This window comes from Rhinolophus hipposideros (assembly GCF_964194185.1).
Source record: "Rhinolophus hipposideros genome assembly, chromosome: 17".
Classification (NCBI taxonomy): Eukaryota; Metazoa; Chordata; class Mammalia; order Chiroptera; family Rhinolophidae; genus Rhinolophus; species Rhinolophus hipposideros.
The window spans coordinates 12,873,145-13,017,323 of NC_138063.1; the positions used below are offsets into that span (position 1 = coordinate 12,873,145).

At 42.9% G+C, this 144,179-nt stretch overlaps 1 protein-coding gene across 19 annotated transcripts; it reads right to left on the bottom strand.

Annotated features, from left to right (window-relative positions):
* Nucleotides 1–4,475: 4,475 nt before the first annotated feature.
* Nucleotides 4,476–101,206, bottom strand: ZNF532 (zinc finger protein 532). 19 transcript variants are annotated; one of them, XM_081079126.1, is made up of 13 exons: nucleotides 100,359–100,483; nucleotides 99,527–99,672; nucleotides 98,673–99,262; nucleotides 98,478–98,588; nucleotides 55,287–57,649; nucleotides 42,745–42,926; nucleotides 38,281–38,457; nucleotides 32,374–32,536; nucleotides 28,638–28,919; nucleotides 28,325–28,372; nucleotides 10,767–10,879; nucleotides 8,578–8,725; nucleotides 4,482–6,979 (listed from the first exon to the last, which is right to left on the bottom strand). In XM_081079126.1, the coding sequence occupies exons 5-13, from the start codon at nucleotides 57,630–57,632 to the stop codon at nucleotides 6,485–6,487; spliced, it is 3,954 nt and encodes a 1,317-aa protein (XP_080935252.1). In that variant the 5' UTR covers nucleotides 57,633–57,649; nucleotides 98,478–98,588; nucleotides 98,673–99,262; nucleotides 99,527–99,672; nucleotides 100,359–100,483; the 3' UTR covers nucleotides 4,482–6,484. The 19 variants fall into 19 exon arrangements, with proteins under 19 accessions (XP_080935246.1, XP_080935250.1, XP_080935252.1 ...); XM_081079128.1 differs by lacking the exon at nucleotides 100,359–100,483 and having other exon boundaries at nucleotides 98,673–98,754; nucleotides 99,527–99,697; XM_081079115.1 differs by lacking the exon at nucleotides 100,359–100,483 and having other exon boundaries at nucleotides 99,527–99,697.
* Nucleotides 101,207–144,179: the final 42,973 nt, after the last annotated feature.

Below are 144,179 nucleotides of genomic sequence, written 5' to 3' on the forward strand. Positions count from 1 at the left end.
AGGCTCTCTGGGCAGGTGACTTCTGGGCCAACCTGAAAGAAGTGAGAAGGCCTGTGTGGGAATCACAACAGAGGGAAGAGCAAGGGCCAGGTCCTGTGAAGGGAATGTGAACAGTGTATTAAAGGAACAGTCAGGAAAAAATGGTAGAGGAGGTTGGGGAGGTGACAGGATGTAGGGAACGGAAGGTTCACTGGGGTCTGTTATTGAAAGGTATACACTTCGTTTATCTTGGTCTTTTCAAAAATAGCTGATAGTGTCATGTTTGGATGGTGTCTTATTCAGAGGCCAGCAAGAGTCTAAGCTTTGAAACGTCCTTCTGTGATGTTGGCATTCCCAGGGTCCAAGACGGCTCAGCTGTTCCCTCTGTTCCCAGTGGGCAGAGAGGGTGAGGAATGTCCACATTCCTTCCTCCCCCATCTTGGGCCCTCCCTTTCCCTGACCAACAAGTGCAATTCACGAGGTAACTCTCCACCTGCCGTCTCCACGATCACTGCAAACCGCACCACCAGACTGAATACATTTAATCTGAACCCCCTTCTTTGTATCGTTTGCTGGAGAGTCAAAGCTGGAGCACTGTGTGGCCAAGTAGTGGTCGTTCCCTGCCTGAGGGTAGACTACCAGGGGTCAAGGAGAGTGACCTTCGGCTTCCGGAGCAGGAGGCAAAATCCAACTCTGGCCGAGGGTCATACAGTGGCAGAGTCCCAACTCCTGGAAGGGAATCAGATGATGAACTGACAAAATCAAGAGGAACATCCATCACCCCTACTTAGAGATGTATCTTCTACCCTTTCCAAGGCAGGGTCCTTCTCTGACACAGGCAGCAATGCTTCTCCTGAGGAGTCAGCATCACACCATCCTCTCCAATCAGATCTATGCCTCCTTGCTCTTTTTCATTACATACATGGTGTTTCTTCTCCAGGAAGAACCAAGCTCAATTAAATTTGACTAGACCTGAAGGTCTTGAGCTAAACTCACACTTTCTGGAACTGAGCTGGATGTGTGACAAGGTTGGCTCTATCGGGCTCCCCTAGATTTAAATGTAGTCTTGCAAAGGATTGTGTTAGAGAAACAGACCTGTCATGGTCGTGTAATTAACAATGTAACTAGAAGAAAAGCTCCAGGATAAGCAGCTTGCAATAATAATCGCAAAGCAAAGGGTGAATAATCAGTTCCTTTAAATGGTGCAAGACATTATAAATCGTGCAGCTTGGAGTCAGAACTAACCTCACAGACTGAATTTAGAAACTAGCAAAGAATATCTTCTGGGAAACGCTATTCTGTTTCCTTAAGTAAAATTAGCCAAGGGTATCATTCCAGGATAAACCTAGTGAGGTAATTAGAAAGAAAAGGTAAATACGGAATGCTGAGGAGACTGCTCCAGCTCACAGCCTGCCTATAGGGGGTAAGATGCATGTTGACAACATCAGTACAGAGCAGGCACTTCTGAAAGGGCACGTTCGGTGTCTGTCATCGTTACAGTCTCCCACCAGTACCCCAGACACATCACACATCCCTCTGTCCTGCTCTGTGCCCCACTCACTGACTGTTTCTGGGGTTTCCTTGTCCTCTAGCTTTTACTTGGCTTTGGCCAGTGGGAGGTGCGGGTGGAAACTTTCGAGTGTGAGGAGACAGCTTTCCTGTAATTTTCCTCCCACACTCCCCTGCTTCACCGTGGCTCTGGCTCTTAGGGAACAGGAGAGGTCCCTGTTCCACAGCTCCAGCTCTGCGCCTGCTCGGCAGGCCTGGGGGTGACAGTGCCTCCCCATCATTGCTAGTGCCTGGGTGTCTCAACCGCTCTTGCTCCAGACCACAGCTCTGTACGTAGTCCCCTCCTTCGTTTCTTTAAACCTTTCTTAGTATGGTATTTGTGTCCTGCTAAGACCCTAATTCATACAGGATCTAAGGCCGGGCAGCCCCAGACCTGACTTTTCCAATAAAAAGCAGCAAATATGAATGAGCAAACTCCCAGAAAAACATAGGCTACAATGATGAGACTTCCATCATTCAATGAATTGAGCCTTTACTAAAACGTTCACCAAAATCCATTGGGATAGTAGGCAGGGGAACAGGATGTAACAGGAGAATGTTGTCTTTCATAGAAGATTGGCAGTAGCCACGTCTCCAATGTGGACCGAGGCTGGGCTATCCAGAATAAGTGGTTTGGGGGGAGTGATGACTACAGAATAACTGGCTAGTCCAGAAGCTTCTAGTAGCTGGAAGAGTGGCCCTTTGCAGAGACCTAAATTCACAGTGCCATATCCCAAAGATTTATGGGTAACTCTGGAAGGATGTGAGAGTCATAATTTCAAAAGGAAACGAAGTAAACAAGAAGGTTCGTGTCCATTTAAGCAAAGAATGAACTGTGCACAAGTAGGAGCCCAGTTTAAGGTAACTAAATCTAGGTTCCTTATTTAGAAGATGTATGCTTTAAAATTAAGTTACAATCTGGAACCCTTACAGTGTGTGTGTGTGTGTGTGTGTGTGTGTGTGTGTGTGTGTAACTAAATGGCATCAGTACACTGCACATTTGGCACACTCACCTCTTTTCAGAACTTTCTTTGGGATAGATGAATGGTTCTTTTAAGTCCTATTTTATTTCATGAAGTTCTCCAAACACATCTTCCTCTTTTCTCCTTCCAAGGAGGCATTTAAAAAAGCGCTCACAGCATGATGAATATGTTAATATGAAATAATAATATCTTAATCTTCGCCAAAGTTTTCAAGAGGAAATTTCCCTGTTGGTCAAAGATCCTGGGGCTGGAACTCATGAGATCACTGGCTCTGGGGAGAAGTGTCCACCAAGCTTCGGATGGGACCGTTAGTTGTTCTTTAGAATACTTACTGAAGCAGGAGTGGGGAATTTGCCAAACATGCATCTGGGAGTACGAAGTGGCTGCTGCCACGGACTGAAAGCCTGTTTTCCTGTTTTTCATTTTTATAAGTTTTTATCACCTTGCTGGCATCTTCATTATGTATCACTATTACTCAATTATTGATGAAATAGAATCATCTAACCACACACAAAAACCTTTTATGTGTATATATCTAAAGCGCAAGCTTCTCCATAACTAGCTTTTTGACTTCCTGTTTCTATTTAATGTAAACCTTGGCGGGGGGGAAGTCTGTTTTAAGAAATCTAGGTATGAACTTCCAATCAGACTTATCCTCTCTCTGTATCCCACAGCATGAAATCCTCCTGACACTACTTCTGAAACGCTACCTACAACTGCAGCCTCTTTCCAAGCCTACTCCCAGCACACTAAGCCAGGTCCTCACACCCATGTGTGTCAGCACCATAGCTACACTGATTTCAACTTTTTTCCTGTGATGGTTGTTTATGCTGTTCGAGTATTTTCAGGCTTCTGCCTTCTGGGCACACAGTAGGATTGCACTTCCTGGCCTTCTTGGAATTAGGTGGCCATGTGACTGGTTTTCACTAATGAGTTGTGAAAAGTGACATCTGCTACTTCTGGGCCAGAGCATTTAATTGCCCTTTCCCTCTGCCACAGTAATCAGCAGTTTTTATGACAGTCGGATGAGGGGACAAGGAGATTTGAAGCAATGTCTCCAGTCAACCCACAATGGACATCAAATATGAGCAAGGAATACGTCTTGTTAAAAGCCGCGAAGATTTAGGGTTGTAATCATAGCATAACTTAATTTATCCCAATTGATACACGTTCCCATCATCCATCCTAAACACTGTCACCTAATCTGGTTATGTCACTCTCCTGTCCAAATAAATTTCTACCATAGTACAAACTCCTTAGTTTACCACTCGAGGCTTTTTGCAAATTGGCCTGAGCCTATCCTGTCGGCCTCAGAATAACTTCCTCACCGACCAGAGGGAACGGGCTTTCTAAGGATTCATGAAACATGCCCGTTTTCTGCCTTTGGTCTGACTACGTCCTGTTCCTCAAAGGCCCACACGACAACCACACCCAGCATCTACGATTAATGAAGAATGAATGGGCTGAAGTCACAAGTCGTAATGTGGTTGTTTGCTCAGTATTCACACTTGACCGAAGAAGCACTGATATCTTTTGTTAGTGGCTAAGAATTTTCCGCAATGGCCTTTCCCAGTTCTATTCCCTCTTTCTGGAACTCCCATTAAACTCGTTAGATGTTCTCATTTTGTCCTTCTTGACTTCTAATCTCTTTCACGTATGTCACCTCTTTGTCTGTGCTGTGTTCCAGGTAAGTGCTTCACGATCAGTCTTCTAGTTCACCAATTCTCTCTTCGGTTGAACCACCCAGCTTTCCTCCCAGGACTACAGCATCGTGTGGTATTTTTCTACTCTGGGTTTCAGTTTGTTTTTCATTTTGTACCTTTAGTTCTTTCTAAAAACTTTCTTGGAGGTTCAACTAAGCATTGAATAGATGCTAATTTCATATTACCGAGCATTTCTGGGTATTTTAAGAGTAGAAGACTTCCAGGTTACCTTATAAAAGCCATCGTGCCACAAACAAAAATTCTAGTATCGTGTTTTGCACATACTTTTTATTTGTTGAATAAGTGAATATTTGCCAATATGTACATAAACACATAGAGCGAGCTAGATTTAGAGCAAGAATATCTGGGTTCTCATACGCAAAGCCACTTACCAGCTATGAGGGCTTAGGCAAAGAATTTAATCTGAGCTCAGCTTCCTCAACTGTAAAACTAGGCCAGTAAGACCTGTGCAGCCCCCCACACAGGTTTATTGCAAGGTTCAAATGCAGAAACATGTGAAAGTGCGATGAATACAAGTTAGAGCAATACAAGAATAAATATAACAAGTAACAGCAATTGAATGTCAAGTTGAGGAATACTGGAATCATGCCCTTGGCTCACACCAATGTCCTGATGGAGTCAACAAGAAGTGACAAAACAGCTGACTGCTAACGAGAACAAATGTGCCATTCTTCTGAGTGGGAAGAACTCTGCGGTATCCTGTAGCCTGTCCCTGCAATTAATCACTTCCTAAACTTCACGAAGCTGTCACAGTCCCACCGTCAATAACTCTCTCACAGAAGCACAAGGGCCAAATGTCCCACGTTTATTTACAGGTGAAATGTGTTTCATACAGTTATGATGGATGTAGTGCATAACGCCTGACAGCAGCAAGACCTTTTGAGGAACCGAACGTTGACTACAGTATACCATGCAAGTATCTATATATACACAAAAGAATTTTTCTTTAAAAAAAAAAAAAAAGGTACAAAACATGTTTAGGGATAAATACAAGATATAAAAGGCCAAAGAAAACACAAAACAAAAACCAAAAAAATAGAACTCTCCCAGAGAACTATAAATGGAAGGGACATTTCAATTAACTACCGCTAGTAAATAGACGTATGGAAACGACCGAACTAACCCCAGGTGGCTCAGTGCTGAATCTAACGGCCATTCGCCATGCACAGGCTGCTGCATTGATAAGTTGGTGGGTGAAGTTGTGCATCTCAACTCTAAGTACCCGAACGTTTGGCAGTAGCACCCAGAACAGGAAACGCCAACTCTTTAGACAGCAAAGGGTTAAGTCAACTGTGATTTTTGTCTTCCTGTCAAGAGCCAGAGAAATACTTGGTATCTTTAGTTGTTATCTTTATAATAGTTAATAAATTACACGACAAAAGCTTTGACTATATAAATCTATTGGTCTAACCACATATTTGTAACTTTTACAGTAGTCCAGCCCTTTCGTTAACGTTATCTCCTTGTGCTCTTCAAGCCAGCCTTGCAAATTGGACCAGAAAACCACCAGCCCACACTTTCACCTTTAAATACCCTTCTCCCCCATTCTAACATGGAGTTAAGGAACGCCGCGTTCCTTCCTGGATTTCTGGCCTAAGTTTTTATTCACCACCTGCAAGGCTGCTTTAAACACCGGCTGGCATGGCCTGGGACAGATGCCATCCGGCGCCGGAGTGCAGGTGTCTGCAGGGCATGGCCCGGATTCAGAGCAGGCACATTGAGGGTGGTGCTAAGACACTTAAAAGTCCCTAGTGTTTGGAGACCCACAATCACCTACAAGTTATGTAGTGAATCCTAAAAATTAAAAACACTAAAAAAGGCATTACCTTTAGCCTGTAATTAGTTAACCCTTTTAAATCCATAACATACAAAATGGTTTATTTGAATTCAAGGAACTGCCCCTGTTACTAAGAACTCTGTTTTAAGGAAACAATACAAAAAAAAAACTCGTAACCCAAAAAAAGAGAAACAAACTCAAAACATTTGCTACTAAATACTGATACAAACATGTAACAAAGAGTATAAAAAGTTATTCCTTTAAATATATACAAACTCTTTTAAACGCAAATACTGCTTTCATACTTATCGAGGATATACACGACGAGGTGAAGAAGGTACGCTGCAAGGGAGTGAATATATTGCAACAGCCTAGAGAGTACTGGTAACGCTACTATACTGCAAACTTCTCGTAACAAAACTGTCTTTCGGATTCCATTGTGGACGGGGATTTTCCTGATGGAAGGTGTGTGGCTATTTCTCAGCTGAACTCACTCTTTTGGATTTAATGAAGGCCATGCCGTGTGTCCGCATGTGAGCGTTTAAGGCAGCTTCAGTTTCGAACGTTTTGGCGCACACTTTGCACTTTCTGTCGGACGCCGCGCCGTCGGCCGACTCGTCTTCGTGGCTGGGCTTGTTCTCCTGCTGGTTCTCCTCCCCGGCTCCGTTCTGCTTGGACACTGGCTGAGGCTCCTTCAGCTTGTGCACAATGAAGAGGTGCCTGGACAGGGAGACGTGCGACGTGTAGCACAGGCCACACTCCCGGCACTGGTAGGAGGAGCCGTCCGATTTGTGTTGAGGGATGTGCTCGTGGAACTGCAGCAGGTTTTCGGTGGTGAAGCCACACACGGCACATTTGTGAACCTTGAAAACATTTATCTTTAGCTTTTTCAGTGGTTGAGTAATTGCTCCCCTGGGAGGTCTGAACTCTAAAACTGGTTCTTCCAACTTCCGCTTGGGACTGGGAACCTTTGAGGAAAAAAACACACAATTGAAAGCTGTTCTGCCCTATGCGTGATACATGACCGGCTCGCTCGGACTCTTAAAGCTGCCGGGAAAACGTGCACTGTGAGCTTCGGGATTTGGGTTTTTCTGACAGCAGCGTGTCTGCCACCCCACCCGAGGCCCACGCCTTTCATCCACTCCACAAATACGACTGAGTTCCTGTGTCAGCAGGCATCCACTCTGGCCCACGGGCCCAGCAATGGACAAACAAGTCCCTGCCTTCATGGAACACAGGTGCCACTGGTGCGTGACAGGCAACAACCAAGGAGGCGCCACACACAGCAAGACAAAGCAGGGCGGGAGAGGAGATGAGAAGACGAGGGGGCGGTGGGGTTGTTAGGTTACATATCGTGTCACCTAACAGTGACATCTGAACACAAGCCTGTGGCAGGATGACATGAGCCAGCGACCACATGGAAGAAAGGGCCCAGAAACCAGGAGCTGTGGATACAAAGGCCTGAGCTAGGGCCTGTGTGCTTGGGGGGCAGCAGAAAGGCTAGAAGGGCTGGAACAGGGCAACCAGCTGAGTGCGTAGATGAAGGCAGTGGTGGGTGAATTGAGAAGCACTTTGCAGGAGAGAATATGGCAGGAGTTTTGCCTTTTCTGTGACTAAGATGGAGAGCCACTGGAAGAGCCAGCTGGTCCAGTAACTGCCCTCTCTTGCCTATGTACTCACCTTCATCTTACTCCTTCCCCCACGGACCAGGCCTTTCTACTTCCTTTCCAACCCACATCAAACCCCCTCATTTTTCACTCTCCAAAAATCCAAGCCTAAGGGACACTCCCCCCTTTCTGCTCTGTGGTCCACCTTTCCTGCCCTATTCATAGGGCTCCTCTCATACACCTTGACCTGAAGCTGAGTCTCCACCTGTATTCTCTCATTCCCACTCCCCTTCCCACCCCATCACTTAAGGGAAAGAATTACAATCTAATGGGACATTAGACTGACTTAGATTCTGACTGGGTTCCTCAACGATTAACTCCTTGAAAGCACACATGGGCTTTACCAGGTACATTCCAGACGTAGCCCGTGCCAGACAGCAAGATCTCTTAAGTGTCTGCTGAACCGCTGCTTTGCTCTAAGAGCACTTGGCATATACATGCCTTGTACACAGGTTACCAGATAGTGTTTCCTGATCCAACTTCACTATCCACTGAGGTAAGAATAAGCTACAAACTTGTCATTTTATCTTTTATCATTAAAAGAGAAGCTAAAGGAACCATGCTTTTTCTTAGGACCCTATCACAACCAACACGTTGCCAGGGAAAAAGGATCTAGCTTTATATATTCCTTCTGGCTAAGAGGCAATTTCTCACATTTTTAAATTTATTGCGGGAAGTACATCCCTAAAGCTAGTTCTGGAAGGACATAGGAGAAACTTAATAGGAGCAAGAGGAAAGGCCAGAATGGGTATAGAGGGGGATTACCTGTTATTTTATACCTGTATATATAGTCTGAATTTTGAAAATGATGCACCTGTAGAAAAGTTTAAAGCAATGAATGGAAAAAAGCACGTCAGCAGCACGACTTCACTGTAACGGGCACATCTGCAATGTCTGACCTTGGTGTCTTCTTTTAGTTCCACTTCCTCCTCGTTGGCGGCTTCTGTCATTTCTTTTAAGTCAGGATCCTTAATGCCGTGCATGAGCTGGATGTGTTTCTCCAGCATCAACCGTTTCGTAAAGGTCCGCCTGGAGTCGGGGCAGTGCCTGTGGAGAAAAGACAAGGAGATAACCTACTTGCTGAAAAGTCCCTCACGTGGAGGGACACACTTGCTGCCGAAAGACCTTCGCTGGCAAGCAGTGTGCTCAGAGGGCTCGAGATGATGGGTACAGCCCAACGGTCCCAAGCGAAATGGCTATTTTGCTACGAATCACAGTGTCCACTTTGTGCAAAAAAAAATTTGCAGCTTTTGTAAAACATTTTCCGTCCATTTTTATGTCTTTGTAGGCCCGGCCTAATTTGGTTCAGATGGAATATTTATTTTCTAAGTTTGGTTAAAGTATCACTTAATTGGTAACTCTAGGAAGCTTTAATTTTGAAATGGAGAATGTTCCATTTCAGAAGTTTTCTTTACATTGACTCAGAGTGTTCCCTCAGAATTGACGTCACAAGAGACACTTTAATATGAAGAGCGTGCCCCCTGACTCCTTCCTGATGAGGTTAATTATTCCTCTGCCATCATAGAGAGAGGACAGTGTCTCGCCCAGTCAAATCCCTCAAGGCACAAATGCCACGTGGATGGCTAGGATCCCAGCAATCAAATAATGTGCCGACTCAGAGATTCAAATGTAGACAACTGTGAACAAACACCCCAAATAGGTCAATTTCTTTAAGTTTTCATTTTATCTTGTGCGGGGGGGGTGGGGGGGTGGGTGGAATCAAAACCTATAGATTATGAATATTGTTTTTCTTTGGAAGATGTGCATTTACTGTTTTCTTAATAAATTACAGGACAAAAACAGATTTAAAAAAAAAAGGTAATGACCATGACAACTATGGATGCCATCAGCAAGCCAGACATCAAAAATACCGCTGCAGGGCAGGGGGATGAAACGCACTTCCTGATCTCAGGCACACCAAACCGGCTGCCTCCGAAAAGGCTTCAGAGGACTTTAGAATGAATCGCCAAACCCCGATGGGTCCGTGGCAGAGACCCTCTACAGGGGCAGGGGTGGGGGCCAGCTCCAACGCCAAGGAACACAGGGAAGGAGCCGGACAGTCCTAGCATTTTACGCCTGACAGTGAGCAACTTCACGGGAAATAAACAAAGCCTGTCATTTCAAAGCTTTTGCCACGCTTGCTTCTCATCTTCTCCCCAGCCCAGGCCTTCCTTCTAAATTCTCCGATTCTTTCAATCTCAACACATCCACTTCCGTCTTCATCTCACCCCAATCATTTTCATGTAATTTCATTGAAGGAGAGTCTACACCCATTTTCCTACCCAAGGAGCTTTCCCTAACTAACTAAGAGGCAGCACAGCCCCACGGATCTGACAGCCAACCTTCCCGAGTTGCCAGAGCCACGTGCTACAAACGCGCTCCACACTGGCTCCGAGGCTCGTGTGAGCTTTAGTTCTCACAGGAGAAATGCCTTAAAGTAAGTAACTCTGTTACATCAACTCACGTTAGGCATGTTCTCGTTGAGTGGGTAATAAAAGGCTTTTCACTTATAACATGTTCTGATCTTCACGTACCAAGAAGCTTACGACCATCCTGAGTGGGATGGTCCGCTCGGCGTGTTGGCCCACGGGTCCCACGCATTTGGTCTCCTAGTCAAGCGTGTGTGCCGAGAGAAGGCTGCCCTGTGTGAAGTGCAGCCAGGGGACAAACAGCCCAGCCGAGGATGACCCACGACCGGGTGTATCAGGGTCTGCTCCGAACCACAGAGTAAATCAACCCGACAAATCCGCTTGCCCATGCTGGCAAAACACTGCGAATACAGCGCAAAAAGCCACTGATTCACTCGTGGGCCGGCCAATCAATCACGGCTCCCAAATCCTCCCTCACAAAACATGTACCTCCGGAGAGCAGGTAAGAGCACAGGGGATGCAGGTTTGATAGTTTGAAGCGTCACAACCCAATCACGAAGCTGTATGTCACAACAACAGAATGTAATTAAGAAACGAAATCTACACACACACTGTGGAGCAGAGCACGGGGAATGGAACACGGTACAACACGAGCAACCTTAGTGAAGTGGCAGCTTACTCCTCGCACTGTGCTTCCCGCATGAGAAATCGTAACTTACGAGCAGGTATACACTTTCCTGATGCCTTTGTGCTTGATCCGATTGTGGCGGCACAGGCTGTGTGACGAGCTGAAAGACTTGTCGCACTGGCGGCACGGGTGTTTCTTCATTTGCTTTACGAGGAGAAGAGAAAGACGGTCACGTAAGAGAACAAACACAGAAAAATGCTCAAAAAATTCAGAAAACTTTCCTAAGACTTTAAATCCGCATCATTGTTTAGCGATACAGCAGCAAAACTATAGATTACTTTTAAAGCTGAAATCAAAAGGGAGGCAGGAATGGGACAGCCACGAAGAGCTAATGTCTAGCAGACAGACAGACGGGGTAAACTTTATCATAAAGTAACACAATTGCATGTTTTCCCTCAAAAACACTAAATTTTGATCCAACACACACCACAGATATTTAGAATGAGAGAAAACATGACATAAATTTTCTTTGCAAAAGATATGTTATTTTTAAGAAGCATATATGAAAACATTATTCTTCAGTAAACGCCACATAAAGTCATTACTTAATTTGTTATCCAGAAAGAATATGTCACCTTATCCAATGTACCATTTTAAACTAAATCTCTTGCTACTTTTCAACATCTCAATTTTCCCCGCTTAATGATTAAGTAATTATACCTTACATAAGGGGAGACTTTTCCAGAAGGCCTTTTGTTTTAAATAATACCATTTCGTTATCTCAAGAACACAAGTGTGTAACCACTTTATGGAGACTGCCTGTTGATATATAGTGTATGTGATGTGGATGGGGGAGGGAGTCAGAGAGCAAGAGAAAGCTATCAAGAGATATAAAAATCAAAGTTAAAGTTTCCCACTTTGGCTACGACATAATTATGTTATGTTAACATATTCCCACATGGAACAGTTGAAGTAAAATCAGTGGCTTAACCTGAAAACAAATTCTTAGGGTATAACATGCATTGCAGTCTGCAATAAAATAATATATCACAATGAAATTAAATCAAGAAAGGACTCTTAGTCTCAGGAATGGAACAAAATTTGGCTCAATCCTCATTAAAAATAATGCTGAAGTGGGAATAAGTCCTCATGGGAGTTAAGTTCTTTCAAATAACATTACTATTTCTGGCAATAAGAGATAGGCAATTGTGAGCTAAGTGATAAAGAAATGACAAATGTATTTTTATACCCCTTTTACATTAATCCCGACAACATGTTCTGTTCAAACTGGTAAGCGATTCTATTTAAGCGGCTGAGGGTTTGGCTCCAGTCTCAGAGATGGGCTGGCACCTTGTCTCCACCAGTCATGAGTTGTGAGACCTGGGGAATGTGTCTCAACCTGCATAAACATCCACTCCCCAACTGTAAAGTGGGGGTCACACTAGTGCCTTCCTCAGAGGGTGGGGCTGGGGGGGTATTAAGGGGGCAACAGAGCGCTTGAGACACACAGAAATTCTCAATAAATGTTCTATTATTAATAATAGTAAAGTTACATATCTAAGTTTCATTTTAAAAGAATGGAAAATATTGTCTACTAGAATGGAAAATATTGTCTACTAAATAAAGCAAATCAGTCTGGCAGGTGTTTAAACGGGTCTTGAACCCAGACAGAGGCAATGGAGGATGTTTCTTCTCCACATTAAAGATGAAAGTCGGACCACTGCTTTTATTGTTTTCCTAAGTGTAAAATGTCGGGGGGTGGGGAGGGTCAAGAGGGGGAAGAACAAAGCAAATAAGTAGCTGGTGCCTCTGAGACAAGCTCTCCCTTCTCCCAAAGGTATTCCTTCCTAAAAATTTGTGATCACACAAATAGACCATTAGTAAATCCCTAGTCTGTTGGATTAGCCTGAGAAAGAACAAGAGGTTACATTTAGAACAGAGCTTTAAGTAAAGAACAGTTAACAATTTCTACTGTTCCGACAAAGGTATCTAAATATCTACTAATATCTAATTCCTTTTGAATTTTGTACATACAAACTGGACAATGTTAAGCTCACCTGGAAGAGTGGAAACACTGGAAGTCTTTGAGAAATAAGACAGTTGTAGCAAAGCGTATTTCTACGCTTACAACAGGCAAGAGGCCTCAGAGAAATGCAACCCGCATTTTCTATTTAGGTGAAGGGTTTGATATTCCATTTCTTGTTATGGTGTAGTTACATTAATAGCAAGCCAAAATTTTAATAGAGAAATTTCAATAAAGAAATCCTCAGTAGATAATAAATGAAGAGCAGCTTAGCTGAATCAATAATTACTATTTTCAAAAAGAGCTGACAACGTGTGAGATAGGAATCTTTTCAATGTCTTCATGAAAAAATGCAGAAATGAACTATGCAAGCTCAAAACAATGGAGCAGGGTTTGAAAATCACCAGTGACAAGAAAATTATAGGTTTAAACTCCAGTTTCCAAATCAAACTTGTCATGTTCACAGTACCTAATAAAAACAAATTACTTTCTTCTGTTAAAATTTAAATATTAACTTATTAAAAGGTGCTTCACCTAATTTATTTCATAACTATATCTTCTGCGCTCGCTTCGGCAGCACATATACTAAAAACTGTATCTTCAATATAATAGCTCACACTGCTACTTTATGACACAGACAGCATTTTTTATCAAACAAAACTGGAAAAAACAGTATTAAGAAAGTGTAAAGTCTATCATGGTCTGCTTTCAAAACTTCTAAGGGCATTTACTTCCTCGGGCTCCAATGTAGTGTAAGCTGATCCTGAGGGACCGTGGCCTTCACTGGATTTTCTATAGTCAACCAGAATCGGAAAAGAAACATGTTTTCCCATTCAATTACTAGTTGTTTTGTTTGTTTTTAAATAGAACTCTTTGAAGAAATAGGGAACAGCCCTAAGCTGACAGGGTCTGAAAATGTTTGTAAAACTTTAAAGCAGTAAAATACCAAATACACACTTGGGTACACCTCTTAAACTTCCTCCCTAATCTTCTATTTTTGACTCTTTTATCTTCACAGACTTTAGGACAGAAAGCATTAGCTCCTGTTAGCAAATTCCTTTGCTCTGAGTGCCCTGGCCCGGGACTCAAGGTCTGAGCTCAGGGATTTAAAAGGCCTTTGAAAGCCATTGTTTTTGGATGGCACTCGGTGAACGCCACTGGCTCTGTCAGAATCAGACATTTCTCATTCTGATAACTAGTCCCTTCTTGTCTCTCGGCTTGAAGGCCTTTCTGTGTCAGGTGACTTTGAGGAAGTTATGGGAAGGAGAGTCATCTTTACAAATCCCTCTGGCTAGATATCCACTGTCACCTTTCCCTGGATTCCTGCCTCCATGAGGCATTGCCTTGCACCCACACACAAAAAGCCTCCTTAATGACCGTCACACATCCGGACGCCCACAGATTTCAGATTAAAGAGAGCTGAATTATTCCCAAACCATGCTGACACACACTCTTCAGCTATCATAACATTTTTTTTATGAAAAAGGAAAAAAAACAAACCAACTATGTAATTCCAATGTATCGCAGCAGCCATGCCTCAGAATTTAACTCCTACACTCCAGATCCTTCCACGTGGGAATCTAATTCTACAGATCTACCCATACAGGGTACAGTCAGTTCTGCTACAACACGACAGACATATAAATAACTCGTGCTATAAATCACTGCACTGTGCCAAGTCAGAACATTACAGCTACAGGGCTTCAATCAAAAAGTAAGCGAGGGGCATGACACTCAAAACCTGTCAGTGGCACATTTCATGCAACAGCAGCACGGTTTGATACATGTTAGGTGGTTAAGAAACACATAGATACTGCAAAAAAAGAAAGGCACTTTACCTTGAAAAAGACGTGCAGTTTGCTTGTGGAAGTGGGCGTCAGAGGGTTGTGGTCTGTTGAGGTTTTGTGAGGTGGTGGAAGGAGGGCCGGAGAGAAGTTGTGGCACCAGGTGTGGACCGTGTGACAACACAAGGGGAGGGGAGGTCGCAGGTGGACGCCTGAGGTGTGTGTACGCGTTTTATTTATTCCTACGCAACTCCACCCCATGGTTTTCTGTGCTCACCTAGTGTTTCTCAGGGATGAAATCACACAGGAGCACACGCAGAATTCTCGTTCTGCTCCAACGGTGCCCTGATGTATCAACTGCACTGGAACAAGTTTGTGTTTTCCGCACAAGCGTTGTAACAGCACTGACAGTGTATACAAGGCCATTCACTGCAGCACTGTGTATAGTGGGGAAAAACTGGGGTCCATCAAAGGAGAGTTGGCTAAATACATTCCATGTACTCACACACAACATTCTTATCATGTGGCTGCAGAAAAGAATGGGAGGTCTCAATGCACTGATACGAAAAAGACTGTCACTTGTATGGAGAAGGAACTGCTGCAGAAAATTATGTTGACAAACTGTTCTGCGTTAGAAATAGTGAAAATGAGAACATCTGATCAGACTCATAACTTTGTGATTACGGGTAGCAAGGGTAGGAATAAGGCTTTTCACTGTATCCCTTTAGATTGTTTGGATTTTTGAAACGTGAGCACAGCACATAAAAAAAAATTTTTTTTTGCCCCACCCAAAAAATTTAAGTCATGTTTAATGAGATAATTTACAAAATATAAATTCACTCTTTGTAATGTATAGTTGTTTTGACAAATGGATAGAGTTGAGTAACTGCAACTACAATCAAGATAGATTAGGTTGGTGCAAAATTAATTGTGGTTTTTGCAATTATTGTTAACCTTTTAAATCGCAACGACTTTTGCACCAACTTAACAGAACCGTTCCTCCACATATGCCCCCCCCCCACCCCGGGGCCAAATTGCCTCGTGCCCCTTTATAGTCAGCCCCCTTTCCTACACCCAGCTCTTGCTGACCACTGATCCATTTTCTGTCCTTTAGTTTTGCTTTTCTGCTTGTCATGTAAATGGAACCATGTAGCATAGCACATAGTTTTTTGAGTCTGGCTTCTTTCACTGGACATAACATTTGCAACTCTGTGCTGTTCAATGTATCAGTCGTCCATTCCTTTCACTGTGGACTCTTCCATCGCATGGATGCACTCCAGTTTGTGTACCCCTTTTTGAGGTAAAGGACATCTACATTGTTTCGTTTGGAGGAATCATGAATTAAAACCGCTGTAAACATGCAAGTGCAGGTTCTGATGTGAACATGTGATCTTATTTGTCTTGGGTAAACACCTGGGATGGGATTACTGAGTCATGTGGTAAATCAAATAGGAAACTGTCCAAGTGTTTTCCAGATTGGCTGCGCTTTGCTTTCCACCAGCAGCAATGAATGCGTAAGAGCTCCAACTGCTGTGCAACCTTCCCAACAGCTGGTGCTGCCATTTCATTTCATTGTACCATTCTAGAGGATGGCCAGTGGTGGGTGTTTCACTGTGGTTCTTATTTGTGTTTCTCTAATGACTCATAGTATTAAGGTGAAAAATGTTCAATTAACAGATTAAATTTCAATTACTTACCTAACTGCACCTCTTCCTCCAAAGAAAAAATCCTGAATTCTACAAGTTCTGAGTTTTTTGTTACATAGTGAATTTCACTCCCTTGTAATCTCACTGAAAACAGAAGCTGTGAGTCCTCATCTCTATGTCCCTGGCCTTCAGCATACAGAAAATACTCATAACCACTTATCATGTGAAGGAATGAATGTAGGAAAGAATAACTGAATACACAATTATCTACTGGAATGATATGAGCAAGTAATCGGAGAGTAACAAATTTAGGATAAAGTGCTGGACACAGAGCAAACTGTGGAAAACGGGTGAGCTGTGAGCATGTTAAAATACTGATAAGAAAGAGCCTATAGAAAATGAAGACATTGAGGACAAAGGCAAGAGATGAGCACTGCACAGGGAGGGGTCCAGACAGAAGGAAGAACAAGGGTCCCCACGCGGCCGGAGATAAGGCGCCATCCACAGACAGGTGCAACGCCTACTACAGTCAGCGGCGGGCGGGTGGGTGAGGAAGGGAGCAGCAAATGGAAGGAATTCCTGCCCCGCAGCCTCCGTTTTCAGTGAAGTGTATATGGTGTTTCTAGACACTGCCGCCTTTGTTTCCTTTCTCTTATTGTTTCCGATTATCAAAATAACGAATGCTCATTGCAAAATAAAAGTGAGAATAAGGATTGCTTCTCATCTCACCAACTGAAGTAACCATTGTCAATTTCCAGTTATATATCCTTCCCATTTCTTTTCTGAATACACATACATTATACATATCAATTTGTAACCTGATTTTTTTCACTTGTAAAACACACACAGCGACTTGTGTTTTGATGTTTCTGCATTCTTCTGAATGCATGCGCAGTATTCTACTGTATAAATGGACCGTAATTTAACTAACTTCTATCAATGATTTAGATTGTTTCAAATTTTTACTAGTTACAGATAAAAATTTCTGTAGTCAACCAGTTATCTTCTTTGTATAAATTTCTGAAAGTAGTCTTTGTAGTTCAGAAGTTATAAAAAGGTTAAGGCTCTTGGAAACTTCTTGCAAAACTGTCCTCAAGAAGGACACCCCCGGTGTAAGTCAGCACTCGTACACGAAGTGTCTCAACCCCAGTCACCAACTTTATCAAGGCGATAGGTAAAATACTATATTGCACTTTATTTTGTTTTTCTTCAATGCAGTGATACTGACATCGATCTGCATACATCCTTGAGCCACTTGTATTTCCCTAGTGAGCTAGCTGCCCAGTCATATCCTTCCTGCAGTTTTCTATGGAGTGCAGGCAAGGGAAATGGCAAGTGAGGAGGTCAGAGAGCAGACCACGTGGACCATGGTGAGGATTTGGGTTGCCCTTGAGTGTCAGGGGAGGACACTAAAGGGTTCAGGCAGGGTCTGCCTGCCAAGCGTGGAAGCAGGGAACCAGAGCAGAGGCTGTCCGTAATGATCCAGGGGAGACATTACGTACCCTGGGCTTGGAAAGTAAAGGTGACGATAATATGTGGTTGGATTTCGTGTATATCTCAAAGGTAGAGAGGTAGGAGCTTTTGGCTAAATGTGGGTGACAAAGGAGAGAAAAAGAAAGGTCAAGTTTCATTCCAAATTCCCTGGTCTGGGCACCTGGTGGAACAGAGTTACCAGTGACTAACTGGAAAAGCAGGGGAGAAGCAGGTTTAAGGAAGGAGAGGAATCTAAAGTTACATTTTGGATACATTAAATGTGAGGCGCCCATTGGAGATCTAAGCAGAGATGCAAAATAGGTGGTTCGTTAGATTCAAGCCTGGAATTCAGGGGAGAGCTCCAGGCCAGAGCTCTAAATCTGGGAGTCATTAGGATCCAGATGGCTTTTAAAACCATGCGTTTTGACAAGAACTTGATGAGAGTAATGGCCACGTGAACATTTATAAGCTAGAAAGATGAGAAAGACAGAGGAGAGCTGTCATTGAGGCTGGATGGGAACCAAGAGAAAAGAGTGTTCTGGAGGCCTAGTGTTTCAAGAGTTACCTGGCAGACAACTGCTTCAGACAGGTCACATTAGACGATGCCTGAGGAAGCCAAGATCTCTGGGCTTGGTGACAGGGATGTCACTGAGAGCTCAAGTGGTTTGGGTGCCGTAGTGAGACAAATGCCTAAATGGGAGGAGAGGTGTGGGGAGTACAGGACAGAAAACCATGGCAAGGAGATTTGTTGTAAAGAGAGACAAAGAAAAAGGCAGCAGACGAGTGGGGGCACGAAGGCTGTTTTGTTTTGATATGGTCAGAGGCAGCAGGGCATGCTTCATGAGTTTTGAGAATGATCGAGAAAAGCTGAAGATGCAGGAGAGAGGGGACAAGTGTGGCTGTGACATCCTTTAGTGGTCAAAAAGGGGGCTACGTGGAGTGCACAGATGGAGGGCTGTCCTTATGCCGAGCACAGGGTCACCCTTTGTAACAGCGGGAGGGGGAGCTGGGGACCTAAGACAGGCAGAGTAGGTGCCTTCAGACGCACAGGGGTTCCATTGGGCCGTCTCTCCCCACGTGCAAGGCAGAACGCAGACTTGCCGGCTTTCGAGACTGTCCACGATCCGGTTCTCAAGCCATCATTTTGATTACATCTCCTAGGGCTTTATAAACTTTCCATTCAAAGCTACTCTCGCTCACATCTGCTGAAGACGGCGACACCTTTCCTCCTTGCCCTTCTGAGACAGCCTTCCCTTTCCACCCCTCTGGCCAGCTCACCTCAGCTCCTGGGGGGGCACCCCTGACCTCTCCAGCCACCGTCCTCTCCTTCTCTCACCCATATCCCATGCAGTTACCAGAGCAAACCACTGGAACTGCATCTCCGTGTCACGTGACTGCCTAAAAGCCAGCTGTTGTTCTCAGAAGCGTCAGGAAGTAAGGCCTTCGGTCTCGCCTACCTCACCGGTCCAGCCTCCCTTCCCGGCCTCCGAGCACATCACCCTCCATAACTACTTGTTGGCGCAGCTTGTCGTGCTGGTTTGTACCACGTCCGTATCTTCTTGCTGCTCTGTACACAGGGCGAACTTCTCTTAAGCATCCTCCAAACACCTCTTTGGGGTGGATTTCTTCTGTGAAGCCTTCCCTGGCATGTCCCAATCCATGCTGATTCCCCACGAAACTGTGATACTCAAACCTCCGCTTCCTTGTAATTTAGATAGAAATCCAATTCCTGTCTCCCACGTACCACACACAATTTTAATTTCCCTCTATCCTCCTCCAACCTCTTTAAAGGCTGGACTGTATTTTATGGCTTACTCTATTTGCAGGCCTCAATAAGAGTTGAGCTGCAATCCGAACTAAAAGCATCTTTCACTTAGTATTTAATTATACACCCCCTTGTGATTCCTCCAAGACTCTTGGTTTACACCCAAACTCATACTAGTTTTAGCTTTTCAAATATTTACGCTTTTTTTCCTACCCAATTGTAAGCACCTGCAGGGCAAGAATTACATTTTATACTTTATTTGTACTTCTCCATAGCAAATGCTATGCAATTTGGTAAATATTTATAGAGTGAAAGAAAGGTACATACAAAAGAATAAACATGGTTAAAAGTTAAACATTCCCAAAGTATGAATGAATGGGCTGCTCTAAATTGTTTCATAATTGCACTTCCTATAATATCCAAGCACCCAGACAAACCAGACTTAAAAATAGTGTAGACTGATACCATGAACAGGTTTTAAAAAAATCAAGTTTTTCTAAAGGACAGAAAGGTGCTAAATTTACCTATAAACTATAGCTCAACAAAGTTGATTTAAAAAGGAATAAATTCACTAAAGAAATACGTAACATCATTAGCATATCTATTAAATAAAGAAAAGTAAATAATTTTCACTTTGAGAATTCTTGAAACTTTTCACGAGGATAAATACAAAAGAACACTTTATAGGTATTCAAGTTGCTTTATCTAGTCATGTTAGATCTGGATAAAGTTAGTCTGTATGTGCTCACGAAACTGGAAAGCTTTCACTCCCTGTATATAAATATCACCTACAGTTATAGATGGTAAATCATAAGAAAAAATACTTGCGCAATCAAACCACCCAGGCTCCCTTAGAAAATGGCCTTTTACACAGGCAAGCAGCCTTCCTCTGAAGTTTGGATCGTAACTTCAATTCTGTGGATCGTAAACTCCGAAGTTCTTACTGAGACAATTCAACATCTAAGACGTTAGTGAGATTTTCCAGTTCCTGTCTCACTATATCCAAGAATATACAAATAAGTGGATATTTAGACGACCATAGAACAAGAAACTTAACTTACACACGTGTGAAAGCACCAAGAAAAATAATTTTTGAGTACTAAACGATCCAAGTTTACAAATTAGAACTAAGTGTTTGGGGGAAATATTTAAACACAGAGAATAAATTTAGACCACAGGTTGGCAGACTTTTTCTGTAAAGGGCCAGGTGGTAAATATTTTACACTTTGCAGACCAATGAAGCTCTGTTGCAACGATTCCACCTTGTAGTTCAAAAGCAGCCATAGACGGTGACACATAAATGAATGGGTGTGGCTGTGTTCCAACAAATTATTTTCAAACACAGGTGGTGGGTTGTGAACCATAGTTTGTTTATCCTAATATAGACCATTGTCTCACATTCCATAGAAAACAGAACCAAGTCTCATTCAAAACCGAACCTATTTAACAAAATAGGTAGTCAATCTAGGTAAAAAAAACAAGTCCTAACTCTAAAGTAAGGAGAATGAGTTCTTTTTCATTTGTCGTGCTCAGAACATGTCCGAGTACCACCAATACGGTTGTACTGTGCTACTGAGACGACAACTCTGAAATGAACTGTGTGCTTCAGGATGACTAGATGCTTATCGCTATGCTTGTTTAAAACAACAAAACAAAACCAGTCTCCTAACTTTATGGCAAAAGACTATCAGGTTTGCTGATGACACTGTACAATTGAAAAAGTAAGAACTGTAAAACATGCACAGTAACAAAAGGCCAAACCCAGAGCAGATGGGAAAGAAACACGTCCCACCACAGTTTCTGTGCTCAGAGCCGTGTCAGACACTGGGCAATGGGAAAAGCAAAGTGCTGAAAAAGCCTGGCTTTCTAATAAGGTTGCCTGAATTATGGCAGTGCAACTCATAAATGCTTGCCAGGGTGTCGTGGGGTCACTACGGGCACATGTCAGCCTGGGACCTCTGCATGGACCCCCACTAACTAGTGGTGACATGCAGCAGAGGTTTGGGGGTCCTGCTACAGGCCCTGAACAGACCCCATACCTCTTCTGTCCCGCCATCCGCTCCACTCAAGGCCCTCACATGTGAAATCCTGACTGTTACTCTCTCCTTCACAACAAAGAAAACAGAATTGACAGGTGCTGCATGCTGCCATGTTTCACTGACTCTAAGACACTCAGGAATCACAGACCACACCAGTATGGAAAAAAAAAAATCTGTGCTGCTAAATTCTCCTTGGTCAGGTTCAGTTTTGCTCCTCTTCTACTTATAAGGGTTTGTCTTATCTTCTGAGCCTTCTCGGTTCCTAAAATATATGCCTATAAATGGTGACACATTATTTCTCTATGCTTTCTGCTCTTAACCTAATTCTCACGGAGGGACCACTGGAAGGAATATATAGAATGTTTTTCTTCCAGTGTGATTTTTACTACAATCTTTTTGCCCTTTTTCATTAAAAAGCAATCTGAAAGAGGTCACTGGGAAAGATTTTTTTTCCTATGATCACTATTTTATGAAAGGGCAAATATTGCAACAGAACAAAAAAATTAAAATATACCATCTACAGAGCTAAGTAGATTCTTTCTAATACTATTTCCACAAATCAAGACAAAAGAAACTAGTCATTTTAAAGATAATCACTGCTTGTATCAGATAATCTATAAGGAATCAGTTAATAACTTTAAAAAGTAAATAAGCAAGCACGAATATAAAAAGGCTACCATTAACACTGACTGATGACAGTTATTTTCTTGTTTGTGTTAGTCCTACATGATATATTAATTCTCCAGCTGTCTAAATAAACCGTAGTAATGAGGTACTGCTAGTCGGTGTAATCTACCATCAGATCTGAAGGAGAACTCGCCATACCACAGAGAGCCCCCCCGTCTGAGCCGCCATGTGAGAACGAACCCTCACACAGCTATTGAAAGGCTCTTCCATGTTTCTTGCCTGGGTCTTGGTCCCCGTTATACAATTACGTGGCTCTGAGTGGATCTAAAGAACAGCAACGACTCCGGGCATTGCCTCTTTCTTTCCTGAACAACCCTCCCAACTCATGTTTGACGTGTGGCACCACGTAGCACGTACTGGGCATTGACGTGCACGTTAGACACTTCCTCCTTGCTCCAATCTCACCCGAGGCTCTGGCTCTTCTCCTGCCAAACAAAAGTTTATTCCTACTCATAACCTGGGGTGACGGCTTCAATACGTACACCCTGACCTTGAGGCAGAAGGGAGGATTCTGGGTTCTGAACATCGGCCTGCAATCCTTCTCGGTATGAGGTTTTCCCATCGACTGTGAGAGAGGACTCAGGGCCTCTCAGTTACCTTCCAGTGCTGTGGATTTTACGGTTCCTTCTTAAGTCAACCACGGCCAGAATGGCCTTTTATTTCCTTAGATGTCGCCACGTGGGGCATGTAATATTATTTTCTGGTTGTTTTGGATTTCAAGGTAATATCCACTTACAGACACAATCATGTGCAACATACTTAAATTCTAAAACTCTAGTCTGCCAGTTGGCTTTAGGAACGTAGCTTCCTAAAGAAATTACAAATTACTGTGGCATTCCTGGGCAAGCACATAAAAACCTACCCACGTAACACAGCAAAACCACAAGACTGGGCCGATATTCTGATTCTGAACTGGGCCTGACAAGATTTCAGCACCCGTTCAAAGAAGAAACCTAATCCCACAGCAAATCTGGGTCCTTCGAGTCATAAAAGAAGCTACTCTCTGCCCTCCTCCCTCGGCCCCATGGGATCGGCACCTCCACTCTACCTACCAGGGATGCCGGAGCAGGGCAAAAACCTGGGGCACAGGAAAGGACTGGGATTTGACAGGTGACAAGGGGAGGGGATATGGGGGACGTAAGTCCGGGCCTGGGGCAGGGAACAGAGCGAGAGGCCAAGGCTATGCCACAGGGGAAGCTTCTGGTTCTGAGCAGCATGAAGAGATGGCAAAACCAGACCTCAAACAAGCTCAGAGGAGGAGGAGAAGGACCAGAAGCTAGGCTCACAGAGCAGTGGGGCAGACAAGGGAAACTGCTCATCTGTGACAGAGAGCGAGGTCAGACCCTGGCTGCGGGTAATGTTTTTAGTAAGAATGTTCTTACGCCAGCAAACCTCAGTACATTTATCCAAAGCAGGACACGGGGCCAAGTCTCGTATTTGTCCTGTCCTGTCTGGCGACAGCACCAGCCTAGCATTAGGGAGCCTCTACCTCCGGAGCCTCTGTACCACATGAGAGATAAACAGGAAGAGCCCAGGGAGGAAACGTCTTCCTCGGTCTCCAAAGAAACGGGAGCCGTGGTGGGCGAAGCACTGCCAATACCCACATGTCTATAAACATGTTAGTTACCCTGGTGGCGGTGCGCTGCCAGCTCTACCCCGTTATTGCTTACTCGTCTTGCAGGGGACCGACTTGCCAGAGCAGAGTACCACGGGAGCTGTACTTCACGTGCAGAGCCAACCTGGTACTGTCGTGCCAGCACGGGATGTGCTAACGAGTCTGCACGGATCCACTCCCTTTCGGCCGGTCATTGTGGCCAAAGGCTCCCACCAGCCAGGCAGCAGGGCACAAGTGCAGGAGGAATCTCTGGTTACAAAAAGGAGTGAGCGTAACCGGCCACGCTGATGGTCCGAAGCAGCCTAGCTAACCAGCACTTTGGTCAATTCATTCCACGTTAGGACTGAGAGCCGCTGCTCTAGGAGAACTCCGGGAGTCAGCAGGGAACGCGCGTGCGTGTCTCCAGATCCCCGAAACTTTCTTTCTGCAGGAACAGCCTGCGTACAATCCAGCCAGCCCCCAAACACATCCCCGGCTGATTAAGACATACCAGCCACTCCCAAGCATCCCAGGGTTCCGCAGGAAGACTTACGCGCTACATTAATGACACCAAGGCGCTACTAACCACAACCGCAATGCACTCCAGTGAGGCACTAGGTCCCAAGTGAAGAATATACGACGATTACACACAGCACTCTTCCAAAAGCACACACACGTTCATTCATGTAATGATGTCATAAACAACTTTAACCAAGACTGAAAGCCTAAAGTGACGATGGATGGAAAGTCATGTATTTGCTAACTGTCCCAAATCTATACTGAAAGATTTAATGAGACTAAAATTAAGCCAATTTTCAAATGTCAAGCTTTTCTGCTCTGCAAGGATTAGCCGCTCAGCACAGCACTGGAGCAGTCTGGACTGAATCCTACGTCTGCCATATACAAGCTGTAGAGCCTGGGGTAATAAATTACTGAACCTTTCCTAAGCTTCCTTTCCTCGTCTGTGACATGGGATTGGTAATAGCGTCTACCTCATGAGCCTGTTTCAAGGATACATGAGGTAACCAGTAGTGCATGCCCCGTGGCAAGCCCTCCGTCAGTGCTACCCACCCCGTCGCTGTCACTGTCACCACCTACCAGTTCAGCACAAGTTCCCAAAATCATCCACCGTGTACGGCTCCACTTCACTGGCTCAGAACGTTTACATACTGTCATGACACACAGTGGTATTTCACTGGGTAATCCTGCAAAATTAGATCTTCCCAATAACTCCTAGCCTGTTAAAGGTACACAACTCTCCTCTCCTGAGACATTTAGCCAAATATAATTCTCCAACCCCTCATGTGTGTAGCATGTTTCATATTTGTATCTCGTCGTAAACCCAAAAGCACTGGAGGCTGCTCATCACCTCACATGCAGGTCCTTCTGGGTCCCGTCCACACAGGACACTGCCGTCACTAACGCATAGATTACTCCCACTCTAAAGAAGAGGCAGTTATGTATAAAAGGGGTTCGATGTCTTCCAACTCAGCACCCATTCTTGATCCATTAATTCAAGAAACATTCATCGGCTTCCTCTGAGCTAGGGACAGAAGCCCCCAAAGACTTTATGGATGAGAACTGAAGGGAAGAAGAAAGCATCAAAGGTCTGATGGGAGAGGCACCCTTCATACAGCGGTAAATACATACAATACATACATGCTGCCATGGAAAAGGCAGGAAGAGGACCCGATACAGTCTGAGGGAGAGACCAAGGTAAGCTTTCCATATGAAGTGACGTCTAAACTGAGAGCTGAAAGGAAAGGGGAGTTAGCTCCCTGGAAAGTGCGGTTGTTGGAGCTAATGTGTATCACCTGAAATGTGTATCACCCGAGGCAAGTGAACATGCAGTGGTTAAAGCACTTGCAGTCGCTGAGTTTGTCTAGTGTGCACTCAGGGATACAGCTGGAGAAAGGGTAGCTCAGAGGAGACCCAGGAAGCCACAGGACGACACTGATGGGGACATAACCCTGCACAACGGGTACTGCACTTTAAAAACCTCTTTCTGGCTACAGTGAGGAGAGGAATCTGGGCGAGAACGAACAGTTGCCTGAATGAAGATAAATGCATGGACGAAAGGGTAGTTCAATGGATTGGGGAGACGGCTGGGTAGAAGGTAGGAATCACCAACTCCCATTGGACACCACGCTTTGACTGCAGAAGCTTGGAGGTGGAGGGGTGAGTGGGTGCCTTGTTGGCAGGCTTAAAGCTTCAGTGAATTATCCAAGAAGCCGAAACACTTGACAAGTTGTAGGATTTCAGGGCCCAGAATGCAGGCAAGAAACCGCAGCTGGAGGCAGAGATTTGGAAGTTATCTGCGTATTTACATGAGAAGTGAGATATGGGTGTAACTGAAATTCTCCAGAGAGAGACAGTTAAATGTTTCCAGGACAGAAACTCATGGGTGTGGGCAACCATGAGAAAACCCAGGAGAGTGTATAGCGTTCAACTCAGGGTGGGAAATGCTTTTAGGAAGAACTGTCCATCAGGTGAAATACTGCAGTGGGGTCAATCAAGGAAAAGTCCAAAAAAATGTCCACTGGACAACAAGGTCACAAGTGAAGTGGGTTTGGTGAAGTGGGTCAGTTGGGGAGTAAAAGTGAGTGGTCAAGTACACACAGCGAGATGCTGGCTGGGCTGTTCAAAGGGAAGAGAAAACACAGAATGTCAGAGATGTGAAGTTTGGGGTTTAAATGCAGGAGCCGTGACGTGAGTATTCTGACAGGAGGGAAGAAGAGAAGAATGGGAAGAGACACAAATGTGTCTGTAGGTGGGCTGTGTGGACGTGGAGGGTTCCGGTCTGATTCAGCATGGCAGAACTCATGCACTGGTTTCTGACTCACGTTCCGCATTCTTTTCATTTCACCAGCTTATAAAGACATTTCTTTCCTTCCCTCTCCCACCTCCCTTTGGTTCTCTTGGGAGGCTGAGTGAATAGAATTGAAACTGTAATCTAATCTGATGTGCCTCACTCCAAAAGAGAAGGGTCTCCATGTCTTCAAAGCTAATCCTAAAATCCTACTAAGCCCAGCATTTCCTCAGTGATGAATGGCTGCGTCTAACGCAAGTATACGCACCAGGCACAGCACGCCTGCACACACGGCCAGTTCAGGGCGGGTTCCATGCTTCAGTCCAAAGCAAATAGTTTAAGTACGCGTGTTAAGTGTTAAATTTGGTTTTATATGTAGATCCAATAATTGTCAGATGTGCAAGATAAAGATAGTTTAGGGAAAAGTAAGCAAAGAAACAGAAAGAATTCAGAAATGTCCCAAGACGGTTAGAAAAAGCTCAAATGTATAAGAAATGAATGGATTGATCTGCTGGATAATTAAGGTGTGTTCCTATTTTAACCTTAAATTGAGATTGGGTGCCAAGCAAAGACTTCTCCTAGAATCACCACATCAGACTCTGAAAGAACTAATGGCAGGGTACGTACACAGTCGGTTTAATCAAGTATTGACCCTCAAGAACTACCCAGCATTTACAATGCGCATTGTAAGATGCTCAGGCCTATTTGGGGAGTCTGAAGCTGAGAGGATTAAATAAGCAATGGGCCACTGAAGCCACATATATTCCATAAGTAAATAATTTTTATATGGAGAGATACTGAATTAAGTACAGTTAGACCAAACATAACAAAATAGCTTTTTACAATTACTGATCCTTGTGATTGATGTTCAAAGGCAAGTTTATACCATTTAGATGGTAGCAAGGTAAAACACGTCATTTTCACGAGTACTTCCAATTAGTAGTATAAATAAATTAGATTACAAAGTAATGCTTAAAGCACTTAATGTAACAAACTCGTCAAGGATCTAGTATGTACTAATTACAACCCAATTCCTATGCACTATTCACGTAGGTTCCCCCGGGATAACCATTTGGTCTTATTGGCTTAAGTTCAAGTCATAAAACGGCTCCTTTCAAAGCGTAATGTCTCTGAAACCCCTAATCAATCTCAGTATCACTAAAAGTAGGACAAGCTGGCATTATGTGCCTCAGGATGTGACACGAAAAGAATACGGCACCTATGACATAGTCTTACCTAAAAACATTCAACCTCAATCTAACCAAATTTCTAAGAATTTTTGGATAAAGAGAAACAAGTTAAATAGTCTCACAAGGAAGCCATTATGTAAATCCAGAAATTCGGGGAACAATCTACAGGACATATAATCCAGTTTTTCCAACAACTCAATAGCACATTAAAAAATAAAATAGTCATAGAATTAAGAGAGATTTAAGTTATAAAACAACCAGATGTAATGTAGACTCTTTCTAGATCCTGACCAAGACAAACCTATTTTGAGATGATCATAATAATATTTAAAAATAATCTTGCTAGCTAGCTATATTAGTGTAATAATGGGCATTTTTTAAAAATCCTTATTGGTTGGAGATGTGTACGTATTATTTTTAAAAGAATATACATATTGCAACTCAGAAATTCCAGTGATTTTGAGTTAAAAAAGCTCCTAGAGGGTCCCTCTTCCCACTACCAAACTCATGAAATGGTCACGTAAGTCATAAAAATGCTACTAGCAGTTTTCAAAATATCACTTTCTTCTTCCCCTGCTTTCTTCCCTACTTGTCATAGAGCTAAAGAGGTCATTTAAAATGTTTTTAACTTTGGTTTACCTGTGTTCTCAGTTTCCTCACGGGTGTGGTAGATAACTCACTGCCAGCCTTGGGATGAGCAAGTAAAGGCAATTATTAGCAAAATCACAGAACAGGATCGGCAGGACTTGGGAATGCCCATTTTATATGTAAAGAAACTGAGGCTCAGAGACACTGAGTGATGTTTGAGGTCACCCTACTAATTACTGATGGAGCCAAGTCCAAAACCCAAGTCTTGGAGGTCTGTCAGTCCAGTGCTTCCTTTCTCTAAGGGGGCTGGGGTGGCAGTCACTCTTCCTTACTCTAACGGGGCTGGGGTGGCAGTCATTCTTACCTTCCCATGCTCCTTTCTCACGTGGGAAATGTAAACATCTCTCTGCGTGAACAGGCGGTCACACTCCCAACACGTCCACCCAGGACTGGCCACTTTCTTGGGTTCCACTGATTTCTTCACAGGAGATGGAGATTTCTTTTCCAATTTCTCTTTCCCATTCATGGATCTGGTGTCCTCTTTGTTTTGATTTGCTGAATTCTGAGTTGTAGGCTTAATGCTCAATGGCAAGTTTATACCCAAGTTTGGAGGCCCTTCAATACTTTTCAATGTTCCGTGCATAGACTACATCATAAAAAGAAATATCTATCACAAATCGCACCGCTAAAAGAAAGTACATGTGGGCTAATCTTAATACATTAGACTTTAAATGCAATTTTATATTCATTCAGAAATATTTCTTAATATATCAAGAAGAAAACCTAAGCAAAATACATGCTTAAATAAAGACATGGAAAAGTATTATTTGAGACTCGTAGATACAGAGAACACACTAAGGGTTACCAGAGGGAGGGGGTTTGGGGAGCTGAGTGAAAAAGGTGAAGGGATTAAGAAGTACAAATTGGTAGTTACAAAATAGTCATGGGGATGTAAAGTACAGCACAGGGAATATAGTCAGTGATATTGTAATAAATATGTATGGTGTCAGGTGAGTATAAGACTTATCAAGGGAATCACTTCATATAAATGTCTAACCACCATGTGGCACACCTGAAACTAATATAATAGTGAGTGTCAACTATAATTGAAAAAAATTTTTAAAGTACATTTGTATGTCAATTATAATTTAAAAAGAGAAAAGGAAATATTAACTTTTGTGGTTGCCATTACACATGTACTTCTAGTTCCAAATTATTTTTGAAAACTTATTTGCTTGGGCCATTTTAAAATTGTTTAAAGAAAGCCTTCTGTATTGCATCCAAATTATTCCTGGCACTCTGTCCTTCCCCAGGGTACCACAGGGAGTGCTCTCTACAACAGACCGTTTCTGGGGAAGAACAATTTACTTTCCTATCTACCCAGAAACATTTCAATAGGCTAACGTATTGGTAGGTGCTCAAGAGGCTTAGAATATCTGTAGCAGTTTGGATTTCTGCTGAGGTTTGGGGGCAGGGGTGGTTTTAATCTCCCTACACCCTGTGCTAACCCATCCCTTACAGACAGCGCCCAGACTTGTGAACTATACACAGTAGGTACTCAACAAGGCTTTTGAAACCGCTGAGCTATTTATTTTCATCAACCTCAATAGCTACCGTATCTTCAACTTCAATTCTCAGAATTTCAAATTCTATTGGGGTAAATTTAGTACACTTTGCTTCTAAAGACCGGCTCGCTTTGGTTTTTGTTTTGTTTGTGTTCTAGAGGTGTGGAGTCCAAAAACAGAAAAAGGAAAAGAAAAACATGTAGAAGCAAAAAAGTCTATGCCTCAATGTACAATTTACGTTTAAATAGGGCCTTCTCCGTTTGTCAGTATTCAGGCTTGCAGCTAGCCTCTGCGTTCCTGAGCCTACAGAAAGACACGACCCGTTTTCCTAAGGTGCATGAGCACATCTAAGCCTCCTAGGTCACAGAGACTCGCTCTACAGAGACCCAGCTCCATGCTCCTTCTTGAGTGTTCGATTGAGAAGCTGTTCCTTCAGCGTACGCTCCACCATACTTTCTCAAGATAAGGTCTTCTCTAAACAGTACCAAGAAGTAGCCAACCTTCAATCCTGTGTTACGCCAGAGGGGAATAAAGGGGTCCTACCATTTTCTCATGAGCAGAGGTTACAGGTCTACCCTATAAAAAGGAGCCTAAGCTCCATGTCCAATGTTCCTTTGCAAAGAGAAAATCTGGGGCGAGACATGATGTCTTGACAGCCAGAAAGTGGGCTCTCACTTCTTTTCCACCGTGCAGGGCACAGGCTTCTGTGTTAAATGGCCTTTCGCAAATCAGAAGCCACTTTTACCATTTAACTCCCCCCTCCAAAAAAGATAAAAGCCAAAATCTTCTAATAAGCTTTCCCTAAGTTTCTAGAAAAATATAATACATATTTACTAACTAAAAGTAGAGGATAAAGTATTAAAGCATTCTTTCATAAGATAACCTTATTGTGTGAGAGAAATCACAGAAAAGCAGCAAAAGATTCTGCTGTGACGAGCAATGGAATGGGTGTTAAGGTGAGAATTTCTAACTTACTCATTTTATTTTCCCATTGTTAAGTAAAAATAAGATTATTTATTAAAAACAAATGGTTTTTAATAAATGAAACAGCTTCATTATGTTAGAGTTGATTTTCCCATAGCTCCAGTCACAATAAATAATTTGAATGACTGTAACTAATGAATGACTGTAATAATTTGAATGACTGTAACAAACTCTATACAGCCCCATATCCGGACGTGAGGATGAGTTTCACAAAGCAAATACCTTAAGTCTCTTAAGAAGCAACTCTTCTTTCCCCACTCCCCGTATATAGTATGTTAAAATATTTGGGTCTAATTCCAATGTCCCTAACATTTTTAGTAGCACTTTTTAGTTTTGCTTGGTCATTCACTAAAGAAATATTTATTGTCAAGATAGTTATTGTAATTTTAGTGAAAACCTTGAAAAGACTCTAAGGGGATTTTATTGTACTTAAAGTAAGAATGAGGAAACACACCTTCCATGCACTTTCCTGACCTGATAATGCCACACTGCCACCACCACGCCCTGGCCTCTAGCGTGGAGACTCTCAAACACGTGACGTCCTTTGCAACAGGTGGTTACTCCACGTGAGCGCACACACACTCAACACAGGAAATATTAATATGAAGATTAACAGTCCATTCATTTAAGGAAGGTGGACTAGGATAATTCAGAGACTTATAGTTTGCTCTTTAAACTGACCACTTTGTGTGATATATTTAAAAAAAGAGAAAAGCTAAGAAAAAGAGATTGCGTTCATAATATTGGGTCTGTTGTTTCTCTTTTTAAAAAGTGAAATCACTTAAATCTCTGAGAGCGGATGGATATTATCTCCTCATCACACAGGAATAAAATTGCTTAACCTATCACAGCGGACAGTTAAGAGGCTAGGACTAAGCTGTCCTGAGTGAGCTTAAAAGGCTGTGTAGAGATGTACATGCCTCTGTTGGGGGCTGGGGAGTGGGTTATCCAACTTGGACAGTTAGGCATTTCAGGAACTGCACAGCAGCAGGTGCCAGAGGCTGTGCTGTACCCTGGACATGCCCCAGTCAATTTACATGCAACCTTGACAGAAAAACAAACAAACAAAAAAAGACTGAAAGATCCAGGGGCATCAATTATAATGCAAACTGAACTAAAGTAATTTTTAAGGGAAAACTGTCCTTTTTCTAAATATACCAATATTTATACAAACTACACAATTTGTCAGAGTCCCTGTCTATTTCTGATTCCTCTACAAAACCAAGTTCTCAAAGAAGTAAATTTCACAGTCATCCTTTTCACATGTAGAGAAAAAAGAACTCTCCATTATCCTTTTAATGTCAGTGCATGCATTTGTTACTTTGCGTTGACCTTTCATGGCACGCGATCAGGCCTCGGGGGTAAGCAGCATCCCTCAGTCAAGTGAACCGAGGATGTCAGCATGCTGTCATTGCTCTTCACCAGCGACTAGCACCCACCCTGTCCCCCCACAGAGCCCATGCTGTCCTGTAACCTGCAGCTCAGCCTTGCTTTATCACCGACAAATGGATTCTGCAATTCATTTAAAGGACAGGAGACATGTGCACACACCTTGATATGGTCCATCATGAGTTGCTTCTGTGCATATAAAAGAGAACAGTCTGGACACTTGAAAACAGACACCTTCTGGTTTTCGATGTGTTGGTCAAAGTGGCGATACAGCAGGGTTTGCAGGGTGAACACAGTGTCACACATGGAGCACTTATATATTATTCTACAACAGAGAAGCGCACGGAGGGTCAGCCAGCCCGCATCTCTCCAGACAGAGGAACTGCTGCTTTTCATCTCACCTCAAGAATTCAGGAGACAGGCGCAGCGGGAACATATAAACACGATAAAGAGAACAAAACAGTGTAGCTTTGAAACAAACTTTTGAAGGCAACTGGGATCGCTCAGGTGCTGGTCGATCTTAACATCAGATCGCGGGCATACATCCAACCAACCACACGTGCTTACAAGTCTAAAGCAATGACAACCGACACATTATGTTTCTAAGGTCTTCACTCGTTAGTTACTTTAACATGAAGCAAACCAGCAAACCCAGCAAAAGCACTCTTGATTCTTTTAGGGTTTGCTTTTTTCTTTTTCTTTTTTTTTTTTTTTTTTGAGGTTCTTTTTTAACATCAGACAAGAAACAATTCAAGGGTGCTACTCTGACTTGAAAAAGATTTTGGTTAATGAACTAAGTAGGCCCATTCAGCTTCGGTAACTACACAAACTTCCTTGTTCCAAGTGTTCTTTCAGACTCAGTAGCAGTTTCTGCACTTGAATGTCAACATGTGTTCTTAACATAGAAAGCCCTGCAGAAGAGAAAAATCCATATTTCAACACTGGAATGTCTATTGTGCTTTCAATGGTTTAAAATACTCTCTGTCCTTGACAAACCCTTTCTGTACCTACCATTTACTACCAAGCAGCTTCCTTAAGCTAATTCTGCAGATCTGAACCCTCAGAACAGAATCTTTTTCTATCCATCAGCACCTTCCACTGAAGCTCAGGCAAGCGTCGTCTGGGGGAGTGAAAGTTCTTAGACTCCCTTCTACAACCTTCACCTCCAGTGAACTTGACGGGTCACCTGTGAGCACATCTGCCCACAGTGGGTCACCCTTTCCTCAGTGACCGTTCCGGGTCGTCCCGGTTCTTAGGAGAGTCCCCAGAAGACCTGTGTGTCCTTAGAAGAAGGATGAGAATAGCAGAAGGAATCCTATGGAGCAGCTTAGGGAATTGGCAGAGAAACACTGACTGAAGAGGAAAGAGAAAATGGAAAAATGGAGGTTTCATCTGATATTTCTGCCAAAAAGCTAAAGAAAGTAATGCCTCTTGAATCTACTTGTCTTTCCTTCTGGGGTCTTCTTAACAGAGCACTTCTCATGTACCTCCAAACCTCACCTCATTTCGCTGTCAAAAAATTACAGATTTGACTTGTTTTTTTTTTCATTCCACATATAATTTATAAATTTAATTGGACTGACACGTTATAACAAGGTTTTGACATGTTATTACTTTGGCACATAGCACAAGCACCCTTGATTGGGATGTGGGTATTTTTTAAGATCTGACTAAGTTTTACAGGACTTCAGACAGCTCAACAGTGGTACAGTAATGATGTGTCATCATTAAATTTTCATTTACCAAATGAAAAGATATTCATTTCCTCCCTATTTGAAATAGCTAAAATTTGTAAATAGTCCAGTAATATAAACAATTAAATAAGAGCAACTATGTAAAAAAAAATCTGTTTAAATAATGTTGCAGACATATACCAATGACGTGGAAAGACTTTCCTGAAAATTAAAACCATATGTAATGAGACAGTATGTATGAGGTGACCACAATTTTTAAAGGGCATAGAAAAGAAACAGAATGCATATAACTGTCGTCGTCTCCGCTGAATATATGTATTCCTTTTATTATTTTGCCTGTCTATATTTCCTGATTTTTCTGTAATTAGCGTACAGCAATCAGAAAATAAGAATAGCCTCCAGAAAAGAACTAAGATTTACTAGCTAGGCTAAGAATTTTCTCAGGATTCTAGTCTTACATTTTCGGCAATAACTATTTCACAAAAAATGGCTTGGTTCATTTTATCCATGCTACATTCCTTTGGAATAGGGTTTTGTTTATTTTGATTTGTTGCCTTTACTTAATATTATTAGCAAAGAAAGTGTAAAGCAGCAGAGAATCTCTTCACTTAGGCAATTTTCTGGGGAACAGGTTGGTATAATAGCATAACAGCAGAATTCCGCCCCACCAACCGCTAACAAGTCTAAAGGGGAAATGGTAACTTTTATAGGGGAGAGGTCTGGCAGAAGTCTGACTGGATGATGGAGGTTAATGACATCACCATTGCAAATACAGGTAGGTACTGCATGTCCCCAATGTGACACGATGAGAAGATTCCAGCCTAAAGTGCATGTCCTGCATCCAGCCACGAGGAAGCAGTGACAGACGCAGGGAGGGTCATCCTCAGAATGAAAGGCCTGTATCGTCTGTTGGATGCCAAAGACACGAGGAGGAAAGGCTGAGCCAATTGTTCCAGATGGAAGACCACTGATGAGACAGGACAATTAAACGTAAAATGTACTCCTGAATAGAATTCTGGGCCAGAAACTTTTAAAAAGACATTGTCTCAACCACTAGAGAAATTTGAATGGGCTCTATGGAATAGATGGGAATGTAATCGACACTGATTCATGACTGGGAGGCTAGATGGTAGTGAGACACCTAAGTGTCCTTTATGGGAGCAGAGGCAGAACACACACAAATATTTATGTTATAATGCCTTGTGATTCCTAAACAGGAGAAAGCGACATACAGAGAGAGAGAGAGAGAGAGAGAGAGAGAGAGAGAGAGAGAGAGAGAGAGAAATGATGGAGCAAAAGGAAATGCTGACAGCTGGGGAATCTGGGTGAAGGGAAGGCAAGAATTCTCTAGTACGTTCTTCCAATTTTTGTGGAGGGTAGAAACTGTTAAAAAAAGAAAAGAAAGAAAACTGGTGCTAATGTTAAAACAAAGCCCAAGTAAAGGTACTAGGAACCTCACAGACATAGGGACAGAAAATGGAGCAAACTCCAACGACAATGGAAAACCACAGGGAGCTTGTGGGGCAGAGAAGTGAGACCAGTTTGTACGCAGAGTCTACACAGGCCACGGGCAGGGCACAGTGAGGAGACACTGAGAAATTCAGCGTGCTAGGTTCCCAGGAGTGTGGGAATCGCAAAGCCCAATGTTTGACTTAATCCTAGATGTAAGACCGAATGAATGACAGGGTAACTAGACTGTAACAAAGGAGGGAAAGAAAGTGGAGGAGGGGCAGGGAGGAAGGAAGAAAAGAAGGAACAGAAAGCTAAAACCAAATACCCATACTCAGGTCCAACTTACCACAACCATAACTCTCCAGAACAGAGGGCTATACTTGACACGGATATGGAAACAAATGAATAAAGGATTCTAAGCTCTGAAATCCCAAATGTCTTCCATCACCACCGACTGAAGCTAACTAGATGTAAATCACCATCCTGAACATCATCAATGCCCACACCTCCGTTAGGTGAGTTCACCGCACTGCCACTTCACAGATGGGACCCAGACTCGTAAATCCCAGGGCCGTGGTTCCAATTCAGCTTCGTCCACCTCCCAAGTCCTCCACCGTGCTGCTGCTGTAACTTTGCACCTCTTTTATTTCTTAGGGATTTGTTCAAAACTCTGTCTCTTATACAAGTCTTCACTTTGGAGTTCTCATTTATCCACTTATACACATTTAGAAGTGACAAATAAAAGGAAGGCACAAAGCAGCAAAAGAAACTGCTATCATCCTGTTTCCCTGAAAATAAAACCTAGCCAATCAGCTCTAATGCATCTTTTGGAGCAAAAACTAACATAAGACCCGGTATTATATCATATTAATTGTATTATATTTTATTATAAGACCTGGTCTCATATACTAGCAAAATAATACCAGGTCTTATGTTAATTTTTGCTCCAAAAGACGCATTAGAGCTGATTGTCCAGGTAGGTCTTATTTTCGGGGAAACACAGTAGGAGAGTTCAGTGCCTAAGGAGCCATTGGAGTGGGGGCTAGTGATTTATTTTGTGCTAACATAAACAGAACAGAGATGGGTTTATGTCAAAAGGAAGTTTTTGGGTCAAATGTAGGCCAAAGGGCCTTCCAGCACGGCCCAGGAAGGAGGGTTTACAGAAGGCCGAGCAGGGAAAGGTGTCAGGGAGGAGTGCGCTCCAGGTGGAGGCATGACAACCAGGGCCCAAGGGGCAGCCCCTGGTGCTTTCACCAGGCTGCAGGGGAGGCCTGGACTCAGCCAAGCACCAGCTGTCACCCTGAATCAGTGCTGTTGACTTAAAGATCACTGATGAGGATATTTTGCTGCATTTCATTTGTAAATTTGTTTTAGTTTTTATAGTTTAAAATAGCAATTGATGCCCATCTTTAGGCTTGGTACTTGTTAAAGAACCATTGTAGTAAAAAACATGTTAAGAAAATACTGGAATAATGTTTTCCTATACATTACTCTATTAATAATTTTAGGAATGTTTTAGCTCCTTTTAAACATTTGCTGCCCCGTATTTCCAGGTAACAACAATATTCCAGATTTCATACACATTTCAGTGAATAAACTTTTTTTTATATGAGTAAAGACTCATATCAAAAACTACATTCATGGGGAGAAAAACCCTACGTTGGTGTCCAGAAGCCTCCCTACCACAAATATTGAAGAGTGCTTAACATCAGTCTTTGGAGTCAACACAGGTTGTATATGGATTCTCTCATTTGTAATTTGTCTCATTTTGAGGATTTACAAAGACCAGAGTAAAGGTCCTACTAGAACAAAATTCCATTTTATCATAGTTTTTAGTAAACAGAGTCACTTCTATAGTGTTTAGTCAGTAACACTGCCCCACAATTACATGTTACAATAAAAGCCAGACAATATAATATGGCAAATCTTCTCCCTAATACTTCCTTGATTATGGAGTTGTAGACAAAAACACTCTAATAGATTTGATTTTGAGGCTGCAAATCTAGCCTCACATGATTATCAAATTCCACGTTGCCTTAAATACGGGAAAAAACATGAACGTAACTACAAGCATCTATTCCAGTGCTGGGTCCACATACAGAATGTGGGGGGTGGGGGGTAACATGGGAAGGGACTAATGCTACATACAGAGCCCCTCCAAGCTCCAGATAGAGAGACCGTGGGCTCGGCACTGCAGGCATATCATCTCCTTTTACAAATCCTTATACAAACCCATGGGCATAAGCACTACCCTCCCTGTACAGGAGAGAAGACGGACTTGAGACAGGGAGAGCGACAGTCCAAATTCCCACAGCTGAGGGGTGGGCGGTAGGATTCGGACTCAGGGCCCCGACTCTCTCCTCTTTGCTGCCTCAACTGCGGGCAGGCAGCCCATAATTGTCTGCCAAAGCACCGCTTCATTATTAAAGACACAAAAAGCTAAAAATGGGCAATATTACGCGCGAGATGACGGCAAAAATGAAATCTACTTTTACTAGTCAAAGACATATACCGGCTATGAAATTAAATTCCGTAACTACTGTCTTCAGTTGACTTCAGCTTATCAATGTCACTGCGAAAAGTGTCTCCTATAAGAATGCAACTATGGAAAAAGGGAAAGATTGACAGTTTTTATAGTTTTCCTAGAACCTGTTAAAGTCTCCTTATGAACAAAATTGACAAATATTCACTTGTGTACTAAAAATTGAGGACAAAAGCATAAGGAATAAGCGACATTTTTGGACAAAGACGTCACCTGGAAAGAACAGAAAGGTTTGGGGAGTTATGAGCTGCACTTCATCGAGCCTCAGAAGCTGCACAGTGGCGTCATTTGTCCTAGCTTCAGTTCTAATCCACTGAACTACTCCTTCCTCCAAATCGCTACGAAAGCAGTGGAGTAAAAGGCAAAAGCAGCACGACTTACTTTGGCTCTCCTATCTTGATGCCAGGATGCTGTGTGTAGGCGTGGGAATGTGTGCTGGGGGCAGACTTAAACGCCATTGGACAAATAGGACACTTGTAGAAGACTTCACAGTGAGAACCTTGAATGTGCGACTTCAGTGCGGCCACATCAGAGTACACAACATTGCAATGCACACATCTGTTAGAAAAATAAACAGAGTGGTTAGCGCGAGACCATTAAACGTGTGCAACGTGACTGTGTTAAAAACTGGGTAAAATGAACATATTTTAATAGCCCTTTCAGGTTTCGCATAGCTTGTGGGAAATGTGTGGGTTTCTTTCCTATTCAGAGATGGGAGAAGGAAGATTGTGAAGAAAAATAACTCAAATGGTCTAATTTTAAGCGTCTTTCAAGTTTCTAGGAACGGATGTCTAGACTCCAGACTGGTGAGAACAAAGGCTCGTGGGGCCATAGCTAGGCCAGGAACACAGGAAGACCCTGTGGCTCCGACGTGTTACATGCTGACACCAGCCCCTCTACCCAAACAGCATTTCCAATGGAAGCAATCTTCACTATGTGACCCTACGTGCCATCGATGGAGGGGCACAGGAAAAAGTGAGTACTGGCTCCAAGGCCATGGCCCACTTCCTGGTACACACTGAGGGGGTTAGTGTATCTGGAGATTATGGGGGCCCATTCGATAGAGGTCAACCACCTGGATTGTTTGCCTCCTGGAAAACAAATTTAAGCACCCTTATATCTGTTTAAGAAATGACATGAATTATAAACTTGTGAAAAATCAACATCTCTAAATAAATTGCCTGTCTAGCTAACCTCTTCTTGACTTTCTAATGATTTAATTAGCTCATTCCTTGTTCAAATCTAGTCCTACAGAAACAAAGTTTACAACTTAGCTACACTTTTCCCCAACCTCCTCTTTCTCACACTGGGACTCTCAGCAATACTTATAGTACATCCACTTGATGACCTAGTCGTCCTTTGTGCACACCTGAAAACTACAGAGGGTGCCAAAAAAAGTACACATATTTTAAGAAAGGAAAAGAACTGTATTAAAATTGTGATATCCGACATATACCGGTAACAAAAGATGAATACAAATCATGTGTATACATTTTTGGCACCCCTAGTATTTGAAGGGAGTCGCTCTGTAGACTCTCAAGTTTATAGGGTTACACTCTTAATATGCCTGACAGACGTGTTTGTTCCTGGGTGTGAATAGGAGTGACCTGGAGCAGGAAGGTGCAGAGAGGGCCTGCTTCCAGGAAGCAGTGCTCAGAGACTTTGGCCGTAACCTAAGGAACTTCTATTCTTAGAACCTCCCTTCTGAACCCATGGAGATGCCACCAAAGTCACACAGGAGTGGCGTGCTCTGAATGATATGTGCGCTATAAAATGTGCCATGGTAACCTTCACAAGCATTTTATAAAAATCGTTAATGCCTTAGCATTTTAAATGACTTAAGGCCTAATGTTCAGCAGCACATACATTAAAAACATTACAAACAAAAGGAGAGCAAGTAAGGACCGCCTCACTATTCTATCGACTTTTATTTGAGGCAATAAAGCCAACATGTTGGAATTATTTGGGGTTAACACGAACTTCTGTTGTCTTGAACTGGTTATTACTGATCCTCTCTGGGCCAGTTGCTCACGAGAAGATCATTTTTCAGTCCTTCCCAACCCTAGAAGACTGTGATTCCTATGAAAGAGGAAGAGTATCCAAAACAAAAATAGATGCATTACTAATGAAACAGAAGGGTCCTCTATACCTGAATGATAAGCAAAAGAGTTTTTCCATCACGGGGAGAAAGGTGGTGTCAAAGGGCAAAAGACCAGGGAAGGGCAAAGAAGGAACAAAGAGCTCCTTCTCTGAAGTTGCATGGATTGAGAGGAAGAGATCCTCCTAAAGAGAATAAACTGGAAATTAAAGAATCTCTCCAGTTGACGAGGGAGGCAGGTAAGGTTGCATCAATGGAGGCCAAGGGAAAAACCTCTTTAATGGAAGGAAAGAAAGAAGAGAATTAAAAAGAACTAAGAAAAGAGTGACTTGCAAAGTCTCTGCACGCAAGTGGAAGAAAAGGTTCAAGGACAAGAGGCCAGCAGGGAACGTACATAAGACAAAGAGAAGGCAGAGTTTGAAAGGGTCACACAGTCTCCTAATGCTACTAAAAATCAGTCTGTTAATACATGTTTAATCAACCTCAAGTCCTTTGTGTTCTGCGTACCCAATCAACTTTCTCTGTATTTTTTCATTTAAGAAAACGTTTACAGTATACAATCCTCTAATTCTGCTTTCTAGATGCAGATCCAACGGATTGAGAAGCGGGAAAATTCAGATAAATACTTTACTTTTACCAAATCAACCAGAAGATAGAAATGACCCCCTGGATGTTTGGGAGATGCAACGTGAACAAGAGAGAAAAAAAGGAGGCATAGTGAATCAAGAAGAGACAGTATAAGACATGGGAGCCGTGTCAGAAGACTCATCTGCCTAAAAAGAAAAGAAAGAAAGAAACCATCTAGAGTCCCAAAAAGGAGAGGAAAACATACAAGGCGAGGGCCTGCTAAGCCTCTGTCAAATATTAGGCTGGACCATCATCTGCAACAGCGAGAAAAAAACTAAGGTCAAATTATTTTACATCATCAAAAGCGGTAACCATGAACTAAACTTCAGAAAATACAAACAGTATTTTTACAGCTCTTATAAGCCTCGTGTCCAGGGGAAAAAATCTATACTAAACACAACAATGTTAGTAAAAATTCAAAACCCCGAATTTAAGGAACTCTGTGAATGGGGGGAACAAAAGGAGAAAGAAAAAGCAGGGGGTGGGCTTTTCCAAATGAGCTAAGTACTTTTGGCCTGCCAGCTGAGCCTCTACTTTAATTTAGGAAAGATACCAGGGATAGCTAGAATGATGGAAGTCCCACTTCCTTTATTCCTGCCAGCCTAAGTCTCCTTTCCTTACACTAGAAAAGTAAACTAAACATCGGAGGAAAGTCTGGCATCCGTTAAAAGAACACCATTCAGAACATGTCGTAGAACTGCTTTCCATCATTAAACAAAGAATCCAGTAATGACCGTTTCAAAACATGGGGAAAGAACCAAAACATAACGTGTATAGATTTTGTGTATGGAATCTAGAGCACCTTCAATGTGTAACTCCCACACCCCCCGCTGCCCTCCCAGCACTTAGCATGCATTTCGAGTGTCCCGTTTTTACTCTCCAACATCCCAGTGGAAATGGAGTCTAGCATTACACCAATTTTATAGACAGGGCACCACGGCCCAGAGAGAACACATGAATTACCACATAATTGGTGGCAGAACTGGTACGAAAAACTCTGGTTTCTTAACTTCCGAACCAAAAGGTTTTCTAGTAGGGTAGACTCCAATTCACTAAACGTTTGTGCATCACAGGTTTGGAGGTCTGAGATAAAAATGTGAAGTAAGTCTCTCTTAGTGTTAGAAAAATGGACAGAGCCACCTAGGAATCAGTGATGCCAGAACCTAAATTTAACTGAAATAAAACTGTGAAATCATACCAACTGGACTTCATTTTTATAAAACATAACTGTATTACAACTTAAAAAAAATAATAATGTATATGAACAATCTAACATTAAAGATACCAGGCAACCAAACACTTAAGTTTAACATAAACACACAATACAGTAATACCTCAATTAACAAAGATACTGTGTTATCAATGACAGATTTTCTTGGTGGGCCTTCATTGGGTCAAAATATAAAAGGCACAGGAATGCATTTCAGAAGGTCACAAAGGATCAAGTTCAAATACATCATCCTTTAGTATTAGCTAAACTAACGTTAGATTTGGCAGATGTTGTAAAAGACACATCTAAGTATCTTAAGGGGGCAGTGAAAGAGATCCTAGTCGAGATGCGTGGAGATGGGGGAGAAGGCTGAACTCAGGTAAAGGAGAAGAAGGAATAAAAGAAGGGGTTATCTGGCGGACAAGGCTCTTCCACAAATAGCAATGTTAGGAAAGAACATACACCCAATCCTTCAACATGACAAAATAAACATAAGGAACCATTGCACCCTTTCTGTTTTGATTAGAGGAGAGGAAGCATTAAGAGGTATAGAAATGCATGGGATGGTTACAGGGGTTAAAATGCAGAGAGCATGACAACAAAAGTATGCCTGAAAGGTGCAGAAAGAAAAGGCTCTAACAGTCAATCAAAGTCAGACCTTGCCACATGCACACTTGTGCCTGGAAGGATAGGCTCCATGTACCCTCAGCTTTGGGTGGGCCAGGGGGCCAAGACCACATTAAAAAATTCAAACAGATCAACTCTACTACAAACAAGCTCAGCTCCCAGAGGATCCGTTAATCGAGGTATCACTGTACGACCCTAATCACTATGTGCACAGACCACTCCATACGCTGTGCAGTTATAAGTGAACGAGCTTTACTGGCACGGAAGTGAGCAATATACTGACCGAAAACCAACTCTCCGCGTGTAGTGCAGACAGTTCTTGGTGACGTGGGTCTGGAAGTGCACCGACCTGCAGATGGCCCCACACTCGGGGCAGGTGTAGGGAGATTTGTGCTGATGGATTCTCTGGTGAGACGCAAAGCTGCAGTGGTTAGGAAGCAGCATCTGGCAGACAGTGCAAGTCTTCTAAACAAACCAAAGGGGGAAACAGGGTTGGTCCTACGAAGTACTTTCTAATACGCAAAGAAGCTTGGTTACACCGCAAAATCATTACACATCGGCCATTTCAAATACGACGGTAACTGATTCTAAGCCCAAGGAAAAAGCAATCTTGAAAGTTACGTGTTTCATGTAAAATTCCTTACCCTGTAAAATAGAAATCGTATGTTCTAAGTAGTCAGGCTCATCCCAAAGTATGAGGTAAAGAGAATGTCGGCTTTAGGGAGAGTTCTGATTTTGCGGACTCTTACATTTTGTTTAGTGTGAAGAGGTATTCTTGCAAATTACATAAGCAAATCAATGTTAATGTATAATTGCAAGTTTATAGGCGTCTATCTTGACAACAGTCACAGTTCCCACAACTCAAAACCTTTCTTCAAAATAATAAAAATTAATTAGAAGCTAATCCAGTTTCTATTTTTTTAAGTCACTTCGGTTATTTAAAATCTGAAATACAGGAATACAGAAGAATGGCCACAGCAATTAGTTGGGGTTTTTTTGCGCATGAATTGATCTTTAAATGGATGAACTGGACATTATAAGATCTATAATTAAAACCAATGAAGTCAAGTTCAGATATGTAAATTGTAGCCATTAAATGGAAACTTTAAGTAGAGGTTAACATCTACTCACATATAAAACAGAGACTGAAATCTTCTTTGGAAAATGCTCTACAGAGTTGACTAACCGGGAAAAACCAAAACACTGTTTTTCATCCCTTTAGATGTAAACACTAAAAATGGCATATTTTTAAAACAGAAAAACAGAAAACCTAAAGTAAATATAAACTGAGTACTTACTACTTCCATTCCAAAAATAAACCTAACATGGCACAGGATAAAATGTGTTTGAATACTATTTGGGTATTCACACAAGTGTCTACTGTCTTCTAAAATGTACAATTTGTATTCATGTCTGTTGAAGAAAGCCTAAAAACATACTCTAGATAAGATTTAAAATGATCTTTTATATTGACAAAAGAATGATCACATTTTAAAAAGACTTTATTTTTGTAGCTTTTGAGTCAAGCCCCAAAATTAAGTTTTAAACTTCTGAGCAACTTAAACTAAGAAAAATCAGAAACTCACTTGCAAATGCTTTCTTGGTTTTCTCCTGAAAGAACTAAAATACAAATTTTATCCCACAAAATGTTTATTATAATCACAAAGAAGAACATTACAGGCAGCTTTAACGAGATTATTTAGCATCATTAAAAAATAGCATTCCTTTTCTAATAACAATATTCCAAAGGTTAAAACAAACCACAGCAAAGAAAACCATCAACAGATTCATTAATTATAAGATCCTGTTGACATCTACCTTATCACAGGTAATCATTTATTTCTCTGAACTAAAGTTTTCTATCTACTCCCACCACAGGCAGTGAATTATAGTCTGGATTTCCACAAGCATCTTAGAATGTCTTGCACTTACTTAGGAATAAAATCAATATATTCTATACTACAGTCAAAACACATTTTAGGTAGATAACTGAACCCATTCCACCATAAGCCAAGTGATGTACTAACTACTTCAAATAAATACATTGAAATACAACATCTCATTTAATTCTCATAATCATCTATGAAGTAGATGATATTATGTCCATTTTACAAATGAGGAAATGAAGTTTGGAGAAGAAACTCACCATGGCCCCACAGCTATTAAGTGTAAGAACCAGGATTTGAACTGGGTTCTGACTACTTCCAAGGCCTGTGATGGAATGCTTGTGACAAGTGGCCTGGGGGTTACAAGGCATGAACAAACAACTATATACAGGAGAACTACTATTAGCAAACACACCTGAATACCAACGATAACCATTATGTTAGGAATATAGGTGATGCCCCTCCCTCCATAGCTTCTCTTTTATCTAAAACAATCTGGTTATACTATTTTACAATAGTATACAGCAACAAAAAAACAGCAACAAAAATCGAAAATCTACAAAGGAAGTGAAGTATGTGTTCTGTAAAAGCTGAAAAAAATTTTCACATTATCTCTCAAGATACGTTAACAAACATTGTTCACAATACATAGAGAACTCAACAATGAATTGCGTAAATACTCTTCCTATTAGACGTTTATGTTTATAATACACATATAACTATATAAGTTGTTTATGGATGTGTTGGTAGATGAAAAGGCTTTGTTTCTAGCAAGTGAACAACAAAATAAGTATCAAACTATTCAATTAAAAATAGGTTTTATAAATGAAGGGTTCTTTACGACAGAAATTGCTAACTGCAGAGACTATGAAATGTTTTAGAGTAACAGGGTCACCTAAACACCAACACTTCAATACCCACCTCTCTCATACCAGTTCCTAGAGAGGGAAGCGTTCCCTTCCTGATGCACTGGGGGGGGGGGGGGCGGTCCCCTTGACCCCCTGGAACTCTGTGAGTGCTGCTGACAGCCATTCTAGCACCACCACCACCCCCCGCCCAACTAGCTATACAAATGTGTACTCATCCATGTCGACTTTGACGCTCCTCGTACAAGGAGAAAGTGGGAGTCAGTATGGACTACAGCCCCAAATCAAGATGCTTTCATATTCCACACTCACTAAAACAGGAGAATTCAGTCACTGGGGAATCCCGCTGGATACAGACCTTGTCTCCAGTTTATACGTGGAGATGTGTATGTGTCCATGCACATACACTGCATTTCCTCCCACATCTGTTTACCTGCTTCCACTCTTCGCCTCCACTCCATTTCGAGAAAAACCATGCTGCCTCTTCCTCTTTGATGCTTGTGTGATAGCAACAGTTTTAAACTTGCAGTACAGTTTACCAAACTGTACTCTCCAGAGTTTTAGTCACTGGACCTGTTTTAGATAATACTGTTATCCCTGCTACCTGACACAGTGGTGAAGCAAAAGAGTCTATCCTATGAGCTTCTCTGGGGTCCTTTGCATTTGTGGCCATGACACACAGTCTCTGAATTCGGGGGACGTATTAGAGCAGAGGAGCAGGCTAGGATTTTTGTGCTGTAAGAAAACATGACTTTCTTTCCTTTTCTTTAATCAAAGGAACCACAATGTATTTTAAAACTAACTCTCTATGAGTTGAGGCTATTTACAAGAGGAAAAAGCAATTTAATGTGACGGTACCTGCTTTCTGAAAAGAAAAAAAGTATCATGAAACGCACTTAAATGGTTTCATGTGTCTTCTGACATTTTACTTATACCATCCAAAAATGGATAAATGTTTTCAGTATTTAGGTAACAGCTCATTTCTATTTTGGGGCAGACTCATTTGCTCAGAGAACTGTTACTTTTTAAAATATGATACTACTTTTCAAAAGTCAGGTCAGGTAACAGAGAAGGCTATAGAAAACCAGCTGAGAAGTACATAATCACATTCCATACTGGACAACTAGTCACACGGTGCCTTCTCTAGCCAACCCTGGCACTGAAATCCATGGCTGACAAGACACACAGGCCAGGGGGAAGGGGGACAGGGACACATGAAGGCCCTGTTAGGGGTTCAGAGATGTCTGAGTAACATGGAAGACAATTCTCTGTGTTTCAATTAATACTTAAGGGAGAAAAACAGCCTGGAAAAGGCACAAGGAAGGGGAAAGGTCAGAAAGGATAGAGATAAGTGAGTAAATACGGCATATATTTATGCTTACATTTCAGAGATCAAAAGCCTGCAATAGCCCAAAACGCTGGCTCTAAAGGCCAAAAAGCCCTGTCAGCTTCACAGCCCAGATGCCAAGTACGTTGTTTCTGCCTCATTAACAGCAGCTTCATAATTTTCTGCCCACGGTATAATCACCAAAAGTAATAATAATAAAGTATACCAGTTTGTTTTCCGGCTTTCATTTTCACACAATTACACAAGAGAACACAGTGAAAGCTTTTCATTTCAGATCTCACTTAAATGGAAATAACACAAAGCAAGAATTACAGCAGAAATGACTATATATACCTTTGCTCCCAAAGCTAGCTGGTTGTGGTGGTTTTGTCTTCAAATCATTCTGCTATACTAAAAACCCCTAAGAAGAGAAGGTAGTTCAACGAGCAAATTTTCAGAAAGCGGTGTGGTTGACATACATAATCTGCTCAGACGATGATGACACTGGAGAATATAGGTAAAGTAAGGGTTGGCACTGAAACAGAAACTGGGACAGGGCTAGTATGACCAAAATTAATAGCAAGCTCTTAGGAGAGCAGGACCAAAACCAGAAGTCACGAGTCTTTAGATAATGAGGATATTTCCGGCGGGCAAGGGAACTCAGGTGGGTTCCATGGTTTCCAGCACAAGCTGCCTGAGCAGGGTCTGTCTAGAAATGAGAGCTGGCTGGGAGGCTCAAGATAATTCAATGCACTTGGCAAGTCGTGTTTTTGGTGTGTTTTTTAAGGAGCGTGCAGCTCCCAGTGGCCCATGCGGGGATCGAACCGGCAACCCTGGTGTTCTTAGAACCACGCTCTGACCACCTGAGCTAACCGGTCACCCCTAGGTATGCTGTGCTAATAATGACGCCCGGAAAGTTCCTGCAACTAAACTGAATCAGTCATCTCTGAAAATGAGGACTACTGAAGTTAAGTCACCTTGAAGCTGAGATGGACGTAACCCAAGAGTCCATTCTCATAGGATTCCTACAGTCCTGCAACTGTAAAATGCTATGAGCCTATATCGTAGGTTATCAGCATGACCAAGGGGAAAGAATAATGAACGAGGAATAAAAAAATCATGTCCTGAGTCCTGATTCTGCCACTAATTGGGCATTTGCTTCTTCAATTGTAAAACAAAAGGGCTGACCCAAGGACCTATACCGGTCTCCTACTCTATGGCTGACAACAGACTTCTACAGGAAGAAAACTGATTTCACCAATTAGAGGTCACAGCGTGCACACTTCCAATCTGGACTTGGCTAAATGTAGTCGTGGTTTGACAGGGAAGTGAAACAATGACATTCCAATACATTGAAATATCAGCTATTCAGCTACAGTTAGTTGTCAGTTCTTAAAAACTTCATGGAGAGGATGAAAGCTTCTCTCGTCCTCTCACCCCTCCACCCACTCCTTTCCTCAACGTGCCCCAAAGCAGGGATTATCAATCAGGCAGGTCAGAATACAAAGCCCCCAACCAGGGCAGACTGACTGGTGCCAAGTCAAGTGCCCATGTGTTTCCTTTTTATTGCACAGCTTGGCGTGAAGCGGGAAAGGGAAATGATCCATCAAGAGGGTCCACTCTCCCGCCGTCTGCGCCAGCTACCTGGTCTTCTGGGGGGTAAACAGACGCAGGCAGGGCAGTGTAACCTGGGCCTAAGCACAGCCAGGGGCCTGTCCCATAGGACAGCCCACAGTGTGACAGAATTCCACGACTTGGATTCGGGCTCGGGGAATGGAGGGCCAAGAGAGCCTGGAGCTAAACCATATATCTCAACTCAGCTCCGAACGGGAACCAGCCCCAGAAGGCTGGCCGAGCAAAGGGCCAGTTAATAAGAAAGTGGCACTCTAACTGTCTCAGGTCATCGTTACTATAGTATAGATGGTCCACAGGACATCTATAAGAGGAGTGGTGACTGGCAAGGCAGAAGCCAGCAAATGCCTCTTTATCCCATTACAAACTGGCAAAGTTAAAAAAGGCTAACCATGCACGATTGGGGATGGTGAAGGAGATCGGGCACGTACGGCCACTGGTGGTCACAGAAAGAGATCTTTTGTTGTGTTCAAACAAGCACCCTTGGAAAACTCAGAAAAGGATCCAATCAAACTATAAACGGGAGTTAAAACATAAATGGGGAGAAAATGAAAGATAAAAAGTAAAGGAAGACAGTAACTGCACTAAACCAAAAAAAGGTTGCTCTCAAGAGAAAGGCTGAGGTCTTCAGCAGCTGGACTCCACAGATGGGAAAGGAAGAACGGCTTCACCTTACTCCTGGCAGCTTGTAGAAGGGCTGAGAGAAAGCGTGTCTGCACTGGGCAGGAGAAATGCCTGCAACTCAGAGAAGAGAGAAGTCCCAGAGAGTGAAATGGGATGCTGTCCTCCCAGGAAACTTGATCTACAAAGCAACTGAGCATCACAGGCTGAAGCCTCAGACAGAGCCGAACAATGAACGTGATTACGGAATCTCTCCTTGAAGACAGGATGGCTACTTTCAGACCTTTACACAACAGAGTGAAACTTTCATTCCTAGGAAAATGTACCTTTCCCTATTCCTTCCACTTAGCACAACTAAAACTCCTAGGCATTATACATAAAGCAAAAGAAAAAGCCTCTGAAAGGCTGGGAGAAGGCGGTGGGCTGACTAGGGATCTCAGGACCCAAGAAATGACACAGTGGTGAGTTCTCTGGGTTTCTTTTTGCCTCACATATACCAGATTTGAGGCTGAAGAAACTGGCCACCCAGAAATGTCAATGGATAGAGACGCTCCCCCCAAACAAATCCCCAACAAAAACCTGCTATCTTTAGCCAAAAGACCAGGAAAGAGGCAACCCAGCAAAAGAGAAAACTTTTAGACAATGACTGCTCTACTACTGTGTTTCCCCGAAAATAAGACATAGCCGGACAATCAGCTCTAATGCATCCTTTGGAGCAAAAATTAATATAAAACCCGGTCTTATTTTACTATAAGACCGGGTCTTATATAATATAATAATATCAAATCATATCATATTATATATATCATATAATATCATATAATAATACCCAGTCTTGTTTTACTATAATGTAAGATCCGGTCTTACATAAGACCGGGTCTTATATTAATTTTTGCTCCAAAAGACACATTAGAGCTGATGGTCCAGCTAGGTCTTATTTTCCGGGAAACATCGTATAACCAAACACCACAGAAAAACCTATGGTCCCACTCCCACTAGGCCAAGTTTAGGTGAAGTCCAGACCTCTGCCCTCTTGAGGTTGTAATAAGGTGCCCCAATAACTCTTGCCAGGATAGTGGCAGATGGCCAGCAGAAAAGTGAAACTTTTGTCCCTATCAATTGATAATGAGTCCCTCTACCAGCCCAGTGGGTGTTTAAAAATAATCCCTAAAGAAATCTCCAGGCCCAGATGGCTTTACTGGAGAATTCTACCAAATATTTAAAGAAAAACTAACACTAAATTATACATTCTTTTCCAAAAAAATAGAAGAGGAGGGTCTACTTCTCAATGTATTATATAAAGCCAATATTAACCTGTCCAAAACCAAGCAAAGACAATACACAAAACAAACCTATGTGAATATAGATGTAAAACTATAACAAAATATTAACAAATATAATTCATAACATATTAAAAAAATATATACAGCCTGACCAAGAGGAATTCATTCCAGGGAGGCAAGGCTAGTTCAATATCTGAAAATTTAATGTAGCCTACCTTCCCCCAAACCAAACAAACCCTAAATCCAATAAATGAGTTCAACAAAGTCATGGGGTATATGATAAATATACAAAAATTTATTGTATTTCTATATATCAGCAATGAACACATGAACATTGAAAAATACACCACCATTTATAATGGAAGGAAGGAAAGAAGGAAGGAAGGAAGGAAGGAAGGAAGGAAGGAAGGAAGGAAGGAAGGAAGGAAGGAAGGAAAAGCAGAGGACTTACATGATGAAAACTACAAAATAATAAAAGAAATAAAATCTAAATAAATGGAGAGACATTCTCTGTTCATGGACATCAATTCTCCCCAAACTGACATATAGGTTTAATATAATTCCTATCCAAAACCCCAGCTAGATTTTTGTAGACATAGTCAAGACTATTCTAAAATTTATATGGAAAGGTAAAAGAACTAGAATAGCTAAAAACAATTTTGAGAAAAAAAGAATAAAGTTGAAAGAAATCAGTCGACCCGATCTCAAGACTTTTTATAAATTACAATAGTCAAGATTGTGTAACACTGGTGAAGGGATGAACGTGTAAATCAATGGAACAGAACACAGAACCCAGAAATAGCCACACATAAACATGCCCAACTGATATTTGACAAAGGTGCAAAGGCAAAGCAATGGAGGACACACTTTTGGATAAATGGAGCTGGAAAGAGGACCTGCATGGGCCAAAACAATTAAATAACCCTCAACCTAAGCATCACACCTTGTACAAAAATTAACCCAAAATGGATCATGGGCTTAAATGTAAAACACAAAACTACAAAACTTCTAGAAAAGAAAAATGGAAAATTTTAAGGATGTAGAACAAAGAGTTTTTAGACTTAACACCAAAAGCACAAGTTATAAAAGGGAAAACTAATAAAATTGGACTTCGTCAAAATTTAAAAAGCTTTTGCTCTGCCAAAGACCTGGTTAAAAGATGAAAATATAAGCCACAGACTGTGAGAAAAGACTTACAACTACAAAGGCTAGTACCTAGAATATATCAAGAACACTTAAAACTCAACAATAAAAACAATCTAATTAGAAAATGAGCAAAAGACATGAAGAAACAGTTCACCAAAAAGGATACACAGATGGCAAATAAACACATGAAAAGATAGTCAACATCATCAGCTACTGGTGAACCGCAAATTAAAACCACAATGAGCTATTACTACACACCTATCAGAATGACTAAACCAAAAGCTCACGAGGATGCAGAGAAATTGGATCACTCTTCCACTGCTTGTGGAATATAAAATGGTACAGACACTCTGGAAAAGAACTTCTTCAAAATGTAAATATGCAACTACCATAGGACCCAGCAACTGCACACCTGGGCATTTATCCCAGGTAAATAAAAACTTATGTTCACACAAAAACCTGTACACAAATGTTTATAGCAGCATTATTCATAATTGCCCTAAACTGGACACGCAGACATCCTTCAATGACTAAATGGTGAACCATCCTGTGAGCATACAACCATACGATGGAATACTACTCAGCAACAAAAAGGAACAAACTATTGATACGTGACACAACCTGGATGAATCTCCAGGGAATTATGCTAACTGAAAATTAGCATATCCCAAAAGGTTTTAAATGGTTATGGCCCCACTGACATAGCATTTCTGAAATGACAAAATTAGAGAAATGGAGAACTTATTAGTGGTTGCCAGGGTTAGTTAAGAAGGGGATAAGGGGACTGTAAAAAGGCAATATGAAAGATCCTCGTGGTTAAGGAAATACTCTGTATATTGACAAGAGCCATGTCAATATCCTGGTCATAATAACTGTTCTAGTTTTGTAAGATGTTACCATTGGGGGAAAAGGAATAAAGGGTACACAGGATCTCTCTACTATTTCTTACATGACTCTAAAATGATCTCAAAATAAGAAGGTTCATTTTAAAATTTAAATGATTTGAGAAGACCCAGAACATCAGCCACAGAACACTTCAGCATATTCAGGTGAAATTTAAAAATTACATTATAAGTAGACGGTGGGCAGGAGGAAGGAAGAGAGGGACATCCCGGATGTCAGGAAAGGAGGAAGGAGAGAGGATGATTCCTGCTGCCAGTTACGTGGTACATCTTTTTCTCAGCCTGGTAAAGTCCAGAGCTGAGAGGCAAAGAGTGAGGGGTGGTGGCCGTGTTAGTCTTGCTAGGGCCCCAAGGTCACACACGTTAACCTTCAGAATCCAGAGGCAGCAGGGCCAGTGCAGGAATCCAGTCTGGATGATTCTCAAACTAAGACTCCTGTGCAGACATAGGGAACCCTGCCCTGGGGAACTCTCAGGAAAGTCAGAAGAGAAAACGGGCAGCTGCAGCCACAAGGCTTAAACTGCACTGGGTTCCCATTCTAGAAAGAACGGCCAAGGTGTGAAACATGAAGGGCTGTTAAAATGGGAGGTGCTCTGCTCTTTCTCAGTTCACCAATGAGCTACCAAGAAGGTGAAGGTCAAAGGAGAAATGGAAAGTAAGTTTGAGATACATGGATATGTTAGATAACAGGAGACAGAAGGTGCTCAGGAAAGACTGGTACAGGAGGCGCCAGTAGTTCAACTTCTAAATTTTGTAAGAAGACACAGTGTTTTCAGTGCCATTCTCTTAAAGAGAGGAAACAGTTTACATAGGTGGATTTCTTTTTCCCAACTGAATTTAAGTTCACAAATTTGAACTGGCCAACATTCATGTGAACGGCAAACCCGAGGCAGATGGCATGTCTCTCTTCGGCCTTCTGCTCTTCCTGTCTTCAGCGCCACCTCCCACTGCCAGTCACCTGATACCACGCCAGGTGACAGCAATGGGCAAGGACCACCACCGTCCACTACATCTGAGGCTGCTACAGCAATAGCCATCAGGACCCTACCAACACCCCAGACTGTGGAAGAGACAAGCGTGGGTTAGTTAACCCGAGTGTGAAGAAGTGGCAGCCATTCCACTGACAGCCGGGGTCTGTACGAACCCTCTGGCCGAGTCTGAGAAGAACGGGAAATTGTGGAGGAGATGTCTGGGCTAGGATTTCCAAGACAAGGGGAAATGAGGAACAGGAAGAGCGTAGCGTGGCATACGTTTAGGTTGCCGGCCCGGTGATACCTGGACACGCAGGCAGCAGAAGCTCACTGAACAGGCGAAGCGAGTGGGTGCTTAGCTAAGAAACAGAGCGGGCGCTGAATGCTTGGCCCTAGAGTGCCTGTCTGTTCGTCCGCGACTGCTTCCTTAGCATTCCAGGTGAAACAGGTGAGCTGCGCTATCCACTTGGCCCAGTGAAACACTGAACGTCAAGGTGAAGCAATCACACGCACGCACAGGAAGAGATGCTCATCTCCTTCCCTGGGGAAAAGAACCCGACTTGACCAGAGTCTGGCTGCAGAGCCGAAAGGGTAACAGAGAACAAAACCTTAGGGGAGTACAGGAAAGAAGGAAAATTCCTACCTTTCTGTCCATGCCGGAGAAGGGAACCCACAGAGAGCAGACATATCTGAGAGCAGCTCAAGACGCCAGACACTGACCAGCACACACGAGCAGGAGGGGCTGAGAGGACCCTCTGAAGCAAGGACACACAAAATCCCGGCCGACAGAGCAACAAGGCAACAGAACACACAGAACTAAAGAAATGGGTTTGGGCTTTGTTCCTTTTAAGATGGAATGAACTTCCCTTTCAATGAAGCGGTGACAAGATAAGAGGGTACCCAGAGAAAGCCCAAGCATTGTTACTAGGATACCCTAGAAAAGTGCCATCCATCACTGCCTTCTTGCACTAGTTGGTCACTTCCCTCTTTCTGAGTGTTTGACTGTCAGAGCCCGTGAAACAGTTAACATCCAATGCTGCCAGAATGTTCTCAAAACTCTTTATTGCTTCCATTTCCACCAAACTGAAAAGCCAGAGGAAAAAAACAGTACTGAGGCATTCTTGATCGTCTGTTTCCCAAATTTAAAATCCTACAAAGGACTTATTTTAGTCGTTACCATGGGGAACTGAGCACCGGACAGTACTAGATGTCTGGACCACAGCGTACATCTCCTAATTGACAAGATATTGGAGGCAAATAAAGGGAAGATCAGCTTACCACGGGGTGTTTAAAAGCAGACATTCGAGCCAGAGTATCCTAACCCAAACTAGTGCCCCCTTCCAATTTCCTAAGTGTTCTGGTGTGGATAATAATTCATATGGACTTTCTAGCTCAAATTTGTTTCATTCAACATGTCCAGTAACTTCCAAATGATGAGTATCATGTATTTGTAAAACGCCTTTATCTATTAGCCAAAAACTGACCTCGTGGAGAGAAGCAACGATAGAGATGAAAGGCTGCCTTGATGCCTATTGTGAAATGTATTTCACCTACATCAACCTACATTTCACTTTTTTAAAAAGGCTACAAAGGCAAAGGTATCCTATTTAAACGGAGATGGGTTTTCCATGTGTAGCTTATATTCACTGCAGTGAAAAATATTACTGAATATACTAGACCCGCATCTTAAGTAAACAGGCACAACGTAAAAGTGGGTGCCAATTAGGTGTGCTTAACTATGAAAGACAGCAATTATAAAAAAACAACAGAAATTTTTTAAATGTCAAAATTGTCACCAATAACTGGGGAATACTGGTGATGCAGCCGGACGTGAACACTTAATTCAACGGGATGACACTAGATTAGCTAGATCTCAGATTTCCTACACCTATTCCCACAGTCCAACAATTTAAGAACTCCTTCACTTAAGATCTTAAGGTGCCATAACTCAACTAGTACATAGTTTCTGGCTAAAAGAATCAGCTTCCCTGAAAATTTTTTTAAATAAGATTCACATTGTTCTATGAAAATAATCCTTTCTCTCATGTACATGCACGTACACACGTACACACGCACGCACGCACACACACCCATTTAACTGAGCTCCCACCCCTAAAATCAAGGGCATCATATAGAGCACTCATGTCTACAGATTCATCACCGAAACACCAAAATGTAAATGATACTCTACTTGTCCACTCGTATCTGCAGCCTGCTGGAAATGTGTAGCCAGCGATGTCTCGTCCTGGAAAACTTCATTACACTCCAAACATTTCAGACTATGCCTGCAGAGCTTGGATGGGTCTTCATCCAGAGGCATAGCTGGAATGATGGGTGTGCTTGAAGGGGCTGATATGACGGTCCCGGTTATACCAGACTGAATTTTTGTTACAGTGTGTGTGCCGGCCCCCACAGAGCTCGGGAGAGCGGAAGGTGCAGCAGAAGTATTGCTTGACGGAGAAACAATCATTTGATCTGCTGGGACTGGCTTGAGAATCAAGTGGGAGCACTGCATGACGACTCCCTTTTCCTTGTGCCCGCGGGCATGGGAGAGGAGACTGCACTTGTTGTAGAAAACAAGGTTCTTTGTACAGTGGTTACACGTGACTTCGATACGCACGCTGCGTCGGTCGTAGTGTTGAGTCAGGCTCTTCTCAAGAGCAAAGGAGTCGCCACACTCCAAGCACTTGTACCCGCGGGTGGGTAACGTGATGCCCGCGTTAGCAGGAGGACTGAGGTTGGGAATGTAAACTGGAACTGGGTTGACGCTACTCAGCACCTTGTTGAAAGCTTCCACCACAGAGCTCTGCAAGGAGGACACCACCTGGACCCGAGACACCTTTTTGGGTGGTTGTGAGGCTGCTGCATTGATTATTGCCTGCTTTATTTGCTGCTGAGGTTTGGTTAGCACTTGGCGGAGCTCAGAGGTGGCCTGGGCGCCCTGAGGCAGAAGGTTAAGGTTGGCGAGGTGCACAGTCTTTGGCACGAGTTTGGCATTGGCCAGGCTGGACGCCGGCACCACAACGGTTTGCTGCTGGATGGCGTTGGCAGCTTTTATGATGGCACTGCTGGCGCTCTGTACAGAGGCAGCAGAGATGACCGTGGCTTTCACCGTCGTGTTGTTAGCGAGCTTCAGATTAATGACTTGAGACCCCGCCGTCTTCACGGCGGACACTGGGAGGAAGGCAGTGGCCACAGGCTTGATGGTGACCTGTTTGGGGGTCAGCTCTGCAGGGGCCACTGCGTTGGTGACGACCGCCGACTGCAGAGGCGCTCTGGGGGGAGAGGAAAGGACGGCAGCTGAAGTTGAAGATGACAGAAGGGACGTCACAGATGCCACCACAGGCCCTGTCTGCTCTGGAGGCTTTCTTCCAGAGTCAAGATCGACTTCTGGCAATACCCTTGTCACTGTTCTCTTTATTTCCCCAGACGACGTCTTAATGGTTTTTATGCGGACTTTGGGAATTGCTGGTGTCGATCCTGCAGGGGAAGATGGAGATCCCTTGCTGCTGTTTTCACTTGAAATGCTCCTGGGGCTATCTGGCTGCTTTAGGGACGCTTTTTTCGTCCCATCAATGAGACTCTGGGATTCAGGAGACTTTTCAATGGCTCTAGGACTATCATTTACTTCTTTTGGTAATGGAGAGGATTCCCGTGAATTGCTCACTGGCTCTTTACAGGAGTCTGAAGCAGCCTTTTTAGCACTAAGCGCTGCGATTGCAGCTATGCACGAAGAAAGCTTGGAGGATGGCTTTGACCTTGACGGTGCCACGCCGCCAAGGGTGGCGTCATTCTTCTCAGAGCTCAGCTTCCCGTCATAGACCCTGTTTTCAAGCACCTTTTCAGAGTTTTCCTTCAACTTATCCTCCACTTTTCTGACTTTAAAAGGTTCATAAACGCTCAGATTTATAGAATTTGTTTCTGTTTCTCTCTTAACGACTTTGTTTTTATCTGTATTGCCTGGCGTAGAGATTCCAGTTTTGCTTAAGTTTTCCCCTCCAAGCGCCTTTACTTTATCATAGTCCTGCTGGGGAACCGCCCCCGTCAACACATTTGATCTAAAACTTGAACGGACGTCGTCTTTATCAGGGGGGTCATCCACCTCTATCTTCTCATCGTCATCGAACTCTTCAGCACTTGAGATAGGGCTAAACTGGCTGAAAGCTGAGTCTTTTAAAGTCACCTCTGAGGTAGGCACATCTCCTTTCAAGGACTTCGATCCATCTTTACTGTAACTGTCAAGAGAGGACCCCGCGAGGAACCCATTGTGTAAGCCATTGCCTGTGGGGGTGTGGCCATCTTTCTCTGCACCCTCGGAGGAATCGATGTTCCGAACGTTCTTCACAATAACACTGACGCCAACGTCAGAAGAGGAGGGTGTGTGGGAGTCATCGTCGACATGAGCGTTCTGCTTGATGTGGCTTTCCTGCTCATCGTGTCCAGATTCAATAGCTGCTTTAGGATCCACCATATCTGGGATGTCAAACGCTGCCAGGAGGTCGTCAAAGTCTGGGGTCTTCATATCCCCCATGGTCATGAATTTGATCAGATGTTCTGTTAAACAAACAGAAAATAATTCCATCAGCAACTGGCATTTTGTAACGATGGGATAAATATCCCTATAGGGCTTACACCAGCACAGTGATGATTCCCAAGAAAGGGCAAGTTGGTAACTGCACAATTAATGTACCTATGAAATCCTGATTCAAAGTGAACAAACACCCTGACAATATGGCTAAAGCCTGGATAATTGTAGCTTCAAAGTAATTCCTCCAAAATGCTGTGTAGCATTGGCAGTGTGGCAGCTCTTGAAGAAGAATGAAGTTGATCGAAACTGTTCTAGCACGGAAAGCAGGTGTTGATGTAACAACTAGAAATGTGTCATTTATCACTAGATTCATCACACTGTTTACACAAAAAGTCACCTTCAATATTTTGACTTGATGGCAAAAGTATCACTATTATAGTCACCATCAGATTTGCATGGGATATCAAATTAAAAGAAATATATTACAATCAAAAAACCAATTTTAGAGGCGGCCTAATAGCTCAGTTGGTTAGAGCGCGAGCTCTGAACAATAGGGCTGCCGGTTCGATTCCCACATGGGCCAGTGAGCTGCGCCCTCCGCAACTAGATTGAAGACAACGAGCTGCTGCTGAGCTTCTGCAGGGGGGACCGGATGGCTCAGTTGGTTAGAGGGCGAGCTCTCAGCAACAACTGCCTCTATGGGATGGTGGGCTGCGTCCCCTACAACTAAAGATTGAAAACGGCGACTGGACTTGGAGCTGAGCTGCGCCCTCCACAACTAGATTGAAGAACAATGGCTTGGAGCTGATGGGCCCTGGAGAAACACACTGTTCCCCAATATTCCCCAATAAAATTTATTTTTTAAAAAACCAATTACAGCTCTCAATTCACCCACAGAAGAAATAAGTATCCCGCCCACCACAGGATATTTACTGCTAATAAAGTTCCACCTGGGATTTTAAAAAATCCCTAAGGAGCTGATTCCAGTTTTTATTTAATCCTAATTTTCTCTATTATATTAAGGGGAAAAACACTCTCCTGGCAGAAAAGTATAGCATCCCGCCCTTTTCCTTCCCTAGTTCAGTGGTTTTAACACACAGCTGTTACCACTCATCCAACACAGTTGTACAAGTGGCTGTGGCAGCTGAGAAAGGCCCTTCCACAGAACTACTCTCATGTGTAACCAACACGGGCCAAGGAATGACACAGCCCAGAAGAAGGAAGGCCCCACTTTTGCCCCTGAGCTCGATGTGGGTTGATAACATTCTAGGAAGAAGAGTTCCCATTCATGTTGACAAAGCCCTGGGTGGTAGGAGGATGGAGAGTTTCAGGAAAATGGATAGTCATAACCGGTAAAGATGAAGGATATAGAAATACATGAAATGCTGGGGGTCTTTAAAAGGCGCCCTTCACCACACCCGCAGAGAACAAGTGATTGTAGGGTTCTGATGAAACTTCTACTGTAGGAGAGATCTTTCTCCTCCCTCAACCCCCAGAGCACTCAATCTCATGATTCTATTATTTTCTGGTATGTCCTATAGTATGTGCGCACTTGTCTCTTCTTACCTACTGACTGAAGCAGAGTAATGAATGTCCCACTCATCTTCACACCACACATGCCAGAAAACTAATACACTACGTGTTAGCGGCCAGAGCACTGGATTTATAACAGAAGAACAGGCCTAGACCCAGCTCTGTCACTCACTAGCTCTGAGACCTTAAGGAAGTGAGGGTATTTCTGGGCCTGTTCCTTCCTTCTGCAGTGGAGGGAGGCAAGTGGCTAGGAAGACAAGAGGAGAAGGAAAAGGAAGAGGGAGAATGAAAAATAGGAAAGGGAAAAAGAACAGGAAACAATCAATGTCAGAAGGGAAGAGGGTTACAGCTGATTTTAGGCAACTTCCAATGGAAAAATTCGTCTGATTTGTTGGTACATATTCCTAGACTCTTTAATATTTTCCATGTTGTTCCTCCTTTAAACTGGCTTTAGATCACTAAGAAGTTGTCTTCCACATTTTACTGAAGTATTCAATAATTTGTCTTCTTGTACAATCTGTAAAAGATCATGCACTCCTAATAAAAGAAATGATACAAAGGTCAAGGCTCAACTTCTACTCAGGCGACAACATACGTATCTGTGAAAACTCAAATAAACCACACATCCATCATCAGCTGCTAAGATACCCTTAGCATATTCACTCACTCTGGGACACGTCCAAACATGTCTAAGAATTTGGTTGGGAAAAACTACTGTTGAAGACGAAATAAACACTCATGGTTCAATAAGAGCTGGAGAATAAATCACCTTCCATTCGTATATGTCTCAGTTAATACAGATCTAAAGAAGTCCCACGTACTTTTCCCTAGATGGTTTGCGTCACCCAGAGAAAACTTTCATGGCCGCTGTTGTCTCAGATGGGAGGATGCAGGACCAGACAGGGAATGATGTATCCCCAGCATCAAAGTACAGCCAAGACAAAAGGTACAGAGGAAACAAGACGGCAACACTTCAAAGCTCATACTGATGGGAAAATATCTATGAGAGAGAAGTCATACCCAGTGCGAAAGTTTGTGATGATGATTTTCTTTTTAAAATGAAATTGAACATTTAAACTGCAAAATATGAGGAATGAAAAATCCAACTGTCAGATAATACATCTACTGAAGAGTCCACTCACTTAATCCCTGAACGTCACCACTTTTACTTGTAAGAATCATATTGCAGCTATAAATCGAATACTCACAATGAAACCACCATTAGCAAAGCATCCCTCTGGTCTATCTTTTCCAATCATGTTGATCCAAGTTTATAATCACTGTTTTTATAAGAACTCAAGACATAGAAGCATTAGCCACCCCCCAAACCCCTACCAGAGCTGAAGGTGGTTTTTTAATGCCACCATTTATCCAAAGCTTGGACCCAGGCTCTGGAAGTCCCAGCGGTAGCTGGGCTCCTCCTAAGTCCCTCATCCTTTGTGTACAGCTACACGAGATTCACGTCATTTGCTCTCTCCTTATGATTTGGGTGAGCAAACAGAACGTAAGAGAGTTCAAATATTCAGGTAGGGCCTGGATGTAACCACAAGAAATGACAGAAGGTCGCCACATGAAATAAAACTTGTCGAGTGGCTGGCAGTTCATACCAGCAGTGCAACTGGCAGGGAGTCTTCGCCTTTCTTTCTTGTAAATTATTTTTTTATTTTTCAATTACAGTTGACATACGGTATTAGTTTCAGGTGTACAACATAGGGATTAGACATCTATATAACTTGCGAGGTGATCACCCTGATAAATCTAGTCCCCATCTGACACCATACATAATTATTACAAAATTACTGAATCTATTCCTTACGCTGGACTTTACATCCCCAGGACTATTTTGTAACTACCAGTTTGTACATCTTAATCCTTTCCCCTTTTTCACCCATCTCCCCAAACCCCTTCCCACCTGGTAACCCTCAAAATGCGCTCTGCATCTATGCTCTTATTTCTGTTTTGTTTGTTCATTTATCCAATCTAGAGAGATTCCACATGTAAGGTGAAATCATACATTTGTCTTTCTCTGTCTGACTTACTCCACTCAGCACAATACCGTCTAGGTCCACCCATACTGTTGCAGATGGAAGATTTCATTCTTTTTTATGGCTGAATAATAATCCATTGTAGTATGTACCACTCTTCCTTATCCATTCATCTACTGATGGACACCCAGGCTGCCTCCATATCTTGGCCACTGTAAATAACGCCGCAATCAACATATGATGCACATGTCCCTTCGAAGTAGTGTTTTGAGTTTCTTTGGATAAATTCCCAAAAATGGGATTACGGGGTCCTTCTTTGTCTTGTGTTACAGCCTTTGTTTTCAAGTCTATTTTGTCTGGTATTAAGTATTGCTAATGCATCATTTTTTTTTCCATTTCCATTTTCATTAAATATCTTTTTCCACCCCTTTCCTTTCAGTCTGTGTCTTTCGATCTGAAGTGAGTCTCTTGTAGGCAGCATATGTAAGGGCCTTATTTTCTCATCCACTCAGCCACCCTGTATCTTTTGATTGGAGCATTTAATCTATTTACATTGAAAGTAATTGTTGATAGATATGTAGTTGTATACATGATTCTTACTATCACCTCCTATTTACACGCAGCAGGGACCCCCGATTTATCAATGCAGGTACGCACATCGTTCAGTCACCGGTAGTGTGACGCCGACCACACTGCCCGTATCCCCTCCTTTCTGCCCAAGTAAAGTCCAGTTAAGGTGTGGAACACCCCAGAGAGGAGCCTCCAAGCCCGCAACCCCCTAAGACATCCCCCATGCTGAAGCAACTCTTCCTCTGTAGTAATCACACACCCTGCTCTCGCATTCTCTATGTCACCTAACAATTATGCTTTCTCCTGAGGGAAGAGTGAACCCAGGGGTAAAACAACGGGACATTTCAAAGAGGTTCAGAGTGAATTAGCAGTGGTTTTAAAAAACTATGAGTCAGCGCTCCTACTTCACCTGACGGAATCCGGACTCTAAGTTGAAAGTGCACGATGGGCATGAAAGCCTGAGTGCAGATGGCCCAGTGACAGCATGTCGCATTTTCTGAAACCCAAGATCACTGTGCGGGTAGATTCACCTCTCCGGCGTTGTGTAATTAATGTCATAAACACCGCTCTCTGTAACTTCACACTTCTTTTTTGGTTTATAGAAATGGTTTTCATACCCACAATCACACTGTCCTATTACTCATTACCTTCCCACATTCTGCAACGCAAGAGTACATTTTCCACTTGGGAGGAAAAAAAATATTTAACTCCCACTTCATTCCTCAGTTATATCAAGTACAGAGAGAAATGATTATATTTGAAAGTTTTCTTCATTTTTCACCCGAATTCCTAAGTACTACTCTTTTTAAAATAGATTATTTTGCCTCAAAACATTACAAAAATAAATCTGTCTTCTCTCTTAAAAGATAACAAAAAGATCTCAAAATTTCAGCTTGCCTTAATAGCTTGATTTTCAAAGAGAATTAGCTTTAGTTATCGTAAGGATGACTTTCATTTCATTTATACTCTGTAAAATATATCTTCTTTCAAAGGCACGAACAGACTTTTTAATTTAAAGATAAACCCCATTTGAATAACCTATAATTCACTAATAGCATTTGCACTTCATGTAGAATGTTCTTTCACCCAAACACATTGAAAATATGGCGGTGGGAAGGGTGGGGGGAGAGAAACGCTAGGCCTGTTTATGGAAAAGGAAATTGAAAGAACTCAAGTGTGTCACATGATCATCTTATTCCCTCCTGTGACACAGACAAATCATTTCCTTTCCTACCAAAGCTTCTTAAAATTACAGAAAGCTATTTCATCTTTGCTGGCAAGAGTCAAAAGTTATCAAGTCAAAAGAAAAACTTCAGAAAAACCTATTCACCCCGTAATCATACTTCTTATGCTTTGCAATAAAAAAAAAAAAAAACTGTTCTTCAAGGAGCCGTTTCCAATTTCCAACTAGAGAATGTCGGCACAAAAGGCTCAGACATTACTTAACCATGAACGTGAACTTAACCATAAAGGCCAACTTCAAATAGTCCCCAAAGAGACAGGCAACACCCAGCCAGGGTTCTGCCTCCAGGATGAGTATGCAAAGGCCCATCTGAGCAGTGAAAACACACCAGGTTCCCCGTTTAAATGGAGAAACTAACATGTTCTTTAATGAAAATCAATAAACTAAATCATAATAATCCTAAAGAAAAACAAATCAAAGTCTATTGACCACATTGGCAGTATTATACAAACTTTCCATAAAACAACGGTCACAATACAAGAGCTATTATTCTCCTTTGGGACTACGTTTGTCATTATTTCCTAGCACTACCTGGCCACTGACACCTTTTAAAGAAATAATTCAACAGATTAATGGGTCTTATTCATGTTTCTATCCTTATCTTTTCTCCAAATATAAAATATTCTTATAGCATGTTATTATGCAATGTTTCACATTTATTTTGTTCCTCACAGAAAAATGAATCTAGCACCCCCAGTTTTTAAATGTCTTCACAGGGATTGGTTTCCCTTGGCCTTTTACATTCAAATTCTTGTTTTTCCCATTATACTGGTATGCAGACCTTTGTTTTTCATCACCAAACTCTTTCTCATCTTTAGCATTTTCAGGGCTCTCCATTATTACATCTCTTCAACTACAAAAAGAAAGTAGGGGAGGGAACTGGTAAAGAGGAGAGGGGAAAAGGGAAAGAGGAAAGGGGAAAGGAAAGAAATCACATCTCTTTCCTCAACTGATCTTTTGTTTCTATCTCACTTCAATCTGAATTACTGATTGGGGAAAGACATTTTCTCAGACTTCAGTTCCATTCCAAATACTAAGCAGGTTCAAGTACGCAGACCTGCCTCATGCTTCTTCACTTTTCCTAAACCAGCTGGGAACAGATGTCAGTTACAAGGTTTTTTTTTTCTTTTCTAACCTGATCAGCAACTGGAGAAGATGTGACAAACCTCTGCCTCAGCACTTCTTCCTAGGAAAGTGGGGCGGGGGGGGGGCGGGGTACAATGAGGAGTCTGGGCCCCCAAAATGGCAGACACTTAGGTTTCAAAATAATAAATAACAATAATACAAACACATACATATACGTCATATACATATGTGAGTGTCTGTAAAGCTTAGAGGACAAATAAGCAATCAGGAATGGAACTACAGAAGGAATCTAAGAATTGCATGCCATTTGAAGGCCCCATAGAAGCCCCAAAATGCCAAAGAAAGTGCTCATTTTATCTTTTGTCCTCCACACTAATTAGACCCTGAGTGAATCTTGACAATAAGCCAGAGCAGCTTGTAGGTCTAGAAGTTCCTTTCCAGCCACAGGGAAGAATCGTGATACCGCACTCAGGACAGCCAGTTGAGGCCTAGCTGGCCCCCTCCCACCTTCCAGCACAGCTGGGGGGGTGGGGGGGAAGTACCTGGATTCCACTCACTGCCTGCTGAGGACAGAAGCACTTCATTTGCTAAACAGCCAACCCCAGGATAACACAGTGTGTGAAAAGGCAGTTCATACATAGGGTGAAATGAACAGAATGTACAATTTGTTAATTCTGTATGTGTTCACAAGAAATTAGTAAACACAACTGCTACAATCCAGAATACTTACTAAATTCTGAGAGTATCTACTATCGATATACAGATACTTGGGGCAAGGTAGCGTGCTTTCTTCTTCAGTTAATACCTAATATTCCTGATTTAAATTTAAGTGATGTGAAAGTTCAAACTGTTTCTGGAAATACAAACAGTCACTTACTCAGGGCACAACCTTGGGAAACACAAGAACGAAACCAGTCCCAGCCCTTCCCTGAAGTTATTCTTCACTCTTGCCTCAAGGCCATATAAACAGGTGCCCCCACCACCACCTTCCTCCACCCATCATTCTCCCCGGCCCTTCAGAAGCCAAGGGAACATGCCACCACGTAAGCAAACGGTCCCTACACACCTCAGCCTTTTCAGATTTACAATCAGCAATTCTTGACTGACTTCTCACCTCACCCCCACCCCAGCTCCAAGCACTCATAGGTCAAAGCAGAAGCTCAGCCATAAAGAGCTCCTTCACCTTCTCCACTCAGGTTCTGTAGCTGCCAAGGAAACCTCCAGAGAAAGCTGAGCAAGTGTCTGCTCCACGTCCCCCGGGCGGGGTGGGGGGGTGGGGGGGTGGGGGGTGGGGATGGGGGTCCTCAGTGTCACTTGCCACAATCCTCTTTTCCTGATTAACTCCAGCCCTGCCAAGAGACAAAGGCTATTTCTAATCTTTTCCTCTTACCTACGTCCACGCCTCTGCCTTTTTCTCTCTGCAGTTGACCTCTAGATGACAAGCGTCAGGCAAGACCTCTCCCCACGCCCTTCCTTCCCACAGATCTTGCCTGATCCTACACAACTGGCCTTTCTTTCCAAGCTGATCTCCTCCGTGAGCTCACTGCCCTTCTGAGATTTTGGTCACTCCTATCACCACTACCTGAAACTGAGGGTCCTTGAGACTGATTAAATTCACTTTTAAATCGTAACTCTAGAAATCATATCCTTCCCTCTATATATACCCCTCAGAGACCTAACCTTTCCCCTGGATGACCAGCAAGCCCCAGGCAGCAGAAGACACTAGCCTGGACCTGACTAATGGTCACCTGGCCCTGGCCCGCACCTCAGGCAGCTAAAGATAACATCCTGACCTAAGTTATGTTTTAGCTCCTGAGTCCGAGGGTGGAATGACCCCCGGCTACTTTCCCATGGGACCATCCAGACGGATGCCAGAGAAAAAGCTCAGAACTGTCCTCAACACCTGAAGAAAGGATTCATTAGCCTTACCTCACTTCCAACCAATCAGCAACCAGCACGACTCCAGACCCCTAACCCAGTGTCTGTGACTTTGCCCTGTAGAATCTGTAACCTACACGCCACGGGGGAGGGCAGGCTTTTGAGTACTAGCTTCCCCTTCTCCTGGATGACGCCATTCATAATGAAAAAGCCAGTATTTCTCCAGTGCAGTTCTCAGGTTTAGGGCTTGGCCCTGCTTGCGCCAGGTGGACGAACTCTTTCTAGAACATCCCAACTGGCACAGAGAGGCCTCCCCCAACCTTAACCTTGGTGCTGTCTCATCGGCATGCTGCCTTCATAGTCAAGTCCTCGATCACGTGTCTCACCCGGCCCTTGCCTGTCCTCTTTGCAATCCACTCCCCAATCCACACCGTAAGAAGGAATTTGGGGAGGTGATGGATCTGTTCTTATCACAACTGTGGGGGAGGAAGCAACCAGAAATGAGGGGAAGGCCCCAAAAGGAACACCAACTGTAACAAAGAACCCTGCGGTATTACAAGTGAGGGACATAACCATGCTGAAGTGGGCAGGGAAGAAAAGAACCACCCAAAGCGACTTTGGATAACCAAATGTTTACTGTATACTGTAAGGCTACAGGGAACAAATAAAGTTTGTGATCTAGTTAGTAGTAGACCAATGACAGTTCTTTAGTTTTGGTAAGTGTCTTATAATTATGTCAGGAGGTTAGGGAAAATTGGGTAAAGGGAACATGGAAACTCTTTGTATGATTTCTGCCAACTTTTCTATGAGTTAAAATTATTTCAAACTAAAAAGTTAAATGAAGATGCTTGCTTCCATTTACTAGTGTGTAGCTACTACAGGAAATAAAGCGAGTGTCACAGGATACTCCCCATCCATTTCCTACCTTTGTTCCCTCTGCCTATACTGTTACCTGTGACCTTTGTCTCTGCCAGTGTTCTTTCAGCAGAATTTCATTTTCCGGTCGTCCTTTCCTCTCGTGGACCCCACAGCACTGCCAAGAGCAGACTTCTCCCTGGCTCACTGGCTCTTCCCCCTCTCCCCTGTGGGTCCCTTTACACTCTGACATCAACCTTTGTTCCAAGGCAACCTCAGCAGCTCCCTGGTCACAACAATCACATAGATTCACAGAACTCACGTATTTCTACGTTCAGCCCTAATTCTCCCTTAAGAGCCACCTTTCCAATTGCCGGTTATAGATTCCACTTGGCTCTCCCAACTGGCTGTCAAACTTACCCTAAAGACCCTATGTTCCCGCCCAACCTGTTTCTCCTATAGGTCCTAGCTCTGTGACATCAGTGACACTCAACTTTCTCGAGGGAAGTATTAAAAACCTGCAGGCAGCATGTCACACACTGTGCAACAGACACTAGTTCTACAGGACTTACAAGGCTTTTCACAAACACCAGACATAAATATAGTAAATGCTGGATTTTTCTACATTGAACAGCTTGCTTTCAGGCAGAATAGCCTCTATTATGCAAAGAATATTATAAATCTCCGAAAAGAGGGATCCAATAGTTCCCAAATTTTGATCTAACCACAAGTCGTTTTTTCCTGAGCCATGAATACAAACGCCAAAATGATTTCCCCAAAGGCTATACCAATTTCTGTTGTCGCCATTATACATTAGTTACTTTAACTGCATCCTATCCCCTGCCTTTATAAATATTTATTAGCTAACATCTAAGGTGGCAAAAGGATGACTTCTTACATACAAATTTCTGTGTTATTGATTACTAGAAAGTTTAAACTCCCATATAGCTTGCTTGCTAGTTGTAAAAGAAATATTTGTCCAGTGAATGATGAATGAATGCATAGAGGGAGATGATGAATCTCCTATTTCTGCAGATCTATGAAATAACTTACTGACCTACACTCTTGTCACTTAACTAATAAGCAAGAGCATACAAAACCCATCCATGCAGTTCCCCAAAATAAATGGACAGATCCTGATGAAGGGAATGAGTTTTTAATGTCCCAGCTACGCAAACACAGACAATAGGTGGGAGGGCACAGCACCCCTTCCTGCAGTAACAGACAGCACCAACATTCTCTTTGCTCCCAGGCTTCCTTGTGTTGGAAAATATTCTACCTAAGAAATGACAATCACAGCATACACCCAACCCCCGAGATATGTAGAAAGAGGACTGACACTGAGATAGTTAGAGGGAGACCTGTCATAATCAAAGTCATCACACAAAAAGCACAGACAGCTTAAAATTCAAACAAGGAGTAGCCAGTGGTCAGATCATTTCAAGGAAGGTTCCAAATTTTTTCATCCCACAACCAGACCGAAGACCTACAACTCCAGCCCTAGCCAAGCGGTCGGGACCATGTTCGGAAGAACAGTTCGTGATCATGAACTTCCTTGTCACCGAGTATCTGGATTTGAGCAAGGGAAGAAAAGAAGCTGCATATCACTCTCAGGTGTGGGGGCTGGTCTTACCTTGTCCATCACAGAACCCGTGGGCTGAGGAGTGAGCCTTGGTCGCCATCAGAGTCAGAGGCATAGATGACCCCCCAGGTTAGAACCAGAGAGGCGGGCGGAAGAGCTGCTCAGACCAGTCATCGTGGCACCATCCTCACCTGAACCTGCCTGACCTCTGCAGCCCCCAAATGACAATGGAATGCCGCATCTGCACAGACACAGCACTTCACAGTGTGTAGCACTTTCCACCAGCAGCAGCAGCAGCAGCAGCGGAGGCAGCAGCCGCCTTGGCTGCAAGTCAGATCTGAGAGGACTCCAGCGTCCCCGTGCCCTGCCGAAGACAGAGCTCTCCCCTTCTAGTTGGGGGGACGGTCAGAGAAGCGGAGACCACAAAACCGTGCCTCCCCTGAATCCTCAGAACCCTTGCAAGTCAGTTTTCCCCAAAGGAGCCCCGAGAATGATACCAAACTCTAAGTGTTGAGTCCTAGCGTTAATTAAAAAATCAATCAGTAATTAACGTGATATGGGAAACAATATATACAACACATGCCTCTACCTGTTTTGAGACAGAGTAGAGGAGAGCTCAGTTCAGCTTATGGTTGACTCACACGTTCACAGCAAGAAAGTGGTCCTCAAATGTAGGGTTTCCCACAAAAGACAAATACAGGGGTGACAGTACATCCTGAAGGTGTCTATTTTATATTGTTCCAGCTGCCCACACTTGGATTAATCTCCTTCATTTAACCATCTCACTGCCCCTGGCACTCTCTCCAATCTAAGCTACACCTTAAACTGGGAATAATAAATGCAAACCTCTAGTTCCCTGCTTTTAGTCCATGTGCTTCTTTTGCCTTCATGAATCCAAATGCTCAAAATATAGTCAGTTTTTAACTACCTCCCTAAGGTTCAAAAATCTGTAAAATTCTCGGAAACTGTAATAAAAGATCCAAATCACAGACCAAAGGTGTCATCGACCCAAATTCAATCTAACTTTCTAGCGGGATTCCTATGTAGCTCCAATACTCGGAAGTCAAACCACATAAAAAAGCAGCTTAATTCTTCATCCAAAGAACAATTCTGTATTCATCTAGTCTCTAAAAACCAAATCTGGGCAGTGTTGTGGAAAGAGCAGACAGGAACAAGAAGAAGGTGAGGCACGTGAGAAGGTGAACGCAGGACAGGTGTAGAGAGCCAAGCTGCAAAGGCCAAAGAGTGAGGTGCACACCTAGCACCCAGGTCTTCACTTCGAGCACCGCTGTCCACTAAAAGGCACCAGGGCTCCTGGAGAAATGGCAGGTTCGGGGGTTGGGCAGAAAACGCCCAAAATGAGCCTGGAGCACCTTGTGGTGCCAGAAAAGAAGAAAGTGCTGCAAAACACAAAACACTGACAGGGGCAAGTCAAAGGGACAGAAGGGTCAAGTGAAGGAGCTCTCAATGGCCACAGCTGGTACAACTGAGCAGCAAATAAAGCAGCACTGGATTATAATCCAAAGTACAGAATACATATCCACAAGTGCATATTGATATAAACAACTGAAATAATTGACTAAGTGGAGAAGAGCAGGCCAGTCTGCACAGGATTCCAAGTAGCTGAGGTAAGAGCCCCGTCCTTATGGGGATAACGAGTAACTCCCACTCCTTGGTGACTTCCTCCCAAAGAGGACAGCATGGAAAGGGGAGAGAGAAGAGTGACTTTACAGTAGAGAAGCCTGACAAACACGAAAGCAACCAGGTGACCAAGGTCAGCATCAACCGTGGTAAGTCCTATGAATGGTATGTTCCCTTAATGCGACGTTAGAACAGCCTGTTATCCCAGAAACATCTTACGCCAGCCTAACCAGGAGAAAAACATCCGACAAATCACAACTGAGGGACATTCAGGGACAAAATACCTGACCAGTATTTCTCAAAACTGACAAGGTCATAAAAAACAAGGGAAGTCTAAAAAACTGTCCCAGCCAAGAGAAGCCTCGGGAGACATGGACTAAATATGACGATACCCTGGGTGGCATCCTGGGACAGAAAAAGGCCATTAGGTGAAAACTGAGGACATCTAAGTAAACCATGGACTTAGGTTTTTTAAAAAGTAAGACAGGTAATGAATAGCTAAGAGAGTAGAGGAGTATTAAAACGCAAAGAGGGGAGTTGAGACGAGCAGATGGGTACTACAGTCTCTTTACTTCCAAAGAAGGTTGGCAAATGGCACTATAAACATGAAATAATTCCTAAAATGTTTAAATAACAGCTCTGTATATGTGGAGATTCATTCTCCATTTTATCCTCTTCTCATTAAGCTGCCTTAAGGTCAGCCACTGACTAAAGCTAACGACTTAGCAACTTTTAAACCAAAGTTTCCTAGAAACAGAATTTCCAAAAGTTTGCGTTCTCCATGCTATCTGGAGTCACAACATGACTGCCAGCATCTTCAACAACCACAGCCAGCCCCAGCCTATGGCCAGAGATGATACATGATTATGTGGTTTCTCTTTCTGCCCAACGGTAAGCAACAGGACACTTGCATTACTAATTGTTTAATATGTAAAATAACAGCCTCTAAAAAATAGGTCCGTCCTAAAGATTTGGTTGTATGGGTCCCATGGAAGAAAATGAATCGCTGACCCCTCGCACCATCATTCAAATACCTTCTAACAAGGCCAGTCCTTCCTTCCACGATAGCAATGTAACTGGGTTTTGCCATTCCAAAAATTAGCAGCCATACCGGAAATTACCGTTTCCCTGTATAATTCCCAATCATACGAGTATTCTAAAATCCACATAACATCACAAAGCCAATGTAATCAATGGCCCACACACAGGAAAACAGAGCAAGATATACATTTAACTTTTTTAAATTGTAGTAAAATACACATATAAAACTTACCATCTTAACTATACACATTTAATTTTTATATGAAGAGTATACAAAATAAAAGCAATAATGCTACCTAGTATTACTAAGTGAAGACATGCTAAGGAATAAAAAACAATTAGTTGAGCTGTCCCCAAATGTAGGCTGCAAATTTCTTTAAAATCTCTAAAGGGCAATTTGTAAATACACATATTATTCAAGATGCAGACTTCAGACTTCTGAATGAATATACACACACACACACTAAACACCCACACGTCATAACAACAGTCACTTGCTTCAGAGAGGTTCAAATCAAATTTTGTTTTTTCCTAAAATATCTAACTAAGTTGCCTGGGGAATATTTACAACCAGATATCCCACAATCATTTCAAACACCTTCAGGTGAAGTCGCCATCTATTCCTGTAAGAATGGACTCCCCTCTTTCTATCCTGTGATTCTCTCATCACTCAAAGTAAGACTTTCACCTGCAGCTCTTTTACTAAGTCCTGTCCGTTTTCCTTGGCAATGTATTTTATGTTTATCCTCTTTTAACTCCTGTCAGTCCTTTAGTTTTGGACCATGTCATCTTACACCTAGACAGACATTATACCATTCTCCATTCCTCCATCCTCTCATTCAGAATTCCCACATTAACCTTTGTAAAACTCCATTTTAATCATATCTATCACTCTCTCCATTAAAAATCCTCAAATCACCTTTCAAATTAAGTCACGTTCTTTGGCCTGACACCACCTGGAATCCAGCCACTGTTTTTCTGCAGCCCCACAAGTATTGTTTGCAGATGCACGTTTTCTTAGGCCATACCGTTTCCTGACCCTGACTCACACACACACCCCACCCCACTTCCACCGCCCCGTCCATCAGGCGAGTATGAAGAACCCATTGCTCAGGTTTCTCTGAAGGGAGACGGGTGAAAAGGGAGCAGGGATTAAGAAGTACAAATTGCCAGTTATATGAAGTCACGGGGATGTAAAGTGCAGCATAGGGAACATAGTCGATAATATTGTAATAATGATGTACGGTGTCAGATGGGGGTACTGGACTTAGCCAGGTGATCATTTCGTAAATGATATAAATGTCTAATCACTGTGTTGCACACCTGTAATATAACATTGTACGTCAACTATATTGGAAAATCAACTTAAAAAACAAAGTGAATTAACAACAAAAAAATAAGAGTGAAGTCGTTTTTAGGTGACGATGGTCTGATTGAAGGAAAAGAGCATTCTTGGGTTATTTCCAGGGTGATGGTACTTGTTCCTTATTACACCTCATTTCAAAATGTACGGCCTTTTCCCTAATGTCGCTGAGGCTCCAGAGCTCCTCTAGGCACCAGGCATGGGTAGGGTCGCCTGGAGTTCACACGTGGAAAGGAATGCAGTTTCCTCTTAAAGGGCAGCAAAATTTCAACTCACGAAACAAAATACCTCTATGTCTCTCTGACTGTTCTATGAGCCTTTCTCTTAATTTCAAAGACTCTGTCTTCCCAGTCAAGCCTAACCAAGGACTGGCTGTAATCTCAAGAGCTCCTTGCCTAATCCCGGCCCTCCCCACCTCCACACCACGTTCTCCCACTGACTGACAGATACACATGGCCCAGGCTCACAGGCTGGACCCCACAGGCGACTGAGCACCAGCGTAAGTAAGCAGCCCCAATTCCTAAACCAAAGGGAACTAGAGAAAAACAGGAATGGAGAGCCAACTTGGAGAAAAGTCAAAGCAAGAGTGGGCTAAGTCCTTATCATGTTGTCGTTATTTACCCATAGCCATCTATTTCTCTAGAAAGCTGAGAAGCTGCCCTTTCTTGAGGGGAGAGGATGGGAGGCAGCCCTGGAGGTGGGAAAGGAGAGGCCACCAGCTGGCTGGCTGCGAGGCAGGGGTGTGGAGCCAATACAGGCATCCTAAAGGTCCAGAAGAGACGGGGGACAGGGCTCCCCGGCAGCAGCCCCAAGCGTCCATTCACAACTATCCCTAAGGCCACGTGAACTGTGACTCCCTGCAGGTGTACTTGTCGTCCTTTATAACAGGTGCTGTTGTTTGTCTTCTTTCTCTAACTGCAGCAGTCAGAGCCCCAAAGTCCATTTTAAAAATGCTCTCCAAAGAGCAGGTATTGACTAAATAGTAAATGCCGAAGAGTTAGAACTATGACTGAAAGTTACGTCTACTTTCACACAGCACGCAGCCTCCACTTCCTCAACTCCGAAGATACTTGCGGGCCTGTAGTCAAAGGTAGACGTCCTAGCTCCCAAGCCAACTCCCCTGTACAACCACTCTTCAGACACCTGGAAACTGCTAGAAGCCAAGAGGTCATGAGGACCACTGATTTCTGGCTTGGCAATGATCAGTTCAGGTCAACCCAAGGCATTAAACAAGGACATGGGGTGGGGGAGGATTGGAGGAAAATTCCCACGTCTGCCAGAGGGTACTTGAACTTTAGTCAATCCTGAGAATACAGAAGTAGAGACACAGGCTGAACGTTTTTAGTGTTTTACAATTTTACGGCAAAAATTTCCATGAAAGGATGCTGACTGACTTCATGAGCTTCTTTACCCCTTCCCTTGTGAAATTCCACAAAGACAACATTAAAAGTATTTGTAAAAAGATAAAAATAGGCAAATATGTGGCGACAGAAAGATTTGTGGTTGCTTAGGGCTGGGGGGTTGGGAGAACTGAGACTGATGACTAAAAGTTATAGGGTTCCTTTCTAAGGTCATGAAAAGGTCCTACAATTGGCAGTGGAGATGGTTATGCAACTCTGTGACTAGACTAAAAACCATGGAACTGTACGCTACAAATGGGGTGAATTGCTTAGTATGTGACTTTTATCTCAGTAAGGTTGTTATGAAAAAAGTGCTATATGCTCAAAGGACGAGCCAGTGAGAATGGCTTCAATGCCATGTAAGTCACCAATAAAGCTTTGGGAAAAGAAGAGTGGCAGCTAGCTCAGCAGAGTGGAGAAGTTCGTTACATCTCAAGGTCTTGCAGGAGGCAGCCGCAGAGATGGAGGAAGGTTAGTCCTAGCAAACTTCAAAGAAGCTTAGGCCTGTTAAAAAGGAAGGGAGGTGGGGCAGAAAACAAGGATGAATGGAAGTCAGTATACAAAGCCCCTGTGTGATCCCCTGACCCTCTGCAGCCTGGGACAGCTAGAGAAGAGCAAGAGGACAATTCTCTGGATTATCCAAGCCATGAGGCTTGGGGTTCAGAGCCCTACAGGGAGGTATGAGACAGAAAGCCTGCCCTTCCATTTGCTCCACCCCGAAGGCCACAAGCCAAGATTATTCCCCAGGCAGGAAAAGGGATGGGTCTCCTAGGAAAAGAAAGCTCCAGATGCTGACGTGTAGTGTCCTTCAATGAAGAACCAAGCTCCATGAATAATCCCAGAAAAGCCCCCTCAACGGACAGATCTCACCTGTGCAGGCCGAGCTTCCAACCAGCTTTTCACAGCGTCGTCCTCAAATAAGATCACCAGACATGTGGGAAAGCCTCCAACAAAGAGACCAAAATAAACCAGAAAATAAAACAACAGAGGACAGGGCTGCCGCAAAGAGTAGAAGAATATGTATACATATAATTAGTGTCTTCAGAGAAAAAAGAACAGGAAGTTATGAAGAAGCACCCAAAGGACAAGAAGGAACTTTTAGAAATAAATATTAATAATTCAAATGAAAGATAAAACAGGCTAAAAAATATAACAAAGTCAAGGATATCGCCCATAAAGTAGCACTAGAAAAGAGATCCATACAATAGGAGAAAAAAGGTATGAAAATTAAAAGTGCAATCCAGTTGGTCCAACATCTGACTAATTAGAATGTTTCAGAAAGAGAAAATGCAGAGAGGATATTATTAAAGAAAAAATACAGGACTATCTCGCAAGACTACAGGAGCCAAATCTTGGATCGAAAGGGCCCTCACAGGGCTGCCAGATAAAACACGGGATGCCAGTTAAATTTGAATTTCAGGTAAACAATGATTAATCTTTTAGTGTAAGTCTGTGCCATTGTGTATCTGGGTATCTTGAATGTTTTGTTTGCTAAATCTGGCCATCCTCTACTTCTGACGGCCCAGCACATCAAATGAAAAAAGTCCACACCACAGCAGAATTATAGACCACCAAAAATGTAAGGAGTGCAGCAACCAACCAGGGCGCAGGCTTACTGTGCTCAGGCACCGTCTGAAGAGCTTTGCATGTGTTAACGCGTTCAATTACACAACAGCCGAAGGGACACTCGGTGCCTCTGCTTCCAGACAGAAGGAGCCTCACCCTGAGCCTGGGATTTAGACAACCCATTTGTCTAGAGGACTAACGCGCAGTTGTTGTTTTTTTCTTTTCGATCTCACAGGGCAGTTTTGTTTAATTTTGGAAACTGGCTGAGTGAATGGGAATTACGGGAAAGAGGCAGGAAGGGGGAAGGTCGTGTGTGTGTGCGGCTCACAGCCTCTACTCTGGGGTGCCAGAGCTTCCCGATTCCCGCTGCACAGATGGTACAGGTTTGGGGAGGTGCTCACAAGTGCCTGGAAATCTTCAGAAAAGTTAGGTGTGTACGACGTTCAAGAAAATTTTCAGTGATGGAGAACCCACCCATCTAGACTCCATGGAAACCCTGAGCTGCTCAGCCTGCAGCTGGGTTCAGTGGGTCCAGGCCCAGCTTCCATCTGGACTGGGTTCCTGCTGTCACTCAACTCAGAGGATTGGTCCAAGGGTGAGAGTCTTCAGACTTTGGGTTTTAAGAGAGACGCCTGAGGGGGTGGCCGGAGAGGTCAGTGCTTAGAGCTCAAGCTCTTAACAAGGTTGCCAGTTCGAGTCCCACATGAGCAAGTGAATGGTGCCCTCCACAAGGGCTTAAGCTTGGAGCTGGGCTGCCAGTGGGTGACCGGTTGGCTCCGTGGTTAGAGCGCAGTGCTCAGAGCACCAAGGTCGCTGGCTGAAGTCCCACATGGGCCAGCCTTCCACAACTTGATTGCAAACAACAACTTGCCTTGGAGCTGAGCTGTGACCCCCACAACTAGATTGAAAACCCGACTTGACATCCTGGAAAAACACACTGTTCCCCAACATCCCCCAATAAACATAAAAAAGCGAGAGGCGCCTGAGGAGTAGGCAAGGCCCTGGGTGGGAACAAGGTCCAGGCCATAGATACAGCTTGATTTAAACCTTTTAAATATTTAGCCATATGGTATATACCTTTTAAATATTTAAATGTATCGTTTAAATATTTCATTATACCTTTTAAATATTTAGCCATCTGGTCTCCATTTGTACTCTTGCCCCCAAGCCCTGCAACATAAAGAGCAGGCCTGGGAGCTGCCGCGATCGCCACCATCATCGCCATTATTTTATATGTTAGGGAGAGAAAGTTTAAGTATCTTGCTCAAGGACATATGGCAAGTAAATGGTGGAAGATGGAACAGAACTGACCTTCTGCCTCCCCACCTCAGGCTCAAAACCTCTATCAGAATAGACAGTGGGGAGGAAATAGCTCAGATGAAGAAGTCCAAATTTAGCAGAGTGAATATATTTCTTAGAAATATGAAAGTCAATCACAGAAGAACAAAGAGTTGACATTAACTGCCTACAGGAATGAGGACTGGAAAATACTGTGTGTTTTTTTTTAATCTATGTACATGTATTACTTTAACAAAAAATTAAAATTGTTAAAAATAGATAAGTAACAATCTTAACTACACATCTATTTCCTCAATGTAAACAACTTAAAAATCACTCAGTTCCTCAAGCCTCATTTCTTCAAAAACGCGTAAAACACACTCATGGCTTTTCCTAATGCAAATTGAAATCTGTCACAGTAAGAAAAGAGTTCACTAATTGTAACCCTTAGGGCGTTACTGCATTTACTGTGGTCCAAAATTGTTTACAGTGAAATACAGCAAACCCCATTATTTGTCAAAAAACGTTACATAACTGAAAATCCAGACACAGTCATTTCTTTATTGCAAAATTAGGTTTCATGAATATTCAGAAGAACTTTTAAATGTATTTTTCTTTTTTAGGTCTCTTTTCCCCAACCTCAATGCATTTCGAAGACCCTTACTCAGTGAGAGTTAAAAATAAAAGGAAGAAAAAAACAGGATGAAGAAAAACTTTCAGTATCAAATTACTTTTCAATTATCTCAATTCCAGAAAAGTACGCAGCTTTTAAATAAAATTATTTAATTTAGAAACAGTTGAACTGTTCCCTTAAACTTACCAAATCTAATAGCACACATAATGAAACGTTACTAACAAGTCCCCCTTAGACCAGGACCAATATCAATGAGAAATTCCAACCCAGAGAGAATTTTTTGTGTTTCTGTTCAAAAGCGGGGGGATGCAGAAAGAAAAGGCTTACAACCTAAGACTTGACCCCAGAACAAAACCACGGCCTCTGAAGAATGTAGTCCATAAAACCTTTTATGTCTCTAGCTAACGAGGAGGCTGCCCGTTTTCAAATGTAAGGTCACACAGGGCTGGGACCTTGTCTCCCAACTTGTTCTTTTGCTGGTTTATCTTCCTATGCTCTACTCCTCAGCCTAGTCTATCTTCTTCCCATTCAAAGCCTCCTGAAAACACCTCTCTGAATTATCTCCACTGGCTTCAATCTGTCCAATTTACCTCGGTCTTTTCAACATTTATGTATTCTAACGTCTGGTACCCTTTCTCAACATCTTGAGGGAAATGGCTGGTAAATATCAGCAGTGTTAGTAATCTTTAAGAACCAGCAGTCTGAGGAGTGGGGAACCCTGATTGTTTACTCATTTCTATTATTCAAATACTCCCACCATGATGCCTTTTGAGACAGGTTAGTTAGCATGTCGTTAGGTTGACAGGAAGGTACCTGGTGGAATAAACAAAAAAGCAGCCATATCCTGAAATTCCAGGTTCTGGAATGTCTCCTTCACTCCAGGACAAAGATATGAGAACACGCCCTGAGGTTAATAAATTATCTCAAATCCTAATAAATTATCTCAAATCTCTTTTGTCCAGACAAAGGAACAGATCTGATAGATAGAAATGGGTTATTTCGCTAATCCCTTCAGGATGGGCAAACAGGACAAACCTGACAGATGAATTCAACTAGAAGGCTCCAGCCCCCTTCCCCAAGCAGGCAAGGGAAGGTACAACAGTAAGAGCTTTTGCCTTAGTCACTGGGCTTCCCAGTTTCAGGTACTCCGCTCCCGCTGGGGAGCTGCAACCTCTTCTCCTGCCTCTAATAAACTATCTTCCTTTCCAACTCTTTGCCTCTCCCTGGTCCGTGTGTTCATTCTTCGGCTTCACGAGACACGATCCCGCCCACACCCAGAAACTGCCGCCAGATCCAACATCATCTGTATCACTTTCAAGCTACTACCATGATGTCACTGGTGGGATTAAGAAGAGGTATATGCCAGTAAGGCAGCGCCACAAAGCCAAGTCATCCCTACATCACTGTGTCCCCAAATATGTCCCTGTTTATAGATATTAGGAAGGAAGGAAGATTCTAGGGTCAAATGGTTAAAGTTTTAACTGGTTTCCTTACCATCAGACTTCCCCAACTCTTTCTCCCCATCCTATTCTGAGATCTTTACTATGGTTATGTGCATTCTGAATCACAAAGGGTTGGAGTGTCCAATGTTTACCCAATCTACCTGACCTCCAGACCCTTTCTTTCCTCCTAAGCATCTCAGAGGCACTACGTGCCTTTTGGGAAATACCATGTTCAAATCACGATTCTACCCGTTTGCAGCTGACAAGGAGACACCAACCACCAGACAGAGCAGAGATGGCTGGGCATCCAGAAGATTCTTACTCCTGTGTAGAGGGCCATCAATACAGGCTAGGATTGGGGAGCTGTTAGCTAATCAAACTGGGGCAGTCCAATTTGGGTCTATCTTTAGTGACAATTTACACAGAAAACCCAATTAGAGCCTCTGTCTGCTGGCCCTGTGTCACAGGGATGTGGGGAACGTTTGGGCACCATTTCTTTGGGCTTTTCCTGTGAGATGTTAATGTTTTTCCAAGTCCCACAATGCATCTCTCTTATGATTCCGATAGCCCCCAAAACGTTAATGAACATCAACTTATAAAAGATTCCAGGAGGGCATAATTAATCTAGATAAAACTGCCAAAATAGCTAGAAAAAGTTGATACCTTACTTCTGTTCATAAAACACCAAGGAGTACCTGACAATTGAGGAAGACTTCAAATCTACTGGAAATGAAGTGGGTAAGACGAAGATCAAAACTGCAGAAAAGGCAAAGGATTAATTAACTCCTTAGGGAAGAATAAGGAGGTCGATAATCTTAAAGCCTTGCAAATTAATACCCAGAACCAGCCATGGTTTGTTGGATTTGATAATAAGAATATTATCTTCACTTATTTTGTTTAAACCCTTCCTAAACAGAGGAAAGGCTTTCTGTGATAAAAACCACATATTTATGCTTCTTTAACAAAAGTGCTGAGAATGATCAGACAAATGATGGGCTATGAGAACAAGAAAAATGACAGCAATCTACTCAAAGGTCCTAGGCAAGACAGAGATGGGCGATGGAGCATCTCTTCTCCAAGTGGATGGGCTATAACGGATGTGTTCTCTAAGTTGAAACCAGAGGAAATGGTTCTTCTATCTTACGCCAAAGACAGTAAATACAGGACAAGGAAAAAGCCACAATAAACCCAGTAGACATTTAGGGGGCTTTCCAGAAGGATCCGAATATTCCGGAACCACTCAGCTGATCCATGGTTAAGTAAAAACATGCCACCATTCTACGCCACACAATCACTGCTCTCTCTCTAGTTTATACACATGAGAAGCATAAGCCAAACCCGTTGCAGATAAATAAAATATTAAAGCCAACAGTTTCACAGGTAAGCTAGGTCTGTGCAAGCAGTTCTAATATATTAATATATTAAATAAAAATGCATACAGCTTCCGAATTCTGAAAGTTAACCACTAACTTACTCGATAACAGGAAGATTCAGTAACTCACAGAAACTTCTAATTATTTTTTTTCTTGATGTACAAATAAGAATTGCTGATTCGATACCCTGGAATAACCAACTTGCTCTCAGTTATTTGGCAAGTATGACTCAAGACTCTTTCTGTGTACTGAGCACTACACAAATTATAGGTCAAGAACCCCATCATTTCATCCTCCAGCAGCAGAATCTTGCATTCTTTTGTATGAATTCTGATGCAGTAATGGCACCCCACCTCTCTATTTCACACCCCCATTCAGGGACCTTCTAGCCAGTACAACCAAAATCTCTGTGTGAACACTGCATACTCTATTAGAATCACTCTGAACTTGAATGCCCAGGTAGCACCTTTGAAAAGAGCTTTATTTATTCAACAGATTGCCATCTATTCAAAATACTCCTCTTTCATTCCTGGATTTTTAAAACAGTTTCATTGTAAGAGTAGTATATGCTCTTGGCCAATACTCTAAAACCTAGAAGTATAAGCAACAGAAAGAAAGTCATTCTCCAGAAGGTCCACTCGTCAGAGGTAAGTTCTGATAACATTTGGGATATAGACTTCTAAATGCATATGTAAGCATAAATACATATACACATGTATAGTTTTAACATAATACTTTTTCACATTCAACAGTATATCACCAGACATCTTTTTATGTCTATCATGTCAGGCAGGTCAATTGTCCATGTTAACTGAACACATACATTTGTTCAAGAGTACCCTTTTAAATTTAGATTTTGATATTTTCCAAAGAAATTTTGCCAAAGCAAGAAATCACGAGACCTTTCTTCAAGAATTTTTGCAAAAATAAGAACACTTCAAAATATAACCTTTAAGACATGGTGTTGAGTTTCACCCAGTTGCTTTAAAATTCTGAAGATATATTTTTAACTCGTGATAAAATGAAAGATGAGGGAAACACACGTTAAAATCCTTGACTCATGCTCTTGAATTATGACCCTAAAGTTTAACGTCTCCAAGAACAACTTCTGTAATTCTACCCATCAAGAGACTACATATTCTTGATTTCATAGTAAACTAGGTTTGCCTATAGGTAAGTGGTTTATATTTATCCATATGCCTGATAGTACAGTATTCTTTTACTTTCATTTTCCTATGGGATCTTAGCCTGAAGGAAATCTTTCTTTCTTTTTTTTTTTTTTTTTTGAAATCTTATTTAAACAATAAACTACTTCTCCCAATTCAAGGTAAGTGTGAACACAAAAGTTCATCAAGCTTCTGGAGAGAGGGCAACGGGCTTTAGGCTGGCACGTAGTATCATATGGTAGGATGAAAAGGAAAATGGTGAACAAAACAAAAATGGTTGGTCAGAAAGACAGAATAAGGAAGGTAGCTAGTCAATTTTCTAAGGTACCCTTAGTCAAATTTGTTATAAATACTCAGTTTCTAAGTATAAAAAATGTCTTAAAATAAATGCAAAAACAGACCAAACATAGACCAAAACAGAGTATAAGAAACTTTTTAACCCCACTTATAAAGCATAGTATGTTTTATCTGGTTATTTTTTTAATGTTTCTAGTATAAGGGTCCCAGATTCCTCCAAAAAGGAAGGAAGGAGCCATTTACTTACTAGAAGGGACAGGTCTGAGGGAAGGAGGGGAAGGAGGAGGAAACAGAGAGAGGGAGGGAACAGAACGTGCACACAATGAGACATTCACATTTAAAATAGTGGCTGATGCGCATAGGTAGAACTTGATATATGATTCATATCATACTTTTCATTACATTTTTAAATTTTTCGAAAAAGAGAGGAAGGGAGAGAGAAAAAAATTCTTTTAACAGTGCAATTCAGTCATGGGGATTTTAGCAAGCGGATACTCCATACAGATGAAGGTCAAAACAATGACCAGAAGTCCTAAAGGAGGTAATAACCACCCTTCCAGTTCAGGAGGGCAGGTAGGAAATGGGAGCCCTAGGACAGCGACTGCCCTCTGGGTGGAAGGAAGGACAGCACAGGCTTGGATAAGACCAGGCTGTGACAGTTAAGCGCTGCCGGGGATAGATACTTAATTTTACTTAGGATTCCTTAAGCACCTGCTCCACTTCTGGAACAATGTTCTTTGAAGTAGAATGCACGAGTTAATGTGAGTGCTATTTCCCTAATAACTGGATTTTACAGAAAAATTAAGATATATATGAAGAGGCAAGTAAAAGTAACATGAAGAACATATGTTATATGGCTCAAGAAAGACAACCTGATGGATTTAAGTAAGGTATACTCCTGAAAAAGCTCCCCTCTTTATGGTGGCAGCTGGCCAGAAACAGGGAGCCCACTTCAGAGCTTTTAACTCTTACGTGTTCTCTAAATACTTGGGAAGAAGGAAAGAGAAAATATGGTTCAAAATATGCCAAACACGAGAAAGAGCAGGAAAAGTTTTAATCATATATTCTCATTTTTAAAAAGAAAAAACTCAAAATGAAAATACTTGATTACATATTTACTAAATTAGAAAATACATGTCGAGCCATGATAGGGTACAAAGTGGTTCTTTACTTTCACATGGAGCTGACCGATTTAATATTTGATTTTCATTTGCAGTCTGCTAAAATCACATGCAAGTTCCAAAATGCCCAATTTTCACATTTTCCTCTACTAATGAACTAGCTAGTAGTTTTATCCTGACTCTGCTTGTTCAATATTAAATATCCCATGAAGATTGTGTTTCATTATTCAAGTGACTAAATTCCTTTCAAATATATTAGGCTTTCATAACTTAGATCAGAGAGTAATTCCAGAAAGTTCTTTATGGAAGACAAAGTTCTCTCTGTCAAGGTTCTGATTTCTGGGAGTACAGGACATCCACAAAAGGCACTGAGAATAGTAAAGCAGTAAGAAATCATTTTTGAAAGCAAAACACTAACCTAACAAAAAGATCGTTTGTGGAGGGCTCCTTGAATTCCAAAGCCCCTGCTCAAAGGAAAATCAATTTGCATGCGATTTCGACTCCTCTGGCCCAGTGGGGCTCCCTGGGTGAAGCAGCTTTCACAAAGCTGGCCGCCTCAGTCACTTCCTCAGGAAGTGGGACTAACCACAGCTCACCCCAGCATTCAGAGAGCGACTTGGATTTGGAACAGGACACTTTCACCACAACTCACAATACAGACTAGCCCCGCAGGACACAGACACTTCTGTACCCGAGCTTGGGGGTTCTGCTTTGCTTTGTGGTTTTGGGTCGAGGCCCCAACAGAAGGTGACAGGTCCCGTGTTGCTACAGCAAACCAGCCGGTTTATCTCCGTCTTCTCCCACCAGACCACCTCACCCACGCCCATGAGACACAGGGTATTCGATTACCCTGTGACTAAACCTGCATCCAACATACCCAAATTAAGTAACTCAGTCACTCCACATGACCAGTGTTTTCTTTTTCTTGCTCAGAGTCAAAAATAGAATTGTGCTGACTTGCTGTGTGTGCTAAGGTTCTTGAACAGTGGAGTATCTACTTACTGAATATACAAAGCTTCCAGAAATACCTGCCCCATGTTTTTCTTTCGAAAGCAGAATGTAAATTTAAAGGGCAGGACTGCCCTCAGGTTAGCATTTCAAAAGATGGCTCAGCTAAAACAATTAAACACAGAAGTTAGTTACTAAATACCAAACCTTTGCGCACAGAACTAAAGAGCGAGCGGGCTGGGTTCAGCCCAGAGCCTCCTCTGAGCGCACGACTGTTATGGAATAAGCTGCCTACCCCAGTTATCTAGCTGTGTGCTCTCCCTAGGGGTGGCCTTCATTTCACCTCCAGGAATGCCTCTGGGAAACAGGTAATCTCCCTGGGCTGACCATCTTTGCAGATATCTAGTGTGTAACAGTAAAAGAGTGCTCAGGGGCAGGGCTTGTCCAGGCTTCCACTGAGTTTGCGAGCTAATAAAAGAAAACCTTCAGCTAAAGAGATTGCGGCAGGATTCTCTCTTTCCAACAGCACCCCCACAACCAATCAATCCTTCAAGTCCAAAAAGAAAACATCAGCTCTTTCCTTAGTTACTTCCAAAGAAAAAAAAGGGCAAGGATCCTATTTGCGGTATCTGGGCAATATGTCACACTGATCCTAGGGCACGGGGGCAAAGTTTTAAACCAAAACAACGAAATCTTCCAAAGTGAGGGGCATCTGTATAAAAATGTTTCGTGAATGTATTTGTAATGCAGCAAAACACTGGGAAACACGTGAATGTCCGTCAATAGGGAAATAAATCAATTATGATACACTTAAAAATTGTAATAAAATGCTGGTAACATAAAATTCACCATCTTGACCATCTTGACAATTCAGGAGCGTTAAGTACTTTCACATTGCTCATGGCACAACTTTTTATGGACTACAATGCAGTCATTAAAAGTAAGGCAGAGCTATAGAAACTGACAGGGAGCAATCACGATATACCATTAGTCAAAAAAAAAAAATACAAGTCAGGGCATCAAAACAATATATACATTAAAAATGTTTTTAAAGTAAACTGCATTTTTATATGTCCAGATAGATAGATAGATAATGCAAAATTCATAGAAAGACGTAGGATGCACATCAAACATTTTGATAAGGGAAAAATGTCTTTCCAAGTTCATCCACCTGAGTGTAGGTGTGCATTTTCAAAATCTCGTATCTACAGGGAAATAGGTGGAAGTTATATTTCCTGTAAACTTAGAGATAGTCAAAATCATCAATCTTGGCAATTCTGGCAAAGGTACCTTGGAGCTCTATTTCCCATTGGGTATACATTCTTTTAACTCAAAGACCCTTGCACTGGCAACTTACTAATTCATCAATGAGAAATACTGAAAAGGTCTGGGCTAAACCTGTCGCTGTTAATAAACTTCAGGAAAATTCATTAAAGCCTCTGCTTGAAGTGGATTATTCAAATAGTTTGGCGATGAGAAAGCAAGAAAAAAATGTCTAAATTCTTTCACTGTTGGATAGAAACTGCCTCTTTCGTTTTAATGAAGCATGTTTGGTGAATTCCAGTATTTCTAAACTAAGAAAATCACTTATCCTTTAAAGTACTAAAAACAAAGGATTCCTGCTTTAGGAGGTAAACTCAAAGGCTTTAGAAGCATTCTTTTGGCATTTTATAAATACCACACTTTTAGTAGCATCTCTACAATGCTAGCTTGAAGTATAGATTTTCTAAATTAGAAGTGATATTTTGAGTACAGAAAAGGGAACTTCAAAGTAATTTTCCTTTGTCACCTGAATAAGCCTTCTAAATATTTCCACATAAATCCTAAACCCTGCACAGAAGCCTTTGTACCTAAAATGCTCCTATCAAACCAGCAGCTCTATTTTTGATGTTTTCTAACCAATGTTACCAGTAATTTTTCTTTGTTTGAAATACTAAATTTAAAATATTTGCCAACATTTTTCAGACTTCCAGCATGAGAAAACATGGAAGAGAAAACGAGTAGCTGAAGGTTCGTCTGTACTTCTCTTGGGGATTTTCCAGGTCAACGACAGATGCTTGCTTGCTTGCTTCCCTGGGAGATCTTTCTTCTAGAATTGCACAACCTAAAATTTGGAAGATTGTTCTTGCTACAAGGCTTTAAGCCTGTGGTTCTCAACTGGGGCGATTTTGCCCCTCTGCTACCACTCCCACCCCCACCAATGATACTTAGCAATGTCCAGAGACATTTTTGGGTGTCACAACTGGGCAGGGCGTGAGCGATGCTCTTGGCGTCTGGTGGGTTAGAAAGTAGAGGCCAGGGCTGCTGCTGAACATCCTACAATGCACTGGACACCCCCACAGCAAAGAATTAGCCATCCCCAAATGTCAGTGGTGCTGAGGTTGAAAAATCCTGCTTTAAGTGAACAGACACTTCCTCTGCTCACCCTGTCCTCCTCGCACCAGAGACCTAATCCTCCTAAGAACACAGTAAACCTGCTTGCTCCCCTCAGTCATCCACACCAAAGCCTTCTCCGGGCGTGGAGACCCGGGCAACACGCTCCAGGTCAGCCCCGCCCCTTTCCTCTCCCACCTACTGAGGAAGGGTGTGGACGCAGGGGCTCCCTGCAGTTATCACAACTCCTTTTGTATTTCCAGAATGCTGGCATCGCCAAAGCCCTAAACAATTCTCCCCAGATAACAACTTCACTTAAAGCATGTTTGGAGTGATGAAATGTGTAGTCCTTTCACCTATAAAAATCTGACTGAGCATCACTGAACTTGTCATTTGCAGCGTGTGTCCTGGCTGCCGACCTTCACGACCTTCACAAGAAACTCACTCAGGGGCGGCCAGTGAGCTCAGCTCCTTAGGGCATGCTGCTCTTAACAAGGTTGCCGGTTCGAGCCCCACATGGGCCACTGTGAGCTAGATGGAGACAACTACTTGACTTTGAGCTGTGATGGATCCTGGAACACACTTAAAAGAAAATTTGAAAGTTTAAAAAATAAAAATAAACTCATTTCAAAGTTCTCTTCCTGGAGTAGACAGAAAACAGAAAAGCACAGAGAAAGAGAATTAATGACATCATTTTGTCAATCACTATGTTCTACTGAAAGGAGGAGAATGGAGGGAGCTCCTCACAAGGTCCTCTCTCATGTTTCATGAATTTCATCAGACGACCGACCGACAGCTTGGATGTTCACCCAGAAATGTTCCTCCCATCACTGAACTTCCCACCAAAAAGGGAGGAGGGATTCTACAGTCTAGGAATTTGGGAAATGCTGGGTGATACACACACACACACACACACACACACACACACACACAGCTTCCTTTACTCAAGGCTTCTCTGAGCTTGCAAGTGCTTGGAACTTCCAAAGTGAACTTTCATTATGGGGATCCAGGCTGGGAGTGCTACAAGCTTATATGAGGCTGGAAGCTTACAGGGTGAGACATCTTTGGGATACACTTGTAACAGGGTTTAAGAAAGTATTCTCGGGCTGGCCCCGTGGCTCAGGTGGTTGGAGCGCCGAGCTCCTAACGCCGAGGTCGCCGGTTTGATTCCCACATGGGCCAGTGAGCAGCGCCCTCTACAGCTTGTGACCCACAGCTCTCCCTGGAGCTGAGCCCGTGAGCAGGTGGGGAGCTTGGTGTAAGCTGCCACAGGCTGCTGTGTGCTGCCAGGAGCAGCTGGTGGCCAGCCTGAGTGGCTGGCAACCATCGTGAGTGGCCGGCAGCTGGCGAGAGCTGCCGTGAGCTGCCAGTGAGCTGTGAGCGGCCGACTGCAGGGGGGAGGTGGGGGGGGAGGCTCACAATACCAGCATGGGCCAGGGAGCTGTGTCCTACACAGCTAGACTGAGAAACAATGGTTTGAACCAGAGTGGGGGGGGGGAGGTGGAAGAAGGGGGGGAAAAAAGAAAGTACCCTCCTTGGGAGATGGTATTAGGAAACAGGAGCGTCTTCTGGAGCTGAGTGTGACAGAGATGCTTCCTGCCCATTTTTCTCACCAACTCTGACTCCATGTGTTTCCTGGTAGTTCCTCCGCCCCGGGGGCGCCTCTGCATGGAACACATCTCCAAATATGGAGGAAGAGCAGTAAGAAAGTATTTCTAAAGGGGCTCTGCCTTAACTTTCATGTCATAAAAATGATTGCAAAACCCTTGTTTGGCTGGTTCTGTGAGTCCTGTCAAAATGAAGCCATTTGTGTTGTAAAATGCACATGCACACAAGTAGGCACGCATTTATAAGGCACAGGAAGAAAAATCAGAAAAGAGAGCAAGGTATCTCTTAACGTTTACCTACTTTCGGTAGCCATAGCCACATCGGTGTCATGGAGCAAGCAAGAAATACCGCCTGGATTGTGACAATAGGAGAAATACTGGCTGACCCAGCAGTGGCTTTGAACCTCAAAGATATTTGAGCTTGCCCCCGATTAGCTATTGAAATGACACCTGTAAACCACAGCACGCTGCAGTGGTTACAAGCACGGGCTTTGGAGCAAGACAAACTGCAGTGAGGCCTGGCTCTTCCCTTTAAAAGTTACAAGATTCCAAGCACGTTACTTCTTTAAACTTGTTTTCTCCAGTATGAAATAGAAAAAAGATCTACCTCATGGAGTTACTATGAGGATTAAATAAAACAATCCAGGTAGGTGCTTACCACAGTACCTGGAATATCGTGAATACTTATTAGAGTAAGTTATTATAACATCAAAACAAGGTCAGCAAGAGGATTCTAGCAGAGAAAGACCTAGAAGAAATTAAGCTACCACTCCGATGCTCCCAAATAGGCATGCTAACCAGGCAGACACCATCAGAATGGCCAACAACCACACAGAATAATGAGAACCTTTAACTGAAGTGCCCCTTGCAAAAAGGCAGGCCAGCAAGGCCTTCTAAGAAGCACAGTAGATGCAGAACAAATTTTTCCTATCCTCAATGACCTGAAATTAGAGCACTGTGTAACCAAAGAAGTTACAGCTAAATTCGAAACTCCAACAGAGGTCAACAATACCCTAATGCTCAAGACTAGAGGAACAAACAATTTCTTTAAGTCTATGAGTCGTCTACATTAAAACCACGAAAGCCTAATTAATATTACTCAGCTGCTAAACTGTGTGTTTTATCTTTCCCAAAATTAACATTGGCCAGACGTGCATTTTGTCAAAAAGATACATCCTACCTACGAGGGGACTCAAACACATATTCATCCACCCATGAGACCATAAACATGAGGCATGAACAATGAATTCCTCCAGACATTTGGCCAAATTTCCTACCTCCAGTGTCTGAGTCCAATGCATTACTCAATCAGCATTTGCTATGCACTTATGGAACAAATACTGAAAGCTAAACATGTTTTTGTGATTTTGAGTCATTATAAAGTAGGGAAAAGTTTCCATTTCTATACTCTAAAGCTGTTTGACTACTATATGGAAGAATGGTAAAAGGAACACACTTTGGGGTCAAAAAGACCCAGGTATGAATGCCAACTCCCACTGACGAAGGAGCCTCAAATTCCTCCAGCAGAAAGTGGGTTAAGACCACCCACTTGGGCCATCCCAGTGGCTCAGGCTGCAGGTTCCATTCCCACATAGCCAGTGCCAGATGGCTCAGTTGGTTGGAGCACGGGCTCTCAACCACAAGGTTGCTGGTTCGACTCCCGCAAGGGATGGTGGGATATGTCCCCTGCAATTACCAACTGGCAACTGGATCTGGAGCTGAGCTGCGCCCTCCACAACTAAGACTGAAAGGATAACGACTTGATTTGGAAAAAGTCCTGGAAGTACACACTGTTCCCCAATAAAGTCCTGTTCCCCTTCCCCCCAAAAAAAATCACCCACTTGTCTGTCAGTCAGGGTTGCTGTGACACCTAACTACTCAGAAATCAGAAAAGTGGCTCTGAATAGAAAGTTTCCTTAGCTGCACTTTCCCAGGGTGACCAAGTCACCCTTTAGCTAATCTTCGCTTTAGCTAATCTTCCTTAAGACTCTGGTTTCTCATCATTTCCTGGCTCAAAATCTCTGTCCTAGCCAGAGAGCAATGCTCAGCGTCCTCTGCACATTTTCTTCTCATGACAAGTGTTAAACTTCCCCATCATTTCCCTCCTTGGATCATCTTTCTCTTTCTGTCAAGCTCCATCCCTCTCCTTTTTCTCAATTCTATCCAAAATTTACCTTTACTAGAAGCTTTACTTAGACTCAATCTTTCCTTTTTTATATTCTCCCCACACACACAGATCCACCATCCAAGTAAGCATGTCAGAAAATAGTGTAAAAATTAAGGACACACATTCACTCAGTTATGGCTAAGCTATTTTCTGATAATAATGAATTAAAGGACAGACTGCATTCCCAACACAGTGTAGTGATAAAGCAATTCTGTGCTCTAGGTAGGAGAACAGATGAAAAAGATGGGACGAACCAAGGAAAACCCATCCCTACCACTGCAAAAACCAATAGTTGGTGAACAATGTCATTTTCATATATGAACAAGAGCACATTCTATGAAAAGGCCACCCCCACCCCCTTTTCACTGCCTCCTTTTTGCCTATAGCTTGTTAAACTTAGCTAACAAATGTGTAAATCATTTCTCATTGCCTTTACTCATTCACTCAATGGTTTTGCTGATGTCTGAACAAAGACAACTACCAGGTTTTGCTCTTACAATAACAGTCTCTAGAAAGCAATTATAAACTGAGGAATGCCCTGACTAGACAGGCGAGAGCGCTAATCAAATTGGCCATTAGGATCCCTACTGTAGTAGCCCTCTCCCTCAGGGGATGTTTCACAAGCCCACCAAAAACTACTGCTAACATTAAGGGTTAGCAATAACCCTGCCCACCAAGCCACAGCTGATTAGACCAGGAGCGGTGAGATTTTTGGTCTTGAGAACTGGGAAGTGAGACTCAGGAACACAGAGAACACCTCCTAGCAGTTTAAATGGGCACATGGCAATGTGAGGGCTGTGGGACAGCGATCTATGCCATGTGCACAGGAAAGAGAAGGCAGTTCCACCAAGGGATAGGCACAGAGATAACTGAGGACACGTGGCCGTGTGAAGACCAGCGTGAGCTGAGCGCAAGATGACGTAAGTTCCCCGTTTCCAGTCCTCCTGGCATTCCAATATGTCATCAGCATAAAAATCTGTTAATGTGATATTTTACGTTCTTGTTTTTGCATGAGTCTTCCAAACCAGGTGTGTCTTTCATGCTTACGGCTCATCTCAGGAAGGACTGGCCAGATTGCAGGTGCTCAATAGCCCTCTGTGGCTGGTGCCCACCATACTGGACAGAGCAGTTCTAGACACAAAATAATTAGTCCTAGGCCCCTTGTGTGCCTTCTCCACTCATCCTCTATCACCACCCAATCCCAGGGGGCAAGACATGAATGCCTGGCCACTGTCGGCAAACGTGGGAAGCAAAGTGCCAGGGGGAAAGGGGCAGATCAGGGGCGTTAGCCAACCTGCCATATTTTCACAATCCAGTTGTTTTTAACACTCTGATCAACTTAAACCGCACCAATAGACAGGCAATCTAGAGTACAGTCACTCACTGATTGGGCTGATTTTTTCTAGAAACAAAGACAGTTGAAATACAAGACCATAACTACAAAATTCATCCAAGATTTTCCACCTACAAGTGAAAGTACAGCCAAGTGGGAATAAGTATGCTGCCCTCTTGCCTACATTTCACCGTTTTAACCAGATACAGCGCAGCTGTAACTGAAGACCTACAGACCAAGGTAGGAGACACTCATTGTTTTCATGCCTCCCCCCTCACCCCCGCAAGAAATCTACTCATAAATAAGATCAAAGGAAGGACAGGAGAAACCAACTTCCTCCAAGACAGAAAAAAAAGCATGTCAGGCAAAGACCCTTCCCAAAAAACGGGACTGGGGAACACAGAATAGCTAAGATTTAAATTTTAGGAGGACTTATCACGTACCAGGCACTCTGCTACTGTATGTAATCCTCATAAAAACACATAAAAAATGCTTAGAATCTGAGTAACTTGCTGAAGGTCCCACCGCTAGTCAGTGGCAGAACATAGTAGGTTATATTGCTGAGGGCTAGGCAGAGGCAAGTGAAAATCTCCACGGCCTTACCGCCCAGATTTAACTAGAACACCAGGCATAATCAGTTCGCAAGCTACAAACCTCCAACTACCTCTCTCATTCTTGCTACATTAAATCAGCAAGTATTACGGACCAGCTTGTTAATGAGTACCTACCTGTGGGAGGCTTAATCTGAATAATTCATGTTTTCAGATTCACATGATATTAAAAATTTTTAATATGAGCTGATTTATATACCATCAAAACACATGATACATTTTTGGAAGCCTGAGACCAGGAGCCTGGAGCTGGGTTCCAGTTCCAAACCTGTTACGAACTACTGGATGATCCCCACTTCCCCCTCCACCCACTCCAATATGGGCTCACTATTGAAAAGGAGGCGGTCACTATAAAGATTTGAAATATTTCCACGGGGCTTTGAATTTTCTAACCTACTAACTTTTTCAGCAATCTAATAATTCTTACCATTCAGATCCCTAGAAAGCATTTGTTCCTCACAGAAGAAAATGATCAAAATCAATACCCATTACTAGACTCATGAGTCAGCCTTTGGAAAGGAGTTTATCTTCCAAAAAGAAAAGGCTGAGTTGAGGAGGAAACATTCAAGAATTACAACACCTTGATTTTATCTTTAGGCCTCTATGAATCCTTCAAGGTGCCTGGAATCTCTAATTATGTACAGTTGTAAGATCTGACTGAATAAAACAATAAAAGCCTACATTTACAGGCCCTAAACATCATCGACCAGAGGCGTTGACTTGGTCAGCTCAAAAGGCCACTCTTGAGTTTGTCTAACAATTACTTATTTCAGTCTCCAGATTTAGATTAAGTAGAAATTTGCTCTCCCCACCCCCATTCTAAAACAGAATTTAGAACTTTCTATCTGTAGAAGATGATTTTCAAATAACTCTTTAAACTGTGTGTGTTTATTGTTGGAACAAAAGACTTTTCTCAATACCACTTTAATTTACCTTGACTTGCTCATCCCTTTCAAAGAATAAATAAAACAAAACATCTCTTTGTTCCTTCTCCCTTCCAATTTGTATCCTCATCCTAGTAAAAATGTCTTTTCGAGACGCTATTTCTAGCCCTGTCTCTGGTGTACATACAGATTCTCGTCTCTCTGCGATGACTGCAATCAGGAAGAGCTGGCTAATGACAAGAGCCCTCGCTGTGACAAACTTCTCCATTACCCACCGTCTGGCACCCCCAACCTGAACACCATCAGTGCTGCTTAGCACTCACTTACCTATACCCTCTCTCAGACGCCTCCCTCCTGCCCCACACCCCCTAAACACTTCCCACCAGTTCCCCATATCCACTAATTGTGCTCCCCCAAGGCAGAATAGCCTCGTGGTGAGGCGCAGCCTTCAAATTCTGCCTCTGCTCCCATTTATGAGCTGGCAGAGACTGGCTAGGATCTTTGCTGCCCCCCCTGCATCGTGGGGATAACAGTGCACAGCTCATCTCAGTTTCAGTGGTGAATGATAGAACATATGCAAAAGCCCACCTGGAGATGTTAGCTACTAATAAATACTTTCTGACTGTTTGGAAATATCTGGCCCTCCAACTTCCTGAAGCATGCGTCTTAAGTTCTTCAGGCGCCCCGCCCCCACTCCACCACACCCCCTCCTAGGGCACTTCACTTATGGTTTTTAATATATAAACCATTATGATATGGAACCCCAAACTCAACCCTTTTGACACCTTTCTTTTATCATCTTTGTTCTATGCAAATTTCTCCCAATCTAGACCTCTAGCCCAAACAGATGGGAGACAAAGGACTCCTCCACCGGCAACTCAACCTAAAGCTGAGCTGACTGCATCAGGCCCCTGCACCTCCACTTTCCAAATCTATTCTGCCTTCTGAATTCAGGATCTCAGAGACAGAAAGAGCAGCCAGTAACCTCGGAGCCTCTATCCCTCCCCCGCCATCATTCCCCATATCTCATCAGGTACCACCCATAAGCACAGCTGCCTCGTGACGTAGTCACCGCCTACCACTCCCTCCCCACCACACACCTTGGATCAAGCCCGCTGCCTGTCTCCTGATTGCTGCAGTGGCACCACAGTTTGACCTCCCTGGCTCCAGCCTGCAAGGCCTGCATTCCATCCCCATAGTACTGCCCCAGGGCCTTCGTCCTTAAAAGCAAGCATCTGCCTACACTGCCTACCCAAGGAAGTCCCCTCTTGAACTACACAGAATGGCCGTCAGAAGTCTGGCCCTCGACTGCCTCCTGAGCTTCCTCTCCTCTCCCACACCCCACTCTCCCATCCCTGCTGGCGGCACCAGGCTCCCTCAGTGCCCTTCCACACGCTGCTCCAGCGGACTCTTATGCTCTTCCCCCAAGGCTTTGCCTGCACGGTTCAGCTTAGATGGCTCCTTCACATTCCTGTCATAGCGTCCGCAGGCTACTCCCCACTACATTTTTCTCTGGATTCCTTTTCCTTCGGTACTCCCAGTGCTTATTAGCACAATATCCGGTGCTTAGGAAACACTCAGTAAGGATCTGTTAAGTGGATGAAATAATCCCCAATTTAACATCACTCCCCACTTCTTGGGCTCTCCTTCCTCTACATCACCATAACCTTGGGTCTATTTGGTCTATTTGTTCTTCCGGATCCTGAATGGTATGTTATCCTCAAAAAAAAAAAAAAAAAAAGAAATCTGCTTCCAAAACCCTCCTGTTCATCACCTTGATATTGCTTATGTATTTTCACTTCCTTAAAAGGCTGAATACAAGCTGAATAATAACTTCATATAGTAAAACACCGTAACATAAAAAAAAGAACTAAGCTTTAAAAATTGACGATAGGGGATAAAAATTCAAAGCATATGGCATTTTGTTTCGGATTCTAATCCTGGTTACCTTGCTCCTATTTTCTATTTTGCACACCTTGTTGGTATACCTATCACTCCGCAGATAACCTGGCTCCTGATAGGTGTTCAATAAATTTTAAACTGAGCCGTAGGGAAAAAAAAGAAAGAAACCACCACCCATCTTTCAGCAGTCAATAAATCAGACAAATTATAGTTAAGTTGCTTACATGACTATGATTTCAACAAAGATCTCTGGTACCACTTTCCAAAATTTTGATTCTATTATTGTTTGGTGTTTCTCCGAACCTGAAGACAAATGTAAAACTGAAACCGACAAATATTTTTGAAGCGATTAAGAATAACTTCTGTAGGAAATAAAGGAGAGTTTCCCACTTGCTGTGTTTTGGTTCCATGTTTAGCTAATTCCAATGAGTTCTGGGTTATAAAGCATGTCACCCTGTTAGTGGGTGGCCTATGATCGCGATCACCTCTCAGGAGTCATCAGATCATGTTCACGACCATCTCTGACTTCAGAAGTCTGAACTGCAGCTGACAAGGATACATCTTTCTCGTGAGCTATGACGAGCTGCATTTATGTTCATTCAAACTTCTAATTCTTACGTAGTTACTCGATGACCTCGCCACCCCACTCCTAAGTATTTACCCAAGAGACATCAAAAAGTATGTCCAGACAAAAACCTGTATGCCAATGTTTATAGCAGCTTTAGTCACAATCACCAAACACTGGAAAAAACCCTCAAGTCCTTCAACTGGTGAATGGATAAAAAAAACTGTGGTACACCCATGCAGTGGCCTACAACTTGGCCATAAAGAAGAACCACGTATGGATAAACACAAAAAGGTGGATGGATCTCAAACATAAGACTTAGCTACGTGAAAGAAGCCATTTGTATGACATTCTGGAAAAGGCCAAATACAGGGACAGAACAAATCAGCTGCCAGGGGCTTGGGCTAGGGAGCTGAGTCTGACCTTAAAGGGACAGCAGGAGGAAGGTTTAAGGGGGCAATGGAACTATTCCTCAGTGGTGGCAGATACACAGTGCTGTACACTTGTCAAAACCCAGAAAACTGTACACCACAGAGTAAATTTTACTGTATATAAATTGAAAAGTTAAATTTTTTAAATTTAATTATGACTTGGTGGATTTCCTTAAAGTTTACCACGGCTGCTGTTGTTTTGGTGTTATTGAATTGTATTGATTAGGAAGAGGTGTTAGAGGGATACAGAGTGGGCACCCCCAGATCTTTTCCAGACACGTCCAGGATTTTTCCTTGGAGTGGTAACCTTTGTGAGGTGCCACATCAGGACGCCTGCTCCAGCTGCGAACAGCCAGCTGGAGTTCTGCTAAGGATTCGGGGAAGATTATGCAAAATCAACAGAAGACAGACTGTACCCCCACAGCAATGCCCAAGAAAGCATTTCAAGGGAAGAAACAAAGGGGATGGGAGACGACAAATCCTAAAATTCTAACCCAGCCTAGTCAAAGAAAGGTATAAGCAGAAAATTCCATTTACTTGTTGGACGCCTGATTCCTCCCTGATTCCTTCCTAGGCCCTCCTTTAGAAAGGAGTCAAGGTGCGGAGCGGATCTCTGTGAAAAAAGAGATGACAAGAGTCCTCCCGAACCAGGAGGCTGAGAGTTCTAAAAGCCCCAGATCCAACGTTCTCTAACATGGAAAAAATGATTCTAAGTAGGCAAATGACACAAACACGCAAAAGGTTCAACAACCAGTGACACTTTCTTTCCAGTGTACCCTCTCTTCAGCCAACCCACACATTCCTCCTCCAAAGAGGACTGGTGCCTGAGAGACTGCCGCAGGCAATCCCAACAGGGGTGGGGGCGCCCTCCAGGCTCCAGCTGTGGCTGCCCCCCAAGGCAACAGTGACAGCCACACACAGGTCCCGGCCCCAAAAGTAGGTGCCCTCCCTGTTCCCTCCTGGCTCTTCCAGGAAAGAATACTAATACTGTTACTTGTTCTCCACACTCACATTCACATTCCCAAGCCCAGAAACTCTGATCCCCTCCCAGGGGACCTGGGCCTGCCACATTGTTATACCTCAGCATGAGATCGCCACCTGAGACAGACCTCCATCCAAGATGAGCTCCCTGATTGCTGCCCTGGAGAACCAGCTCTCCAACCTCACACTGCATTTGCAGCTGGAAAGACTGGCCTAAATGCAAAACAAATGCTATTTTCCAGGAGCCTTCTGGGGGGAGGGGAAGGAACAAAGCTAAAACCCACAGTGAGAGTAAACCAGAACATTCTGTGACATGCAATGCCTTACAAAAAAGGGCTTTTAAACATATTATCCAGAAAGAGTCCTTGCAAAGGGGTTCGCAGTCAAAATCAAATAAAAATCACTGACTTTCTAAAGACAGGAGTAAAGGACTAAATTATAAACCAGCTTATTGTATTAAGCTAATTAAGGTTTATCATATTAGCCATCTGAGTTTTAGTTGGCACCAAAAAGGCAGGAGCAGGACATCAAGCAACATGGACGGGGATCTGCTTTGCAAGCACATTTCTACCCACACTCAGACACAGCACCTCTGGCAGTCCAAAACGATGTCGACTTGAAACCCAATTTTAGCAGTGATTTGTAAAAAATTTTGTTCCATCACGTAAGCTATTTCCTGGTATACCAGTCTGAGATTACACTTATCTCTATAAAATACTAAAATAGTCTGAGCTAGCCATGCACTCCTGTTTCCCTTTGCCTGTTTTCTCACACTGGATGCTCTGCAATCGTATGAAACCATTTTTAACAATCACAACCCCTTGCATACTTGACACCCTCCACTGCAGATATTCTGGCCACCAACTGCCAGCACACAACCAATTCTAAGATCCTCTGAAAACACATTTCTGAAAAGGCTCTGTTCTGCTGACCGCAAAGAGAAACAAAATACCCTCTTCAAAGTAGGAGAGAAATTTATTTTCAATCATGTCTTCTATGGACTCCTCTTGACTGTACTTTTTTTTTTTTTTTTTTTTTTTTTTACCAAACCAGAAGACAGAACCAGTTCTATCTGTTGATGACATCATATTGGACGTGATTCTGGAGCTGTTGGTTTCCTGTTTGGGGAAGTGGAAGTTCTTTTCACAAGGAACCCCAAGGCAAAATGTTTAGTACTCCCCAGTAAGCTCTCACTGCCTTTGTTCTTCACTTGGCTACAGTCATTACTGCTTTCTTCTCGCCTTCCCTCTAAAACCCCTGCTTCTGGAGGGTGCATAAAAATGCCAGCTCAAATCTAACTGCAATCTCTTAAGGCATTAGACATTTTCTACCATCCACTGCTGTAAAGCTTTGAGTTAACAGCACCTTTTCACAGATGAAGCCCGACTACCCGCTTTCCTCCTGGTATTGCACTAGGATTTCACATTAAAATGTATGCCACAAATAATCCAATGGCAAACTCACTGTCAACAGCCCCCAAAATCAATAAAAGCCATTCCACCACTTGACTGTGAGTGAAAAACCTTTCAGGTTAACACAGAGAGCAAGGTAAAAGAAAGGTGGTGAAGAACAAAAGGCAAATCTACCTTCAGACTTCTCCAGTCCCAAAAAGGTGGCGAGGCTGCCTCGATTTGGCGAAGTCCTTCCTATTTTGTAATCATCGGGAAAATGCTACATGTGTACTGCTTTAGTCTTATGCAAAACAGTGCATTCTCCACGAGGCCCTGATGCCTACCATCCTCTAAACTTGCTTCTTTCCAGGCCTGACTCTTCTAAATGACTAGACACATGCGATTTAATGAAGTCATTCTGATTTCAGCTGGATAGCAACACCATCACACAATCACTCTAACCCCATTACACTTGGATAACATTACGAGTATTTCTTCTCCCCTCTGAACGCAGTATTATCTCCAGGGTACCAACCCATTGTCAGTCTGTGTCTGAATGGATCTTCAAATAAATACTAAAATTCATGCTCAAAATATCATATCTCACCTTGTGAACCTTGACCTTTGGGAAAGACTTTGGACCAATGGTTCAGTTACTGTCACACGGTTGCATTCTCTGCAAACATGAAAGGGTTAAAAGCAGCCCCAGTCAACAGGCCTACAAGGAAAAAAAAGACAGCATGTATGCCTCACAGCATCACTGGAAAGCATTTATGCTCATTTCCTAGAACAACATTGTTACCTTTTGGCCTTCATAATAGTCAGAAGTATCCCCAACACCCTTTAGTAGCTTCTAAAAGGAAAAGCACAAAACAGAACATAGCCTGCAAGAGAAAAAAAAGCATGCAAAGTAGCATTCTCCAGCAACAAACAAACTACCATTACAAATCCATCAGTTCATTTTGGTTTGGTTTTGTTAAAAACACAAGAGAAAGAAAGAGAGAGAGACTGCAGAAACCAAGTGTCCCCACCCTAGCAAGTCACATTTTTTTTTTCCTTTCATAAGGGTCATAAATCTCAGCTCCTTGTCCATCCCTTAAGCAAAAGAAAAAGGCAGGAAAAGCCCAAGTAATCTCAGACCTTGCAAACCTGCACCTTTTTCCCCATCTTCTCTACACAGAATCTTTTAGGACTCCATTAGTCACGTACCAGTGCTGTGTGGTGTCTAAGTGTGCATTCACATACTGTGTTGGGATGGCACCTTCCTGCAAGCTCCTCTGCTTTTGGCTGCCATGAAGGGAGGAAGCTGCTATCCCACTGTAGAAGCTCAGTGACTGCATTGTGTTCAGGAGCTGATCTGCCTCAAACCAGTTTCAGCCGGTTCTGGTCACCCTACATAAAAAAGCTATGGCAACCCTCGCTGAGTTGCCAACAAGTCCCTGAAAATCATCAGCACAGGGGATCTCACTGGGGGTTGCTTTTCCCTTTTAGGTCTTCTTGAGGAGGGGAAGGTCATCACCCAGCACACAAGCACGCAGTCTTGGAAATGCCCACCTCACAAGCACCCCAGGGCCCCTCAGGGCCCATCCCCCCTCCCCTCCACCCCGAAGCCCACCGCAGACACTGTTGCCCCCTCCTTCTCCTTCCCCCACTTACCTCCCACAACCTGGCTCAGATCTTTGTGTACGTGTGTGTCAGTGTGTGTTCTCTGTGTTGGTGGCTGACAAAGAGTCCCCAAGAAAGCAATCTATGTGTGTCTCCTCACACTGGATGCGTCGGCAGCAGGAGCCGGCCTCGGCCTCCTAGCAGAGTGGTGCTGGCTTGTTGACCAGGCTCCTCTCTGCCTGTCACCCCCACCCCACCCAGCCCCCTCCTCCCGTCCCTCTCCTCTCTCTCCCAGCCCTGTCACCACCACCAACAGCCCCCCCAGTCTCCTCCTCCTCCAACCTTCTCTTCTTTCAAGCACCTGGGGGGAGAAGTCCAAATCCCTTCACCTCGGGGCAGAACACTAGAGATGCCTGGGGTGGGGGTGGGGGGCAAACGAAGGGGCAAAGAGGGGCACAGAGGCCTTTCAAAACCCTCGGTGCTCAGCCAGCGCTGCAGGGGGGAGGAGGCGAGCTCCTGTGCTCACGTGGCCCCCCTCTCTGAGCTCGTGGGGCCTAGCAAAACCGGCTCGTCCTCGGCCCCCCAAGGAAGCCGGCGGGGCGCGAAGGCCAGCCGTCCCCAAGGCCAGGGTGGGCCAGGCCACCACAGTCGGGCGAAAGGGCCTGAGCCTCACGCGCTCACCGCGACCCGCAGGGGTGGGCACGAGGAGCCGCGCCCCGCCGGGCCCCGCAGCCCACCCGCGCCCCTGCCTACACTGCCCCGTGCCCCGCGCGCGCCCGGCCGCCCTCGCCGCCCCCCGCCCCCCGGGCGCACACCCACCCCCTTCCCGGGGTTGGCCTTTGCAGCGGTCAAGCCCGGGCGTCTGGGCCGCAGCTCGGATGACCTTTGTTCAGCGCGGCGCCGCCGGCTGCTGCTGCTGCTGTGGCTGCTGCTGTCGTCGTAGCGGCGGCCGCGGCGACTTCCATGTTACGGGCGTGTCATCTGCATTCCCGCTGCCGGGGTCTGTGTGTGTGCGTGTGCGGTGGAGCGGCCTCACCGCCGCCGCCGCCGCCGCCCGGGCGCCCGGGCCGCCCCGCCGCCGCCGCGGCCTCGCCGTGCGCCCGGCCCGGGCCCCGCGCCTCCCCGGGCGCCGCGCTCTAGGCCGCGCCGCGGCGGCGGGACGGCCCGCCACGCCGGGGCCTACGGCTGGGGGTGCGGGCCCGGGCGGCGGCGGCTCGGGCCGAGCCGCGAGCGAACAAAAGGGAGCGCGGAGAGGGGGAGGGGGCGGCCGGTGGGGGAAGGGAGGCTTCGGGAGAGCGGAGCGAGAGCGCGAAGCCCCGCGGACGCCCGGCCGGTGCCGGCGCTGCGGAGGGAAGACGAGCCCCGCAGACCTGCCAAGTCTCGCCCATCTGGGGCTGCTGGATCGCAGCTTCGCCCCGGAGAGCGGGGTGGTGGTGCTGAGGGGATGGAGGGAGGGCTGCTTGTTTTTGCAAACGACATTTCAGGCGCTCACCCAGTCCTTTCCATGGCCCCAAGCCGCAACTTACTCGAGTGGAAGGAAGCAAGGCCTCGCCAAAGATGGTTGAGAAAGACCGTGAGCCTCTCTACCCAGGATCTTGAAGCCAAGGTGGTGTTTTGTTATCCTCGCAATGGTGGCAAATAAGTAAGAAGAGAGCACGCTATCTTCAGATAAATTCAATCTGAAATTCTCCCTGGAGGTGAAAGAAGGGGCTCCCTTCGGTTTAGTTAGTGGTTTGGAGCCCTGTTCGCCTTAAACGGAGCCACAAAAGAATGGAAGACACCCCCTGGGGTGGGGAGAAAGCCCTGGTGTAAAAGACACACGTTTTGCTTTCAGAGAAAAAGCCACTGGGGCCAGATTGAAACATGGCATGTTCAGTTCATGTAGTCTTTTTTTTTTTTTTTTTTAATGGGGGGAATGATATGAGTAAACAAGATGTAATAGCTAGGTCTTTAAATTCAAGAAGGGAGGTGGTGTACAAATGTAACAAGCACATACCGTACATACAGCAGGTGGTCAAAGCCTACAGAACACAAAAAGATAACACATATAAACCCGTAAAGACCACAAAGGTGTGTATAGTCGTTAACACATCTGAAAGGGAGACAATACGTTACCACCAGGTCAGGCATGCTATTTTTCCAGCCCTGTGTCCTGGTTCCTACGTGATTCACAGACCTGCACTCAATTGAGAGATCCTTTAAAACGAGAGAGAAACCCCATGTCAAGCTAATTGTGCGTACCCTAGAAATAGGACAAAATAGAAAGATCTGAAAAAATGTCACCATAATCTCTTAAAAAGGCTCACTCCTGTTTGATCGGACCCTGAAGATACTACTATTACTCAAGTAGCAGTGAAAACTCCCAGCAGAGGAAACGTTCCTGTGTGGCCTATTTTAAATTAGATCAATTGATTAATATTCGTGAAGTGCTGGGAAATTTTTTTTTAACCTCAGTATGCCTCTCCTTTGCATTCACTTCCATTGAGGAAGCCATTGTCCTCTGTTATGGGGACACGGTATGATGTAAATTGAAGTACCATTTTTGCTATTTAAGGCTTTTCATGTAAATGAACCAAAATGATTGTCTCGCAGAAGATTTGTTGGTCTTTCATTTCAAACAGCAAATCGTTTGGAGTTGCACATAAATAGGGACACATATTTACACGTGTTTAGAAAGACCTATGTAGTCTGCAAATTTTGCCAGCCACGGCATCACATTTATCAGTGTTACAAGATGACGAAATTGAAACTCTCATCTTCTTTTAGCCTGAAAACAGTGCCAGTATTCTGTGGGTTGAGTTTCAACTTTACCTGGGCTTCATTTCATTTGAAAGAAGGCCTTTTTCCTTCTCCCAAAGGTGGGCCTTTATTAATATGCACGTGAAACATTGCATGTATTGAAAAGTATCCAAAGACCTGCTAATCTGAAATCTTGATACGCTACGTGTATTACAACATATGGAATTTCGTAACATGCACATTATAGGAAATCCTAGGTTTCCTAGATTTGAAATCTTTGTTTACTTCAAATACTTTCTTGCCCCTCCCCCACTCCCTTCTCTCAAGAGTTGAAAGCACGGCACTGCCGAGTTTGAATGGTTAGAAGAATTGCACTAAAGTCTGGATTGCTTATCGCAAAGTGTCTTCAGTGTAGAACTGCCTCATGGCTTCATAATGCCAAATACTTTTTGAGCAGAGGTTTGTACAAAGCCGTGTTTTGGTCAAGGCTCGACTGGAGGAAATTAGTTTGAAAGCACAATTCATCATTTGCACAAACGACAAATTAACATTGCATCTGCTTTTAAAACCCATAAACAACCAAAAGTAAAAGAGAATTGCTTGCAATTTATCTCAGTTCTATTTTTACAAAGAGGAATTTGGAGAAACCCCTTTGCCAGGTAGACCAATAGTTCAAAAGCAAAGCACCCATCTTAGTCCATTCAATGCAATCATTGAATTTCACAGCAGAAGAAAGCTGTTTTTAATGTAATTTTTTAAAAAATGACACCACCCCTCTTCCAAAAAATCAGTACAAAGGTTCATGCTATTCTACATATGTAAGGCTATCTTGGGCACCACTCCACTTTGGGCAACAATAGAAGTAACTCCACTGCAAGAATGAAATAAACTATTATTTGAGTGCTGTTGATAAGAAAGGACAGAACAAAGAAATCATATCATTATTATGCCAAAGAGAAACTAAAGGAATTCCAAACCCTTTCGGATTTTGTTGTTCCTGTTTTTATTGCTAACTCTCAATGTCTGAGTTTTTCCTCCAATCAGTGTATTGCAAAATCCCAGCTTTTTTTTTTTTTTAATCCTTTTGTGGTTTGAAGCCAGCTTTTCAGGCGTGTATATATAGATATCAGTCTTCACATCATACTTCGCCTCCAAATTCCACTATGAAATTTGGAAATTCCTTTGTTAGGCAAAGCACACAAAGGTGCGTTCCTTGAGGGAAAGGAGAAGGAAGACAAAAAGAAAAGCCTTTTATCTCACCATCAAATGGCCTTACAAGCCACTCCTCAACTGCCAGCCCCATGACTTGAGCTACACATTTTTTAGCTCAAAACTAAGCTAGGCCTAAGTGTTTATACAGAGTTTAATATGTTCAATTCATTGGTGTGTTTTTAAAGTAATTATTATACTGCTCTACACTGCACTAGCATTATAATTGAAAGATCTAAAGCTGAGCAAAGAAAAGGGAGAAAAAAAAAGTCCGTTTTTATTTTTAACATCAACATAGTGATAGAATCAGGATTTTCGGTTGTTGTGTTTTCCAAAAACATACCCTTGAAAGAGATGATAAGCAAATTTAAATTATTATTAGTCTGCCAGAAGGGGGGGGGGGTCTAGGAAAGGATTTCCCTTATCCTTTGTTAGTGATTTCATAAATAGATTTTCTGTAGCAAAGCCACCTCCCTGCTCCCAAACCCTAACTTGGAAATGCCTGCAAAGGCTTTGCATCACTCAGGCACCTGAAGGGTTGGGGACAGTGTTCTATTAAAAGATAAACTGAGGCATATTAAATGTTAAGACTTTATTTGAGCAAAAATCTATGCTAATCGGGCAGTGCCAAACCGGAAGTGGTTAGGAGCGCTCCACCTACAGGAGCCAAGGAAAGACAGTGAATGTGCAGAAACAAAGAAATTATTTAACTGGCTCTAGCTCACAGCCCAGTTAGCGGTTTATGACTGATTGCCCTAGCGTTTCGATTTTGTAACCTTGAGGTATTTACAGGCTTAGATTTTGGTTTGCTTACAGAAGTCACCACAGGATGAGAGCTACCTCAGTCCAATGGTGTCCTTGTTTAATTCACAGTTCAAAGTTGGGCCCCTAGATATCTCATTGACGTCCTGGCTTCTGGATGGTTCCACTAATCTTTGTCTCCCACTGTCTTTTTTAGGCCTACAAGCTGGAAAGGCAGCCTTGCCCAAGGAAAGAGAAGGGTAGGGACCGAAGAAAGTGTTGTTTTCTGAACGCTAGAGGATCACAGAAGAGCCAGAAAGTATGGGGTTTGGGAGACCAGCAAAGGATTCTTCAAGAACTGTGACAAGGCCTGTTGAGAACTGTGTGAGATTTCCTACCCCTCTGTAACTTTTACATCCTACTTGGGCTTCTTTGAAAGGAACTGATGTTTGGGCTTGTTTCCTACGCTCCAAGTCCAAGAGGAGGGAAAGAGAAAGAAGAGAAAGCTAGAAAAATATCTGAGAAAAGGAAAAGCAATCAGGCTTAATCCTTCCAGATGGAGAAGGGAACACTCAGGAAATGGAGACTCAGCTTCACCTGAGAACAGATCTCATTGTTCCCCCGTAGCATCGAGGCTTCCTGGGCACTATGTATGTGAATTTTCATCTTTGCATCTGCCCCAACACCCCCACCATCCACACCAGTTAGCACAATGTCTTGCACATCCCATAGTTGAAATTAACTAGTTATTTGTGAATGAACTAAGGAATGGATAATAAACCTACAGGCCCCTAAAAGTAAGCATGTCCAAGAATAAACATAAGATCTTTTGGGGCCGGCCCACTGGCTCAGGCAGTTGGAGCTCCATGCTCCTAACTCCGAAGGCTGCTGGTTCAATTCTCACATGGGCCAGTGGGCTCTCAATCAAAAGGATGCTGGTTCAACTCCTCGAGTCCCGCAAGGGATGGTGGGCTGCGCCCCCTGCAACTAGCAATGGCAACTGGACCTGGAGCTGCGCTGCACCCTCCACAACTAAGATTGAAAGGACAACAACTTGACTTGGAAAAAAGTCCTGGAAGTACACACTGTTCCCCAATAAAGTCCTGTTCCCCTTCCCCAATAAAAAAAAAATCTTTTGCTCTGGAGTGGACACTGTAGTACTTTGTCTAGAGAACCTCTCTTCAGGGTTTACACCAAACCCCTAGTTGCTGAGACTATTAGCTACTGAGCACTCACAGCTGAATCCCTCCCTGCAAACTGCCTTGGCTACCATCTTGTGTCAGTTCCTGGAAACTCTCTTGACCAAGTTTACATCACCCCCCAACCCCTTACACCCCCCACCACCACCTGACTCCCGCCCCCGCCCCACGGAGCAGACAATGTCTAGCTGATGTAGAGATACACAGGCTTGTCCCACTTGCCTTAATTTGGGCAAATTCTAAAGGGCCATCCAAGCTCCAGTGTTTCCTGTAAATTGGCTGAGTTCTCAATCTCCAGAGCATTGTAGGTCAACTTTTCCTTCTGCCTAATCCTGCCTTCTTCAGTCCCTCACAAGTAGATTTCCAGAAAGTATCCAGAGCCTATTTCCAGGAAACTCAGCCCCATCTCCCCATTGACTCCACTCTCTGATGGCATTTCCTTAACCTCCCATCTACTCCATCGTCATGTGCTGTAGATTCTACCTTCCACATATCTGTGGATTTCAATCCCTCTGTCCATGTCCATCACCCCGAATCAACCTCTGGCCCATCACTTCAACTTGGAACTGGTCACTAACTGATCTCCAGGCCTCCAACAGGACCGACTTCCAATACTATATCCTCCACACTGAAAACTCAGAGAAACTTTCTAAAGATATTATCTCTGCTCAAACTTTTGCTCAAGGTTCCCTCTGCTCAAACCTTTTCATCTCTCTCTGTTGTCCTTAGAATAAGGTCCAGACTCAATAAAAATGACCTAGATGGCTCTCCATGAGTCAAGCCGTTTGTCTGCGCACATCCCCTGCTTCTCCCTCCTCACATCCAATCTTGTTGAACTTTTTGTTCTTTGAATTAGACCTGATTGCTCTCACTGGCAGGCCTTCACATTGCTACCATCTTTCAGAAAGACTCTCCCCACCCTTCCCCAGTCTCCTTCATCTAACTCCCATTTATCTTTGGGTCTAAATTTATGTCACTCACTTAGAGAAGCTTTCCCTGACCTCTCCTCACACAAACAAGCTTAGTATGGGTGCCCTGACATGTGTCCCTAAGTTGTCCTTTTCACATGATATTTAAGGTTTACTTGGCTCTCTGCCCATGAGATAAGAAACCTGTGAGGTCGAGGATAGTGACACTTTGGCTCACCCAGGTCTCCCCAATGGCATCACACACAGAAAGACATTTAAAAATTAGATGTTCAGAACATCCAGATTGATTAAAATGCCTATAGGGTTTTTTTCAATGATGTTGAGAGATAAGAGATGATCAAATGCTTTATAATTTTTGCTAAACTTAATCATAAATTTATTTAATGCCAAAAGACCAAAAGCCAGATAGCACTGGGGAAACATTGGTTATTTCTGGAAAGGTAGAAAACACAAATATAAATAAACAAATGTTAAAATATGAAAATAAAAACCAGAAAATATGACTGCAAAATAAAATACATTCATTTGTCAGCAAACAGTTGGAAGACGCTTAGAAAATATTGCTGTAGATTTGAAGAAACATGTATTAGAATAAATTACACAGTGTGGGAGGATTGTTCTACTGTTGAAAGAAAAGTACAGCTATTTCTAACAGGCTGCAACTTAGGGTATATGCTTGATCCTGTTCCAACGATGACATTTCTGAAAAAACTTATTTTTTATGAATGAGGAAACAAAAAGTTTAGCAGAGAAGGTATATTCTCAACAGTAAATGATTTATTTCATCAAAACAACATTGATTTTTTTTTTAACTGTAACGATAACAACTGAAGAAGCAGCTTCTATACAGAAAGTTAAAATTCCGGGATTAAATTACAAAAATTCCAATACAAAAAAATTCATCACTGAATCATTCACAGATAAGCTACTGCAGCCAAGAAACTGAAGCCAGAAGTCCATAAACTGCTACAGGATATCATCAGGGAGGTTAATTTTATTTTTAGGAGGAAGGGGTGTGAAGAAGGACTTCACAACAGTCCCTTTAAGAGGAACTCTATTGTTGAATTAGTATGGTGTGCACCTGAAACAAACATAATGTTGTATTAGCTAGATTTTAATAAAAATCATAAAAATAAAAAGAGGACCTCTACTGCACTTTGAAAGATGAGGTGTGACTATTAAAATCTTTTGTATCATTCAATGATTTGCTGGTCATGTTACGGCAAAGAACTTAAAGTTATTTACTGTCCTTTTAAAAAGAGTAGTTTCAAACTTGCTGACCTTTTCTTTTGGTAAATGCTGTCCATAATATGCTACCTGGCAGATATTTTGTTAGAACAAAAAAATGTTTAGTCTGTCTTTCTGTGGTAAAGATAATATTTAACCACCGAAAAAGAACTGATTGCTTCTAGAAAGAAAAGTCATGCTATGGAGAGAGCATTTTAGAAACAGATGTTGGGAAATCACTCATGATTTGGTGCTTAAAAGCTTTATATGAATATTACCTTAGACAACTCTCAGATATGTACGCTTAAAATATCATAAACAGAATTTCCTAAACTGTTAACAAAAAACTCCCAGGTGAGGTGTCTCAGTGTGTTTGAACCTATTGGTTTAAACTTAAAACTCAAATGCAACATCTTCCAATTTACATTGCAGGAACAATTGACTGACATGGGGAAACAGAGATTCATCACCTGAATTTCAACTAAACCTTTTGCGTAATTGGTAAGTGGGATTGAAAAATGAGAATGATCATTAAGTAAGTGGTGAAAATAATCCATCTCTTCCAATGGAATACAACTTTAAGAAAGCATCTTTTCCTACTATGACAGTGATTAAAACAACCAAAGTTGGAAAAAAAAAACCTCAATTTAGAACAAGACCCTCAAATTGCTTTATCACAATGTTATACCAAGATTTCCCCTCCCAAAGAAACATGTTCAATATTAAGAATTTTAACGACAGCATAATAGTTTATACTGCTAATAAAGGAAGTTAAATTTTAATATTTTAGCCCATTATTTCATCCTTATATGTCTATTTTTGTGTGTAATTTGTAATATATATGGCAGAATAGTACTCCCTACATTTAATTTATAAGTGAATATATAGGTGTGATGGATCAAGGTCTAAAAGTCACTGGGTTCAAAAATTGTCCTTGAGTAGACGAGCTCAACTTTTGCTGGACACAGCAAAAACCTGTACTCCTTAGTTTCATTGCACTGACAGTCTAGATTTGCGGAAATAAAATGTATGTGGCGCTGAATATTCCAAGTATCAGATAAATAATCATCATCACACCCTTTTCGAGTTTCCACCTTAGCCTCTCACCAAATGTAGAAGTCTAGGTTACATCACTTACAGAGAGCTCCTGGGTCCTCCCTCTCTGGCACGGCTTCATCTCTGACCTTGCTCCATCCATCTTGTCCATCCCACCCCATCCCGTATAGTGTGAAGTCAACTCAACTGCAGCACAAGGAAACTTGAGAGCATAAACCACGACCAGCTACCTCAGGCACTAGGCACCGCATACCATGCACACTACTCAATAGCTTTGCAAAGAACGTTAAATAAATCCCTCTAGGTGCTCTAAACACAAATTAAGTCAACAGGAATAAAGAATCTTTCTCTTAGGGCATAAAATAAACCCTCTGGCCCCTTTTTGGCTACCATCCTTAATGAAATGATAGTCTGAAACATTTTCCCTCTTTTGGGAATTCTGCATGGGGCTCCTCACACCAGCGCCTTCTTGAAATTCTCCCTTAACTTCCATGACACCTCTCCCCTTCCCATAAAGACCATTCCTTCTCAGTCTTTCCTCTTAGCTGATTTTTCTTCATTCCTGTTAAATACGGATTTTCCTCATGGTTCTATCTGTGACCCTCTTCTTTTCTAAATCTCTGCTTCTTGACAAAACACATTCACTCTCAGGGCTTCAAGTATCTCTTTATTCTGGATTCCCAAATCTGGGTTTCTAGTCCTAACATCTCCCTAACTCCAGATTGCCATGAACTGCCAAGTAAACTAGAGAAATGACTGACGACTTCCAATCCAGGATGTCCAAACACAGACTCCTCCAGTTCTATCCTCCAATGCCATCATGCCACCCCATGGAACCACACTCCTTTCCCCACCCCTGTCAGATTCCACCACCCCCCCTCCACATCCTAGAGGACAGTGTTGCAGTTCTTTCTGCAACCTTCCCAAAGTACTTGCCCTCTGCTCCTACGTACCTTGATGTCTTGGTTTAAGTACAAATCTCTCACCTGATCCCTACAGAGACTTCTTAACTAATCAACTTCTTTTCAATCAATTTCTTCTCACCAAACCGCCCTTAAGCAACAGTTTATCATATGAAGTGCATATAAACCATGTTATTCCTTCCCTCTAAAAGAAAAAAAAAAGGGACCCTCTTTTCAAAAGCTGCTTCCCCAAACATGATCATCACAGCCTGTTGATAAGGGAAAGCTAAGGTTAAGGCTTACGTGGTAAGTAAGGAAGAACACCACCTTGAAAAGCTTGGGCAGTAAGGTCAGAATTAAATGAGAATTGCAAATTTGATTTAAGGTGGAATTGGCAAGGAGCTCAGGACTGGTGGGAACAGCAAGGTGAGGACTTTGAAGTGAGGGATTTAAAGAATCTTAGAGCACTAACTATTGTGTCTTTTCCATAGAAGAGTTGATTGGTCTTTGGAGAAGTTCTTCTAAGAAACAATCAAACCATTGTCTTGGGCAGATGAGTTCTGGAAGAATTTTAAAAATGCTAATGAAGATAATGGAATAGCAAAGTCATGTTAATGTAGATTCTAAGATGCAGTTTAAGTTTTCAACGTCCAGGCTGGATGGGGTGGGGGTAGCTCGTTTTGGTTCTCACTGATTTTGTCCCTTCAAGTCCTTTCTAAATTGACTCCAGCCTCATCTTTTCACCTCACCCATCCTGTCTGAGGTTGTAGTACCAGGTGACTGGAGAGGAAGGAGAACATACACGGAAGTATCCCAAAGCCTTCCTCTCTGGAACCTACTAAATAATAAAGCATTTGGATAAATAATAAAGCATTTGGAAAAATCTCAATAAAGAGATCTGATCCCGTTTTCCTTAGCAAATCCAGAAAGTCTTGCCATAAAGGAGGGGGAAATTCTTGCCATCTGTAAAACAAGACCACTGCGGTATTCCTGCAAGATCAGGTGGGTGGGATATGAGGGACCCCAAAAGCAGAGCAGGGAAAAGAACTATGTTGTGATTTTTATTCTCTTCACCTGTTTATTTTGTGCTAAAATATTTTTATTTTTTCTGTTAGGAAACTTGTTGCAGAAAAAATTTTCCTTTCTTATTATTGTCTTAGTTAAGATGTGAATATGTAAGCCCTTCACGTTAAATTGCAAAAGCCCGTGAAGATATATAAAGCCAGGGAAGGCCTCCCTTTGTCTTAGAGCTGTGGATCTCTAGGTAGCATTTGGAAAACCGTTCCTTATCTATATCCAGGGCCCTTTCCGAGGATGGCTGCTACAGCCATGAACAATATGTGCAAGTGTAGAAATAATAGGGACACTAACACTCATACCAAACTATTATGCCTGTAGGATGGGGTTTAAAGCAGGCCTTCTACCTGACTGACTCACCTGTTTTGGAGATCCCAGTAATACTCTGTGGCATGGAGAAATGTACTAGCATAAGGTCCCAAAGGAACTCTCATAGCCCCCGGTATAGAGCTTGGAGGCTGCATTCCTTTCCAGGCCATGCTCAGCAATTCCCTGTACTACCCTGTCTCCTTTCCATTCTTTGTCCTTTTCCATCCTGGACCACTGAGATTTTGATAAGCATATTGTAGAATTGGCATCTAGTATGAATGGCTAATAGAACTGTGAACTGACCCAGAGTTAGACCAGCCCCAGTGTTAAAGAATCAGAGACAACAGGCCCAACATGGAGTCACTTGTGCTAAGCCCCACGTCAGCAAACCGAGACTTAATAGTTACCTGACTTCAGTTTCATCCTCTCCCAGGAATGTGACCTTTAACCAGTCAATCTGAAAATTACCTCATCAGAGCTAGTGAGGTCATCTGTACAATAGGTCCCCACCCTTCCCCCAGAGAAAGGTGACCTTGCCTGAAACATAGTACTCTGTCAGAAACTTCCTTTTCCCACCCCCTTTTGCCTCCCATTTTATAAGGTCCTTTCTATTCGCTAGATGGGCTGCTGCCCAATTCATGAATCACTGAATAAAGCCAATTTGGTCTTTAAATTTACTCAGTTGAGGGCGACCGGATAGCTCAGAGGGTTAGAGCGCGAGCTCTGAGCAACAGGGTTGCCGGTTCAATTCCCACATGGGCCAGTGAGCTGCACCCTCCACAACTAGAGTGAAGACAACAAGCTGCCACTGAGCTGCCTTAGGGGCGGCCTGATGGCTCAATTGGTTAGAGCATGAGCTCTCAACAACAAGGTTGCCAGTTTGACTCCCCCAGGGGATGGTAGGCTGCGCCCCCTTCAACTAGATGGAAAAAATGGCAACTGGACTTGGAGCTGAACTGCACCCTCCACAACTAAGATTGAAAGGACAACAACCTGCCTTGGAGCTAGCTGATGGGTCCTGGGGAAAAACACAGTTCCCCAATAAAGTAAAATAAAATAAAATAAAATAAAAGATGTCTCACCTTTTAAAAAAAAATGTACTCAGTTGAATTTTGTTTTTTTTAGCATCAGTTATTAAAAGCTTGCTGGTGCAGAGCCCAATTCTTGACACTAGAATTGGACCTCAGAGCCTCTGAAGTAATAATATCTACCTGCCTGATTCCCTCCCTCACTTCATTCATGTCTCTGCTCAATTGTCACCTGTCAGAGGGAGCTTCCCTGACCACCCTTACTAAAATTGCACCTTTCCATCCCTAGCTAGCTAGCCCTTTAGTCTGCTGTATTTGTTCCACGGCGCTTACCACTACCCGTCATTATATTTAAGTTTACAGGATAAAATACAATGCCATCTTCAGAACCTTCTTATACAAAAAAATTATTCATTGTTCATCTGAAATTCAACTTTTACTAGGTGTCTTGTATTTTTATTTGCTAAATCTGGCGACCCTAATTATATTGCATCTTTAATTCCCTGCCTTCCCATTCAAACATTCAAACGCAGGCTCCAGAGGCAAAGATGTGGTCTGCTGGATTCACTGCTCTAAATTCCCGAATGTAGTGTTCTGGAGCCTGGTCAGGCTTGGTACACTGTAGGCACTAATAAGTATTCAGAAGTGAAGGAAGAAAGCACAAAGCAATACGGCACCAACTGAGAACTTAGTGCTAACAGGACAAAGCATGCCATATTTCCATCTGGCCTCTGCTGTCTCGTTGGAAAATTTTCAATTGTAACGGGGATTCCAAGGATGAAAACATTTGCTTTCTGGTCCAGATACTGGATTAAGACCACCAGTACATACCAAACTGCCAAACCCCAGGCAAAGGACAGCTTACAAATCCTGCTGACACAAATCAGAATTAAGCCATACATTTGGCAGTAAAAACAAAACCCTTTTTCTGTTTTTAACATACCCTTATCCATTCCTCGTCTTGCCCAGTATCCCCCAGCTATAATCACCCAACTTCTTTCCCCAACTGCATTCACTCTGTTGTTATTCCTCTATTGAGCACTCGTTTCCATAAGCTAGAAAACAAAACTACACCCATCAGATATTGTCCTCAACAGCTAGTCTTCAAAATACTTGGATGTGTGTAGGGTGATAGTTTGGGCAGCTTCATCTGCTGTTCTGACAACCGAGTATTGTTAGTTTTGACTCGGTTACTTAGAGAAGACTTTGTAATTCTCCTCCAATCACTCATGTATATTTACTCAGCTAAGTAACTCTTGTGACCCATGGCATTCCTCTTCTGGGTCTTTTCCAGAGGCAGGAAGCCAGAGCAGTGGTTGGAGGCACAGAAAGCAAACCTTTTCTACCCAGCAGCAGCAAATAAGTGCTTCTTGCCATGGTTTGAACTTGGTTTTTACCCAGAAGGAAGCCAAATGTTCTTTTCCTTCTGCCTGTCTGACATCCCACCTACCTGGAGGAAAACAAACAAACAGAAACAACCAGAAAACATCTACGTTTATACAAACAAATTGCCACGTATGTGTTTTTCTTGCTAATTCCTTTAAGCTTGGCTGTGCCTTTACCCCCCAGCATAATTATGAGCAACGTATATCTCAGTACACACTGAACTGACCAAACGCCAACAATATAGTGGGGAGATGTAGGAAGAAAGTGAGGTGAACAGGGACAGATTGCTACTGAAAATCTGCCAAGAAAATTGCAAAGATCCAAGAAACCACCCTCAAAAGAACAAGTCAAAACAGGCTGAAGACCTAGACAGCCAGACAGGTTGGTGCTGAGGTTCAGAAAAGAGATACCTAACACTGGGCTGTCTTGCTTTGGAGCTCTTGTGAATCTGTTATGTTCTGTCCAATATAACGTTATTTCTCAAGTTCATACAGCCTTCTCCTGCCTTCATGGGTGAGCCATATTCAGAACAAAGCCTTTATGCTCTCAATAATCGCAGAGTTTGCTATACTCCTGTGGTTCTCGCCTCTGTTTCTGTTTCTCCTAGTACTTCGACTTCCCTTGAGCTGCCAGGAGTTATGTCTGCCTTTCCGGGGGGACGGGAGGGGGGGGCCGCGGGGGGGACGGGACGGACACCTACTTCTGGCAGCTCCTCCTTTCCTAATCAGCGATTGAAACCAAGTAACCAAGTAAGAACAGTGACTCAACTTAGAGGAGGAGCTCCACCTTCCTGCGGTTTCCATCCTTGGGCAGCTGGTAATCTTCCCCCTCCCCCTCCATTCCTCAGATCCGTGTTTGCGCAGCTGGCTGCAGGATCTGGGACTTCTTTGGGTGTGTGATGGATGTAGTATGGTAACAAGGATAATACCCAGCATTCGGGAGCACTTACTCTACGCCAAGTAATGTTCCAAGTACTTTGCTCTGTACATATTATCTCATTTGACCCACATTTTCCTACAAACCCAAGAGCTGAGTCCTGTGACTATCTCAGTTTACAAATGAGATTAGGTCACTTTCCCAAGCATACAGCGTTTACCTGTGGAGTCAGCATTCAATCCCAGGCTGCCTGGCGCCATGTCTGTTGTCCACTACTCCAGCTTGAAAGGTGTGAGTCATCCATAACCCTCCTTTAGCCTTTCCTCCATGCTCTAATTTTTATTGAGCATGTGGACTCTTATCTCCTAAACACCTCAATGTTCTTAGGAAAAATCCATTCCATGTGGTTTACTCAGCCCTCCAAAATCCAATGCCTACTTACTCCCTAGCCTCTTCCTAGGCCCAAATCCCTGGCAAGGTGCATTCCCATAGGTCTTGAGGGTCTTACTGTTGGAGGAAAGTCTTTCTTGCCTTGAGGGCTTTGTACCAGGGTGCTTAGTTTCTTCACCTCTGTGCCTGGTTAACTCTTATTCATTGCCCATGTCATAGCTTAGAGCCCACTTCCTCTGGGTCGCCTCAGAGAACTTCTCCCTGACGTTGGTCCTCCAGCCAGGAGCTCCAGTAACACCCTGTATTTTCCCAGTTGTTGCATTTATTCCACAGCCCAGGGATTGCTTATTTGTCTCTATCCTTCCTGGGCTGTAGACCCCAGGAGGCCAGGACCCCCAGTCTGGCTCAACATTATATCCCCAAAGAGTAGCACAGTGCCTGGCACTGGCAAGAGTAACAATAATCATAGGTAATATTTTTTCAGTCACTCATTCAACAAATTTCGTGAGTGTCTACTATATACCATATACTATGGTACCCAAGATTTTCTCATTTCATCTTTCTTCAAGGATGACTGCATTTAATCTTCATAACAACTCACTGAACAACCTGGTGTGGAGATCAGGAAAATAAGATGTAGTTTCTTCTGTTAAAAAAAAAAAAGAAAATCACCCAAGGTCCCAGTAGACACTCAAATGCCGAGGGTGCCAAAAAAACGTATACACATTTTAAGAAAGGAAAAAACTGTATTAAAGTTACGCTGTTGGGAACCACTTTGAATACCTTCTGTCATTGCAGAAGTCAAACATGACTTGTATTCATCTTTTGTTATCGGTATATATTGAGTATTACAATTTTAATACAGTTTTTTCCTTTCTTAAAATGTGTATACCTTTTTTTGGCACGCTCTGTATATCTTTGTTAAATGGATATGTGGTCCAGGTTGGAGGTATCCAGGCTGGGATACTTCTGAAGGAACTGGAAAAAAAGGTTAAAAGTTTGCTTGCCTCCTTAGAGATGAACTATTAAAAAGTCTAATATAAAAGGCCTGAGACAGACAAAGTCCCCTTAAGAGAGAAAGCCTGACAAGGCAAGAGAAGACTGTAATCTAATTGAAAGTATTAGCATATCTAAAGAAAGAATGTGTCAATCAGAAGGGGGGGGTGGTTAGCTTAGAGCCTTGGGAAAATAAACTCCAGTCAGACTGCTGCTTTGCTAGAGCCTGACCCAGAACCTTCCCCGTGGGAGGTGCCTGCTCATGTGTCAGGGGCAGCCCTGCGAGGAGAGGATGCGGAGCTGAATCACCGCTTACCTCCGCTGCTCTAGGTCCCCCTGAGCTGGCTCCCCGAATGTAATTTGGCTTCACCCTGCAACAGGGAGAGCCTAATAATAACTCCCGTGGATTGGTGGACATCCTGTGCTAGGAACCTTGGGTACACTGCTGTTGCATTTTGGCCTCATACAGTCCACCTTCCAGTCGAGGATCCCAGGTCTCAGAGAGCTAGAGGGCTTGCCCAAGGTCAAACTGCACATACTGGAAAAAGAGAGAGCTAGTTTGGAGCCAGGCTCGCCCTGCTCCAGGATGCGCGATTACTTCTCCTCTCCCTTGCTTGTATCGCTCACAGGAGCATGCCTGGACCAAACAGAACTCTTTCTTTTTGTAGAAAATAACCGAGTATAACCGAGTTGGCATTCTGGTTTATGCCCTGCCTTGTGTGGGGCTGGTTTCATGTATGCCTTCCCTGAGAAGCTAATCCATCTCATTTTGTTGAGATTGAAATTTCCACACTTCCACAGCCTTTCTCTTTCACCCACTGAACAATGCACATGAACAGATAAATGCTCCCATCCCTTACTGCCTTTCCTGCCTCCTGCCACCCACCCTCCTGTGATCTCTCCCTTCAAAACAACCACCATCATTTTGGGGCTCCTGGCAACCTGCTAAGGACTGACGGTAAAAGAAATAAATGGGGAAAGAGAACTGACTCTGGGTGGTGAACACACACTGGGATTTATAGATGATGTAATACAGAATTGTACACCTGAAATCTATGTAATTTTACTAACAATTGTCACCCCAATAAATTTTTTTAAAAAAGAAAAAAAAAAAAAAGAAATGGGTACTTTCCCCAAACCATTTAACATCCTAACTGTTACACTTTTGTGAATGAAAGGGAAAATCAAATTAGTAATTATGGCAGGACAGCAGGCATAACCTAGAATCGACCGGGCAAAGGGGGTGTATATTCTTTCACTCTATGCGCTTGGGAGTGACCCTGCAGATGGGTCTGAAGGCTTGGTTTCACCATGATACAGCTGTGTGACCTTGGATATCTTCCTAAAACTCAGTTCCATAATCTGCTAAGGACAGAGTGTCAAGTTTCCCCCCTCCAAAGTGCATAGTAGGTTTAGAAGAAACAGCAAACCATTTCAGCCTATGTGGGGACAGGCACCCAGTGCATCATCAGACATTTTCCACCAGACCTATATAGACCAGACTGCGGAGATAAGAAAGCAGTACAGTGAGAAAAATACATGCCAAACCCTTGTGACCCGTATTGTTCACTTCCTTCTCTCTGCTCCCACTCTCCTCTCCCCAGCTCTTCAAACACACGCCAATGCCTCATTAAGGACAGAAAACTGTCCCATTAGGTCCAAATGCACAGACACATATTCATGATTATTCAAATGATCCCCTGTAATATAATCAGCGCCGCCTTCATAAATATTCATTTTCCCTGTGCTAATCATTATGTAATCTCACAAGAGGGTGTGCCTCTGTAATCCTCTTCCCTTTGGCCCTCTCCTCCCTCCCCCCTTTGTCTGATACTATTTTCTCCACTCCTAAGCCTCCTAAGGTCTTCCTAGGTCTTCATGATCTCATTCAGGGTAAAGATATTGCTGGTTCTGATCTAAAGCACTCTTCCTTTAGCTCTATCTGAAGATTATTCTACGAGGTTATCTTTTTTCTGTAAAGTATGTCTCACGGAGGTCCAACAGCATCAATACTTATCAATAGTCACAGTAATAGATAAGAATGCTCTTCACATTTATAAATAGGCATCTTGGGCATTGCAGCGTGCTGGCACTGGAGGACCGTCCCCGAAAGAATGACACCTTACAATCTGGTGCAAGAATAAAACACGGGAAAACGGTCTGTAATAACAGGCTGAAAAAAGTAGGCACAATAGAAGTACAAGGTAAAAGCTAGCTCCTGGGAGCACCAAGGGAGCGGCAGGTGCCAGGGGGAGCCTAGAGATGAAAGAGGGGGCAACTCAGGGCTGAGTGTGGCATTCAGAGTCTCTATCCCAGCTGTGTACCATGATAGTCACACTTAAGATCTTTTATCATTACCTCGTTTGCCTGCCGCTTTGCTAACTTGACCATCTGTCATAGATTGCAGCAACCATGTGCAGAGTTAGGGAAAAAGCATGAATTCAAGCAAGGCAGAGCATGAGGAAGACTCCTATAAGACCGAAGGGTCACTGGAAGTTAACGATCTAAATGAAACTCCCAAGGAGCTTGCTCTCAGTCAGTAGGACTAGGCACGGTGGCAAGAAGAGGCCTAATTCACGCAAAGAAAGGCTTGTGCATACAGAAGCCGACAGAGAGCAGACAACATGGTCAGTAGGGTCAGTTACAGCATCGTCCTTTTCCGGTAGTACCCAGACTAGTGCCCAGTATAGTCTATTTGTGTATTTGATGGTAAGGAAAGGTCTAAGCCATTTATAAGGTTGGTGGAAATGTTACGGATACAAGGACCGGAAAGAACCCAAGCGGCACTCAGAGAGTTAGGAGAGTCAACTTTGTTATGCTGGCAGGCTCAGCGGGATCCTTCCCAAAGACTGAGCCCCTAGCAAGATTTTGAGCAGGTTTTTATGGGTTGGAGACTTCCTAGAGTCGGGGAAGGGGTAGGTGTCGCCTGGTGATTGGCTCGGGGTGTGGCTTGGAGGGGGTTATGCGGAAGTGGGCTGGGGCTTAGGGCTTACGCTGGGGACCTCTGTCTCTGCTCGGGCCACCATTTTAGCTCAGTTCCACGTGGTAGGGAACCATTTTAGGTCAGTTTCTCCATCAGAAAAAGACACAAGGGAAGAGAATTTTTTTATTATTTTAACTGGGGAATTTTGAGGAACAGTATGCTTCTCCAGGGCCCATCAGCTCCAAGTCATTGTCCTTTGGTCTAGTTGTGGAGGGCGCAGCTCAGCTCCAAGTCCAGTCGCCGTTTTCAGTCTTTAGTTGCAGGGGGCACAGCCCACCATCCCATGTGGGAATTGAACTAGGAACCTTGTTGTTGAGAGCTCGTGCTCTAACCAACTGAGCCATCCGTCCACCCAGAGAAATGTTTTTATAGTTAAGGACTTTGGAAATTCTAGAATGGGAACAGAAGTAACAAAATTGAAGGGAAAAAGGTAATAGCAGCTAACAACCTCTAGGCCCAGCCAAAAAGTGTTAAGTATTGTACATTGTATGCTACTCTGTAAGAATAGGGTAACCTCACTGTTGTCTTTAATTTTATATGAGAAACATTTTACCTTTCAAGTTTTTTAGGGAATAAGGAAAACCCACTGTTGCTTATGCTTTAAATAAGAATCAGTTTTTCTTTTCAAATGAGAAGTAAATTGCTCCAAAATACTAAAAATATATAGGATGAAAATGAATTGGAAGTAGTTTCTAAAACAATACTTTCAGTGATTTCATTTGTCTTCTTAAAGGCAAGAAAATAGGACAGTTCGTCCAAGAAAGCCTTCTATTTCCCTTTGGAGAGGGAAATAGAATGCTGCCGCAATAGGAAAAGGATGCTGGTGACAAAAATCATTATCAATTTTTCATGGTTGATTTGTTAGTGGTTTCAGAGAGATAAATAATATTACTTTCTAACCCAAACAGGTCTCATACTTGAGATTTGCAACACTATTTCTAAAATCAACATAGCTCTCTCTTCCTAGGAATTGTTGAAAACCCGGGAGTCCCTGGTTTGATTTAATCAGATTTACACAAAGGGAATTGTCAGTAACCACAGAAACAGGACAGGGTTTTCATAATGATTGTGCTTGAATTGTATTCCAGTCTGAAAAGAGCCTTTTTAATTACAGGGTTTTGGGGGCTGGGGGGAGCAGGGTGTAGGAGAGCGGAAGGGGCGGTGAGGAGTGGATGTAGTTTTTCATGGCAAGAGGCTGAAAAGTCTTTTATCTATTTAAAAAGATAGCAGGTGGGCCCCACTAACAAGTCTTAACCCCAGGACTTGGCTTAACCCTGGAGAAATGTTTTTCAATTTCAACCCTATGTATTTGCTGGTTCTTCACTCCTTTAAATTGCAAGCTCTTAAAATAGAGCTTAGCTGGCCTGGGGGAGTGGAGGAAGGTTCAGCCAAGGACAGTTCAGAGGATTTGAAATACCTCTGCATAACAGAGGTCCTGAAGGTCTTAACTTAGTTCTGTGGGGCGTCCAGGCCCAGTATCAGCAGCTCTCAGCCAACATGACCTGAGCGGCTTTAAAACCAATGTTGAAGCCTGAGACTCAGCAGGCTGGTTTAACAGCACAGGAGCTGAGATTTGTAAATGTTAAGTAATTTCAGCCCATCTGCACTTCTCTAGTTTAATTTCTCACCTCAAACCTGAAGATAGCATGGGAACTCAGTCTAACAAGAAGCACAATTTAGTTACTATTACTGTCAAAATTTTTGACAGAGACCTTAACCTAGAGGGGAATCAGGAAGGCCTGTGAGAGGCGCTCTCTCACACCTTACGTTGCCCTGAGAGCCCTCCAGGAAGAACTCGATGTTTGCAACAGAGCTCTATGGTTGCTACAGCTCCTCCCCTCCACTTCCTCTTCTGCTCTATAGAGTACTTTCTCCATCTTTGTCTGGGCGCATGTACTGGAGTGCAATCCTTCCTTTTTCTCGAGTAAATCCTCTTTGGTGATGGAAAGCCTAATTGACTTTTGTGTCATGGTTGACATTATGAATATGAGGTATAGGACTAAATCCCAACATAAGAGGTCAGGGCCAAGAAACCTCCTCCACGTGTGAGCTGTGCTTGGAGGTCCAAGGCCAGCTCAGTATCCCTTTGGGATCCTGTCTTCTCAGGACCCAACCCCTCCTTCGCCATTCTTTTTACTTGGGGGTCAGAGTGGTCTTATGAGTCATAACACCTGAAAATAGAGTTTAACCTGGCAAGAAATTCAGTAACATCCCAGAAATGAGATGCCTTGGACCTCTTCTATTTTGAGACATTTGTATAGCACAGTAAAAAATAATCAGATCTGGGTCGTTTGGATGGCTCAGTTGGTTAGAGCGCGAGCTCTCAACAACAAGGTTGCCTGTTCAATTCCCACATGGGATGGTGGCTACGCCCCCTGCAGCTAAAGATTGAAAAGGGAGACTGGACTTGGAGCTGAGCTGCGCCAACTAGATTGAAGGACAACTACTTGGAACTGATGGGCCCTGGAGAAGCACACTGTTCCCCAATAGTCCCCAATAAAAAATTAAAAAAAAAAAACTTGTATAAAAAATATTCAGATCTAAATATGCATTCTTTGTGTATGCAAATAATTAATCTGAAACCGCCAAAGTTACCCACTTATATACTCAACACATCAGTGTTTAGCACCTCATATGAACTGATTGTAATGACCTTAGGCCAAAGTACAGCAGCCACTTACAGTTGTTAGCTCAGTACTAGTAGGTGTTTTATTAACTTGGAGTAATACCTACCTTGAGGCTTGATACTCCTTCTCCAGCACAGCTAAATTGTGATTTGACAAAGCCTTTATATTTTTAGATACAAAGTAAAACACGCACCTTATAACAAGACAAAAATCTTTATTTAGCATTTGCCATCATCAATGGGCACTAACACAATTTTTTTCTTAATGTCCAAAGAAAAAGAAATTACTATTTGGTCATCCCACTTGGACAACTTCTCTTGTTGGCCTCTGTGACAACACTGAGTCCTAATCTTCAATGTTTTAGGAGTTACTGTTTCTCCTCCTCCCTAATCCTGCTTTCTCCAAGCACAAAACTCAAATTCAGATTTCCATTTAAGCCCCTTACTCAGTGACCTTGGGCAAATAATTAACTTCTCTGGGCCTCAGGTTCCTTATCTATAAGAAAGAAATTGATGATACACTGCAATACAATACAGGATTGATGTGAAAATTCAATGAAATGAAGTATTGGAAAGCAGCATGGCACAAGGCCAAGTACAGGCATACTTAATAGATGTTAGATTCTTTTCCCTATTACAATGGACATCACTGTTCTCACCACTAAAAAATCAGTGTTTCCCACCGTTTTAAAACATAGTATATTAATAGAAAAATGGAAGTTTAGTAAAGTCAACAGATGAGGAAACGACTGCCATTGAAAAGATAGTTTCTGACAGTTCCCAAGAAGAGGGGGGAATGTCATGCTACAGGGGGAGGGAGGAACATGAAGTAGACCAGGGGTTGGTCAGGAGGCAGAGGGAGGTGGGGACACTGGACAAGAGTCTTGATGGTGGTTCCCGTGGGAAGGAACAGGCAAGACAGGGTCAGCAGGCTTAGGACTGGCTTGTTTGAATAATGTCAGCAGGTCCAGGGGGTATCCTTGGCTGTCTGATACCTGCCACGGGCAGGTAAACAGTGATCCAGAGTATGAGAGCCTGAGAATGGTGGTGGTTGGGGTGTGAACTCTGGATTGGTTGGTTTGGGTTTGGAAGTGCGCTGGAGGTTGGGGGAGCGGTTTTACTCTAAGAATTGGCTAACTGTGGGAGGACAGTCCCTCCAGGGTCCGTAAGACCCGGATGTCAAAGCATCAGAAATATAGAAAATGAAAAACATTATTCATGCACCAATGTTTGGAAATTGAGATATTTCACATAAGAATTTGGACTTGTGACTTCTATGTATGAAGTAGGAGGCTCTTGTAAAGAGGAGCCTGCATCTGGGCGTAGCACCAGCCGGTGACAGTTGAGCTGCTGTCTTCTTCGGTGTGGCCTGGGAGCTCTAAGTTGCCACAATCCTCACCACTCCCTACTGCCTCAGCCTGCTTTACCCTTTCACAGTCCTGGCTTCCATAACTTTTGAGTCTGAGGACCCTTCCTCCAGAATGTGGATTTAGAGTGACCCCACGGAATGAAAGTCACTAGAGGGGGTGAGCCACTGCAGAAATCTCTTGCATTCGTGGAGTTTGGTAGTTTTGATGTGGACGCCCACGTGACTGTCCTTGGGCCAGAGGGCCCATCATGAGACAGCATGCAACAGAGATACTTGTGTTGGGATCTGTCTCAAGAAAGAATGATTTGTAGGAAAAGGTGTGTGTGGGGGTGTCCCTAGGGATTTTCTAAAGGGGGCAGCAAAGAACAAGAACACATCCATGTGTGTCCAGTATTTTCCCTGACTGATGACTTGAGCAGCAGATCATTTACGGCAATTGTTTGATCACTCAAGCTATTCCTGGACATGAATACTTCAGCATTCTAGTTTATGAATTGGTCTTTAGAGACCTGGCTGGAGTAAATCACCTTTGGATAATTTGATAAAATTCCTCCACCTGAAAAGTAAGAGATCAAAACTAGGTTTTCCTTCCCTTCCTGTCCTATACAAAATATCTGGAGCTGCCAATGTTAGGATCTTGTGATAGCTGGCATGGGTGAGGGGATTGAGAGAGAGGGTTTTAGACTTGCAAGCTGGAAGGACAGTGGTGCCATGCACTGAGCGAAGGAATATGGAAGGAGGATCCCTTTAGGGTCAAGATCACGAGTGTGCTATTTTCCTTGCAGAGCCCTAAACTGTGCCTCTTTTCCATCACCTATGCTTATTGTTTGGTTAAGCTATAGCCAAGACTGGTTACATAATCTGTGGGGCCCAGTACAGCATGACAATGTGGGATCCTCACTCAAGAACGATTAAGAATTTCAATATGGCGGCTACCAAGCATTAAACCGAGCACGGAATCCTTCGGAGCTCTGTGGTCCTGTGCAAGTGTACAGTTATCACATCCATGAAGCCAGCCTCGGCTCTGGCTCTGGGAAGACAACAAGGGAGAAAATAAAGTCTGCTTCTCCTAAACTGTGGGGGCCAGAGAGATGTAAAGTGTGGGGGCCAGAGAGATGTAAACAGAGTTATAAAAATTATCCTTATCTTTAAGAGATACATGCTAAAATATTTGCAGATGAAATGATATGCTTTCTGGGCTTTGGTTCAAGTAATCCTGGGGGAAGGGGAAAGTTGGCGGAGGGTATATTTAACACACCATTGCCAATGTCAACTATATTTTAATAAAAACAAAAAGAGAAAATACATTTGAAAATGCTTTGAAATTATAAAGGCCTATGAAAAGCAAGCCATTATTATTATTCCCACTTTTCTTGTCCATAGAATGCAATCTCAGCTAAGCTAGGTAGTTAGCAATTTTATCATTAAATGCCACCTCCCTGAGTGCTTCACTTACACCATTTGCCACTGAATTACTAATGACTCAGCTTGACTGTGACTGACAGAAAAAGCCAAATAACGGTTACTTAACAAGATAGACAAATTGAAGAAGTAAGCAATCTTCTCTAAGAAGTCTTCAGGGACCAGGTCTGATGGTCCAACATGACTGCATCAACATTCCAAACATCAGGATGCCAGAAGGGATAATGAAGAAGAGAGAAGAAAAGGGCTACGAGCTATACAACTTTCGCCTCTGTCCATCCCATTGGCCAGAATTTAGTCACATGGCCATAACAGGCTTCAAAGGAGGTCAGCAAACATAATCTTTATTCTGGGTGTCCCTGTCCTCTGATAAAATTTACATTACTAAGAAAGATGAGAAAATGAGATGTTGCCGGAAACTAGAAGTCTCTGACTTACAATGTGCTCCTCCAATTCTCTGGATTTCAGCATTTACATGAATCAATCAACAAGACGCTCTTGAATAAGCCAAAAACTATAGTAGGAAATACTTCGATGGGCACAATTTCATATGAAAAAAAACTGATTTTAATGTGATATATGTAGATGATGTATTACAGAATTGTACACCTGAAGTCTATATAACTTTACTAATAATAGTCACCCCAATAAACTCTAATTAAAAACAAAGAAAAAACAACAAGTGATTTTAATACTTTGCTTCAGAGTCCACAGGCTCCGTGGTGAGCCAAGACACAAACTTGTGCATATAACTATGCAAATAGTACCATGACACAATAAAAAAAGGCATTTTGGACGGTATTGATTCAGTTCTACAGGAAGCCGCCTGAAGCAATTCCTCCCTGAATCAAATCAGGACGCCAGTGGTTTAAAATTCATACTTGCAGAATTTTAATTTACAGAAGTGACTGAGTGACCACAGAGGCCAAAGCCACTGAAAGAAGATTTTCCTTACTTCCTTTTCCCGAGAGAAGAGGCATGCCATGCCATGCAGGGACCCAGGGGAAGTGCCAGGTTTCGGTCAGGTGGAAGAAGGGGAAAGCTGAGGCCAGTGTCTTTATTGTGTTTTCTGCGAAAAAGGCAAGGCAGGTCAGGGTAAGCTTTTAGGATGGGCTAGTTTGGATAATTCTAGCAGGCTCTGGACTATAGGGGTGGTCTTTGGTTGCCTGGTACCTGGCCTGGGGAAGATTTAGTGCAGGGGAAATATTGACTCAGTGTGTGAGACTTAGATAAGGAGCTATAGACTTGAGATTGGTTTGTTTGCACAGGAAAGGTGAACTTTACTGCAAGTTGTGATTGTCTTTAGGAATTAGCTATTCCTTGGAAGGGCAGGCTCTGCTGGAATCTGTAAACGTCCCCACCCAAGATGTCAAAACATCATAAGATACAGAAAATTTAAAAACATGACTACTCTAGTCAGAACTAGAACAAATGGAATTTCCATTACCAGGATTAATACCGTCAACTACTAATAAATATTGGGGGATGCTGTGTCTGGGACACTGTTTACAAACTGTCTTTTAGTCAGGGAGAGAGCTTCAGGGGAACAGGTGCTGCAGTCAGGTCTGAGTTTATTTCTGCTTGCAGCATGTGACTTGGAGGTTATTAAAAACTATTCTCTAAAGCTCGATTTCTTTATCTACAGAATGGGCACAGTTTTCTTTACACAAAAACTGTGATGAGAATTAAGATCATGTGTGTAAAATCTTAGTATCTGGTTGACAATAAGTGATCAATGTTCATTAGTTGCCTTAAAAGATAAACTGAGGCATATTAAAAATTGTAGGAGTTTGAGAAAGAAATGGATTTAATTTGGACAATGCAAAACCAGAAGTGGTTATGAGGACTCCACAGACAGGAGCTCGGGGAGAGACTTTTATAGAGAAAAGGTGGAAACAAAGCAAGGAGATTACCGATTGGCTATAACTTAAAGCCTAGTTGGCAGTTTGTGATTGGTTGTCCTTAGGTTTTGATTTTGCAACCTAGAGACATTTATAGGCTTAGATTTTGGTTCACTTATGGAGGTCGCCACAGCATTAAGCGCACCTCAGAGTAATGGCCTCCTTATTTAATAATTTAACGATTATTATTAATGTTATTACTGATACTGATATTCCACAATGATCTAGAAATACATGGAAACGGATCATTTAGTTATTCAGCGCCTACTCTGTGCTAGCCACTGGTCCAGGCCCCTGAAATATCTAACTGACCAAACAGACAAAGAGATTCCTTCCGGACTAGAGTTCACATGCTAGCAGGGAACACAGATGATAAACACGGATGAGTATAATGCAAGCAGGCTACAGGGGAATGTCATGAAAACAGCTCTTTTTCTCTCACTGTGTGACAGGCATTCATGAAGGGCTTTCCATGTATTAATTACCCTATTAATCTTCAGAACAACCCTGTGAGGCAGGTTATTATTCCCATTTTACAGGTGAGGAAACTGAGACTCAGAGTAGTTATGGTGCTAATGGCAGAAATAAGAATCCAACTTCTTTGTGGCTATGTAACGCTGACTGCCTTTTTTGGTTTTGCTTTGTTTGCTGTCCTTTTTTTTTTTTAAATACAAGCTCTAGTTGATGGGAGTAAAATTGTATTAATCAAGGAATCTTTAAAATGCAGCTCTTTGTAGTAATTTATTGTGCATATGCTCTTAAACAAGGAATGTTCCTGAAAGTACACTTTATCTAATTTAAGCCTTTTCCTGGTAAAACTACTTAATCAGCTTCTGTGTCCCTGAGGTCAAAAGCTCCAAGTCAGCCTGCACTAATGAGTGGTTTAATCAGAGGTCTGTTTAGTTTATTTTTCTTCTGAACTGAGGTTCTTTGGCAAAGGACTTGGGAGATCTCATACCTCACAGGCCGGGAACTTCTAAGCTAGGAGGTGGAAAATATAAAGAAGCATAATTGACCATTGTGAGTTCAGGAGACTACATGAGGAGTCTTCATAATGCTATAAATGTGCACACTTGCATTCCAGCAAAGCATTTCCCCACAAAATGCAGTTATGCATTGGATGGAGCACTTATTGAAATACGTTCATGTAGACAACAGGGTAGAAAAGGCCATGTCACATCTGGTCTAATCCTCCCTGAATTCCATTCTATAGGTTAGCACAAACTTCTCCCTCACCCCCCAGTAAGAATCATTATTAAACATATTCAATTTCTCTTCACTTCCAGGCCAAGCCCTTGGCTTTTTTTTATGAGTGGTTATCTCTTTACGTGAGCTGTGGCACACCCAATTACAAGTAGGAACCACCATAGCTGAGACGTAGATGCTGGGAGGCTCCTTCACCATTCAGGGAGCACGGCATGCCACCCTTGAGCCTTTGAACAAGGTTCAAAGTCATGGCTGAAGAAAATCAAGAAGAACTCCATGATGTTTACATTTGAGCCACTGAAGGAAAGTTGGAACTATTAATACCACAGTGCCAAGAACGTAGTATATTAATTATTTATTGCTGCATAAGAAATTACTCCAAAACTTAGTAGCTTGAAACAAACCAGAACAGAACACTCTTAATTTCTGTGGATTAGGAATTCAGAGGGCAAAGCTGGAATAACTGATCTCTGCTCCACACTGTCTGGCCTCAGTTGGCAGACTTGAAAAGCTGGGGGCTGAAACCATCTATCTGCTGGCTTGTTCACTCCTGTGGCTGGATGATGCTGGCTGTTGGCTGGGGACCAAGGGATGCTGTTCAGAACATCCACACCTGGTCTCTCCATGTAGCCTGGGCTTCCTTACAAAATGGTGGTTGGGTTCTAAGGGCAAGCATTGAGAGAGAGAGAGAGAGAGAGAGAGAGAGAGAGAGAGAGAGAGAGAGAGAGAAAACCAGGTGGAAACTATCTTTTTACTACCTACCCTCAGAAGTCACACAGCAGCACTTTTGCTGTGCTCCTTCAGTGAGAGGAGCTACCACCCACATACAAGGGGTCGAAGGAATGTCAGTCCCATTGTAGGAAGAACATGTGATATAGGATACATGTGTAGCTGAGGCTCTCTTTGCAACCTATAAACTGCCACAGATGGAACTCAACAAATACCCAAGAATAAATCTATGAGTACTGCTCTCTAAGAATTTACAGTCCAGCTGATGAAATAAAACACAGGCTCACAGAGCTCTTCTGCTTCACGGCGCCTAAGATCAACTAGTTATGCTTCTTGGTTGTTGTTTGTATATCACCAGTGGTACCAGAGGCTATCTAGATAGGTCGTGGGACTTTCTTGACAACTGATACGCATTTGTATCCCCCGGGTTCCCACGTGCGCACACAGGTAAGACGTGTGCTCTGCTAACGCTACCTGCTATGATCATCCGTCTCTGGCCCTTCAGTCTGCATTTGGAGAAGTGCTGTGGCCAAGCACACTTTGTTTCAAGCCCCAGCTCAGCTCCTCACCAGTTGTGTGATCTTGGACAAGTTACCCAATCTCTCCAAACTTGGGTTTCTCATAAAATTGGGTACTTGACTCATTCAAGAGAAATTAATCCAAGAGACTTTGTTGTCAGGTTAAAGGATGACTGCATGTCCTTTCCAGATCATATGGGAGCACTTTCTAGTCCAAAGCCCATCCAAAATGCACTTAATTCTCTATGAGATATACTTTTGTTTTGTCTCTGAAGTTACATGTTAACTTGTAGATTTCCAAAACTAGCGAAGATCACCTTAAAGGTTCTAGTTTTATTGCCCCACAGGACATTAACCGGTTTTGTCTGTCATTTAGAAAACTGACTTTGTCTGTGACTTTTGTCTGTGACTTATTTTAGGATGCCTTTTCTGATTGACTGCACAGACCTCTGTTCATTGAATTCTCCTTTGAAACCAGCTTTGCCATCGTCCTGGCACCCTCGTGATTGGGTTACATAAATAATTAACATGTGTTCATTCTCTATTTATCTGGGAGTCAGGTTTTTAACTTCTTGAAAGTTATATTTCAATAGCCCAAAGTCCTATGTGCCATGCATGACAACAAAAAAGTAATTAATGTGATAACTGGAGGAAGACGTCTGAAGAGGTCCAGGAGGACTTTATAAAAAGGACTTTTTATAGAAAGACTTGTGAGAATAAATTTTGATAACGTGGGTAGTTATAGGATGGCAAAGGGCTGGGAGGGCCTCTAAGAAGAGGGGCCAAAAAAGGAGGGGCGTCAATGGAACCAAGCAGAAAGCCATGGTCTGGCGAGGGTAACAAATAACACTTGGAAGCTAACCCCATGAAAAACTGTTGATAACCTCACTACTTGACCAGTTGTGAATTATTCAGATGAAAACCAGCAGTTGTTATGCATTTAAATTGTGTGCGTTTTTGTTTTGCCCTTTTGTTTTTTTGCTTTTTCAACAGAGAGAGAGTAGAAATCTGGTTGTTTCAGTTTACACCTAAGCCTTGCTCGGTGTCTGCATGAGCCTGCATGGGTGGCCTTTCATACGGTGAGTTTAGAAAGGAAATGAAATAGTGCTTTTGGTCATAAAGTTTTCATTTTTTTCCCCTCTGGGCTCTGCAGAGCAATCCTGGGAGGACAGTTTGGCTCAAGGCAGGGGGTTTGGATTACCAACTAGACTGGTAACATATATAAAAAAGAAGTCCTTTTCTGCCTTTCAAATCTTTCTTTAGAACTCATGAATTTTTTACTCTGTAAAATTCAAGAATGGATCAAGCACAACCATTGGAACCAGCCAAGCCAACCTGTTGCAGGAAGCCATGAAAAGGGAGCCCTGTGTGGAAATATACTCTTTAATTTCACCTCTCCTTTTTGACTCTCCTTACTTCTGCTGCTGGCATCTCTACCCTCAGCCACGGCTTTTTTCTTTTGTTAAATTGTAGTAACTATACGTAACATAAAATTTACTGTTTTAACCATTGTTCAGTGGCATTAAGTATATTCACACTATGGTACAACCACCTCCTCCATTCATCTCCAGAACTCTTTTCATCTTGTAAAACTGTAATGATACACCCATGAAACAATAACTCCATCTCTTCCTCCTCGCCCCTGGCAACTGCCATACTACTTCCTGCCTCTATGAATTTGACTACTTGATGTAAGAAGAATTATACAATATTTCTCCTTTTGTGACTGGCTTATTTCACTTAGTGTAATATCCTTAAGGTTCATCCATGTGGTAGCAAATGTCAGATTTCCTTCTTTTTTTTTTTAAGGCTGAATAATATTCCATTGTATGTAGACATTACATTTTGTTTAGCCATTCATTTGTCCAACGGACGCTTGAGTTGCTTCCATCTTTTGGGTAGTGTGAATAATGCTGCTATGAACATGGGTATACAAATATAAGCACACTGGTTTTTAAATGCCCGCTTTAAAAAAAATAATGGTAGGAATTCTTATGGTTATAAATTACTGAGTGTTTGGGGAGTAACTATTGCAGCTCTACTGGCTTATTTCTCAACTTCCCATATCCCTTCCTGGTATCAAACCAGGAGAGGTGGGGCAGGTGATGAAGCCCAACCAATCAGATTATTTTTCCTGGGAATTTGGAAAACAAAAAACAACAACAACAACAACAAAAAACATTGGATGGCAAGATCTCCAATAGAGGCTCACTATCAATCTCTGCCACTGGTCCCAGATCTACTTTGCTTCTGGTTTTCAATCCTGTAGTTGCTCAGTATCGTTCAAATAACTTCCTCCTTTTTTGCCTTAAGTTCATGAGTCAATTTCTGTTGCTTTTAATCAAAGAATCTTGACTGACAAACCATTCAATGCCTGATGCTTGAATTTCTTCAAGAAATGTAGGAATACCATAAAACTCATTTAACATGAAAATGATGTATTTTATTATGGTTCGTTTCTCTTAGCACATCCTGATAACTATTTTAAAAATGTCATAACGGAAGAAAAATCTGTTCTGTTTTCCTCTCTATCTCCCTGTCTCTTTTTGTTTGTCTCTGACTCTCTCTGTGTCTGTCTGTCTCTGCTAGAGAAGGAGAAAGGAGGACTGAAAAAGAAAGCAGAGGTGAGGAATGCTATAGAGCAGAATCTTCAATCATATGAAAATGTGGAAACTTCCAAAAGGGAATGTTTTTGCTCCTAGGAAAGCACGTCTTTGTACAAGAGTGTGTTTCTAATTCAGGGCTTGATTTACTGTCTTCAGATTCTGGCATATCCTCAAAGTAAAGATTTACTTGGGTTAGAAAGTTATTCCCATCAGAGTGAGAATAATCGTATCTGCATTTTTCATTGTTTGCTTTTGTGTTTCCTTTAATGAGAGAATTCTTCCAGAGTCAGACATTCTCCAAGTGTGCTAAAGACTTCTCGTGTTTGAGCCATCGCCCTGGGAGTTATTTCTTCTAAAGAACCACTTCTGGAAGCTCTTCCACAAAAGTATTTTAAAATGTGGTGTTGGTTTTTTTTCTGAACCACATCAAAGGGCACATATTGTTTCCTTTCTGAGAACAAAACTCTTCAATGACAAGAAAGAACAAGAAACTGAGCAGGCAGCCAGCCCTATCAGGAAAGACACTGGTAACCCTTTGACTACGACAAAGGATCTGCTTCTCCAATCTCCAGGCACTTTTTGAAATTGAAGCCCCAGTACTGTAATTATGGCCTAGTATATACATCTCCAAAATACAATCATACTTTCCACTTTAAAAACTCATTGTGAACCCAGATTAATAATTAATCCTCACAGGGCAATTTAGTAACACCTATCAAATATTTAGCATGAATTATTGAGCAAAATCACAAATCTTTAGCAAAATTACAAATGCTCTTGTTCTTTGATTCAGCAATATCACTTGCAGGACTTTACCCTACATATGTGCCTATATCATATGCATGACATATCTGCATATGTGTAAAACGATAGATATAAAAGGTTGTTGCAGCACTGTTTGTAAGAGCAAAATTATGGAAGCTGCCTGGTGTTCATAAATGTCCTCCAGATTCCATCTATCCAATGGAATACTAGGCAGCTGTGTGGTTTTCTTTTTTAAAGGTCATTCTCATATAATGGTATGGAAGGATGTTGGAGACATATTGTTAAACAAAAACAAGCAGGTTGTGGAACGATGTGTAAGCAGTGATTCTGGACTCGATGCACATTAGAACCACCTGGGGAATTTTTTAAAATACTGATGGCTGGGTCCCTCCCCCAAAGATTCTGATTTAAGTTTTCTGGGACCTTCCCCCAAATGATTGTAATGTGCAGCCAAGGTGGTGAAAGGCTGGTATGTGGTATGCTTCCATTTGCTTAAAGAAGAAAGAAATATGAGTTTGTTTTAGAAGCCAAAACTATCTCTAAAGGATAGCCAAGAGGCTACCCTGTAGATAGGAACTGAGTATAACTCTTTATCTGTATACCTTTCAACTACTTGAATTTTATGTCTAGTGAGCATATTAGCTCTTTAAAAACACATAAATGAAAAGAAATTTTAGAAATGCTAATTTGGAAAGAACAGGTGAAAACTATTGAGTAAAATGATGTCCCTCTCTCCCTTATCTTCCACCCTCAAAGGCTAATAATGTCGTTCAAGAGAAAGATGCATGAATGAAGCAACCGGGAAACAGAAAGTATCAGTATGCAGGACCATCCTTTCTGTTTAGCCTAGAAGTGGAGCTATGTCATTCTGACTGTGGGGGAGGTAAGAAAGGCAATAGTTCACATCAATTGTTGAAAGCAAAATACTTGTCCATTCATCCATCCATCATCCATCCATCCATCCATCCATCCATCCATCATCCATCCATCCATCCATCCATCCATCATCCATCCATCCATCCATCCATCCATCCATCCAGGGCCCAGTACTTCTGCTTTAAAGGAGCTCAGTCAATCTGGGGAGAAAACTCTGAATAAACTTTTATCATTTAAGAATAATAATCCAAAGTAATGAGGGCTACCATAGACACTTACAGAGAATACTTTGCTTTCTTAAATACAGGCACACCTCATTTTAATGTGTTTTGCTTTATTATGCTACACAGATGTTTTGTGTTTTTCTAATTGAAGGCAAGGCCCTCTATCAGCAGAAAGATGATTGACTTGCTTTATTGCGGTGATCTGGAATCAAACTCGCAATATTGGTGAGGTCGGCCTGTGTGTGTTATTCCCTGCTCCTTATGAAAATGTAACAGTGGAAAAACTCATGGCTAGGGAATTTCAAGCTTACTGACACCATGTGTTTTCCTACCTGAGACCGATACAAAAGGGGTTGGTACAGGTGGGAAGGGACATGCTAACAATCAATAAGAGGCATGGATGTTATATCTGCCTCAAAATATCTCCCCAACTTATCAGTTGGATTTTTACATGCTAACAGGATTTCTGTATTCATAAACAGGAATGAGACTTATCATTGGCTCCAGTACAATTTCTTCTCTCTTTTTTTCTGGTAATCCCAAATTTGGGTGCTTAATTTGTAACACAGTCTCCATAATTCATTTCAAACTGGCAAACAGCTGCTGTGTGTCTCCCTGTTCACGGTGCTGTGCTAGGCACTGGGATACAAAACTAAACAAGACATTGTTTTACAGCAGGAGAGAGAGTCAAGTAATTAATCAGAATTCAAGGTGCTGAATATGACCCTCTGTGCCGATTCTGCGCAGAGTCTCCTGAGCAAGCAGCTCCTTTCTAATGCTGAGTTCCTCCAAGGTAGGAACTCTGTGTTGGATGTCCTGGCAAGGGAGTGACTAATTTAGGGCAGGGAGAGAGTGTGGAGTAGAGGCTCGTGTGGCATCAACCAAGACGATATTTGAATTTGGACTTGAGGAATGTGCAATTTCATACAGACACGCTACACAGAATGAGAAATATTCGTGAGGATTTGGAGATATGCCAGTCATGAAAATGACTGTGACTGTCATGTAAGCATTCGGGGGCAGCGGGTTGGAGATGAGGTAAGCTGGGAAAATAGGTTGGGGTCAGATTGTGAGGTGAAGGTGGACTTATTCCACTGTAATATGGAGTCATCAATGCTTTGTAGGCATGAGACTGACATGCCTGCCGTGGTTTTGAAAGCAAAGTCGAGTGTCGGTAACCAGGAAGGATTGTAATTTGCCGCTATGAGGTGCAAAGAGGCGAGATTAAAGGCTGGACCAGAAATGCAGCTATTGTCATAGTTTTGAAAGTCAGTGCTGAGGGCCTCACCAGAGTTTTGGAAATGGGAAGAGGTCAAGAGAATCAACTGGACACAGTAGAGCTGTGACGGGGACGTGTTCACTTCAGAGTGTAGAGTTGTGATGATGACCGCAGAGATGACCGAGCTCAGGAACACTGGAGAGGAAGCAAGCTTGGGGGGGGAGAAGCAATCATTTTCATTTTGATCACGTTGAGTCTGAAATGTTCACGAAACACCCAAAAGGAGAAGACAATGAGAAGTGACATATGTAGATGACCAAGGTTGCATGGAAGACCTCCCTCCCCTTTCTGAGGAGCCTGTCCGTGCTTACACTGTGCCTGATTTGAACGCACTTTTTTCTCTGCTTTCTCAGCTCATAGATTTAAAAAATAAAACAGTAGTTTGAAAGGAAATGCTGACCTACTGGCTGCAGGAAACTAGGGAGGAGACAGAGGAAAACTGCAAAACAGACTAAAGCAGTGGACTGCCAAGCAGTGTGAGTGCGTTTGATAACTTATTGAATCAATTTTGGGCTGGTAACCTTACAGATCTGGCTGCATTTCATTCTAGCTGATGATGCCGACCCTCAGGAGATGTTTAGGTCATGATTGGTATGCTCTGTTTAAAAGAGCAGGGCCATGTATCATAGGTTTGAGAAAATTTCCATTAAAAACACATAGTTTCAAGATTTGGCACTTAAAGGGATAGAGCAAAATTTTTTTTAAATTAATTATATTGTGGTAAAATATACATAACATAAAATTTATAATTTTTACAATGGTAAGGGTATAATTCACTGGCATGAAGACATTCACATGTTGTATAATCATCACCACTATTTCCAGAACTTTTTCATCATCCCAAACAAAAAACACTGTACCTATAAGAAAAATTTTCCATTTTCCTCTCTTCCTAGGCCCTATTCCTAGGCCCTGGTAACCACCGTTTCACTTTTGGCTTTACAAATTAGACTACTCTGGGTACCTCATATAAATGGAATCATACAATATTTGTCTTTTTGTGACTGGCTATTTTACCTAGAGTAATGTCCCCAAGGTTCATCCACATTGTAAAATGTATCAGAATTTCCTCCCGGTATAATAATTATATATTTATATGTATATTCTTATAAATAAGCCAATATATACAGAGGGTGCCAAAAAGAGTGTATACATTTTAAGAAAGGAAAACTATTAAAACTGTAATATACTCAATATACACCGCTAACAAAAGATGAATACAACTCACGTTTGACTTCTGCAATTACAAGAGGTGCTCAAAGTGGTTCCCATCAGTGTCCAGACACTTCTGATTACGGCGAACTACTGCTTGAGCAATGTTGACCAAAGTGTCCACTTGTAAACATTTTTTTGGCACCCCCAAGATATCACATTCATCCATCAAACCATCAACCCATCAACCTTCCACCTTTTGGCTATTGTGAGTAATGCTGCTATACACATGGGAATACAAGTATCTCTTTAAGTCTCTCCTTTCATTTTCTTTTGATGTATATCCAGAAATGGGATTGCTGGGTATATGATAATTCTATTTTTAATTTTTTGAGGAATTGCCATACTTTTAAATTTTTATTTTTATTTTATTTTTAAAATAGATCCTTTTATCTTTTCCTTTACCCATTTGCTACCCATTCGAGGTTCTAATCAAGTTCTATTAAGTCCTCAATAGTTTCCTCTCCTCTGTCTTGTATATTTTGTACCACACAATCTGGCACCCGACTAACATTTCCCTGTGTTGTGTGGTCTTGCTCCTTCTGTGTTAGTTGCATATCCCAGATGAGATTATCCAGGTGTAAATCTCCCAGGTGTACATCATCTCATGCCCGGGACTGTCCTCCATCCTCATCACATGTAGCCCAGAGAAGAGAATATGACAGATACTCAGCGACCACTGACTGACTGAAGTACCTTCAGAAGGAGGTACAATGCCTTAAACCTTTGTCTCTGATACTTTAGGGGATTTGGTGCACAGCAACACCATTTTGGACTGGAACCTAGGACCTTGGCATTGAATATTAATGAAATAAAACTGAGTTTTAATTTTGGCCTTATTGCCCACTAGTGTGGCTTTGTGGCCTGGGACAAATTATTCAACTTCTTGAAGTCTTAATTGCCCATCAGCAAATGAAGTTGACATACTATTATTTTCCAAGCTCTGGATGAAGCCAACCTGGATAATGCCCAGAATCAGGAAATGTTGGTCACCTACCCTTTTCCCTCACAGATGCTCCTCTAGCTTTCTGGACTAATGTTTTAATCGTCCTTCTCTGTCTTTCTTACTTCCTGGGAGTATGTCTAAGAGCAGTGTTCGTGTTTTAAAAATGTAGATTTTGTTATTATTTAGGGAAGAGGAGGCCAAAAGGTGAAGAGACGACGACTATCAAAAACATAATTTGTTCCTCAAAATTCCCTAGAAACAAGAGGGACACCATGCCATACAGGGCCCCATGGGAAAGCACTGGGGTTGGTCAGGAGGCAGAAAGGGTGACAGGAAAGCATAGATAAGAGCCTTGATTGTGGGTTTTCCATATCCATGTGTTTCACATCTGTGGATGGAAAAAAAAAAAAAATTCCCACAGTTCCAAAGAGAAAACTTGAACTTGCCGTGCATGGAGCACTACACTGAATAAACACAAATAATGTGTAAGCATACCCTGCGGTAGCTTCTATACAAATACAGATTATATGCAAATACTATGGCATTTAATATAAGGGACTTGAGCATCTGCAGATTTTGGATTCTGTGGGGTTGTGGAACCAATCCCCATGGATACCAAAGGACGATGCTATATTGAAACAATGAGTAGGGAGCACAGACTGGCTCTCAGATAGAAAGGTTGTGATGCCTGTACCCCCGGGACCCTTGGCCCAAACCTGTCCCTGTGGCTAAGGAACCACTTAATGTACAGGCCTAAGAGGAATAGTCTAATCATTAGAAAAAGAGCTTCTTCCCCCAAACTCCCCAAGGATTCTGACTTGCTTAGGCCCTGTCAGCTGTCTTCTCTATGCTCTTTTTACACAGAAAGGTTTTAAACTCCTAAAGATAAACATCGTTGAGAGGTTAAGGAAATGACTTCAATGGGAAGAAAGTGAAATCCTCACTGGAAAATTTTAGTGCAGAATGGCTCTCTTTCAAAGAGGAAACTTAAAAAAAAAAAATTAACAAGAATACTAATAAACATAATACAATATTTTCAAACGAGGGTTGCAGCTCAGCTGTAATTTCATTGAAGTCTAATCTTGAAAAAAGACTTTGAAATAATAAACCTTGCTCCAAATTAGGAATGCCTGCAAACGTAGTAATTTCTACCTAAGAGGCTTTGTGTCCAAACATGTCATTTGAGAGCCCAGCAGACAAAGGAGAATGGCCTTGGAAACAAGGCTGCCATTCAGCCCTGAGTCCTGCGCATTGGATTTCGTCGCTAGGCTCAATAACATTTTCAGCCACATTAGGCACCAGCTTCAAACCTGGTGGGAAGCAAATTTAAGTGTCTCTTTTAGTGAAAAACAATGAGAATGCTGTATTTAACAAAAGAAAGGAATCCTATCACTCTTGGATTGGCAGACTTGGAGTCCTAACGATTAAATTTGACAGTAGTTTGTACTCCCAGATGTTGAATTTTATAGACAGGTTTGGACGGGCAAAGCTTATTCCAAAGGGGGAAATGCCCCAGATCCCAGATTCCCTGCTCAGCACAAGTTCTTCAAAAGCCTAGGAGAAAACGTTTATCCTATTCATACTTATCTTTGTACTCTCAGGGATAAATGAATGAAGGAATGGTTGGTCCTATAACCAGAAAGGCAGCCCCATGGTACTGATACTAAAGAATAATGGATTAGAAAAACATAGATGACTCAAATTCACCAATTCATTCATTCACTTGCTCGCTCATTCAATTAGCAAATAATATACTGATTGCTACGATGCCCCAGGCACCTGACATACAGAGTTTGAGAGACCTGTGGTGAGAAATAGAAATAGTGGCATCTGGGGTGGGGAGTGGGAGACTCTTATACCTGCAGGTGGAGGTGAAAAAAAACTTTCAGGAGCTGCAGAAGGGAGAAGCAATGGAACCCTGGCACAGGATAGAGGAGACAATAACGGGTAAAAAGACATCAGGTCAGGGAGCAGAGAGTCGTCTGGTCAAAACAAAACAAAACAAACAAAAAAAAAGACTAAGACACTAAGAGCTGAGAAATGAATGGAAAAGTTTTACTGTCAAACAAGGACCCCCATCCAGTGCAGGTCTAGGCTCTAGGGGATGAGGTTGTAGAGAAGAAATGGGCAACTTTTAAAGCTGAAAGACCACGGACCACTTCTGTCCCAATTTTAGAAAGCAAAGTTGCTGCGTGTGGCTCATGGGCTTGTTGGCTAGGTAAGTCCTGGACTTGCTAGAAGTGATTAGCTGTGGGTGTTGAAGACACTTGGCTCCTCTACCCTGTACGTGAGGTGCCCCCATTGGGATCATTATGGTGCCCAGTTGGGCTTACACAGTTGTCAGTAGGTCAGGGGGCCAAGGCAGTGTTTGTCATATCAAGAAGGGTGGACAGAAACTGTACGGGGGGAGTTCCTCTGATCCGAACCGTCCTTGCTTTTGCATATACTCTGAGCTTTTGTGACAGGAAGAATCATAAAGTGTCCCTGCCCCAATGTCCTGTCCTAATCCCGGGGCCTGGGAATATGATGTGCTCCCAACCCTAATTGTGTGCTATTACATGGCAAAAGGGATTTTACAGATGTCGTGAAGGTGACTGCTCCATTGACTTAATAAAAAGGGGACACCATCTGAGTGGACCTAATCAAATCACACGAGCTCATTAAGAGCAGAGAGTTTTATCTGGCCGCTAGCAAAAGGGGAAGTGTGTGAGACTGAAAACATAAGGATTCGATGTACGCTTGCTAACTTAGATGGTGGGGGTCACATGGACAGAACAAAGAGCCACCTCTAGGAGCTGAGCTGAGAATGACTGCTAGATGACAGAGAGCAAAGGAAATGGGGACTTCAATCTTCAGTTGCATGGAGCTGAATTTTGACAACAACGTGAACGGAATGGTTCTTCCCTAGAGCCCAGCTGACATCTTTTCTACCTTGTGATGCCCAGAGCAGAGAACCCAATTGAACCTGACCTACAAAACTGTGAGTTAATAAATGGGTGCTGTTTGAAGTGGCTAAGATTGTGGCATTTGTTATGCAGCAATAGAAACTAACACAGCCCTCTGTCAGACATTGGGTTGGATAGTCTGGAGACATAGCAGCTGCTTTCAAAATCTCTCCATTTCTGGGGTCAGTTAACTGCAGGCTGGTGCAGAGAAATGCAGGGTTAAAGGCTAAATAAGTAGAGGATGGGAAATCTCTGAAAGATGTTCTGAGAGGAGAGGGGGCTATGGGCAGTGGTGATGAGGCATGGAGTCAGCAAAGAGGTGGGGGTTCCAATGATAGCATAAACCCCAACATTTGGGTGCTCCTGGGGCCCCAAAGATGATGTGGAGGGATGAGCATGCTGTGGGGAGCAATTCCCCTTCTCTTTCTTACGTCAAAATCAATGGACAAAGAATCAAGAAGTGAGACTAGCTAAGGAGAGAATATAAGGCTAAAACGCCTTTTGCTGCTAAAAATTAATGGGCTGTTCCCTACGGTGTTTATCGCAGATATTTTAATGACTGTATCTGTTTTGCTGTAAAAGATGCTGCTACTGGCCAATTATCCAAAATTCTGTTTCTTTTCAACAGTACTTAATAAAAAGACAGTGCATTAAAATAAAAGGAATGTGTCAGAACCCAGGGGTGGTTAAGCTGTCAGCCAGCTGAGGCAGGCCTTCTCTTGGGAACAGATTAATTCCTTCTCTTTTTATCTCTGCAGACTCTTCCTCAGGACCCCGTGGATGAGGATGTCAGTGAATAAAATGCACCTACTGCAGATTTCTCCCTTCTTTGAAGGGTGAGAGGTGGGGACAGTGAGGCTGGGTGGAGGTTGAGTAGTGGCAGATGGGGAGAGGGAGGGACCCACGCTTACTCAAGTAAGGCCTCAGAGGTCCCCAGAAACATCGCTCTCCAAGGGAGTCATTTGTATCCTGCCAATTAGCATCTGCAAAGACCTTTATAAATGGATGACAGAAACATTCATTGGCTTTTGCCATGTAATGTTGCCACAGTAACAGTTTGCTTTGCCGTGACAGTGTGTAAATCCTTCAGACTCATTGAACATTTGCCCTCTTCCTTCCCAACTGAAACTATCACAGCAAAGAACTGAAGACCTCAGTCCACAAAGAAATCATCCAGTGACAAAATATTTACAATTGCACAAGTCAGTTCCTTAGCTTCCATTCATTTGAGTATCTATCTTGAATACTACGGTCTGAATGTTTGTGTCTCCCCCAAATTCATATGTTGAAATCCTAACCCCTAAGGTGATGGTATTAGGAAGTGTGGCCTTTGGGAAGTGATTAGGTCACGAAGGTGGAGCCCTCATGAATGAGATTAGTGTCCTTCTAAAAGAGGCCCCAAAGAGTTCTCTTGCCCCCGTGAAGTGACAGAGAAAAGATGGCTGTCTATGAGGAAGCAGGCCCTCACCAGACACCGAATCTGCTGGTGCCTTGATTTTGGAATTCCAGCTTCCAGAACTGTGAGTAATAAATTTCTGTTTCTTTTTTTTTTTCATAAGCCACCCGGTGTGTGGTATTTTGCTATGGCAGCCCAAACAGACTAATACAAGTGCCACAGAAGCTGTTTGGGTGTTTGGACATAGATGGGAAACTGAGGATGGATGTGGTATGGATTCAATCATCAGGATATGACTACCTCAAAAGGGCCCTTGCCTTCCCTTCCAGGTATCCTGTGGGTCCTTCTGTACGGGATACGGGATATATCCTCAGCCCTTGCTGCAATGGCTCTCTTAGTTGTTGCCTGTTGGGGAGTTTCTACCTCGTGACCTGCCATGACTTGTTCCTGACCACCTGTCTGGTTTCATATTTGGAATTCTTCCCTGCATACGGATTGCTACAACCACCTCCAACTGTTTTCTGCTCCCGGGATACCCTGTGCTCTCTCTTCCCCTTTACTACAGCACTACTCTCTGTCTAGAAGCTTCTGGCAAACTCCTACTTATTCTTCAAGTCTCCATGCAAACTCTAGCTCGATTAAGCTTTCCATGACTCTCTCACACATGCAGGTACTGGTTTCTCCATGCTCCCACCAACAAGTGATTGGCATGTCGTGTTGTAATTATCTATTTGCCCGTAAGACTCTCCATTGGACTCAACAACTCGAGGCAGAGGTCCAGTTGGGTTTATTTTCATATTTGTATCACTAACAATTATACTTCCATACTACATATTTGATGACTGAATAACTAGAGATTATAGACTATTGTGTAGGTAACATTTGTAAAGTGTCCTGCAAAACTCTAACTCATCCACCACAGGTGTTCGTTTAATGTTGGGCTTTTTGTGGGAAAGGAGTGATCACACTCGGAAAAAATGCAGAGCGCTTTAGAGTGGAACTACCTGAAGTGCTAACATACCTGGGGGGAGAGTTTATTTGTGGTAGAAGCAAAACAAGGAGACTTTGGAAAATACAGCAGGTCCTCAAATAACTAACTTTTGTTCAATGTCGTATCTTTACAGCATTGATGATATGCTGCAGGTACTTAGGTCAGTTAGCCTGTGGTACACTTTGTTTCACTATACATCATTTTATTTAAAGTCGCAGAATCTATCAACGACAGTAAGTGATGAACTTACTGTACTTGTGAGACACGGAACTGTTGAGGATTTTGGTTTATGATCTATTAGAGGAGAATAAAGTAAGTAGATACCCGTTTCCCGTTGGCCCTGGTACTCATCTGCAGTCTTACTGATTGCAAGCGCTGCCCGCTTTTGGCAAGGCGGGCAGTTACATCCTAGTAGCACCTTTCCCAGCATCTGCACGTAAGTTATCATGTGCCCAAGACTGTTTCGCCCATTGCTTACCAGGTCACAGCTCCTACGCTCATCAATGACAAGCAAATCATGTGGTAGTTGTCACCTCCGTGCTATCAGCACCACGCTCTAACCAACTGAGCTAACCGGCCACCCCATTGTTGTTTTTTTTTTAATGGTTCCCCTCCTTCTCCATGGTTCCTGCTCCATAGCTTAGAAACATCTTTAAATCCCTCTTAATTTAAAAACAAACAAAAATATGAAATTGTTCACCTCTATTTGTGCAGTAACGCTGTGTAACGTAAAAACCTTGACATTTCGATGGCTTACAGCAGGGCTCAACAAACTTTTTCCTTAAAGGGCCAGGTAGTAAATATTTTAGGCTTTGTGGACCCCATGTGGTTTCTTCTTTACAACTCCTAAAAAAATGTAAAAGCCATTCTTAGCTTGTGGACAGTATGAAAAGAGACTGTAAGCCGGATTTGCTTTAGAGAAACAAGCATTTGGTTTTTCATTCATGTCTCTGAGGCAGAGTATAATATCCACCCCTGCCCCCATTGATGGTGGATGTGGCCATGTCGTTGTTTGGCTGATGGACTATTATTAGCAAATGAGGCATGAGGCGAACGTACCTTGGATACCTACTGGTCCAACAAGGATGTAAGACAAGGAGCAAACCTGGACCTAGACCCCAGCTTGGAACCATGGCCAGCTGGGCCCAGTTTAGACCACCCACGCCTCAGCCAACCTGTGACGTGCACTATGGATGACCTACTTAAATGGCAACTGCCTATGTGGAGGACTTCGGTAACTGCAGTCACTTCTGTTTTGCTGGTGAAAATCTTACCAGTGTCCCTGAAAGTATGATCAGGGGCCACCTGCAAAATGTGATCAGAATCACCTGGGGTACTTGCAGATATCAGTTTCCTAGGGTCTCACCTTAGACATGGGGGGCAGGAACAAACTTTCCCCTACCTTCAAGGTTCTTTTGGCGGGTCTTGTTAGACACGAGACAGATTAATAAGAGAAAATAACCAAATTTAATACATACATATGAGTATGTACGGGAACCCCACATGTATGAGAGGTTCAGAGATAGAAAGAGGACCCAGGTATGTGAGACAGTCTGAGCTAGGGATGAGGTAAGGTGCCTTGGGGGCTTCAAAGGGTCATTGCAGCATGATGAGAAGAGCAAATGCTTAGTAAATAGAAGCTTGTAAATAGAATAGACCCTATAGTAGGTCAGAAGAGGTTATCTCTGATAATCTTATTATAGGCAGGACCCTCATTCAAGTTCTTCTAGGAGATTGAGTCTGCGGCTAAAGTTGGCTTTAGCTCAAAATAATCTGTATACCACAGAGGCATTATCTTGGGGTGACTAGCTCAGAATCCCCACTGAGCTAATTTGGAATATTTGAAGGGAAGACTTAATAATGTACATTATCACTAAACTCCCTGAGGAGTTTGAGAACTTCTATCTCAGACTTTTCATGAGTTCTTTGGTTCAGGTGGGTAATAGCTACTTTTGTTGGGTACCTACCATGCACCAGATGCTCTGAGCGTACACATAAGCTTATTTTTAAACCTTGTAACAGCAACTCTGAGGTAGGTATGACTCTCCCCATCTTATAGCTGAGGAAACTGAGACTTGGAGAGGTAAATACTTCATGTAGGATCACATTCTATCAAGGCGCAGGGTCGCACTTACCCTAGGAGTCTTCTAGACCCTCTCTGCCTGCTCGCATGCTTAATTTGGTTTTCAGCTTTAATCTTCCTTGAATTATAGAATTATGCAAATCAACCTGTGCAGTCAGTCCTTCTAGCCAAAAAAGTATAGTGAAGCTAAAGAGAAGATAAGAGCAAGGAAAAGGGAGAGGAAGACGATAGGGTGAAGTTCTGCCTGAGGACTGTTGGGTGAAGGCAGGGAAAGGGCCAGGGATGATAGGTTATTTCTGGCACCTGAGGACACAGAGAAAGGAGGTAGAGATGGGAGAAAGGTCTGCAAGGAAAACAGACCCAGGGCTGAAGGGTTGCGTGGCCACTGCAATGCCTCATAATGGAGCCAGAACCTCAGAAGACAGCTAACATCCACAGGTAGATTACATTCCCGTAGAACTGCCTGGAGAGGGTGTTGTAAAGGATGGTTTTCAGCCCCCCTCGGATTCTGACTCAAGAGGTCTGCGTTACACCTCGGGGTCGTCCTCTCTAGTCTGATGTTG

Bases quoted from the DNA above. Each gene is read 5' to 3' on its own strand.
- ZNF532 (XM_081079125.1), bottom strand. From the start codon at position 57,632: ATGACCATGGGGGATATGAAGACCCCAGACTTTGACGACCTCCTGGCA. The intron at 32,537-38,280 runs GTAAGTCGTGCT...TCTCTGTTGTAG, and splicing joins ATCAAGATAGGAGAGCCAAA to AATAATATATAAGTGCTCCA. The intron at 8,726-10,766 runs GTAAGTTACGAT...TTTTCTCCACAG, and splicing joins AGGAAAGTGTATACCTGCTC to GCACTGCCCCGACTCCAGGC.